At 39.0% G+C, this 134,748-nt stretch overlaps 12 protein-coding genes across 20 annotated transcripts; 7 read left to right on the top strand and 5 right to left on the bottom strand.

Moving 5' to 3' along the window:
• Window positions 1–17,076: 17,076 nt before the first annotated feature.
• On the bottom strand, window positions 17,077–35,238 carry papss1 (3'-phosphoadenosine 5'-phosphosulfate synthase 1). Its single transcript, XM_044028630.1, has 12 exons — window positions 34,960–35,238; window positions 32,690–32,804; window positions 32,347–32,582; window positions 31,355–31,493; window positions 30,734–30,852; window positions 30,261–30,374; window positions 30,064–30,175; window positions 27,095–27,300; window positions 24,559–24,694; window positions 24,000–24,268; window positions 22,160–22,389; window positions 17,077–18,182 (listed from the first exon to the last, which is right to left on the bottom strand). The coding sequence occupies exons 1-12, from the start codon at window positions 35,017–35,019 to the stop codon at window positions 18,044–18,046; spliced, it is 1,875 nt and encodes a 624-aa protein (XP_043884565.1). The 5' UTR covers window positions 35,020–35,238; the 3' UTR covers window positions 17,077–18,043.
• Window positions 35,239–35,756: 518 nt separating this feature from the next.
• On the top strand, window positions 35,757–47,636 carry sgms2a (sphingomyelin synthase 2a). Its single transcript, XM_044028688.1, has 6 exons — window positions 35,757–35,928; window positions 41,501–41,996; window positions 42,628–42,745; window positions 43,431–43,584; window positions 44,746–44,912; window positions 46,454–47,636. Exons 1-6 carry the CDS (start codon window positions 35,763–35,765, stop codon window positions 46,637–46,639), a joined length of 1,287 nt encoding a protein of 428 aa, XP_043884623.1. The 5' UTR covers window positions 35,757–35,762; the 3' UTR covers window positions 46,640–47,636.
• A 141-nt stretch (window positions 47,637–47,777) lies between these two features.
• On the bottom strand, window positions 47,778–50,298 carry ccdc86 (coiled-coil domain containing 86). Its single transcript, XM_044028690.1, has 4 exons — window positions 49,465–50,298; window positions 48,634–48,763; window positions 48,461–48,535; window positions 47,778–47,969 (listed from the first exon to the last, which is right to left on the bottom strand). The coding sequence occupies exons 1-4, from the start codon at window positions 49,971–49,973 to the stop codon at window positions 47,811–47,813; spliced, it is 873 nt and encodes a 290-aa protein (XP_043884625.1). The 5' UTR covers window positions 49,974–50,298; the 3' UTR covers window positions 47,778–47,810.
• A 57-nt stretch (window positions 50,299–50,355) lies between these two features.
• On the top strand, window positions 50,356–56,641 carry LOC122771247 (beta-galactosidase-like). The gene is made up of 16 exons (XM_044028687.1): window positions 50,356–50,603; window positions 51,306–51,475; window positions 51,985–52,135; window positions 52,346–52,406; window positions 52,483–52,577; window positions 52,666–52,846; window positions 53,092–53,150; window positions 53,243–53,364; window positions 54,238–54,278; window positions 54,373–54,485; window positions 54,581–54,655; window positions 54,792–54,881; window positions 54,969–55,082; window positions 55,459–55,590; window positions 55,693–55,932; window positions 56,052–56,641. The coding sequence occupies exons 1-16, from the start codon at window positions 50,520–50,522 to the stop codon at window positions 56,343–56,345; spliced, it is 2,022 nt and encodes a 673-aa protein (XP_043884622.1). The 5' UTR covers window positions 50,356–50,519; the 3' UTR covers window positions 56,346–56,641.
• A 1,423-nt stretch (window positions 56,642–58,064) lies between these two features.
• Window positions 58,065–66,970, top strand: LOC122770930 (beta-galactosidase-like). Of its 2 annotated transcripts, XM_044028159.1 has the most exons (16): window positions 58,072–58,243; window positions 58,632–58,801; window positions 60,429–60,579; window positions 60,861–60,921; window positions 61,004–61,098; window positions 61,188–61,362; window positions 61,604–61,662; window positions 63,297–63,418; window positions 63,725–63,765; window positions 63,849–63,961; window positions 64,170–64,244; window positions 64,377–64,466; window positions 64,602–64,712; window positions 65,227–65,358; window positions 65,504–65,743; window positions 66,505–66,970. In XM_044028159.1, exons 1-16 carry the CDS (start codon window positions 58,157–58,159, stop codon window positions 66,760–66,762), a joined length of 1,980 nt encoding a protein of 659 aa, XP_043884094.1. In that variant the 5' UTR covers window positions 58,072–58,156; the 3' UTR covers window positions 66,763–66,970. The 2 variants fall into 2 exon arrangements, with proteins under 2 accessions (XP_043884096.1, XP_043884094.1); XM_044028161.1 differs by lacking the exons at window positions 65,504–65,743; window positions 66,505–66,970 and adding an exon at window positions 65,466–65,478 and having other exon boundaries at window positions 58,065–58,243.
• A 489-nt stretch (window positions 66,971–67,459) lies between these two features.
• Window positions 67,460–71,389, top strand: LOC122770932 (claudin domain-containing protein 1-like). 3 transcript variants are annotated; one of them, XM_044028165.1, is made up of 5 exons: window positions 67,460–67,561; window positions 67,923–68,262; window positions 68,853–68,957; window positions 69,139–69,276; window positions 69,848–71,389. In XM_044028165.1, the coding sequence occupies exons 2-5, from the start codon at window positions 67,971–67,973 to the stop codon at window positions 70,066–70,068; spliced, it is 756 nt and encodes a 251-aa protein (XP_043884100.1). In that variant the 5' UTR covers window positions 67,460–67,561; window positions 67,923–67,970; the 3' UTR covers window positions 70,069–71,389. The 3 variants fall into 3 exon arrangements, with proteins under 3 accessions (XP_043884100.1, XP_043884101.1, XP_043884099.1); XM_044028166.1 differs by having other exon boundaries at window positions 67,920–68,262; XM_044028164.1 differs by having other exon boundaries at window positions 67,461–67,561; window positions 67,968–68,262.
• Window positions 71,390–71,488: 99 nt separating this feature from the next.
• LOC122770931 (N-acyl-aromatic-L-amino acid amidohydrolase (carboxylate-forming) B-like) lies at window positions 71,489–77,857 on the bottom strand. 2 transcript variants are annotated; one of them, XM_044028163.1, is made up of 7 exons: window positions 77,170–77,857; window positions 74,115–74,341; window positions 73,830–74,022; window positions 73,180–73,273; window positions 72,980–73,087; window positions 72,226–72,338; window positions 71,489–71,926 (listed from the first exon to the last, which is right to left on the bottom strand). In XM_044028163.1, exons 2-7 carry the CDS (start codon window positions 74,339–74,341, stop codon window positions 71,723–71,725), a joined length of 939 nt encoding a protein of 312 aa, XP_043884098.1. In that variant the 5' UTR covers window positions 77,170–77,857; the 3' UTR covers window positions 71,489–71,722. The 2 variants fall into 2 exon arrangements, with proteins under 2 accessions (XP_043884098.1, XP_043884097.1); XM_044028162.1 differs by lacking the exon at window positions 77,170–77,857 and adding an exon at window positions 76,035–76,059.
• A 5,746-nt stretch (window positions 77,858–83,603) lies between these two features.
• tacr3l (tachykinin receptor 3-like) lies at window positions 83,604–90,157 on the top strand. The gene is made up of 5 exons (XM_044027402.1): window positions 83,604–84,071; window positions 84,564–84,752; window positions 84,966–85,116; window positions 86,804–87,000; window positions 88,571–90,157. The coding sequence occupies exons 1-5, from the start codon at window positions 83,701–83,703 to the stop codon at window positions 88,791–88,793; spliced, it is 1,131 nt and encodes a 376-aa protein (XP_043883337.1). The 5' UTR covers window positions 83,604–83,700; the 3' UTR covers window positions 88,794–90,157.
• On the bottom strand, window positions 90,013–92,199 carry si:ch211-145b13.6 (GPI-linked NAD(P)(+)--arginine ADP-ribosyltransferase 1). Its single transcript, XM_044027403.1, has 3 exons — window positions 91,801–92,199; window positions 91,027–91,721; window positions 90,013–90,668 (listed from the first exon to the last, which is right to left on the bottom strand). Exons 1-3 carry the CDS (start codon window positions 91,858–91,860, stop codon window positions 90,596–90,598), a joined length of 828 nt encoding a protein of 275 aa, XP_043883338.1. The 5' UTR covers window positions 91,861–92,199; the 3' UTR covers window positions 90,013–90,595.
• A 2,200-nt stretch (window positions 92,200–94,399) lies between these two features.
• On the top strand, window positions 94,400–100,561 carry primpol (primase and polymerase (DNA-directed)). 3 transcript variants are annotated; one of them, XM_044028120.1, is made up of 14 exons: window positions 94,400–94,450; window positions 95,276–95,567; window positions 96,613–96,707; window positions 96,802–96,940; window positions 97,331–97,478; window positions 97,571–97,673; window positions 97,766–97,914; window positions 97,999–98,161; window positions 98,255–98,355; window positions 98,470–98,556; window positions 99,157–99,265; window positions 99,352–99,428; window positions 99,518–99,564; window positions 99,686–100,561. In XM_044028120.1, the coding sequence occupies exons 2-14, from the start codon at window positions 95,394–95,396 to the stop codon at window positions 99,917–99,919; spliced, it is 1,626 nt and encodes a 541-aa protein (XP_043884055.1). In that variant the 5' UTR covers window positions 94,400–94,450; window positions 95,276–95,393; the 3' UTR covers window positions 99,920–100,561. The 3 variants fall into 3 exon arrangements, with proteins under 3 accessions (XP_043884055.1, XP_043884056.1, XP_043884057.1); XM_044028121.1 differs by lacking the exon at window positions 94,400–94,450 and adding an exon at window positions 94,457–94,526; XM_044028122.1 differs by lacking the exon at window positions 94,400–94,450 and adding an exon at window positions 94,941–95,207.
• Window positions 100,319–124,546, bottom strand: acsl1a (acyl-CoA synthetase long chain family member 1a). 3 transcript variants are annotated; one of them, XM_044028118.1, is made up of 21 exons: window positions 124,453–124,546; window positions 111,480–111,693; window positions 110,234–110,348; window positions 110,081–110,145; window positions 109,888–109,989; window positions 108,797–108,896; window positions 108,510–108,685; window positions 107,870–107,902; window positions 107,617–107,668; window positions 107,439–107,512; window positions 106,684–106,761; window positions 105,416–105,550; window positions 105,094–105,228; window positions 104,742–104,837; window positions 104,589–104,661; window positions 104,423–104,511; window positions 103,957–104,073; window positions 103,638–103,781; window positions 103,458–103,559; window positions 103,297–103,368; window positions 100,319–102,370 (listed from the first exon to the last, which is right to left on the bottom strand). In XM_044028118.1, the coding sequence occupies exons 2-21, from the start codon at window positions 111,672–111,674 to the stop codon at window positions 102,230–102,232; spliced, it is 2,094 nt and encodes a 697-aa protein (XP_043884053.1). In that variant the 5' UTR covers window positions 111,675–111,693; window positions 124,453–124,546; the 3' UTR covers window positions 100,319–102,229. The 3 variants fall into 3 exon arrangements, with proteins under 3 accessions (XP_043884053.1, XP_043884051.1, XP_043884054.1); XM_044028116.1 differs by lacking the exon at window positions 106,684–106,761 and adding an exon at window positions 106,543–106,620 and having other exon boundaries at window positions 124,453–124,545; XM_044028119.1 differs by lacking the exons at window positions 106,684–106,761; window positions 124,453–124,546 and adding exons at window positions 106,543–106,620; window positions 116,191–116,314.
• Window positions 124,547–131,815: 7,269 nt separating this feature from the next.
• helt (helt bHLH transcription factor) lies at window positions 131,816–133,628 on the top strand. The gene is made up of 4 exons (XM_044028997.1): window positions 131,816–131,941; window positions 132,459–132,563; window positions 132,756–132,852; window positions 133,062–133,628. The coding sequence occupies exons 1-4, from the start codon at window positions 131,915–131,917 to the stop codon at window positions 133,526–133,528; spliced, it is 696 nt and encodes a 231-aa protein (XP_043884932.1). The 5' UTR covers window positions 131,816–131,914; the 3' UTR covers window positions 133,529–133,628.
• Window positions 133,629–134,748: the final 1,120 nt, after the last annotated feature.

Here is a 134,748-nt window from a genome sequence, read left to right as displayed (position 1 = left end):
GAAGTCGTGTGGGGCGAGCATATTTACATAGCAGATGTTAGACTTCGTGGAGGTCTGCTACTTGAAAAGACCAATGATTTACCCCGACTGTCTCCAAAAACATAAGAAAGGCTCTAAAGCACTCTGAGTTGGACCAAATTAAAGTGCAGGGGTTGAGATGGCAGAGAGAGCAACACAACCCAGTGAGAGAAAGTTTAATCCAGTCATAGTCTTCTGCAGTGTTTGAATGTTGAAGTGAACCTGGAGGGATTTCTGGGAGGCATGTTCACCACCACCTCCCTGGGGAGTTGTTGGGGGCACATGTGATGCACATTGGGCATGTTTTCCTCCTCAGTCTCCCTGCACAGATGCCCTGGACGTTGGCTGGTGAAGAAAAAAAGTGTGTGGTGAGTTGGGAGAACCCCAGCACAAAGAGAAGATCCATTCCTCAGCCCACAACAGAGAACAGAATGTCTTCTCACTTGCATGGACATGACCACATTTCTCTGATTTTTTTTGAATAACATAAAAGCTCAAAGCCTTGTGAAATTGCCTATTATAATAAACCTGTGATATGACTGTGATCATCAATCTCTGGTTTTAATATAGACCTGAAGCTACTTTGAGCCAATTAAAAGAGTAAATGATGTCATTTTGTATTGAGCTGAAGTATTTAGCAGAGTTCATTACTTTACTACCCTTTAAGTCTGTCTGTATACATGTTACATACATACATATACATACATGTATACATTTGCTTTCAAATAAAACAAAGTGCTTGGTTTTATATATATATATAAGGGAAGGGTCTATCTTTACAGAGGCTATGATGTTGCACCACCATGTTTTTGACATTAGTCAAAACAGACAAATCAGCTATACAGCTACATCTTGTTTTGTGTTTTTCATGTATGTATTCATATAAATAAAGGTCGTTCTCGATACCATAGAGTTTAGGGAAACTGTCAGCTTGATGAAGGGAAGAACAACCTCCTTTCTACCGTAGTTCCCTGGTATGTGTGGGAAAGGGTGACGTGAGTGGAGCGGCCTTTTGTTTGTTACAATCTGCAGTTTTAGATGTCAAAGGGTTTTACACACTGGACCTTTAGATATGCATTTCTTTTATTTTGAAATTCAGTAAAATATCTGTAGGAGCCAGTATTGAGTTAATTTAGTTGCAGGGTTACTTGTAACAGTGTAGTTAACTGTTGGCTTTAAGCCTTTGATTAAATATTCTAGGAAAAGAACGTGGCTTTGTGGACCTTTGATGTTATTTAGATAAAGGGCACTGCTTTCCAGAAAAATATCCTACGGCATGGTTGAAAGTCGTGTTACAGCACTGAACGTCCTCATGACACAGTGAAATCCATAAAAACGCTGCATGTGCCATCCACCACCGTCCACCTGCAAAATCAGAATTTCACCTCAACTACTTGTGAAGTAGGTGACTTTTCTGGTTTGTCAAAAACCAAACTAATCCCAGAGAAAGTATGTTCCCTGTGAAATGTAAACTGAGAATGCAGTTTAGTCGCATGGACACTGGGGATGTCATTTTCTTTGAGACATGGCTGAAGGTTTTTTGAAAACTGAACACACAAAGCAGATTACAGGTCGGATACTGTGTACACATCCCTTTATGATCCCGTCACAGAAAAAAGGAAATGATGTGACAGTGCACTTCGATATCTTGTAACAGAGATCCCACAGTGTCTCAAAAAGTAAAGTAAGTAACTAAATAAACTTAGATAAATGAAACAAATAGGCAATAAATTGGTCAGTTAGTTATCAGCATTTTTTAAATAAGACATACCACATTCTTCTCATGCTTTTCTTTTCCTGTATTTAAATGGTTCTGGCATTGATGTCCAAGACACTAAGACAATAATTACCATGTTAAAAGTAAAAGTACCTGGGTGATCTACATGTTTTTTCCCATACTATAAGGTCTTTGTCTCTCTCACTGATTTTTTAAGATCACGTCATGAACAATCTCTGTTACAGATAAACTCTCTTATTACCCAGATACAATATCACTAGGCTTCACCTGGATTTCTGAAGTTGAGTCTGAGGCAAGACTGAACACTGCTTTAGTCAGAATTGTGCCAGAAAATGGCCAAATGAAAGTGCAGTGAAAACAATGGTGGCAGAACAAGAAGCGCTTTGACTGGGTCGTTACTGTAGTAAACAAAACTGGCTCCTGGGAAAGTCTCACAGATTCCAAAAAAAAAGGCTTTTTGTATCTGTTTATGCGCTGTATGATATTACTGATTGTGTGTATTTGCGGTACATGCACACCAGCACTCAGAGTGTTCATCCACTGGAGGTCCTTATCCCCGGGCTAATGCAGGATCATATTTTAAAACCGAGATGAGCAGATGTGAGAACTGAGCCTTGGGTGAAAAACTCCAACCACACTTAAAGAAAAAAGGGAGAGACACTTGACATTTTCAGCAAAGAGTACACAAGATGACAATACCAGCTATTATCTTGGTGTGAATTTACAGCATTTGTTTGATTCTCCAACACCACAGTGAAAGTGGAAAAATACAACCATTTAGACTGAGCTGTTACACTTTGATGTAGCGGCAGATTTGTGTGTCAACATACAGTGATGTTATGTTTAGCCCCGGTTTAATGATGCACAAACAAAACGGTATAAGAATTGCATTTGTGGCACAATTATGCCACATATTAAGTAATATGACAATAAAGATTCAACATCAAACATTGAAAATAAAGGATTGTTGTTTCTTTTCCTTGTGTGTATGTGTCTGCATGTGTGTGTGATGGGTCGCAGGTGTCCATATTTGATTGAATGACAGGTGTGTGTGAGTGTCTAGGTGGATCCTGGGAGATGACTGGTCCCAGCTGCAGTGGACTTCCTTGAACAGCCAAACTGCCGGCAGATACGTGTTTTGTGTTTGATTTTTTAAGAATGTGTTTTATTTGTTACTGGTGGTTTCTTGGGGGTTGTGAAGATGCAGTCGCCACGTTCATGTTGCGATCAGGTTTTCCGCAAAGCCTGGTCGTAACAATGACGTCTAAAAGAGCTGAGAGTCATTTAAGGCCTTTAGCTCTTGTGCTGCAAAGATGCTGCTCAGTTGATGACAACCTTTAACTCAAATATGCACATGTGTTACTGAGGTTAGGGCAAAAAAGGCAGGGTTAGTCAGTAAAAATTCAAAAGTTGGTATAGGGAGTCGAACCCTTGTCAACCACCTCGGCGAAGCTACTAGATACCACTTCCAAGGTGCTACCAGGTTGCTGTCATGTATATAACTGCTAGGTGCGCTGGTTTTGACAACGTAGACATGGGTCGTAATTCCTGCATACGACCTGTATGTACGTTCCATTGGAGGACAGTCTCGTTGATGATGTGTGTCATCTCTATGTATAACCTTCATACACTCAAATGGTAAAGATGTGTGTCGTTTTGCAACCAATTTGTTGTTGAAGAAATCCCTGCCTCGAAAATCAGCAGAAGCAGAGGTATTTAAATATATACCCAAAGACACCCAAAGAGTTTTGAGCTGCGGTTCACCCTCTTCACCTATGACTGCATGGCCTCCAGGACCAACACCAGCAGGGAGAAGAGACCGAAGAGAGGTGGCCAGGAAAATAATCTCTCTTTAAAATTCAGAAAAAGATCAAGGAGATGCATATTGATCGTAGAAGACGGAATGACCCCAAAACAGAGGTGGAGAAAATGGAAACCTTTAAAATCCTCAGTGAGGATCTCAACTGGTCTCACCGGGTCCATAAGAAATGTCAGCAGACACTGTTCTTCTTAAAAAGCCTAAAGACATTTGGCATGTCAGGCACAATCCGTGTCAACAGATGTACAGACGAGAATGTTATCACAAGCTCGATCGCAGTGTGGCATGGAAGCTTCGCTGCCCAGGACAGGAAGCCTCTCCAGCATGTTATTAAAAACTGCACAGTTTATCTCTGGAACAAGTGATGGGAAGCCATCACTTGGGGATATTTACACCACCAGGATCATCAGGAGGCCCACAACATGATTGAGATTAAGATTAACATAGACTCTTCACACTTCTGCCGTCAGGGAGACGCTAAAGAAGTGTTAAATCAAGGACAACAAGACTGACATATAGCTTCTACCCACGGGCCATCAGACTCCGGAACAATGCCCTGTCTGTAGGTACAGAGCATTTTACTTTTAAAAACCAGGCTTCTTTCTTTTAACTCGGGTCTCCTCTCTTGCACCTTAATTAAGTTTCATTTTTGTTCTAACTGCTCTGTGATTGGTCAATTTCAGATTTCTCCAAAGCCTGAGAAAAACTGGTGCAGATGTCTGCTTCCCTCACTTATTACCTTACATTATGGTAAAAGGTTATTATGGAATTATTCTAAAGAGTTTTGGCTTGGTTTGATGTGGGAGACCCCGTGTCTCTTTTGCGTGGGAACATCTTGAAGTCTCTTAACATTATGCCCACCGGCTCTACTGGCCTCGCCTCGCCTCGCCATGCACAGCACGGTTTAAGTAGCGTTTCCACTAGCATAGTACCTGGTACCATGTACAGGTACAGAGATTGAACAACACATCACAAAAAAACTTGACAGATGAAATAAATCTGACCCTGAGGTGCTTTTCAAAAATATGGAAACAGCCGTTATTACATTGCAGACTCACAGTACCTCAACAATCTTCAACTTTCTGATAAATGGCCCTCGTCCCACCCTGGAGAAATTGCAGTAAAGGCATGTAAAAATAATAAACAAGAGAAACTAGTATGCACTGGAGTCTGTACCTAGTGATCACTAAACAATCTGTACCCTGTGAGATCCCATCGCTCCGTCTTCTGATCGCTTTGAGCATGTGAGCATTTGAGCGTGATCCAACTCTGCTGTCTCAAGGGATTTTTGGAGATCTGGTAAAATGCTCTTCCTGTTGCTCGTCCCCAACTGTCCGAATCCCAGGGCGCAATAGCAATCCACCATTTTCTCTTTTTAATAAAACAGCTATCAAAGAGACACGTTGCCTGACACATTGCCTGGTATACGTCTTTGGCTTTAAACAGTGTTGTTTCCTTCCAACATTGTTTTGATTCCAACTGTTGCATGACGAGATCGTGTGACGTCAGAAACCAGAGCTCCGGCACAGTTTTTGTGAACACTAAGAACATGATTTTCCTCTTCAATACTCATGTGGTAACAGGCAAAGGCAGACCTGTCCTGATCTGTGTGAACTATGTGAAATCCAGCTCTGGAAACGTCAAGAGTGTTAAAAACTGAACAACGTTCTCTTGCAAAAGACAGTGAACAGACCATCTCAAAAGGGATCATTACAAGTTGGCATCTGAACATACCACATCACAGAGTAATGACCTCCCTCAGGATACACATTTGATACCGTTGGTACAGATTTCCCTTGTGTTTTCCAGTAATGTGTTGTGGAAATCAACACAGCAAAGGAATTGCACAATTCACCATGAAACTGAGGCTAAAATCACACTCAACCTGCCTTCCAGTCAAAATTATCTCTTTTAGAAATATTGGCAAAAGAATACTCAGTTGACTGTCATTTTATTTCCAACCATGGTTTTTGGTCAGGGTGTAGACATCCCATAAATTTAATTGGATTCTCCAATCATCCAAGAATCACGCTTGAGTAACAAATACACATTAAACATCTCAAACGAATGCATCTGGAATTTAGGTTTTCCTGCATATATGGCATTCTTTACTTTTGGCCGAAATCCTAAAAGTAATAATTGAATCCCAGTCATATTTTTGAGATTGAATCAATGTGTCTGTCAGATTGTGGCTTTGTAGTAAGAGAATGTGCAAAGTGTGGGGTATGACTTTGAGTTCTTTGCATGAAACACACATCCCCTCTGCTATGAGTCACGTACGTCTCCCTTTAATGGCATAAAGGGACAAAACAGAGGGTTTTGTCGTATCCTATTTGTTGAGATGACAATACAATTTCACTTCCATTTGTAGACGAACACAGGCTTTCATACGTATCACACAGTTCAACACTTTCTGCATGGCGGGTTGCATATGAAGTGCAGTACAACCAATTGTTTGCTGTGTTAATCTCACACCATTGGCCTGTTTTCCAGTGTTGGAGCAAATTTAAATGAATCAGTACGTTAGGAAGGGTGAATACACTGCTTGGACCCAAATGCACGAGACAGGAGGCACGATGAAAGATTCAAGGGTCTTTATTGTCCTCTTGAACAGACAAACTAAATCAAAAATCACTTCTTCCTAGAAGTGGAATTAACAAGACAAAACATGGCACTTGACGTGTTCTCCGCAAGCATAAACAACGCACTGGCACATGACAAAGGGACTGGGGACACTATGTAGGGAGGAGGGAATCAAGGGCAGGTGCGAGTGATTACTTAAGGATCACCAGGTGAAGTGCATGAGGGAATTAGGGGAGATGTGTCAAGACAAATGAAGAAACCACGCGACAGGAAGACAGGAACGTTTACCAAAATAAAAGGGGCAGTGAAAATCAAACCCACACCAAAGGTGACATGAACTTAACGTGACTTTAAACCTAAACTAACACAAGAACTGAACTTAGCAAGACAAAAACACTAACAGATCTGACGCTTTGTGACACAGTATCATAACCATGCGTGTGTGTGTATGTCTTAAATAAGCTGTGTGTACCAAACAGGACATTTTGGCTGCTCCTCACAACTTTAACAGGCTTTTTGAAGATTAAGCTCTGGTTTTAAGGTTAGAATTAGGTTTAGGTTATAGGGTTAGACAATTAGTTGTGATGGTTAAGGTTAGGGTAAGGGGCTAGGGAACCACACAAAGAATGCAATGTGTGTGTGTTTGTGTAAATGGTTTGTAATTCAGTCAAAGTTGCTTTGTGTTTCCTCGGTGACCCACTGCCCTGCATGTTTTAGATGTTTCCAGACTCCAGCACACCTGATTCAAATGGTCAGCTCGTTATCAAGCTCTGCAGAAGCCTGATAACGAGCTGTTCATTTGAATCAGGTGTGCTGGAGCAGGGCAATGTTTCAAGCGTGCAGGGCAGTGTTCCCTGAGGACCAGGGTTGGGAAACACACTCCAGTTTCGCCATTCACCCATTCACGCACACTCACTTTCGCGGCACATTTTCTATCCCTCTTCTTTCATACCCATTCACACGCTGCCATCGGGCGCAACGTGAGCAGTGACGTGTGGTGAGGTTCATGACTGGGCAGACATTCGTTGGATGTACAAATATATGAATAATTGAAATATTTAGTTGTTTTAAAAGTGTCTAATTATGCTTTCATCAATTCCATACTGTTCAACAATACGATAGCAAGAAAAACAAAAGAATATTTATTAATATAAGGTAAAATTCGATTTTTTTTTAATTAAAATTGAAAATCGTGTATGGTCTTACCTTTATATGTATATATACATTATATTGTAAATCTGTGCACCTAATCCTGAAAAAAACACCCTCTGCATAGATGACGAGCACGCAGCAACGTGCACCTACTACCCATTGTGCCTATGGGGCTCAGCACTGCCCCCTATCAGTGCAGCACGGTACTGTGCATTTTCACTACGTATTTACGGTCGATCAGAAAGACTAAATAGGTCACACACATTCATTAAATATTTCAGACAGACTGTGGAACATCAGCATGTGTAGTAGACTGCCTGCGTCAGTCAGTGTGTGTGGCACGGAGCGGAGGCACAGCTCCATAATGTGAATTATTATATTTTGAGGTGAAGATATGTTAGGATGGCGTTAGGATTAGGTTAAATTTAGGGTCAGGGTTAGGATTAAACCAGTAGTAATTATGGTCAAGTTTAAGAGTAAGTTTAGAGTAAGTCACCAGGAAATGAATGGAAGTCAATGTAGTGGAAGCCGTGGAAACCAGTGTGAATGTAAATGTGTTATTGTGAAGGGGTGAAAAGCTGGGCTTCTTTTTCACAGCAGCCATCTTGACAGGTCACAGGAGTAAGAGCCCAGGTGTAAACCATCACCTGAATGATGGCTGAGTTCCATTTAGCTTTCTCAGTTGCAGAGCACATGCCGCTTCTCTGTCACACTGTGGCGACTCACATGAACAGAGCCATCGTTGATCAGTGTGATCAGTGACACCTGTACTTTTCCTGCTGGAACTTGTCAAAAAGTCTGTGGCGGAAAAAACTCCCGCTGTGGACGTTGGAAACATCAAGCAATGTCAAATTATCGAGGAGTAAGATTACTCTTGTGTCTGCTAATTCTATGAATACTAAATAGACCTTAACATACACACAAAGACTCCCTAAAGGCCTCCAAACACTGATACATTTTCAGCCTTTCATGATGCACACAGACCTTTCCACACATTCCGTCCAAATGAAGTGATACTACAAAAAAATAAAGCATTTCCTGATTAGCATCATTTGGAATTTCTGTCATCATATTTTTGGATAACCACTGAAGTTCCACTCTGGCCCCATGTTTAATTCTCCCAGAGAGATCCAAGATATTCCAGGAAGCTACAGTGTAATATGACAGGAATTCTAATTATAAGATTTTTTTTTTCACAGGATGCACACAGCACTTGATCAAGTCAAACATGTTTGTTTCCTGTTGAGAGGGATGCTACGGAAGACAACATCTCTGCATGAAGTAGATGAAAAGCCATGTGGCAAGAGTGGGGTTAAATGTGTGGCCCCTGTACTATTCAGGGACCAAAATAAGTCACACATGCCCGTTGTTAGTCCTGATTGCTGCTGTTTTCCAGAAGTCCATAATGAACAATTCCCTGTAGTCGTGTCTCAGGTTCTGCTCATTTATTTATCTGTGCTTAGAAACACAAGGATTAAAGGGAAAGAAAAGAGAGTGAAGGAGGAAGCAGACAGAGATCTGTTACAGTTTCATTAGAAGATCCGGACTCAAGCGGTCGGCTGCTAAGTGGCTACATACTGGTAGACGAGCTGCAAAGTGAATTGTGGATGAAAAACATAAACCATAAAGGCTGCATTTAATCAGGCTATTTATCCTCTCACCAGTGCGCTCACATACGGTCCAGCCTTTGTGTCAGTGCTTGTGTACACACTGGCTTCTCCTGTTCCATGCATTGTTTCCAGAAGGAAGGATAAGTCCCGGAGTAATTATTGCAATTTATGATCAAAGCTAGAACAATGTCCAAGACAAATAGAATCATGGCATCAGATAGCAGAACGTCTGATGATACTGGGGAACTTGAGATCGCCTAAGTGAGGTGTGCCAGGGAGAGGCTGAAACCACATCACCACACTTGTTTGTGAGCAAAAGCAGCTGGAAGTCAATCACAGGTACTCATTATGTCTTCATGTGTGAGTCGAGCTGATGAACTCAGCGTGAACTGCGACACGTTATTTAGGAATGACTGAATACAAGAGGGGTCAACATCTTATGTTGGCCAGCTTGTGCAAACCAGCTGCCTAAGAGAGGAAGGCTATAACATTATAAGTGGAAACTGTGGAACTGTTTTTCTATCTTTGTTCATAACTCTGACATTTCATAATAAAACACACTGCATGGGAAAGTCCAAAAGAAGCTTGTTTTAAGGCCTCGAAATCTGAGTATTATGACATTTAACAGCTTGTTTAAACTTAAGTCAAACACTTAAATACATGTTTTGTTTGTAATGGCATTGGACAATATGTGTACAGGATCTGCAACGGGCGTACGATATGACCAAATCCTAAGACTGCGTGTTTAGAGCTCTCCTAACACATGTGTAGTTGTTATTGATGAGGTGGGCAATAATGATGGAACACCTGGGGCAACAGTCTGATGTTTAACGTTCACAAAACAAAGGAGATGACTGCTGCCTGAGCATGAGTGGCTCCACAGTGGAGAGACTGGTCTGGTGTCCTGAAATAAAAATATTGATATTCAACTTCTCTGCACGCCATGGGAAATGTCGCACTTAGTGCAGTTTGCAGTTTTATACTCGTATTTTTTCCTTAGAGGTGATTTGTTTCATAAAAACACACAGTGAAATAACTTAAAAGTGCATGCAACTGTACAGTACAACAAAAAATAACAATAATAATAACAATAACAATAACAACAAATAAACATTCGTTTAACAGCCGTTTTCTCCAGGCTGCTGAACAGCCACCAATAATCCACTAGAATCCACTGATTTATTTTTATTTGTACTAAAAAAAAAAAAACACACAAATTATTATTGACACTTCTCAATGTTCACTTTCTTCCTTTAAATAATTATTCAATTTTATTTTGGTCTTGGAGACTGTTTGGTTTTTCTTGTGCCTGTTTTATATTTTGATCTTATTGATCTTACTGGTCGAATTGAATTGAATTGAATTGAATTGAATTGAATTGAATTGAATTGAATTGAATTGAATTGAATTGAATTGAATTAAATTGAATTGAATTGAATTGAATTGAATTGAATTGAATTGAAGAGAGTTTGCGACCTGGTCGGAACATGGGGGGCCTTTCTGTGAGGCTCATGTTCTCCCCATGTGTGTGGGTTTTCTTTGCGTTCTCCAGTTTCCTCCCACAGTCCAAAAACATGCAGATTTGGGTATTAGACAAATTGGAGGCGATAATGAGCTTCATTTTGGGTATGATTGGCAACCTGCTCATAAGGCTCACACAACAAAATGCAGTGGCATGCACAGGAGATTGCCCCCTTGGTGCCCTAATGGATAAAAACGCTGCACACTAAATTGCCCTCTAGGATGGTAAACACATGAGGAAGTGCGCTACTGGCTGAAATTCATTTGTGGCCTCTAAAGCAAAAAATAATAATATAATTAAAAAAATTGATTGGTGTGAGTGTGAGAGTGGATGTTGTGGCCCTGTGATGGACCCCATGACCCTCATGTGGAGGACAAAGTGGAAGACGAGTGACTGAGTAGAAGAAAGAGCAGAAAAGCAGATAAGTCTAAAGTTCATGCAACTGAGTAAGAAACCAGGTGGCACAGATCTGTTGTGGAGGATCAGTCTGTGACCAGCAGCAGACTCCGCAGCAACAAACCAGTTGAATGAAACCTTTCACTTGTTTCCAGGTCAGCAATGTGAGATGTGACGGGTGTGCGGTGGTGCAGCTGTCATCTGACTCACCACAGTGTGATCCTTAACGTCATGCCCCACCAGACGCCATTTAGTTAGCACTCACTCGTATAACGTAGGTTGATCAAATGTAGCCAAAACAAATGGCTCATTATGTGGTATACAATTGGACATACAACTTTATATTAAATGCACCACAGCTGTAATTTTCCATGTCATCTGACCTCACACTTCTGTCCAATCATTCAACGCAGCCATCAGCATTGAGATCCTTTCAGACCATTTTGTTTGTTAGTTTATGGTGTACCAGCAGTTTCATTTAGAGAACATGTATATTTGATTTCTTAAAGCAGGTTATTAACATCTTCACATTCTGGGATAGATGCTCTCTGTCTACTCGGTGAAGAAAACAGACGGAGGCACTCATTTCATATGCACCATGACCTGAGGCAAACTCGCCATCTGTGAAACTATTAAACAAATATTAAAATGTGTTGTATTGTCTTTAGAATGTGACGTAAGTGGATTTTTAAATGTCACGGAACAGCCGATACAAGTAAAGTAGCCCACTCTCTGTCCTGTGATTGGTCAAAGTCTCGTTTAAGATGCCATTGATATTTCTTTCTTCTGCAGTTACGCTACAGACATTGTTTTGAGGCTGTGAACAGAGTAATCGTTCGCTCTCAGTGGCTAGTACTGTTGCCTCACAGGTAGAAGGTCTGGGTTCGTGACCCAGTCTGACTAAAGCGCCGTTCTGTGTGGAGTTTGCATGTTCTCCCTGTGTGAGCGTGGGCTCTCTCCAGGTTCTCCGGTCCAAAAACATTGTTTTTGTTTGACTAGTTTCTAGAGATAAATGTGTTTATTGGATCTGAGATACACGTCTCATTCCAGAGGAAGTTGGGATTGAAAAAAATAAATAAAACTGACAAAAAGTTGACGTCTAAGTGAAAAAATGGATGAAACAGCCCTTTAACTGGACGACCTGTCCAGGGTGTACCCCACCTTTCGCCCTGTGTCAGCTAGGATTGGCACAGTTGGATATGGATGATAAAGCAGTAGACAATGAACGGATGAACGCCAAAAGAGATCCTGGCTTCTGTAAATTAAGAAAGACTTTGGAACAAGCTGTTGAAATTAAAGTCAGAATAATCATGTACTGTTCTCTATGTCAACCCGCTGCCATGTACTAGTCAACCTAGCAACAGTGAACTGCTGTGTATGTGTGGGTAACATTGTGCATTGTGCTTCATGTGGTCAGCTGCTCCTTCCCTTTTGCTCCACTCTCATCGCACTTATTTTCAGCACAAACAACTGTGCCCCAAATTTTATTTCTCCTGTTCCAAAATAAGGTGCTTATTTTAGGTTGTCTGTCGCCCACATGAATCAGACAAAATAATTATCCCAACGCTGTAATTAAACTTTCTTTATTTACCCATTATTTACCCATACACTATGTGAGAAGGATGTTTTGTACGAGACACATGCAAACAGACAAAACATCTTCACCAGTTTGACAACACACATGCCACGCAACCAAATATAGAAAACAACCCCTCGAAAAATGTGCTGCAAACACAGAAAACAAAAACAATTCATATGAGCTCACAGCTCTTGTGGAAAAATATCCTAAAGTGATAACATTGCATGTATGGAATTGAATGTACACTGGTTATTATTCTTTAAAGTCAAGTCATGCATCTGAATGCAAATAATGTATTCTGAATATTTCATTCAAATTTAAATTCACTTCCAATGTCTTTGAAGGTTGTTTTTTTTGCATTTGTCACATTGCAGACATCCTGTCTCTCTGCACTGCTCGTGTTAAACATGTGGCTGAACTCTGCAACTTTAAACCTCTGGCATTGGTCAGGGCTACTCTATGAGTCTCTGGCAACATGTGAAGACTTTACCGTCCCAAATGCTGTGCCGCAGTCCAACAGTCCTAAATCCCAGGATATGACTTACGGATAAAGGAGTTTTATTTATTAATTTCAATTTTCTTGGTTTATTTGTCTGGGGCAATGCAAAAAAACTGTTGTTGAAAACAGATGTATTACATAAACATAATAGATTTCTAGCCAAGGCTAATTTACAATCCCTGTCCCTGTTTAGGCTTCAGAAACATATAAATATAAGAATACATTAGCTAAACTTACATATAATTGTCAAAGGTGTAATATTAAGTATATGACTATATGAATGTGTATGATTTTTAATCATGCATTGGTTTTTATCTAATTCAATGTAATTCTGTAATACAGCACTTGTGGAGTTCCTCAAGGTATAATTTTAGACTCACTGTCGATTTCTGTGAACATTGTTCCATGATTTATACACCTACTGGCCATTTTATTAGGTACACATGTTCAACTTGTTAAGGAAACTATCGAATCAGACATTATGCAGTGCATTCAGGCATGTAGACCTGGTCAAGATGGGCTAATTAAGTGCAAACCAAGCACCAGAATGGTGATTTAAGTGACTCTGAACATGACACGGTTGGTTATTCTGAGGGTTTCAGAAATGCTCACACACAACCTAACTAGGTTTCAGAGAGAATGGTCCAAAGGAAGAGAGAATATCCAATGAAGAAGAGAAAGTCCAGACTGGTTTGAAATTATAAAAAGACAACAGGAACTCAAATAACCACTTCACAAAATGAAGGTATGCCGAGGATGTTGAACTTTGAAGCAGATGGACAACAGCAGCAGAAGACACTTTATTTGGAACCCTGTGAAACCTAATAAAGTGTCAAGTGTTTAATCTATATAAGGTAAACTTTTGTTGAATTTTACACTTACATGCCTCTTCCTTGTAGTAAATAAATGAATGAATCATCTCATGTCCTCTAGAGCTCCCTGTAATCTGTGGACATTGTACATGGCTGCTTATCTTCTCAGTTAATGACAGGTAAAGATATACTATTTCCTCCTGGAGGTGGGACCCTCGCTGATGAGGGTCATGCAGGCTGAGGAGCATGAGATGGGCTTACAACCAACCAACCCTTTGTACCTGACAGTGCATCTGTTGTATAGGAGCCTGGAATTCCTCCCATCCATAGTCATCCAAGTTTGTGAAGCTTTCCTTTGATGTAGCCACAAATCTCTGTTTAGAGGAATAAGAGGAAGAGGAATCCCACTCCATCTTTTTTTTTTTCCACTGAGAGCCACAAGTTCAAGAATTCTAAAGCATCCCATGTCCTCTGAATCCAAAGTTATTGACATATGTGATGGTGGAGTGCTGTTGTTACTATCGTGTACTGTGCGGACAGACATTTTCTTGTCGGTACCTTTGTGCACTGTAGGCTGAATAACCATTACAACATGACTCTGTGATATTAGAAAATCAGCGGGCACTAAGTTATGCATAACCAGCAATAACAGTCACAGCAATAGCAACAATACTGACAACACGGCACACACCCAAGGGATAACCATGCACCCCCCAAATGAGGAATAAACAGAGGTCAATGGAGGGGCCCCCAACCAATGGAGCTTAGCTGGTTTTGTGGTTGATCCCTCTAAGCAGTAGAGGCCAAGGTCCCACCTGCACACACCCAATACAGCACGAGATCCCAATGTTGGCCACCGGTGAGGGAACAGATCAACCCCCAAGAAGATGCACCAGAATGAGCCATAGATGTTCCCATCCAGGCTGCTGACCCTAACCCAGCCAAGCTTCCTGACTGGCACTGCCACATACCACACCCCAGAGCATCACCAGAGCGACGGGACCAGCCCCACCCTACAAGAACGGGCCTCCAAGGTGCACAGCCCAGGCTCGAGATGTGATGAACCCTCCACTAAAGTACTCTGGTGTTTGCTTTAGTGTTGGGTTTTCACTTGAGGAATTTCAGATCTGACTAGATTTTAAAAACGTGGGAGAACACAGACACAACGAAGCGATTTGTACGCAATTTTCAATGTTGTAATCCTGGGAAAGCACAGAGTAGACGATCCCATCAACACGCAGGACCACACACTTGGCGTTTAATCAACAATTTCAGGGAGGAGATTCCAGGGATTTGGGATCTCACCGAAACTTTACATGACTTCAGAATGCAAACAGACATGAAGGCAGACTGTCGTCCTCATCATTTAATTGAAATCTGGGAGACTACAGAATAATCTGGCCAGATAATCTGTTCTAATCAGCCTAAAATCAGAAGGCACCCACAATTGTCAGAAGGGCCAGATAGGGACCGACATCTGGCCAACTATCCTCTAGTGTGGGGCAGGTGTATATTTGTCAAAATGCATCTGAAAAATGTGAATCTTTCTGAACAAACTCTGAGAGTGAGTTTATCCACAGATGCACATTTTATAGGAGCATTGCATTCTGCTACCACACATAAGCTCACGATAATAGCGTGTTAGCATGTTAACCATATGTAAAAAAATACCCAAAGAGAAACATGGGTTTTGCTTGATCGTATGAATCAATGTGCAAACTGCTCTCGAGAGGGTACAGATGATCACACAAAAGCCTGATACTGACTGAGTGAGTGCACACACACACACACCACTGAGCCATCGCTGTGGAGAGCACAGCTTTCCTTGAATTTTAACCATGGCCTGTATCACAGTATTGCATTTTGCAGAGTAAAGCCTGTTTTTATCATGACTGGCTTTGAAAGGAACTCAATCCAGATGGAAGGAAATTGGAGATAAATGCAGCTGGAGTCCATGCAGGAGCAGAACCTTTCAGTGGTATGGGATAAAACAGCGATGATGTCACTGCATGCACTGCGCTGTATGCAAGAACACAACAGTATATGGAAGGAGTTGCATTTGAGTACAATGGCTTGTGCAGTGAAGACAACTTTGAATTTGAGTGTCTTATCTGTGATATTTATATTTTTCTGACTCATTTGAAGTTTTTTTGTTTTGTTTTAATAGAGAAAGTAGACAATGAAAGATGCTAATTACATCTATAAATAAGCAGATATTGCAGAGAAATATCAATGAAAGAAAATCAATTGTTGGACATTTCCTGTATTTAGTAAGATGTTGTTTTTCCTAAAAAAAGAAAATTAAATTTATCCTATAAAAAGTTAACACTATAAACTGTATTGTATGTATTGTTCTGTATCACACCATTAGATATACCTAAAAGAGCGTCATGTAAAATATTATATATGTTATACTGCACAAACATGTTTTTCATCTATCTCTACATCCACACATTCAAACACACACCCTCACTTAATACTGTCAAACTGAAATAAGGTGGTGAACGTGAGCCACGCAAACTGCCAAATTCTTCTTCAGTGCCGCTGCTCAACAACACCGGATAAAAGGCAAGTTTCAAAGCAAGCTCGGATGAATAGGCCACGTCTAAAATATTGTATGCATGTTACAAGATAACATCAGGGACAACAAAAATCATTTGATCTTTGTTGTGCCGAGGGAAAAAACCCCACAGCACTTCCTTTGAGGTCCCAGCTTGATTACCATTTGAGATCGAACACAATCTGGCAAAAGGTGGAAAAAATTGGTGCTGGCAGGTCTCTTCATTATATCTTGGAGAAGGATTAGATAAAGTACCCAGGGTGTTTCTGACAGTCTGCTTTTTAACCCTCCACATTCCACTTTCACTGCATCTGCGAGCCAGCTGCAGCTCTGTGTTCAGTGTGCAAGTGTGACAGAGGCTGATTGGGGTCAGTAGAGGGTCTGTCTTATTCAATATACAGCTGATTGACCAACTGGGAGGTCACTGAAGTTCCAACAGATGAGGCCAAAGCAAGCTGGGGGAATTTCATTTTCAAGAGCACACGGCTCGTGTCGATGACAAAGAAGCGCCTGAGTCACAAAGACATGAAGAGATTTAGAGCTATTGAGATGTCAGAATATGGACTGTGTTACAGTGAGATCACAGGCAGCGAAAAGTCGATGACATCTCATCAATGTAAGTTTGGTTTCTCTAATGCATGAAATTTAATGCTGGTATTTAAAGTTAAGTGGAAATCTTTTGAGTGTGTTATCTATTTAAAGCTCTTTGAAACAAAAGAAGAAGGAAAAAAAAAGAAAACACACGCACACAGACTCAAAGATTAGACAAAGCTTAAGTAAACAATTTGTTCTTTTTTGCTAAAAATGGTTTATTGGATAAGGAAGATTTACAAATCTGATCCCGTGATGTAACCATGAACAATCTGATTTTACAGGCTAACCCTTAGAAATGAACTACCACATGGAAAACATTAGTAACAATGAGAAAAGAAAATAGGATGAAAAAACAATAATGCAATATTAAAATCGTTGAGGGGAAAAGCTCAAAGTACTGGACCTGCATGCACAACATATAATGCTAAGACAGAATAAATAGATTAAAAGCGGGGGGAAAGGGTTTAATGTGTTCATTTAAATTTAACGAAGGTTTGTGTAACATATGCCGATAGAAAGACCTTTAATGACGATCTGTTGTGCACGTCGTTTTTGAGCTATTGGACAATTTCAGCGTAGCAACAAGTGAGACTAGAAGCAGGTGTGTGTTTGTCTGTGTGTCCTAATTCAAACAAGACATCATGTGAATTCACTTTCTTGAGACCAAGGCACTCGACATTTTACATCAAATACTTGTGCACACCACATTCTGAGCAATTGCCACTGCCACTTGCAAAACATACAGTGCAATTTGTTTGTGGTTTAGTGGTGATTTGGGGCTAACTTTATAAACTCCAGCAGGTGCAATAACTTTCTCAAATACTCAACGTTCATTCCAAACTAACTCAGTACTGGTCAACAGTACCACTACAACACACAGACCCTGTCAAGTCTTGACCTTTTTACATCATCATTTTACAACCATTGATCATATACAGTCATAGAGTTAGCGAGAAACACAAATATTAACTTTGAAGACATGTTTTAAAGACCAGCTAAATAAAGCATATACCGTTAAAACACAAGTGTGATAAGACTAAAAACAACTGTAGCCAGTTCAGTGACAGAAGCTGGAGCATGTTTTTTTTTTTTGACTGGTCCCCACATTGCTCATTTTATCAGTAGAAACCACTGTGTTCCCATGTTTTACCTACTCAAACTTTACGCCTTCTCCAGTGACATATAATATTCTTTCAGGACACTCCAGGCCTTGGCTGCCATGAAGCCATCGGGAGGATTCTCTCCCTCGCGAGCCATCTTGCGCATGCGTGTACCTGAGATGAAATCATAGTCTTGACGGCTGTGACAGAGGGGGAAAAAAAAAAACAGATAGTATTGAGTTTTCTAGTAACAGACATGGTATGTTTCAATTAATGACATTAGGATGCTTATCAGTAGAAAACAATAACTGCCTGCTGCTTCGGAATCAAGTGCATCGAGGCGTGGCGGCGGGCCAGTTAGCATTTCTGCAAACCAGAGCGAATCTTTAACAGCATTTCATACTCCTTACAGTGAAAAAGAGACATGTATATGGGAGTGGGAATTATTAAATCTTCTTGAGCTCTACATTTCTTATAATAACCACTTCAGCTTTTCTTTGAATTCATTCTGTGGCTGGATGCTGTGACAGTCCAGCAAAACAGCCCAGCTCGCTACAGGAATGGTGATTGGAAAGTCTTGTACAAAATGGATGCTTGTGTTTGAGGTACACCAGGGGCCTTCACTACAAATTGCTCCCCGCCATTGATTCTGCTCCAATGTTTGATTATTCACAAAGTTTTTTCCTAATCCTATGCGAGTATGTTTGTAATTTATATTTTGAAAAACACTAAACAACAAATTGGCTTGAAGGAGGATGAGATAAGATGTCTTGCTTGAATTGGTTAAACACATTTCTTACCACTTCATTGCCAACAAAACTGCAATACCTATAATTAGGAGAAGGTAGGAAAAAGCCAACAGAATCAACTGTATAACTTTGGTCTATGGTAGAGATTTTGATTACACGTGCTAAAGTGTTTAGCCCCTTTTCCACCTATGGTCCCAGCTCGCCTCGCCTCGGCACGGCATGGTTTAGGTTGGTTTTCCACTACAAAATAGTACGTACTGAATGTGGGCGGAGTCATCACTGCACGGCTGCATGATGTGACTTAGTTTTACACGCGACACACACGAGTGACTAGTGACTTGTAACGCAGTTGTTTTCAGTGTAATTGAATCATTAGAATCAGTTAATTAAAAATATTTGTGCAGTACTTCCTCCAGAGACACTGGACTGAAATAAAGCGGCTGGGTTTGGCTCGTCGCTAAATACACCAGACTCCTCTTTTAAATATTGAGATTTTAGACATTTCCCTGGTAATTGTTAGAGATTAACCCACCTTTGAATGACTGTTAAATCCTTTTAACTGATCTACTGCTTAATTCTTGTGTTACACGTCTTGCTCATGACTCACGCGGCGTCACGCATAGTATCTACTAAAAAAGTACCAGGTAACAGGTTCTATCGCTAGTGGAAACTTAAAAATAACCACGCCGTGGCGAGTTGAGCTGGTGGAAACACGCCATTAAGGTCTTTATTTATGTTTTGGGATCCCACCACATGAGCACACACCTCATGGAATTAATGTCCTGCTATTTTTTGAAAATCTTTTTCCTTTTTTTGGGTTGGTTTACAGCAAAGGCAGCTGATAATAACATTGGAATAGTGACCTTTCCACTGAAGGGAAGTGTACAAACAGTTGCTTTGTCGAACAGCCAATTGGAACCTCCACTCCCTCTCACTGAACTGCCCTATGATTGGTCAATTTCTCCCATCTGGGCCAGACATCCCAAGAGCTGTAAACAACATGAAATGTAATACACTGATATAAGGACTCCTTGCATGAGCTTCAAATTATACCACAATATGGAATTCATGCCATACTGCTCAGCCCTACCTGAAATACACACGCACAAAAAGAAATAAATACTGAATGGTAAACCACAAAGCTAAAAGTATGTGCAAGAAAGAAAATCTAAATCCAAACATTTCTTTGTATATTTACATCTACTCCTGTCTATTCTCACTGCTCTTTGCATCCACCTGGTTTATAAAAAGACATTAATAACTGAACCAAGGACAGGCCTTCTTCTCTAACCAGAGGAGAACAGAGAACTGGTAGAAGTTCAAGTCAAGTTCATCACATCTTCACATGGTTTATGGGCCTGTATATTTCTGTCAATGTGACTCTTCTTGGACATGTTGTCAGCAGCAGAACTGTACACTCGACTGAGGTCCGATTCACAGTGGCTCAATGTCCCGCTGTGCAGAGAGTGCAATTTTTAACTGTTATTACACGGCTCATGGCCCATCTTGTGGCTCTCGCAACATTTCGATTCTGTGAACAAGGCTTCACGATTCATGTGGCATGATTTAGGAAAGCTCAAAGCAAATTGTTCTGAGAAGGTTCGTATACGGTGTAAATGAGAAACAGCTTGCCGTGACCTCAGCCATTACACTCACACAGACTGAGGGGTATTACTTGTGATTAGCAAAAACATTCCTTTTGAAATTTGGCAAAGTGCTATCAGTATGCACAAGAGGAATGCATGCCATAAATCAAACTGAGTGACAACAACAGACTTTGGAAATCCAGCGGTTCTCTTTGCATACGACTCGACTTTAGTCTTAAAATTAAAAATTATTTAAATTATACCAAACCTTGGGTCAATAATGTTCAATTATTTAGCATGTCATTACACATCCATGTCTGTCCATTAAAAGAAGAAGGCTTCAAATGAATTTAACAGAGAACGTATTAAGGCTGCAGGACAGAGCATTTCAATATAAACAAATGTCTGCTCCATACAACGCTCGCTGTGGCTTCATACAGCAGCACTGACTGTATTTTAATCAAGCTATCAAGCGCTCCCTGTACAACTGCCTGACCATGTGCTTGTATGTGCCAATCACAGCTGCTGCTGTTTCTTTCACCATGCAGCCCCAAGTTTCCTTGCCGCAGTCTGGACAAGTAGGTTAAAATAAAGATTTACAAGACATGACGTACAAAACTACCAAAGAAACTAGCCAACTGCATCATAGAGACTGCGCCCTTTAGGTAATTATTACTCAGAAGCCCACAGGGGACAATAGAGGTTCTGCACTGGAGCTTTAAAGCTGGGTAAGCCAGCTATCCCATCATTGATATCAACTGCATGTCCGTGCCGTAATTCAACTAAAAAAGGAATAAGAATGCGACAATAAACACAGTATAATATTTCAATAATAGAAGAGAATTGCAGAGATTGCCTTGGGTCATCCGTTTCATTGAAGCGTGTGCATCTGTTCGTGTTCATCTGATGGGAGGGACGTCATTACAGGAAGCTGTGATCCCACCACATTAGCATTTATTTAACTTGGGGATGAGACTCAGCAATCAACATTTTCCTGGTAATCTTGCAAAACTACAGCTTTAAGTATTTCTGCAGAACATTATGACGTCACATTGAAGCTGACCTCTTCAAAAGTGAATTTAGGAGCGCCAACAGCAAACATTTACTGGTTTCTTCTCTATTTCAGCCATAAAAATTAGATTTGAAATGGTTACAGGTATTTAAAATTTAGTCCGGAAAACATTTTATTAATGTGGAAAAACATGACCTTCGGCATAAACAGTATAATAACGGAGATTTAGAGATTTTCTCTCACAAACTGATCAAAGTGTCTCAAAAACCAAACAGGAAATGGATAAGAGGTAATGCCATCATTTCAAAAACTAAGGAAATTACTTTTACCTCTTTTCCACAGAAGTACTTGACGTGCATGATCAACAATTTATTTTGAATGTTGCGTCATGAGTATGCATCATCATGGAAATCTAAGCAAATCTCATAATTAGTCTGGCCACATTTCCTTTCAACATTCTTGGCCAGCACACAGTTGCTTAACCTGATGGTGGAAGCTGCATCACATCCGGAGGAGAGGCAGTGAGATGTTAGTTTGTTAGTCATTGTTTTCATTGTGGTACACAAACTTTAATTAATAGCAGGTGTCTGTATCTATTGAACTACATCAAAGCTCATAATAATTAGCACAACCTTTTTTTTACTGAGTAAGGAAGAAAAAACACCTGTTGCTCTGGACAAAATCTACAAGATATTTCATTTAGTGCAAGGGAGCAGCTTTGGACTTTTGTTTTCCATGAAGTGGATATTCAAAGACTGGAAAATGAGATGGAACACAGAGTTTAACAAAAGATAAACATAATAAATATAAAAAACATAAAAAATACTTACTTTTGGGGGTCATAAAAATCCATTTCTCTTTTGACCTTGTTGTAAGCGGCAACCTTGAAGGGTACAATCTCCAGGGTAATGAGGCCTGGGGCCATGGTGAGGACCTTGGCTCCATGAGTGGGTTCATAAAGGTCTTTTCCAGTTACAGGATGGGGCATGCCTGCAGGGTCGCGGCCCACTATGTAGAAGTTGGCACCTGCTACCATTCGAGCTCTGCAGTGCCACTGAACCTGCAAACAAGGAGAAAATAATGTTTGTTACCTGACTGTGGAAACTACGTCTCATTCTTATACTTTTAGCTAAATATTAGTAAACTATTGTCTGAAAACTAAAGCCAATAATACATTTCCCATTTTAACAGACCTGGACCTGCACAAGTGCAGTCAGCCAGCCTCCAACAATGACTCCCCTTAGGAATTAAATGCTGCGATTCGCTTTCTGCTTTTCATTATCAATAATTACTAAAACTCTACATCTCTTCTTCATAATTACTAATGCTACTAACAATAGAATAACATTCTTACTCACATAGTTTACATTATTTAGAATCTAGGGGATTTTTTGGTTAAGCAAAGAAAATGTGATTTCAGCTTAGAATGGAAGCTGTAGGCTGAAGAATGTTCAATTTTGACTAGAAATAGATTTTTACTGACACTAGTCTTTTGTCAAAAATTTGACCCAGTCTAGCTCTAATTCAAAGTGAACATGACCAATAAATGCCATTATGATTGACTGGAGAGAGCACTCCAACTCACAGAGAGGTCAAGGTTGCCCATTTTCCCCCAGCGTACAATCTAATTATTTCTTCCTTGGGTCATAATCTATATCACTAGAAAATGTAACTTTTTGAGTAATGCTGCTCACAAACAGACAGACAAATGCCAGAGGAAAAAAAAAAAACATAACCACCCTGTGCAGAGGTAATAAATTCCCCTGCCTGACATCCTCCAGCCTCCTCTCGATAATTATCTCCATAGTTTTCCTATTATCATAAGGGAGTGATTAAAAGATACCGACTACACAGCTATACTCACTCACATGGAGGCTTGGGTATGGCATGGAAACACAAAACAGAACCCCTCAAGGAAATCTTAAAATCCCCTTTCCTGTCATTTATCACAGTCATACATGTGCAGACACCAAGCATGTGACATGTCTCTTCCACATGTCTGTTATCATTACATTGTGCCGCAATCACTGTTCACTGCTAATTCTGAAGAAGATGTCTATTTCTTTTCACCCATGTTGTTTTGTGCATATTTTTGAACATTTGGTTTTGGTTTATTAATTCTGCACAACAAAACACAAAAGCAGTGAAACAACTACAAAAAAAACACACATTGTGCAGGTTCAGGAAACCCCTCTGGGTTTGTGAGGGGAATCTCTCCTCATTATCAAATATTAGCAAACACAGAAGTGCAGTCATTCATAAAACTGGACAGACAAGCAGCGATATCATCAATCCAGGTAGACAACATGTATCCTCCATCCATTCATTTTCTATCGCTTTATCCTCCACAGGAGGGTCGCGGGGGAACTGTGCCAATCTCAGCTAGTATAGGGCGACAGGCGGGGTACACCCTGAATTTGCCATTCCATTGCAGGGCCACATGTAGAGACAAACAACCGTTCACTCTCACATTCACGCCTGCGTGACTTTATAGTGACCAATTTACCTAATCTCCATATAGCATGTTATTGGACTGTGGGAGGAAGCCGAGGAAGCCGGAGAAACCGGAGAAAAACCCAACATAAATCAAACAAATGGAATATATATCCTGTTACAACAAGGGATAGTTTGTACACATTGATTTGACACAACATTGTTGATAATTATTACCTCGGTTGGCCCAGCATACATCATGGGAGAGGGAAAGATGGCAACAATGGTGGTGTCTGGATTCAGGACACCTTCCTCCAGCACAGCAGCATGCTGCTTCATTCGCCAAGGCAGCGGCACATCGTCGTCCTTAGTCCATCCCCCCAGTGGGTGGAGCAGCAGCACGGGTCGGCGATAGCCTCGTTCGATGAGGCGCTTGTGGGTGTCCTGCATCAAAAGAGCATGGCCGTTGTGTACTGGGTTGCGGAGCTGAAATGCAAATACAGCATCTGAATAAAGGGAGAGGAGGAGAAGGGTTTGTTATTATGGCACAAAACTCATCTGAACAAGACAAACAAAGAGCTCCAGGATAATCAAGCAGCTAAGTAGCCAACCACTGAAACCACATACAGCCTGTGTTCTTGTTGGTGAGGAGCTGAATCACACGAGTGCCCTCCTCAACTCTCTACTCCCAAGTGCCTTACTTTTTCATAAAAGTACTGAAACTGAGAGGACGACCCACAATTCTACTCTTCTTACACAGTGAACAAACAGGGACAAACACAACTTGGCCCCGTACCTGCATTCATTTCTTTAAACTTCTGTTTGAGCTCAGTGGGTGTCAGCCGGTAATGGTCGAGTCCATCATTCCAATAGATCCTGTCCAGGACCTGCAGGTCTCCGCCTACCAGCCAGTCCCCACTCTCCATCACCATCTAAAACAGGAGTCATAGTGATCATGACAGGGAACACTACTCAAACATAATCCAGACATAAGACACTGTGGTCCATAAAAACTTCACTGTGCTGGAACCAGGCCAGCATGAAATCTAATAAAAACCCTTGAATTATTATCCTGTTGCCAACAAGGACACTGATGCATAAATCAAAGTCCCAAAGTGTCGTCAACAAAACTCTGGCCCCCTCTTTTGCAGGTGGCCGCATCTAGTATCTTAATTTTAATAAAAGAGCAGAGACAAGGTCAGATTGTGTTCCACAATAAAACCAGGTGCTGAGCTCATGACCACACTGGAGAGATTTTTATGGTGATGAGATTAATCCAAAATGTCACCAAAGTGCTAAGGGGCCAAGCAAAAGCTGCTGTTGCTTCAGGCAACATCTTTTACTTGCCTCCTGTGGCATTTATAAGACACATTGGCCTGTGGGATGTTACTGTGATATGAAGTGACAATTCTCTACAGGCTCTGCAATAAAATAAGCACTGTTCCAGCACAGTGAGAACTCATAACAAAGGCTATAAATGAAACCTGAAGTGTGTAGGCATTGGAAAAAGCTGATTTGGAAGTTGATGAAAAAGAAAAATCTATTCATGTCATTTATTTCGCTGACATGTAATTTATCATTATAAAAGAACACACAAAAAAAGGCTTTGATATCCTTACTTTACAAACATACTGGCTTCAGTTTGACCCGGCAATGTGAAAAAAAAGATTCATAAAGTTGTCAGTAATGATGTGATCAACAACAACTTGGCTCCACTGGAAGAAGTTCTCAGGATTGTGTTGCAATTTGTATTCCACACTTCAATTAATCCAATCTGTCCACTGCTGCCCTGAAAGGTGCTCAACGGTCTTATCTTCTGAAGCGATCGACAGCACTGACAAGTTGGTTTTATTTTTTTCTCACCTAAGTGCATGGAAAATATGATGCCTGCAAAGACAAAATCAAAGGAAGCAGGCCTACACATAGATATGTGCTTTACATATGAAAAGACCCATATCCAAATAAACAGCCACTACGCCATAGTTTCCGACGGCGGGGGCTCCTGTCTGACTGACAGACAGGTAAACAGGAAAAAGAGGATTAACTGCATGTAATATGGAGCAGGTCATTTCTGTCTGGAAAGATAAGGAAAAAGGTTGTAGCTACTACCTCAGAGGTGTTGATGGAGGTATACATACACACACTCTTTCAATGAGTGACACCTTAATCCCAGCAAGCTGAGCACACATATTCGGCCCTGACAAGTCAGAGTGGACAAAGAATGAGAGTTATGGAAATACAGAGTGCTCTGCTTGTGTCCAAATCCAGAGGTGAGGCATCAGGCATTGATACAGTCATGATACCACTTAATGGAACTTGTAGCCTCAAATGCATCTTAAAACACTGCAAGATCAGGTATCATTGTCAACAAGATGGGTTTTTTTTTAAAAGAGAGAGAGAGAGAGAAATGTGTTAAAATTAAAATTGGCTGCCAAGAGTGCTGAAACACTGAGACAGCTGTCTGTCCAGCATTTTTTTTAGCAGCTTAGGGCTTTAAAATGATCCTCTGAGGTTTACAGTAAGTCTGACTGCAGGGAGTGAAATTATCAGATGCCATGGAGATTACATTTAGCTGCCTTGCCTCTTTGCCAGCATGAAAGTGGCCAACCAACTGCACTAAGCCTGAAAACAAAAAGAATTAAAATTAGCTAGGCAACTAAAGCTTTGGATGGAGTTGGAGTTATCATCTGACATCATGTGTCAGCAACACAAGACAATGCCACTCTTGTCCAGCTATAGGCCAATGCACTCTCTGCCGGGTGTGCAGGGTCATTTCAGGACATTATCGTGCAACAAAGTCTACCTGCACCCCACAACAGTCATTAGGAGACAGATGGTAACAATTCCTGTGTATATTTAGAGAAAGGTTGGTTGAGTGAAAAGGTGGAAGCTGGCACGGATCCCACTGACTGTTCAGACGAGATGCACGATCTCCAATGCATTTGGTGGAGGTTGAGCAAGAGACCGAACATCCAAATAGAACACCTGCAAAATCAGGGTGGACCAAAAGATCAAGTGATTACACTGGGCGTCCTGACAGACTGTGCGAATGGCTCCACTCTGCAACCTAGTCACTCTTTCCATAAGCACTGTGAAAAGGCCAGCATGGATCTGTGTTCTATCAACACAGAATCCAGAGAGGCAGTTTTCTTTCAAATGCTAAGTGTTTAGCACACAGGACACAGACAAGCTGTCTGGAAGTCTACAGATGCTGATTTTCTTGAGCTTTTACATTTTTTCATCACAGTTGCCAAAATATTTACACTGTGTTGTAAATTCAGCTTTCAGAGAGCAAAAACTACAACGTTTAACATGGCATGTCAGAACTTTACCTTTATGTAGGGGTGGTCCTTGCAAGTGGTGCCCCACTGGCGAGCACAGCGTTCTTCTTTGAGGTGTTCATAAAACTCGGGGTTGCGAAGGATGGCAACTCGTTTGCCCTCATAGACCAGGGCTATGGCTGTCACACCATCTAAACGCTGTTTATCAGCAGTTGACACTGGCAGCACTACAGGCACTGACAGGTTGATGACACCACCTAGGACAAGACAGAAAATATGTTGTATGAAAATAAGCAGTGCTAGGGAGCGACGTCAAAATGCAGGCGAGGAATTACACTGACCTGCCATCAGTTTTTGTTAGCTGTTCTGCTGATCGACACTTGGCAGCAGTAACACACCATAAGCTAACACTGATGTAAACAACAAAAGCATGTTTGTTGTATTTCAATAAACATGAGACACTGAATCAAATTAAACCCACATCACAACCTTTTCATTTGTTTACAACAACAAAAAACTCCACAGGGGCACATTTAATATCAGATAACCAAGTCAAGGAAGGATAATGTATAGAACCAAGTTAGAAAACTCTGACATTCTGAGTTTAATACACACGCAGGGCTCAGTATATGCAATCAAATATCACAACCATTCCTGCAAAGTTTCCATGTTGTGCTGCTTAAGGCTAAATGTGGAATATACAGCTAAACCACAGGCTTGAGTTTGGTCTTCAAGGCTGCAATTTAAGAAAATAGAGGAGAAAAATCCCCTATTCAGCTAAACTAGAGCTTGACCCTTTCTCATTTAAAAGATTTTTGTGTATTCTGGAGGTGCGTTCCTTTTGCCATGCAGGTTGATGAAAATGTCGGGAACACTGGGAAAGGCACGCTTTTCACATCACATCATATCAACTGATGCGGAGACAGGAGGGCATGATGACTGTAGCTGCCCCGACCTCCCCCCACCCCTGGACCCTCTCATAGTCCTCTCTGTCACAGTGGAGAGCTTACAGCTGGTTTTAATAACATACACACTCACACACATACACACACAAACAGATGACTGCCAAATGGCCAAGCAAAGGAGACACAAGCTTGAATTAGGATTTGTTTATTTTTTCAGACTATTTGATTAGTCAGACATGCATTTTTCCGCTTCCCAACCAGTTTTAGTGTTATAATGTGGGCAATCAATCCTTTCACTGTGATATTATTATTTCACTGTCAAATCCCTGGAAGGAAGTGGAAATGGACAAATGGTGGCATATGGTGTCAATCAATACTGAGACCTCTTCCTCTGCGTCCCTCTCATCCAGGACAAACAGAAAAGTGGAATCAATACTTTTCACATCAGTCTGCATTTCTGCCTCAGTCCAGTCGGGCTGAGTTTATCTGATTAGGTATCTTTCTGTGAAAACAAACTAAATCTCCTGGTTTTATCCTTAAGTGAGGACAGAGGTTGTATTGCTGTCAAACTCTGAAAATGAAAACCGGGCTATGTTTTAATTTATTTCATATAGTTTTCATTTTTACTGTGTGTGACAAAGTATTTGGCACCACAACCCAAAAGTAAAGGTTTTGACTGGTCATGTGGGCAATAAAATGGTCTTTCCCTGGAATTTCAAACAGTAAACGCTATAACTGTTGTAAATACACCTCGAGACTTCATGCTCAATATATTTGTTTTCTAAAATGTGCCAAAAAACAGAAGCTTTCCTGAGCCCGGAGAGCAAACAGAGTAACTACTGCATCAAAATGATAAATAACATCACCATTCTTGAAATCACACATTAAATCTACTTCAGTCCAAATTAGCGCCAAAAGCTCATATTCCAATATAAGTCAATTTATATCAAAAGATTGGTGTATAAAGAAACCCATTCCTTTTACTCAGTTGTGAAAATCATGACCATATCTTTGTAGATGTTAAACTTGAACTGTTACCTGCTTCTTCTCCTGTTTTCCCCTACACTGTGCTGTGGGTTAAAACTCCCTGCAATGTTTAAAGTTTGGAGGTTTTCTTTTTTTTTTTAGTTCATCTCTATAGACTGTATTCTATATTGTTTGACATTATTCTTTCACAGATGGCAAAATAAATGATTGTAGTTTATTAAATGTGTTGTGGAAACTGGTCTGCTGTGGCAAGATTCGCTAAGTATAGCTTGCTGGTCCGTGTCAGATTTTCAATACACAAACCACATGCATGCGACAAAGTAGCCCCTGTTTCTTTGGCATAAACTCTGCATTTTGTAGAGTCTTTGTGTTCGGGAATGAACCCGCTCTTTAATACGTTCACTCTTCTCCATCTTTGTTCATCTTGCTGTCAAACACAGCCCATTTCCTGCCTGCATCTGAGCGGCGAGGAACAACAAAAATAATGAAAACTATTTCCATAAGGACCAATTTAAGGGCAGGAAATATATCAGTGGGCCATCTCAGTTCCCCATCACTGTTGTATACTAGAAAAGAGGTTCTCTAGAGGATTTTCTCATTCGACCCCCTACAAAATAAAACACAAGCTGAGGAACCCCTTATTTAATTTCTTTAAGAATATATATATATTTTTTAATTTAAAAACATTTAATTAATATAGCATTCATACTCTGAATCCTTTTACAAAAAGTTTAAATATAGGCCTCTATATGTCATGATTAGAATGGATGAATCTGGAAGCTTTCCTCAGACCTCCTGTTTACCACGGACTATTTTAGAGACATGTTTCACAACCATTATAACAGAGTACATCCGCCACAAGAAAAGCTTTCTTAAGCTTCTCAGTACATACTGTAACACATGCAGCTTGCACTGACACATGTAAGGAGTCTTTGTTAATCTAATTTAATGTCTCAGTATGTCAAGACGGCTCCATTTTATTACTAAAAAGAAAAAAAAAAATTCTGCTATAGTGTCACATTTGTGGTTAAAGACATTTGCATTTACAAATCGTCATGAAAGAACAGATTGACACTACTGAAGAAAATTAAGAAAAACAAAAAGTTTATATAATAAATGCCATCCTACCATCCAACAGGCAGTCAAAATGGAGACACTGCAAGTACTCTCTCTCTCTCATGAACCCATTCAGAGGAGTGGCCCAGCCTTCAGCCAGCACCTGCACCCACTGCATGTCCAGCTGTGGATCACACAGACACATACAGTAGGTTACATACGAAGAATTTACTCACAATCCAAAATGTATATAGTTCTTATAGAAGCACCTTGTTGATCTCTACAGCAGGCAGGGTCTCTGCATCAGCCTTAGCCAGGTCCAGTTTGTTCTCCTGAACGTAAAGCTCTTTCACTTCATAAGATGCATCAATGGGAACTATATCCTGAAGAATCAAATTAATGTGACATTAATTATTAAATATTATAAAATATATTAAAACACACTCTGTACAATTACTCTGTGGTATGAGCGTTTCTTTTTGCGAAAGGAATATTGATTTACATGATAGCAGAGCAGACAGATTGACATTAACGTCCAAATAATTACAAGGCTACACTGCCCCTTTGTGGCTATCGGAGGTACGACAGTGCCATAATGTGTAACAAGTCTGAATTTCAAGCCTCTGGCCACCTCTTTAAACTTGGCTTGTGTATTCTTTTAGGGAAAATAGTCAATTAAAACAGTAAATTCAAAACATAACAGTTGGATATGAATATGTCTAAGCAGCACTGGTCTCCTCACCCTTTCCTGGAGCAGGTCAATAAGTTGTTGTATGGATTCATTCACACTGCAGGAGTCTGTCTTCAGCACCAGCTCCGGAGCCTCTGGTTTCTCATACTCTGAGTCAATTCCAGTGAAACCTGACAATGAAGAGACAGAAAATACAATGTATAGAGTGCACTAAGTCCATTATTTAATCTACAGTATAGTGTCCTGTGACCTGTCACAGCAAAGGTCATTCTGTTTAACACTTGGACATATAGTTGATCCCTCAATCCAACAAGAAAAAGACAGTATAAAAAGAAGCACTTCCTCTAACAATGATACATCAGTAGTTATACGGTCTCTCTACGGTCACTTCTTTAAAACTCCATGTCCTTATTCAATTTTTGCTCTTTTAGCCTTTGTTTTGAATTTCATAACAAAATGTGTGTTAGACCATAGTACTATACTACGGCAATATGGTCAAAGTACCATATATATATATATATATATATATATATATATATATATATATATATATATATATATATATATATATATATATATCACATTTTGCTGTATATCAACACATAATTAAACCCCAGTCTTGACATGCTCTACAGATGCACTTAACATTAAGAGTATAAAAGTATACTCTACCTCTTATTTCCCCAGCTCTAGCTCTCTTGTACAATCCCTTCACATCCCTCTGCTCACATACGTCCAGAGGAGCGTCCACAAACACCTCAAAGAAAGGCAGACCTGCAGCCTCATGTATCTTCCTAGCATTGAGTCGATCCTGTGAAAAAAATCAAACAGCAATATGGGAAGTTAGCGGATGGAAATATATTAAGACTTGTCAGATTTAATAACAACATAAATGCATCTCCAGTAATGAGATTACACTGCAGTGCAGAGTAAATTTGGTCACACTGACTCAAGCACAGTTCAGAATTGGCTTCTAGTAAGAAACAATAAAGATTATGATAAAGATAAACTGCAGTACTGTTGCCAGAAATCGCCATATTTGTTAGGACAACAAGGCAACCACAAGAGCCATGCTTGATCTAATTTGAATAATTAACATGTACAGCAGATACTAAACATGAAGAACCACAGCACAATCCATCTTGTTGTTCGCTGTTTGTTTCTCTGTGACGTAAAGGTCAACAGGAACTGATTCAATACGCACTAGCTTATAGAGAGATACAGTGCCACCTACAGAGGCAGAGGCAGACATACACAGCCAATGAATCTCGGGTCTTAGTCCAACGACGGCCTTCACTCGATTAAACTGTGCATGTAAACATACTGACTGAATGTGTGTTTTTGTGAGTGTGTTTCAGTGAGTGTGTATTGGTTAATAGAAATTGCAATTATTTTTCCAAACCCTTCAACAACATGATTGATAATCAACCTCAAATATATATCAATCATAGATCTATTGTTTTTCCAAAAAACAAATGGGAATTTTATAGAAGTGTAGAATATGAGCCTTACAGCATGAAATAAAGCTGTTCTCAGCAGGTCAGACTATATATAGTTAAGTAAAGATTGAACAGAGAGCCACATTACTACAGTAATAGTAAGGCCCAGCCACATTAATCACAAATCATCTTCTGCACTGGAGTTAAATTTAAAGAGTTACTCACCCTGCCATAGGGAGAGATGAAGCTGGCAATGCAGACCAGCCCAGCATCAGCAAAAAGCCGGGCCACCTCAGCAATGCGTCTGATGTTCTCTTCCCGGTCCTGTGGGCTGAAACCCAGGTTCTTGTTAAGCCCTTGACGGATGTTGTCCCCATCAAGGCTATAGCAAGGAATACCATGACACACCAGGTACTCCTCCAGAGCCATGCTCACTGTGGTCTTCCCTGCACCGGACAAACCTTTACAATGGGGAAAAACAACGACAATATGAAACAACTATTGAATCACCTAACATTTTAGTTAAGGGCGCTATATAAAAATGTCTTGGTGACATCTTGTGACTTACCAGTCAACCAAACAGTGCATCCTCTGAACCCTCCTCTTGTGCCCACAACTTGCCCACGCTTGTTCCGGCTCACATGATGAGCTTGATAGGTGACATTGGTTGCACGCTGCATTCCCTGAAATTGAACATATTTAGTGTCAAATCAGTTTAGTTGCCAACCTAAGAGTTTCCAAGGAGTTTAACAATTAGCCAATCTCGATCAGTGTGGTGATTCAATGAGCAATCCTATAAAGTATCAATGCAAGTTTTTTTATTGTGAAATCATATTTTAGTAGCTTCTAAAATTGTTGCAAAAACGAAAACCAAAATAAATTATGCCAATTTTATACCATTTTTGTTGTTATGGCTGAGACTGTGTGTACTTGCCTCACTAAAATATTCATGCTTCAAAGAATACATCAATTAAGAAACTATGATCAAACATATCAGACAACAAGGGTACATGTCCCCCCCCCAATGTAATTTTATTAACAGTTGAAGTAGCCTTTCTGATGTTACTTTGTTCTTTAGATAAAAGCTGCCATGGACACTTTGATATCTTTGACGGCTATGATAGATAAAGTAATTGGAAGATATGTACTGAAAAATATGTAGCAGTTGGATGGATGTGTCCATTTGAGAAGCTGTTCTTTAGGTTTTGGTGTAACAAGGTTTTTTTGACCGTCAGTGACATCAGGTTGCGCTGTCTTACTGTTGGAATCTATAGATCGTCGTTCACAAACTGAACATCAAGGGAATATTTCTATGTGTTGTTGATCCTCGAAAGGCTTGGATACTTGGAACTCTCTCTCACGCCTTCGTGATTGATGAATTACAACAGTACCTATGAGTCAAGCCAATTGAAACCTGCTTACAGCTAACGACTATTCAGTGGCTTTGGAATTAATTGTATTTTTGCAACTACACAAGGAGTAAAGCAGATCGACCCGACATCAGTGATGTCCAGTCAGGGGCCAAAAAAAAAGTTTAATTTATCGAAATCAAATTTGACCTTATATTAAATACTGAAATATAAGCTTCCATTTGGGTTCATATAGTTGTACATCCAATTCCAGAGGAGTCAGTTACGAACCTCACCAATCATGAACCTCACCGCATGTCACTGCCCGACATCTAAATTGTGGGTTCTCCACAGCTTTGAAATATCCAAAACACAGGAGATTTCCCAGCACAAAACAAAACAATCTGAGCACCTGTGCACCGCACTGCAGCGATCACAGGTGCACAGGTGAGGAGGTGTCTGTGTATAGTTAAGGAGCATAGCTGAACTTCTCATGTCATACCACAGACAATGAAGCATTACAACAGCACCGCAGAGGCACTAAAATGGTCATGGAACCCGAGTCCACAGAGCATGATCCATTACATCGGATTCTGACATTCGACATAGCCGATGAAGAGTACTTCCTGGGGACTGTCTCCAGGTTCAGGACCCACCTGCCGTGGCCATTATCAGTGAGCTGATAGACACTTTTGATTTATTTTTGTGTTTTGTGAAATGTGGTGTTTGGTGAAATGTTGTTGTGCTTTCTGTTATTGTGTTTTGACCTTCAGGGCCACCGTACAAAATATATCACACTAATTACAAACTGCATGGGAGAAGGATGGTGCCCAAGTGGAAGGACCTTGATGCCACCACTGTGAGGGCTTAGTTTGGAGTCCCTTCTGTTGGCGTCTACCAGTCAGCTGGTGCGCTGCCAGAACGAAACCAAGGAGAGAGCGGGTGGTGTTGGACATGACGGAGAGGCTGAGAGGGGTGACTGCGACTATTGATAATTCATTTTCCTCATTTGTCCTCACAGAGGAGCTGCTGCGAAGAAAGATCACAATGGTTGGCACAATGCGTAAAAACCGACCAGAGCTTTCCCCTCAGCTCCAAAGGCTACGGGGGGAGATGGGCCCTCTCCTCTATCTTTGCGTTCGCTCCAACTTAAACCCTGGTGTCCTACACTCCGAAGCGGGACAAAAATGTCCTCCTGCTCAGCACCAAACACCAGGGGCCGGTGATCGGCAGCGCGGAAAAATAAATAAATTTCTAAATATTAAAGGCGCAAAGGAGGAGTTGTAGCTTGTGCTTTGATTAACATATTTTGGTGCTCTAGGAGTGTTAACGTAACTTTTTTTGAAGGATCTAAGGGTTAGTAGCACAACGTTAGGTACATGCTAATAAGCTAGTCTCCTGGTCAGTCATCCCTTCGACTCTTTAGCAGCTGGTCACTGGAGACATTATAATCAAGTGTGTCGGATTATAACAATAATAGAAAACTCACCCAGCTCTCCACGGTGTTGCTCAGCTTTTGCTTTTTGTGAGAGTTGCCATATGTCTCCATGTTTACGCTAGCTGCTAGTTAGCGGCTAATTCTACCGACAACCTCCTGTAAATACACACAACGACAAAGTTGGTGTTTCCTGGTGGTATCTATATAATTGTTGTTGCTGTTTGTTTGATTACTGGTGGAGGTTTCTCCGGTCAATGAAGGAGCCCGGTGCCGCGGGGCCTCGCACAACAACCGGGAAGAGCTTTCGCTGCCGCACGTCACCGGCGACGACGTATGACGCATTTCCTGCCTGGACTCAGTCAGTCTGTCTGCTGTGAGAACAATCTGACCTGGTGTCAGTTTCCTTCAGTTATCGTGGCTCAGCGCAGTGGATGACTCGGTGATTTACTGATCTGCAGCCAGTGTCTGTAAAAGCGAACGCTTTGTCGCTACAAGTGAAAAAAAATAAGTTCACGTTCATGTAATTCCTTACAATATTGGTGTTTTGGAAACGCAGACTGACACGTGCTTACATGTGATTTGATATTACTCCAAAAAATAAAAAAAAATTAAATTATTATTATTATGTATTTTTTAATTAAATATTATACATATCTCATGACTACATTGGCAAATAAACAACAATTGCATTGGTAGTTTATCTTGCTTTTGGATTTTTACTTGAACTAATATAGTGACTCATAATAACCCACAAATAATACACCTTAGTTCGAGGGAATTCGTGGTGCTAATTACAGGACAGAGCCTGAATTAAAGGGGTTGTGATGAGGTAGGAGGTCGTGTGCCTGTCGAGGATGTATGGATGGATAAAGCTGGCAGCTTTCGTTCGGGGAGGAGCGCCTCCTCTAAAGCCAGCGGCTGTGTGGCGTGCAGCAGTTCATCCTGAGCAGAGCAGAGCAGCGACACAACAGGGCGCAGCATCAGGGACTCAAGGAAGAGGCACCCAGAGGCTCGAGCAAGGCAGGTAGGATGCTAAAACTGTACAACATGTCACTCTAAACACATGTATGATGCTGTAGACTGTGCTACATGTGAATGTAATACATCCAGGGTGCTATACACTGTGGTAGAATAGATATAATCTGCAACATCTGAACCAAAACACATGTCATGCTATGAACTGTGTCACATTCTTATTCTAAATATAGGTAGGATGCTATAAATCGTGGTATTGTTCCATATAATATGTACAATGTGTTCCTCTAAACACAGTTAGAATGATATGTAACATGTCAGGTTCTGTAGTATGTGAAGGTAGGATGCTATAAAGTACATGTACATCCAAACATGTATAATGGTATAAACTGTAACATATGAATTAGATTCAGGTAGGATGCTATAGTTATCTATCTTGGCTCTAAACTGAGCAACATTTTGATCTAAATATAGAATCTTGTCTTGATGGCGTTTATCTTCTCTTAGTCTTGCTTACAAAAACAAAAATATGCTTCAAAAATACAAATTATATTCAGCAAACAATTCTATGAATGTTAGTTTGTGGTGTATGCTTCATACTTTGCATGACATCATGCCAAAAGTTTTACTTGGTTGCTCTTTGGTCATGAGCTGATGAGCGTGGTCTGATCTCAGGTATAAAGAACATTTTATTACATTATTTATGAGCATTATTTGGCAATTGTTATACTCATCACATCTGCAACAACCATCCTAAACACCCAGAAAGAGACATTGCACATTTTAACACTCTCACAACTCATTGTCTACCACTTTATACTCTACATGAGGTTTGTGGGGGGCTGGAGCCAGTCCCAGCTGACATAGGGCGGAAGGTGGTGTACACCCTGGCAGTCCACTTTTAAACCCAAATGTTTGTGGTGTTCGACTTTGTTTTTAATATGTTATTGAGCCAATTTCGATGAAAATGTGTGAATGTTTAGTTGAGCCCAGTCAAAGAAGAAATTCTGTCTATCTGTCTTGCCTAAAAGGTAAACAAAAAAAGAAAGAAAGAAGAGAAAGTTATAGGTCAAAACATTATTTGTGGATTTCATGTGGCTGACTCAGTACACAAATTGGGGTACAATTTTAATCCCATTTTAATAATTTAGTTGCCTGTTCAGAGAAGCAACAGCTTTGGCTGAAAATGAAAGGGTTTTACTCCGAGGCATCCAATGACCTGTTGCCCCACCCAGTAGCCACATATTGAACATGGTGTTTAACACTGCGTGTGGGGCCACTGTGCTACACCCCAAAAGTAAACTTCAAAACCAGCTTTGACCCACACTTGACAGACTGCTTCCCTGTAATATATGGGGCATTTGGGAGACACCCAGTCTTGAACCTGATATTACTGCCAGTACCCAGCCCACATGTAGTTGTGGCTCCATGTACAATGTGACCAATTTGGCTTGTATGGTATAACGTTGGTTGTCTTTACAACGGAACGTAGGCCTTGTTCTGTCAGAAACAAATGTGCAATATGTTTATTTTGATGAAGAGATTTGGTCAGTGAATAAGTATCACACAGTAGTTAGGGGTTCCAGCTTAGGAAGTAAGCAGAGCTGTGGTGAAACCAAAGTTTCAAACATTTGCACTCTGTTGTTTGTTGTTATGATCTAGCGGTAAATGAATATGAAAGACGATTACTACAGATAAACTGTACCAGTGTTACTGCTACTTTGATGTCAACATTATCTGTAAATCTCCATGTACTTTCTACTCCTGTACATCTAGCTGCAAATCCTTTAATGAGCCTCTAAATTATGATGTAAAACAAGGTATTTAAAATTGGCTCAAAGTAAAAATGAATGCATCCATATCATATAAATGTAATATAAAACTTCAGGGGTCATTTTTTACTGCAGTAACTTTATTTTGCCCGCACATATGTTCCTCAACATTTTGGAAAGGAAAAGAAATATACTTTTAACACAAAACTTTTTTTTACACAAAACAGAACAGATCTTTTTGTTTTTATTGTTGTGTACCAAAGAGACTCAAACAGTAAGTACAGTCTTCAAGTGTAACCCTCTTTAGTGAAATGTTTGTACTATACATTTAACACTTAAAACATGTGTTATGGAATATAATCTAAACACAAAACTGAAACATAAGCACAGAGTTCTACTAAACATGTAGTTTCAAAGCTGGATTTACAGCAAGTACATTTTTTTAGTCCTCCCGTCTTTGTAGTGACACTAGTCTCTGCAGGGCTGGGCCACTTTTGGCATGATTTAATTTAAACCCTCCCTTTGATGAAGACAATCCACATGATGTGAAGAAGAAAATGAGTGAGTGGACAGCAATAGCAGTATGTTATTATGAAGGCCCCAAAACAGAGTCAAAGCCCTGGTTCGCAAGAGTAAAATACAGCCTTCAAGGCAACTGGGTGGCTTCTCTTGAAATAGCTTGGGTGAGTGAAGGCAGCCAACTTATCCATTACAGTCTGTGACCATGTGGAATAGGTTTCTCTGCCAGTTTTCCATCACCACACATCCCTTTAGAGAGCTGGGTGCTCTGGCTGGTGGGAAAACACTGTGCACTGTACACTAGGGAGGAGGGAGCCGGTGGAAAATTAGTGAAATGGCCACACTCTGCTGACCTCCCATGTACAGCACACATAGAGCAGTCACATAGTGAACATGGGAAAACAAACGGCTCCTATCTTCTTTGAACTGATTGTTACACTCGTACAAAATGGTGGATTTTTTTCTCTCTCCATACAATCCACCCCAAAACAGAGTTTGCATTGTGTCTCTGTGGACAGGAAAGTCAATATTTACATGCCCTGTGAGCCAAACTGTCCTCATCAGACATTAATGATCAAATACATTCGTGTACAATGACACCATGAGACCACTTTACACTCTATTGGATACCTACAAAGCTGATTCCTGTTATATATGATCAACTATGGCATGACATTTTATTATTTTCCTTGGAAAAAAACCCCCCAAATTTAAGTTCTGCTTACATTCTTTTTTACAAGAGCTTTCTTTCTACTGTATCACATGTTTTTTTTTTTGTGTGTGTGTGTATGTATGTGTTGGCTTAAAAGAAGTCCTAAAAGTCCTACTGAGCTCACATGGCAACAAATCCAGTTACATGACAAGCAGGCAAACACTGTCTGCTTATGATACTGTGTGATACAGTTGAAAGCTTTTTTATGTTCATATAAGACAAGTACTTTGTAATGGTCTGTGAAGGCAGTGATGATAATTCCACTCCACAGATAAAGGTACCAGATCAGAAAAATGTAGGTCATGATCATTTATGTACACGCAATAATACCAATAATTGAGTTGCATTAGTATGGGTTGAGGAACTGTGGAAAAAAGGCCCAATATCCCAGTGACAGTAAAGTACCACTGGTGTCCTATCATTAACAGTCTCCTTAGCAGCAGCCAGATGTGTCTCCAGACGCCATGATCACCACAGTCTGTGTCCTTGCTATTCTTTATACAGACTTGTTCACATGTTTAAACTGAGCTGTTCCATATTACAAAATATATATAAAAAAAACACGTCTAAAAACCAAAAGCACACACAGTGTCTCACACTCAAAATGTAAACATTATCTACACCAACATTCTTTTTAAATATTTATCAGCTCACAACTCACCACAGAGATGCAGTCCATACTTACAGAAGGGACATGGCATTGTAATTTGTTTATATTGTTTGTCTGCTCTTGTTCATCCCATTTGCCATCATAGTCATTATTAATATACCTATCAACACTTAAAGTCTACCACACTCTGTGTTCAGTAGACATTCACCAGATGAATAACACAAGGCTGGATCATTGTCAGAGGATAGACTCCTGTTCTCCCTTGTAATATTTTTTGCAAAAAATTGATTGCGAGGCGACTGATGCTTTCAGCAGCTCTCTTGGGTCCAGCCACACTATATTTCTATCCCTTCTGCTGTTGGAGTGCCTGCCGCCTTTTCTCTATGTAAACATTGCATTTCATATGATTCCCAGATGACATTTATTGTGATGCATTTTAGGGATGATAGCAATATCCTCAAACCCATTAATGGCGCTGTTAAAGGGACTGGAAGCCTTTTAGATGTGAAAGAATAAATACGGTCATTGCTGTAGTTCTCTCTCTCAAGTCATTAGGTTGAAAGCAGCTCATCAACAAATATTGGATTATTTCTATTTTAACAAAAGGATCACACTACGAGGCCTGAGTAGTAGCTTTCCTAAAGCCTGCAGTCATATCTTTTTCTTGGTTTATCCACTTGTCACAGATTTTTCAGCTGTCATCATGAATAAGACGCCTTTAACGTGCAGAAAAATGACACGCTGGAAATCAAGTACTTTATGGTCGAAAGCTTCAGAACAGTTATTATAAAAATCAAAATGCCAGATGCTGTAAATTGTTTTATCAAATGGTGCCGATCAAGAAGGAACTACTGGAGTAGTCTGGCATTGGAACGGCCAAAATAAGTGTTTGTGTGGTTCTGCTGAACCTCCAGGAAAATACAATTGAAAACATCAACTCCTACAATCACATCTACCACAGTTGGCTGGTATAAATTTGAACATGGCTGTGTCGTAAACTATGTGACTAAGTGGTAGTGACGCCCATAAACAACCCATAAGAATCTGAACTCCTGTTGGGAAGCCTCGAGATTCACGAATCATGGCGCCATCATGATGTTTTGCAGATGGAAGTTCTGGGGCATCGCTGACAACCAGGCTCCACTGTGCTGTACATGGAGCACTTGTCTATATCTATATTACTGTCTGTGACGATTTTCCTCTAATTGGGAACATCATATACACAGTCAGCATCATGTTACAGACCTGAAACTAGCAAGATAATTAACTAAAAAGTAAGCTCATTTCCATTGTACGAGCCAAAGTTAAGTTAGTTTAGTTCAGGGTTAGCCCGGGTGGCTGATGCAAGATTTGACACTTGTTACAATGTAATTTATTACCAGTTTTGTTCTTTAGATAAAAGCTACCATGGACGCTTTGATGTCTTTGACGGCTATGATAGATAAAGGAATTGGAAGATGTGTATTGAAAATTTATGTAGAAGTTGGATGGACGTGTCCTTTTAGGAGCTGTATTTTAAGTTTGGTGTAACAAGGTTTTTTGAATGTCAGGTCATGTCAGGTCACTAAGTGACATTAGGTTACGGTGTCTTACTGTTGGAATCTATAGGTCATCATTCACAAACTGAACATCAAGGGAATATTTCTATGTGACGCTGATCCTCGAGTAGCTTGGTTGTCTCCAGGTAGAACCAGGAAGACTATGCCCATTTTTTATGTGGTCTTTGGTCTAAACTGGATTTTTCTGTCATCAGAAAATGAAGAACCTTGTGTGAATAAAAGCTCAATCCCTTGTTTTGCTTATCTCCAAGATAAAGAAGAGAAAAATAAAAGTAGTGTTTATCTCCTTCCTTGTTTTCATTTTGATGATCGAGCAGACTCATTAAATACAAGCAGTATCTCTTCAATTCTAAGCTTCTCTTTTTTAGCAAATCACAATAGCGTACTTGTGTTTTCCACTTCAGAGTTTGTCAGTTTTAATCGTCTTTGTTTTCCCTCACGGCAGCATTAACCCATAGCAGCCGTTCCTGTGGATGGACAGTGCCGTCACCCATGGCGTCACAGGAGTGTGTGGATGCGAGAGACCCTGTCGTGGACATTCCAAATCCAGGAATGGAGGGGGCTCCTGTGCCCAATGGTGGTAAAACATGTCCTGTCCACATTCCAGGTGGGGAGGATACCAAGAGGGGCTTCAGGAAAGGCATAGGGAGGCATAATGACTACGTGAAGATCTCTGTGCCTGATTTTAAAGTCAGCCCTCTGCCCATGGAGTGGTGGAAGACAATAATGGCCTTCTTTTATGCTGGCTTCAACCTGGTTCTTACCACAGTCGTCATCACTGTAGTCCACGAGAGGGTCCCACCCAAAGAAAGCAGCCCACCTCTTCCTGATAAGTTCTTTGACTATATTGACAGGGTTAACTGGGCGTTCACTGTAACCGAGATCAATGGCATGGTGCTGCTGGCCATCTGGATGATCCAGTTGTTCTTCTTCAGATACAAGTAAGAACCTTTTGGTACTAGCTACCAAACAAGCATTTCTTTTTTGTTCATTGATTTTTGTTAAAGCTTTTGACAAATTAGAAAATGATGATTCACAAAAAGGTTGGGGTTTTTTATGTAATGGATATTGAACTGCTTTGTTTTGGCGTTTTCAAATGTATTGTATACATAGTCTAATTAGACTGCTGTCATTGATGAAATCGTATTCCTACTCTGGGTTTCCCCTGTATGAGTAGTGAGTAGTTTAAAAATCATTCTGTGTTCAACAAAGCCAACATCAAAACCGTCAGTGTTTTAATGTGGCTATCCAAGAGATATTTCATTAAATTCATCTGTTGACATCATCTTCTTCAAGTCAAGGTCAAGTCACTATGAGTTTAAGATCCCAAACACTACTATATTACATATTTCAGAGATGTCCTCATTGTCATCATGTCAAGTTAGCGAAACTCCTTTTGGCTGAGCAGGAGTCCTCCAATTTCACATGTTAATTTATCACACAACAAGAACAGAACTTGATATTTTAGTTGATGTTTTGCACTTGGTAAGAAATGTGGCGTAATGAGGGCGATCCACGGCATGTCTGCACTTTATCTGCACTCAGTTATGGCTCATAATTGTCCCTTCACAGGTCAATCGCAATCAGACGCTTCTTCTTCCTCATTGGCACCCTGTACTTGTACCGCTGTGTCACTATGTACATCACTACCTTGCCTGTACCTGGCATGCATATGACCTGTGCTCCTAAGGTGAGTAGCTTGTAAACCCCAGAGGAGGCATCAACTAACAGACACCCAGAGGCTTTTTGTGCCCCAAGATATCAAATAATACTGAGGTACCTCGTTGTTTGATGGGAAGGTTTTGCTGAACAATTTAGTGCAAAAGGATAATGGTTAACAGTTGTTATCTTCCTTAGTTACAGACAGTGTTTCAAAGCCAATAAGATGTTTGTATGCGTTTAATCTTTCCGTAGCCTTAGAATAAGCCTTTTGCTGCTCCCATCTTGCACCAATATGTCCCAAATATGCAGCAGCTTAAATGGACATCCTCATCCATGAAGTGAACGCTTGATATGCAAACAATGAAAAAGAGCTCTTCCCACATAAATCTGATGCATAAACCGATGAAGAGGAAGGGGGAAGCTGGAGAGAGGGAGAGTACAAAGTGGGTAGATTTGCCCATGAGGAGTGAACTCTACTCCTTAAATATCAGTTGTTCTTTATTTTTGATGGGGAGAAACAGTTAGCTTTATTTTAGGTAATAAAATCCAACATTATCTGGTTCCAGTTTGTCAATTATTTCCTCCTTGTTATAAATGTAATGTCTTTGATTTCTGAACTGCTGGTCATTATTTGAACTAATGCACTAATGCTGCGGATCCAGTGTCTTTCTGTCTTTCCCATTTACTACTATCCTCTTTCTGTTCTTCCTCAGCTCCATGGAGACTCCCATGCAAAAATCCAGCGTATTCTGCAGCTGATTTCCGGTGGAGGTCTTTCCATTACGAACTCTCATCTGTTGTGTGGAGATTTTCTTTACAGCGGACACACAGTGATGCTCACGCTCACATATCTATTCATCAAGGAGTGTGAGTAGTCACAGCATCACTTGTTTGTTTGCTTGTATGGAAATATTTATTGGAAGTTTCCATGAATAATTGATCAACGATATTGTTTGTTTCCATTCTCATCCCATGTGGCCCACAGTATTTTATGACCATGCAGTTACTGGAGGACCTGGAATGGAAGAAATGACCTACAAATAATACAATTTTTTGCCACTACTACAATTTTTATAATAACTATAGCTGTACTGTAAATTGCTGAATACACACTGAGTTGCCTGTTCATTAGGTACACCCAACCAAAGTGGCATTTGTCAAGTAGTAGGGTAATTAAATGTACAATACAAAAAATACAATGAAGAAACTGTCATGTCTTTACAGCATTGATCAAACAGGAAGTGTTCTCTGTTTCCTCTTTTATTAATAAATTTCACAGAGAGGTGTTGATGAAAGTCTGGTCATTTTGGTCATAGTTACATAGAAACAGCTCGAGTAAACAATTTACCTCAAAGTAAAAGTACAGCCTCATAGATGAACATTAGAGTGAGAAGACTCACCACCTGTCCAAAACAGTTTTCAGGCAACATTTTTTCTTTATTCATTAATTCAGTGTCTATCGCTTTATTCTCAACATGAGGGCCATGAGGTGCAGGAGCTAATCCCAGCTGACACGGGGTTAAAAAGCAAAGTCCGCCCTGGACGGGTCGCCAGTCCATCGTAGACATAGATTATTATTCACTCTCGCATTCACACCTGTCCAATTAATCTCTGCACGCAGGAACGCAGAGACAGTATTTCACTATTTTACCTTAAAAATATTTGCAGTAGGAAACTTTTATTCCCACTTTGTGCCCCAAACTGTTCTTGCACTAGGTGTCTCCTGTGAGGAGCTCTCAACAGAGCGACGGGCTTTGTTTATGTATCATTCAGACCCAGAGCCCAACAGAATTAAATACCATATGTGGTCGAGTGAACTTAATAAATAAGCAGCTGAGTGTGTTTTGACTTGTGACTTTCTACTGTTTCTGCCATGGCCTTGCTATAGGAAATCCCTCTGTTCTCCCTACATTTCACAGTCTGACTTTTTTTGACAGTGTGGACATGGCAGAACAGACCACAATTAGAAGTTGTCATAACTTTGCCAACATGCTCATCTTGTCTTTTCTTCCCTCTTCCTCTGTCAAGACTCGCCGCGGTCGTTTTGGTGGTACCATCTGATGTGCTGGCTGCTGAGTGCCGTGGGTGTGGTGTGCATCTTGGTGGCTCATGAGCACTACAGTGTGGATGTGGTTGTGGCCTATTTTATCACCTCACGCCTGTTCTGGTGGTACCACACCATGGCCAACTTGCAGGTCTGAACAGAGAGCGGAACATTGGGTGGCTCTGTGTGTGTGTGTGTGTGTGTGTGTGTACTGGAGTCAAAATGACAGCTTTCAATACTGAAGGCTTCCCTCTCATTTGAACCGTGTCACACATAAATGATTATGCATGGAGGGCTTTACTGTGGATCTTTTGACATGTGTATTTTGTTTTGGGGGGAGTTTACCAGCAAAAGAAAAAAGCTACAAGCAAACACTATAATTTAATACTGCCCAAGAATTGAATACTGTTTACATTTAAAAGACAATCTGTATTTTGCAGATAATTATAAACTTTACTTGAAATATAAACATATGTTTACTGTGTGAAACACTAAACATGTCTTCAAAATGCTGGAGACCTCCCTCTACTGGCCAAATAGTAATCATACAGGTAATGTGGGTTGAACTATTAATATTTCTTATTATAAATCTTATAAATCATATGCTGTTTCTAGGTTTGATTTAAAACTCGTCAAATCGAATGCTGTTCATGTGCACACAAAGTGACGGGGAACAGTATCAAGAGTCTGTGTTGTGTGCAAAGATATTTTTCAGTTTATCTGAAGTTAATGTAAGTCTTGAACACTTTGACTTAGACAAATCAAGTAGTTATCATTCAACGTTAGTCATTTAGCACAAAGTAATGAATTATGTACTTCTTAGTGTGTCACTGTGACACTGAGTCACAGTCTGCCTCTGTTTTGTCCTCTCCCTTGTGTCCTCTTCTGTTACACAAACTGTCCTTGTGTCGTCCTTCACAACATCCATGAACCGTCTCTGTGGTCTCCTTCTGTCCAGCAGCTCCACTTTCAACCACCTTTGTTTGATATATTCAGTGTCCCTCCTGTGTATGTGACCAAAGCACCTCAACCTTGCCTCTCTTACTTTATCTGTGCTGTCATTCAAATATGCTTATTTTCCTGGTCACTCTCAATGAAAATCTCAGCATCTTCAGCTCCGCCTCCTGTCTTTTAGACAGCGCCTCTGTCTCTAAGTCACTACCATCTTGTAGACCTTCCCTTTTACTTCTGCTGCTATCCTTCTGTCACACTTCACCCGACACTCCACCATTCCTATCAATTTAAAATTTTAAAATGTGCATCTCATTAACCTCCAAACCAGATACAATTTGGAGTTGTTTTTTTTATTGTAGGGAGTGCTTTTGAGAATTTATAGACCTTGATGAAAAATATAATTTGGACACTTCTCCTTATCCCACTGTACAATAATAAGATGTGAATACATCAAGACAATAATTAATATAAAATTATGTTTTTGACACACAGACGCACAATTTGGCATCAACAAATATTGCGCCTCCTGCGATTTGAAAAACAAGTAGGCTGTATTGTGATTTCAATAAAATTTCGATGAATTGTTCAGCCCTACTCTTAATTGACCCTAACAAGACACATTCTAACGAAAACAATTGCTTTATAAACACAAGTTTGAGATATATTTTTGGATATAACGTAATATATATCACTGTTTAATTACCATGATTTTAAAAGACGCTCTCTTTTCCTTGACAGATACTGAAATGTTCACCCAACAACTACCTCACCAACACCTGGTGGAACCCTCTGTTCAACTTCCTGGAGAGGAACGTCCAAACCGCGGTGCCATGCTCATACAGCTGGCCCATCACTTGCCCTCCCGCCTGCCTCAAGAACCCCTGCAAGAAGTATTCCATGGTACAAAGTACACGAGAGGAGTGACATCACATAAGCGTTGCCTGATAATCCACCAAAACGTGTCAGTCCGTCTTGTCCATTTGACAGGAGCATAATGGTATCAAATGCATAGTTGTGACAGAAACAAACATGTGCCTAGAAGGATACTCCTGTTTTCTCAGTGTTCCACTGTAATTTATTTGTGAAAGTACGTTTTCATCGTTTTTCTTTCCCTTGTGTTTTTTGTACTTGCATCAGCTTTTTCAGACATAAGAGAGCGGTTTATATGTTTCTTTCAGTATTTGCAAGACTTTGGATCTGCTACCATAAATATTTGATACTATATGTATTGATGGTGTTCACCTCAATATTACATCAGTGTACTCAGTCACAAGGTGCCTTAGTGTGTTAAATGTCATTGGATGTACCAAAACTGCCATTACGTGTCTTTGGGTTTATTTTTATTTGCTATTATTATTATTATTATTTAGTAGCATTGAGTGTGTAGCCTCAACATTATGTTGTATTAAAATGTATCTATACTAAGTCGTCCTTCTACTTCCTTATTTAACCCTTAGTGCTCACGCAGCACAGGTTAGTGCTGCAGGCGCACTTTGGTAAATTGTTGTACACAATACACAATAGGTCATAGGTTTTTTTTTCATCTCCGCATGTGCTTAGTCAGTTATAATTTTATGCTTTTTAAACCAATAAAATAAAACGTTGAGCACTTTACGCTCAGGTGTGTTAATATAGTTGGTGAAAATCCATCCCTTTTCCAACACTTTAGCTTCCACAGGAGAGTCCCAGGGGTGCTGTGACAATCTCAGTTGACATAGGGTGATGCAGGTACACCCTGGACAGTTTTGCAGTCTGTCGCAGGGCCACATATAGAGACAAACAACCATACTTCGATGCATGTTTCTGAATTAAAATGGCAGTTAATGCTGTAACATCCCATTAAAATGGTCAGTCGTCAGTATTTCCCTTTTAACTTTGATTATAGCTTTGTCAGCCAAGCATTACTGTGACAATTTGATGAACAAGAAAAGTTTTTTTATTTAAAACCTAATAACTTAAAAAAAACATGGTATGGAAAACTCTTTATTTGCATGTCCTCTAAAATAAACTTTTAACTGTTAGCTGGACACCATACATCCACACATAAAACCTTAAGACCAAGTAATGAACAGCTGGATTTTATTATATCAAGTCTTTAGGTTAGATCTTTGTCATTGCTGTTGTTTTTTTGCTTTTTAGCTTTTGAGTTCTGCTTCTGTGTCTGTGTCTTCTGAAGCAGAGCCAGTGTGTCTCTCTTCTCGATTTTCCTGAGTTGTTTCTTCTTCATCCTCTTGATCTTTGCTGTGTTTCGGATCTGTGACACAAGCAGAGAAAAGAAAAAAGTAGTGAAGTTACAGCAGCAGATAATTTACATATTCACATTGTGCAGTAAAGTATCCATAAGTGGATCTCATTTATGGATCTGTGTTACCAGACAGAGTCCAGTCCAGTATTACACTTCAAATATGATACAATATGAAGTTACATAGTACTCAAATAGTTATTCAGTCACACAAAGTTATCAACCAACCATTTTGATAATTAAGTGGTCAATTTGAGAGATTTTACAAACAATAAAGACAAGTTCTGGGATTCACCTTCTAAAATTTGAATAATATCTTTCGCTCGATTTATGGACAAATAAGACAGCACTGATCGAGACTGACAGACAATTCAATCATGAAAATGTAACATTAGTTGCCTTTAAACCCTGTGAAATTTAGCATATGTGTTTATATATTCTATAGACAGTATAGATTCAAAAATAAAATGTAAGTGCATTCGTAGGAACAACAGTTGCCTTACCACTTGCACAATCTCTGCTTTACGTTCATTCTCCACACGCCGTTTTAGGTTGTCTTCTCTCCTTTTCCTTTTTTCCTATTAAAGCAAAAAAGAAATTGTACATCAAAGAGTCTAAGCTTTTTAAAATGCAGTGGTTATTCAGGCACACAGCCGTGGTTTTAAATTTAGTTCACCTCTTTTTCTCTGGCTTTGTCCTCTTTAAGCTGCAAAGAAAACTTTTTCACCATCTCCTTTTCTTGCTTGGCCTTCATCTTCTTTTCCCAAGAAGTACACAAAGGCTTATCTCTCACCAAAGCAGAGAACCTAAAGCACAATAAAAAAAACACTACACATTTAATTGTTACTTATTAAAATTAAAGACCCGTCCACATCCCTTTTGTACGTGATTTCACCGGACATACTCAGCACATTTACTTTGAATTGCTTTGCTGAGTACACATACATGCTTTGTTTATATTTACCATGTGGCCTCAACACAAACCAAGAATGGTTTCACTGTGATTGAGCTAGAATTTCCGTTATCCTGGATTAAACAAGCCTAGACTCTGTTTAACAAAGCAGTGCCACATATGTTGCCATGGAGATTTACACTAAGCAGCATTTACAGACAGGATGGAGTGTAATCCTGGATTTATTATCATGCAAACAATACTTGCCATTCCCTTATTATTATATTATCTTATTACCAGGACACATTTATCATAATATAACAGAGTATTCAACCTTGATATAGGCCTACCTTATATATAAGTTTTGTTTGCTGCTTGACTATTCTACTATTTCTATCAGTGACCAATGCGTTAATACATATAAACAAAACAAATTAAAAACTGAATTAATTAAAAGAGGATCTTGTACTGCCGTTGGTCATACTTCTGAATCTGAGACTGAATCTTTAACACGGTGTATGGTGAAAAAAAGCGCAGTTATTAGGTAGAAAAACCACAGTAATTTAACCAAAATGAAATGGCCTGGTCTGAATGTCGGTTGTTGGTTGTCTTCACCTCTGCTTGCTGCGGTCCTTCCACACTCTTCCTGACTTGGGTTTTCCCAGAGGAATCACTGGAGTCTGTTTCACGCTTGGACCGAGACGAGGTTTCTTCTTCTGGGGGACACTCTCCAGACTCGTAGGTGCGGTTTCGGCTGGAGCAGACCCGGACTGGTGACAGTCTCCACCGCCGGTAGGCCCATCCTCGGTTCCGCTTGCTGCCGGTTCTGACGGTGTACACGGATCCGGTTCAGCGGGCTCAGAAACATCCTCGAGTTTTCGCTCAGGTTCGTCCGTATTTTCTTCTTCTTCCTCCACCGGCAGCTCCTGGAGCACAGACCTCCTGGTCCTCCTGCTGGGTGTCCTCACCGGGCGTTCAGAGTCCAACAGTGAAACAGGAGGGCGCACTCTGCGGCCGCTGCGGGTCCGTCTGGTCTCGGGTGGCGAATCGTGGACCTGCTCCTCCATGTTTTCGACTTCAGATACCGCCTTTTCTTCCTGTGCTTGTTTCTGCCTCCTTGACATGTTTTCTAATTTAAATGACGACAGCACACATCACTCTGGTAAACTTCTGTACCCACGTGTGACCGCCGTGGGTGATATGTGTGTGTACGTCGCTTTGCATCCGAGTCAACGACGGATAGTAAACACCGCGATGAACATATTATCGACCCCTACAGGTCTGGAGTAGGAGTTGCCTCAGTAGTGGAATAATGGAGAAATGTGCCTTTTATAATATTTTAGAGCACATTTCTAAACATAAAACAAAAACCCCATAAGAGAACACAATGTCCTCTCTACTTACAGAAAATATTCGAGCTATAAAACAAACAAACAAACAAAAAATGAACACCGACACCTACTGACAAGACACGGCATAGTGAAGCCAGGCGTCACATGACTTTCACTTCCGCAACTCATGATAGGGAAGCAGATTCGAGCAGACACTTCATCCAAGCACAACAATGCACTCAGGGGAATTCCGTGCAATATAACCTTGTACAAGTGAATACAGCAAATATAAAGTTGTATCAGTTTGAATTTGCACTTGAACCGCAGTGAGGAGCCACCATGTCATTTCTCAGAGCTGGAAACACATCACCACCACTACCACTGCTGCTGCTGCTGCTGATGATGATGATGTTTGGACCGTCAGTGAGTACTGCTGAGATTTTACAACTATAATGATCAGATATAGCAGCACAAACCGATTATCACAAAAGCGAAATAAGCCCAATTTCTGAGAAATTGTTCTAACTCTATCTTACTAAGACATTATACCTTTCTATGTCTTAATTACCAGCTTTTAAGTTAAAACAATGGTTTGCATTAAACCTCAATTGCCCCTGCTTCTAGTTTGTTTGTTCATTATTAGTGTGTACTAAGCATGTGTTAAATAAAGACAGATTGGTAGGTATCATTTCATAAAGTCAGTATAATCACATTTGACTCTTTTTAAGTAAACACTTCTTGCATGAGAATTTCTTTGCCTGTGATAAGCACAAGCTTTGTTCATTTTGGCCTAGTTTTTGGCCTGTTTTCCCCCATTTAAGGGACATTACAGTCTGAAAGTGACCATATTTACAAGCTATAGTTGTATGTGTTCTAGCTAAGTGAAATTTGCTTACTCCATTAACAGATTATTTTTCCTAAATCAAAAAAATTGAAATAAAATGTCTAATACTTGTGCATTGTAATTGTAAACACCGTATTCAGAATACATATTGTAATACAAGAATGATGTGTTAATTTTTTACAAACAATTGTAAATAATCATATTCGCCCTCATCTGTTCAGCTGTTAACTGAAAAATGCAGTGAAAGCAGTTTGACATGTTGTTCTTGTGTTCACCTGCAGTCCAGTGCACCTCGCTCATTCAGCATAGATTACCAGAATGACTGCTTTCGGAAAGACGGGGAGGTGTTTCGTTACATATCAGGAGGGATCCATTACTACAGGATCCCTAGAGTCTACTGGAAAGATCGACTGCTCAAGATTTACATGGCAGGAATGAACGCCATCCAGACGTAGGTTTACCTCCCGTCTCAGCACCTCGATGCTTTGTTCTGAACGGCTTCAGCACAAAAGCCAATAAAAACAAGGTAGATCAACAGAAAATGTCAGCAAAGACACCGTAGGTCATAGCATGCCTTGTAAACCTCCTTTCCTGAAACACGTTTAACTTTATTGCCTAACCCTAAACTGTGCCAAACCCAAATGCCAACCACAGTAGTCAGACAAGAGCAGCAGAGACATTCCCTCATTCACTACAAATCCTTGCTCCAAAACTTGCTGCATTCAATAGAAGTCTGGAGTATGTAAACCCTGGATTGTCTAAGAATGAATATTGGTGAAATACGGGTGAAATATGACTGTGTTATAAGTGTTTAAATAAAAAAAAAAAAAAAAAATATATATATATATATAGTTTGGTGTGTAATAAGTCTGATAAAAGATACTGACTGAGCCAACATGAAAGAACTTGAGGATTTGTCTGGAGAAATCTGACACTGATGACACTGTGATCATTTTAAAGGTACATTCCTTGGAATTTCCATGAGGAGACTCCAGGAAAGTATAATTTCAACGGAGACAGGGATTTGGAATATTTCCTTCAGTTGGCCCACGACATTGGTTTACTGGTCATCCTTCGGCCAGGACCTTATGTATGCACAGAGTGGGACATGGTGAGTAAGCCGGTGTTTTAAAGGCATTCAAAGGCGAATAGAAAAACACAAAACTCAAGGAGCAAACAGTTCCTCTGTATTAAATGCCTTTCATATCACACGTGCAACTTAAAGAATGTTTTTACATCTACTTTTACTTGAATACTCACAGAAAGTTTATGTCCTTTAATAACCACAAAAGAAGTTGATTTGTCTAATCCTATTGAACAGGGTGGGCTGCCTGCCTGGCTTCTCAAGAAGAAAAATATTGTGCTGCGGAGTTCAGATCCAGGTGAGAATTAAAGTCAGAGTTAATTGAATTTGACAGTATAAACTATAAATACCTTTACTTGTGTTTTTTTGTTTAGATTACCTTGCAGCAGTAGACAAGTGGATGGGGAAGTTACTGCCCATGATGAAACCTTATCTGTATCAGAATGGTGGTCCCATCATCTCTGTACAGGTGAGTCGTTCGTGTTCGTGTTGCATTGCAGGACTTTTTATTCAACAAAGAAAACAATCCCTCTCTCCTGGTGTGACTTGTTTGGCAGGTGGAGAATGAATATGGCAGCTACTTTGCTTGTGATTACAATTACCTGCGTCACCTGAGCAAACTATTCAGGCAGCACCTGGGAAACGAGGTGGTGCTCTTCACCACCGATGGCAGTGGCGTCAACTATCTTAAATGTGGCTCAGTACAAGGTGTCTATGCCACTGTAGACTTTGGGCCTGGTGAGTGTGATGTCTGTTTTTGACTATGTAACTCCTTTACATCTGGGTGCATGTGAAATAATAACGTGGTTGATTGTTATCAGATATAGCTGAATTGTATCCACAACATGGAGTAAGACATTTAGCAGTTGCATTTGTTGTGATTTTAAATGGTCAGTTTAGTGTTTAGTCTCGACCTTGAAGCATTGTCATTTGTTATATGAGAAAGGTGCACAAACACTTTTGTATTTAAACTGTTTTTCTAGGTGCAAATGTAACCGCTTGCTTTGCAGCACAGAGATATGCTGAACCTCATGGACCTTTGGTAAGTACAGTATCTCCTTTGATATACAGTACACACTATCTTTTTTTGCATGTGTTACATTCTCTTACAGATGCTTTCCTCTTTCATCTCAGGTCAACTCTGAATTTTACACCGGCTGGCTGGACCACTGGGGTTCACCTCACTCTGTTATTGCAACCAGCCGAGTCACGCAATCCCTGAACCAGATCCTGGCCACGGGAGCAAACGTCAATATGTGAGTCAACACACTTCTGGGACACTTGCGCAGACAGATAGAGACTATTATTTAAAAAGCAGATGTGTCAAAAACATTGGACTGTAGCTTTCACTGTAAGAACACCAATGCCAAAAATGAACAGCAGGTGTCAGCAGTGTGTGAAAAAAGGAAAATAATGCTCACATATAGATGCACTGTGTCGATGTCTTAATACCAAAAACTGTATTTTAAAATACATTACGAGGTTATCGAGACTAGAAAGTTGTTTTATAAATACAGACCACTTACTTAAATACAGCAACATAAAATCTATTCACAAACAAGATAAAAATACCATGTCCCTTTGTTTGTGTGCTGGGTAAAACTGTCAGGTCAAAAACAGGTTCTTAATGACTACAACAAAATAGGTAATAAATGGTTTAAAACATCTTTACGTGGAGAAAGTAGAAAATAAAAAAAGTGACTTTGGAAACGTGTGTAATATGGAAACATGTAGAAAATATCTTTCATTATTTGCAACATGCAATTAAATCACATGAATAAACAATACGACAAGGTTTCCTTTTTTTGTTAAAGGGACACAAAAATCTACAGTGTTTTACTCATTTTCAGAGATAAATGTGATCATCGCACACGTCTCATTTCCAAAACAACAGAGAAAGTTGAAAAAATAAAGTAAATAAAAGTTGACGTCGAAGTGTTATGAGTAAAGGATCTTCAATAAGAAAATGAGTAATATTCCAGCACTGTAAGAGAATGTGAAATAAACAGACACAGCAGCATCACAAGGATCTTAAGTTTATTTTTCACTTGAGCAAGTGGAAAAAAATGGGTGAACCAGCCCTTCTGTTTGTAGTATGAAGATAATAAAATAATAATTTCTCCTCACAGGTACATGTTCATAGGAGGAACGACCTTTGGATACTGGAATGGTGAGTGCACCCACATGCGATGGTTTAGTTAGCAGTGATACACCAGTGTTTCCAAAAACTCACTTGTCCATGCTTTGCCTCTCAAAACCGTCAGGTGCAAATACACCGTATGCTCCTCAGCCGACAAGCTACGACTTCAACGCCCCACTCACAGAAGCAGGAGACCTCACAGAGAAATACTTTGCCATCAGAGAAGTGATCGGAATGGTGTGTGTACTTGTGTGCAATCTCTTGATTCTAAAACCAGAGAGTATAAAACACATCACAGCATTAAATGGTATTTTTCTACCTTTCCACAATAGTACCGTAAGATACCAGAGGGACCAATACCACCGTCAACTCCAAAGTATGCATATGGGGCTGTGAAGATGAGAAAGGTTTTATACAATTCCAGTCTGCATTTTAAGTCATTTAAGTTTTAAAACCTAATGAATAAACCACATTTATTGCAACTTGCCATATGATTTGAAAGATGAAAAATAAATATTAGAAAATTGATCTTTGTCCCTGCAGCTCCAGACAATAACAGGTGCCTTAGATAAACTGTCTTTTTCTGGCCCGATCGTGAGCTTGTTCCCTCTGACATTCCTCGACTTGAACCAGGTATTCATTAAAGTTTTTATACCAGTCACATGGATCGATTGAACTTTATGTAATTAGCTGTTTATTTATCCCCCCTCTTTGCTTTAGGCTTTTGGTTTTGTGCTTTACCGGACAATTCTACCGTTTGACTGCAGCACACCAACTCCACTGTCGTCTCCGCTGAATGGAGTTCACGACAGAGCATATGTGTCCATAAATGGGGTGAGTCCGTCTTTGCACGTGTGATATACGTGAGCCTACTCACAGGCTCTCCTGATTGAATCTTTATTATACCATATACGTATTTATAGAAGTTAAAAACATTCGATTTTAAACTATGGCTTGCTTCTTGGTGGACATTGTTACACCTGCACCACCAACCACTCGCCATACTTGTGAACTATGTCACTGTTGGTGATAATAATAAAACAAATATACTGTAATGTGCAGTTTAATTTTACTTTTAGACTGTACGTAGGAAAATCCCTCTATGATTTCTTGTGTTAAGACGGCGCAGAACAAAAAATACCTTTGCAGAAAAAGCAGCACATTATGGCATGAATTGAAGGTCTGTTCACTGTGCTAAATACCTCTCAAGGTGGCTGTAGGGATTCTCGAAAGGAACAAAGTCCTGACCATAAATGTGACCGGGAAGGCTCGCAGTCAGGTTGACATTCTGGTGGAGAACATGGGTCGAATCAACTACGGAAGAGACATCAATGACTTCAAGGTTGTTGTTTTTTTTTGTTTTTTTCACCTCAAAGTATCACATTCAAAAATGTGTGAATTAGCAGAAGTAAAGAATTGATGTGCTATTTGCTTCTTATCCTAGGGTCTGGTGTCTAACCTGACTCTGGGGAAGGACACACTCACGGACTGGACCATGTATAGTCTCAGTATAGATGAAGCCATCAATCAGGGCCTCCTCACGGGGACAGAGCCCACACCAGCAGACCCTCCTCAGCCAGTTGCCCTCTCTCCTCCGACCTTTTACGGCGGAAGCTTCGTCATCCCTGACGGCATCCCAGACCTGCCTCAGGACACCTACATCAAACTGCCCAAATGGAGAAAGGCATGTTATCAATATACAATGTTTAGTTTGAGATTACTACATGTTACTTGGTTGGTCATCATAAAAACACAAAATCCCAAATCCAAATGAATGATAATGTAAAAAAATGTGTTTTTCAGGGCCAGATCTGGATCAACGGCTTCAATCTGGGACGTTACTGGCCAGATCGAGGCCCTCAGGTGACACTTTTTGTTCCTGCCCACATCCTCAGCACAGCTGCACCCAACAACGTAACAGTTCTGGAGCTGGAAAATGCTCCATGCAGCTCAGGTTTGTGCACTATAGAGTTTACCGACACCCCAATCATCAATGCAACAGTCTCCTCTGACTACCAACAGCCGTGGGGCCTGTTTGATAGAGGGAATCACTGGAAAGGAAAGGACCGGAAATCACTGCTGCACAAGAGGAATTAATTAGCAAGGAGATTATTATGAAATAAGACATGAATTCTTGGAACTGAAGCACTAAGAACTGTGGGTGTCTCTGTTTTACTGATTTTTATTATTTTTATCTTTGCAAAGGGATTATTGCAAATTAAACTGCCGGTAATCTGTGTTGCAGGGAGTGTTTTATATTTTTATGAAAGAAAGAAATCAGGGAAATATTCTGTGCACTGTCAACCAATCGTAGAGACTTTGTGGGACTGTTGATATTCACCATATGTGATTTTGTTTACAAGCTGGAAAAGATTAAAAGGTTTTTTCATGAAGTTTCAATGATGTCTTTCCTTTCTGAAATGGCATGCTGTCACTATGATCTAAAAAAATATCTTGATATATTTCAATTTTACTTTGAGAATATAAATAAAACCAGTATGAAATACAATGAATGTGAAATAAGCTTAATCTCACTGACGCTGTAGTGTCCTTACTGTACTGTATGCATGTGCTCGTCATCAGTGTATTTACTGGGAAACAGTAGAGGGCAGCAATGTGTAGCAAATATTTCATAAAATGTGTGTTTTTCCCATATCATTTTACTCGCGAGACACAAAATATTTTTCCTTTAAGGCAGGCATGTCCAAAGTGGAAGCCCGGCCCTGGGGACTGAATTTCATGTAAACCACAATATGGACCTCCACACTTCACACTATTGTTTCATTCATTTCTATCACTGACATGGGCATTTACTATCCAGCACTGCATATCATTTCCTCTTAGCACAGCCTTTGGGATATTGTCATGTCGGGACAGTTGGGAAACTCATCACGGCTCTTTGATTTGAAGGAAACTCATCGGAAACAAAGTTACAAGGGCATCTTAACAGCCACTGCAACACTTTTCCCCACTAGAAAGTCACTCTTTTAGAAACAATCCATCCATCTCCTATCGCTTTATCCTCCGCATGAGAGCCAATCTCAGCTGACAGTGGACACAAACAGCATCCACTCTCACCTATTCAATTTTTTCATTTATATTTTTGCTTTAGAGGCCTGATGAATAGATGATGAATGGCAGCCAATAGGGCACTTCCTCATGTGTTTACCACGCTAGAGGGCACTTTAGTGTCAGTGTTTTTGTCCATTAGGGCACCAGGGGGGCAATCCCTTGTGCACGCCACTGAATTTTGTTGTGTGAGCCTTATGAGCAGGTTGCCAATCAAACCAAAGAAGAACAACGTGGTGAGCTCATTATCGAGTAATAATAGGCTTCTAAATCCTGCGCCTGCGAGAAAAAATATTCCTTCCATTATGTGAACAATAATAATAAGTGCTTCACATATTAAAACAATTCCATAAACAATATAACAACTTGCAGAAAGAGGTTAACCAAACCTAATTCAATCATAAAAAGCTCTCTGTCAAATCATCGTCATCATTATTTGTAATCTTGCATTAAAAAAGAAGGAAGAAAGCACCAAAACTCAGAAAATGTACATCCACATCAGAGAAGCAAGGACTAACACAAGAGTATTAGGGGATTCAAGTCAGAATTCTGAGAAAAAAGTCACAATTCTGACTTTAATCTCAGGCCATAATACTCTTCCATATCTTCTGTACTAATGTGTGCATGTTTGTTAGGTTTTTTATTGGTTCTTTTATCATGTATGAAATGACAAACACTGACACCTACTGATAAAAAAGCATCCCTACAGGACAATGAGCAGGCTTCAGATTACAAAAAGAGTTTTGACTTCCGCAACAAGTGCACTTCATTCCAAACACAGCAGTGTTGTCAAGGACGCTCTGGACAGAATAACCACATAGAGTTAACATCAGGCCACCATGTATCTGCTCAAAGCTGGAATCACACCACCACCACTACTGCTGCTGCTACTGATGATGATGATGATGATGATGTTTGGACCATCAGTGAGTACTGTTGAGATGTTATAGCTTCAATGATCAGAAGTGGCCATTAAGCACAATAGACACAGATATAGATAAATGCATTCAATCATCACCTGAGACTCACTTGACTATATAATGTATTAATGCCCTCTGATAAAGTGATTTATGCTTGCATGGTCTAAACTGCTTTTAATTCTTATTTATTTGTGCTTATAATAAGAAGCTTCTTGCATCTCTTGCTTTTTTCAGATTCATAAAACACACCTAGGGTTTGACACTGTTTTGCATTCAAAGTCAGGCTTATCATTGCATGTACATTAGTTGTTAACTGTATTAAATGGTCCTTGAAAACACTAAAATAACCGCAAATGCAGTTTGGGGACATTGTTGTTTGTGTGTTCACCTGCAGTACAGTGCACCTCGCTCATTCAGCATAGATTACCAGAATGACTGCTTTCGGAAAGACGGGGAAGTGTTTCGTTACATATCAGGAGGGATCCATTACTTCAGGATCCCAAGAGTCTACTGGAAAGATCGACTGCTCAAGATTTACATGGCAGGACTGAACGCCATCCAGACGTAGGTTTACTTCCTGTCTCGGCACCTCGATGCTTTGTTCTGACTGGTTTGTGTCACAACGCCTGGATTTTTATTCTGTGTGGACCTCTTGTTGATCTGCTTTCTTTACCTTGGGGCTTTAGCTCTCTAGTTTTCTCATCCATGTTTCCTCTTTTATTTTGTAGTTTTCCTTGCATGTTCCCTGCTTCCTGTCCTGTCTCCCCTTTTGATTGTCTGCCCCATCCTAAAGTGTTTCACCTGGGTCTTATTAGTTTCACCTGTGATTGATTTCCCCTGCCTTTCTCGTGTATTTAGTCTCTGTGTTTTGGTTATGTTCATTTGTTTATTTCAGTTACTTCAGATTTCCTGTCCGTGTTCATTTTTCCAACCTCCCTTTTTTTTTACTTTGTGTGGTTTTAAGTAGAGTTTGACTAAGGGGTTTTCCTGTGGCCATGCACTGCTGAGCTTTAGAACTCAGTGCAACTGAAGGCCGATATTTTGTCGATATATTTCGGGCTATTGCCCTTTTTTCCCCTCTATCTATATAAAAGTAAACAAATGAAAATGAATAGAAATGCACAAACTCATATACATAAGTAATCTGCCAATTATTAAATATTTGGTTGATGCTGATTATTTCAAATAAACTAATCCGTCTGCCTCTACTTTTAGTCCCATTCTGTTGCTGAGACTGTTGAGTACAAAAGCAAAGCTATTAGCAGAGCATCCTGGAGATCAGCATAGGTCAACAAGGTCACTGTATGTCATAATGTCTGCTGGGAGTCAATACACATCAGGAATAGTGGATTAAAAGAGAAACACTTCATGTTTAACTTTATTTTCACTAAGTTATAGATCTCTGAGCTTCACATCACGTGTCATCAGACTCTGAAAGGCCAAATGAGGACTGACTCCTGCTATTAGCATTGGCTTAATGTAATTCATCGACTGCAACTATAATATCTGCTTTAGTCACAAATGCCAAGCATGTAGTCACAAAACATCAGCAGCACACACTTGTAGGGGAGCATTCCTCTTTCACTGCAAATGATGCACTCACTTAAATCTTAGAGGCGTACCAGTGAGCAAGGAATGTGCCACAGCCTTGGAACACTGCAGCACACAGCCAGCAGTAAGAATGTGGTTCCAAATGTGGACGGTTTATTGACCAACAAACCAAAACATTGAAGAAAGACAGTCTCAAAGCGGCCGGCAGGCCAACCGTGACTGTGGTGACTTTTCTTTAAAATGCCTTTGGCCTTTTACTAAAGACGTCCGTGGAGAGGAACGTTCATGTTATTTTGGGAAGGCTTTGCTATATGGCAAAAGTCCTTTGAGTTTGTCAGAAGTCAAGCATCTATCTGTCAAGACCAGTGTCTACAGAGGAAATTGTGACATTTAATTGGGGACAAAGTTGAATTTATGTATGAATTTACTGTCCCCCACTGGCCCCTAATGCAAAGACGCCACTGGTAGTCAAGCTCTGAGCAGGTATGCAGTAGCTGCCACACGGTTATTGTTTAAATCCTGGACTGCTGGGAAACCAATACTGATATCAAGCAGATTATTCTGGTGAAATATCTGTTTAATAAATCTAAAAGCATCTAAAACTCATGCTGATGATGCCGATACTGTGTTGATTTTAAAGGTACGTTCCTTGGAATTTCCACGAGGAGGCTCCAGGAAAGTACAACTTTAATGGCGACAGGAATTTGGAATATTTCCTTCAGTTGGCACACGACATTGGTTTATTGGTCATCCTTCGACCGGGACCATATGTAGCTACAGAATGGGACATGGTGAGTAATATTGTCAGAAGAAAAAAAAAATGTTTGGTGTATTTGGTCAAGCACTTCTTTCATGTATTATACATGTTTGCAGAGGCTTAAAAGGGAAAAAGTTATATCTATTTTATTCCAAACCAAATGTTTTAGTTTAGACCTCCCGGAATGATTTATCCACTTATCAAATATACTGTTGAATATGTACAGTAGCTGCAAAATGTAGTTCTAATTGCATTTATTTGCTTTACATTCATATTAAAACAAAGGAAGTTGATTTGTCTAATCCTGTTGAACAGGGTGGGCTGCCTGCCCGGCTTCTCAAGAAGAAAGATATTGTGCTGCGGAGTTCAGATCCAGGTGAGAATTAAAGTCAAACAGATGAGTGATGAGTTCATTAGACAACATTATTACTTGTGGATGGGTTTTTTGTTTTTTTTAGATTACCTTGCAGCAGTAGACAAGTGGATGGGGAAGTTACTGCCCATGATGAAACCTTATCTGTATCAGAATGGTGGTCCCATCATCTCTGTACAGGTGAGTCGTTCGTGTTCGTGTTGCATTGCAGGACTTTTTATTCAACAAAGAAAATAATCCCTCTCTCCTGGTGTGACCTTGTTTGGCAGGTGGAGAATGAATATGGCAGCTACTTTGCTTGTGATTACAACTACCTGCGTCACCTGAGCAAACTATTCAGGCAGCACCTGGGAAACGAGGTGGTGCTGTTCACCACCGATGGCAGCAGTCGTCTCAAATGTGGAACAATACGAGATTTCTACGCCACTGTAGACTTTGGTCCTGGTCTGTGATAGAGACTTTGTTCTTCTAGTGATCTGTTTCTGACAATGCACATCCATTATATGGGTGTTTTCAGCTTTTACTGTATTGTTAGTTTATGGCAAATACTGATATGCCTGCATGTATCCATAAGATGGGACTGAAAGGTTTTAAACCTCTACTGTTAAAGATAAAAGTGTGTTATATACTGTATTATTAGCTAAGATTGACTTGTAGTCATTTTTCCTTTAATTCTTTGTTGTAGGTAAAAATGTAACCGCTTGCTTCGAAGCACAGAGACGCGCTGAACCTCATGGGCCTTTGGTAACTATCTGTCTTGATATTATACACATCATCAGTGCTTTCCAGCTGTTCCAAGCCCCTGGATTTGTTGATAGCAGCCACCTCTTCAATCTGTTACATGCCGTGCAGGGGCGTGTCCCTCCATGATGTTCAATCTCTTGCTCTGTGTCCTCACTTACAAGGTTCATTTTACACCCTCGGGTGCTGGATTTGGGACGAAACCCACTCTACATTGTTAGGAGTTTCCTTGTCTTGATGTTACTGGCCTCCACCTCCTCCTTTGGCCAGCTTATTGTTCTAGCAGGGTATCTGATCACTGACGGGGTGTATGGTGTGGTTTCCATTTGCCTGCAGGTCACCAAGGTATTTTTATTATTTTCCATGTTGCTTTCAAGCCACCTCAGTTCTGATCATCTCCCCTCTCGTTGATGCCATCTGACCACACCTATCAGGTCTGAATGACACTCTGATGCTGTAGATCCTCGTGTAGTGAGTCAGTTTCTCACTCACTTCTAGCGTAAAATGTGATATCCTTATAGAGCGGGTAAACAAACCACTTTGGACCTGCACACTCTTTGTCATGATCTAGCTGAGGGGGGTTAGGCCTTTGCAGAACAGCAGTGGAGATAGTGCATGTTGTGCAATGGGCCGGTTCATGGTCAGTTGGCAATTAAAATAGAATATAATTTAATTTAAATAGTTTCAATACAAAGAATGCAACTGATGTGCTGTACGTAGAGTGTATAGCTTTTGCTAGTTTGCAACTCATGAACAGCATAATAACATATGATCAACACGTTAAAACTACACTAAAACACATGCTAAAATTACATAACACACACAAATGAAAATGCATATATAACAATTATCAAATAACAACATTACAATGAGCTTGAACCATATGCTAAACTACAGTACACATTACAATACAATTTAAATAAAACTACACATAATCATACACTAAAACAAGTCAAATAAACCTAACACACCTAAAACAATTAATGGGTAGAGCTCTGTTTTTCTTTTAGCAAGTAATTAACTTTTGTTGCAAGCAGTTTTATATCTGATATTAATTTCAGTTGGCAGTGTGTTCCAGAGTCACAGCCCTTAATGGAGAATGGGGATTGTCTAAATGCAGTCTTACGATAAAGTGTTTTACAGTTTTACAGTTTACTCCTGGTTACCATCATGTTTTTGGATGGACTTGGAAAGAGGCTCTGTGGTGAGACTGTGTAAAATGGGATGGCCCCCCTTCGGAGGGGTCCCAGGTGGGTCCCATGCATCAGCAGTTGGTTCATTGACGCTGCCAAAAATTCATGGAGGGCATTCAGTTTCTTCAGCCTGGAAGTGTGGATTATGTCAGGGCCTGGTGTTGTGTAGCTCTTCATACATCTCTTGGATGTCTGCCATTGTAATGTTTACTGGTTCTTGTTCTGAGAGGTAGCTGTGTTCTGCTCTTAGATCTGCCAGCCCGTGAGCGTTTGTGTTATGTGATGCCTCCTTCTCCCATGTATTCTTCTAGTACAGTTCAGTGTCAGCCTTGTGTCATTACCCTGCCACTTAGGACACATTGGATGGTTCGATGGAGGACATTCTGTTTTTTGTTGGTTCTTCAACCTCCATATGTATATGTACACTTGTTTCTTTCATCTCAGGTCAATTCTGAATATTATACCGGTTGGCTGGACCACTGGGGATCACCTCACGCTGTTGTTACAACTAGCCAAGTCACCAAGTATCTGAACCAGATCCTGGCCACAGGAGCAAATGTCAACATGTGAGTTTACAGATTACAAAGCAAATACTGTACGTCCACCACATAAGACTACAGCTTCTATTGTAAATGTATCTGCTAATGCCAAAAATGAATAGTGGTTGTGGCTCAGACTTTCTGCAGTTCAATTCCTGGCTCCTGTAATTTAATTGAAATGAAATGATATAAGCAACATTTTGACAACCTCGCCAGTAATACAGGTTTTTCCCTTTTTTGGGTCTGCAGCTGGAAGAAAATAACAGACGATGACAATTAGACATGTCTTCTTCTGTGGTGTGAAGGTTATAAATAAAGTATTTCTCCTCACAGGTACATGTTCATAGGAGGAACAACCTTTGGATACTGGAATGGTATGTGATGGTTTAGTTAGTAGTGATACAATAGTGTTGCAAAAAAATGGACTTGTCCATGTTTTGCCTCTCAAAACCTTCAGGTGCAAATACACCGTATGCTTCTCAGCCCACAAGCTACGACTTCAACGCCCCGCTCACAGAAGCAGGAGACCTCACAGAGAAATACTTTGCCATCAGAGAAGTGATCAGAAAGGTGTGTGCACTGATGTGTACACTTACACTTTTGCAGTCTCCTCCTTTTGAGACCTTAAAGGAATACTTCACTGATTTGCATGTAGCTTAAATTTTTAAAAAAATACTACCCCTATTCTAGTAATACAAAGCTAAATGCAAATCGGTGAAGTATTCCTTTAAGAAAGAGTCTATAACACACTTTTTAAATCACATTTTTCCCCATAAAGTACCATAAGATACCAGAGGGACCAATACCACCCTCAACTCCGAAGTACGCATATGGTGCTGTAAAGATGAAACAGGTAGATGTTTAGCTGGTAACTTTAGTCTGCCTTTTTAAATTATCCTTCAGTTTGAAATTGTTTATTATAACTTGTCATATTATTGAAAAGCTCAAGAATACTCATTTGAAAAATAACCTTTTCTTCCCACAGCTCCAGACGTTAACAGATGTCTTAAATAAGCTGTGTTTTTCTACGCCGGTTAAAAGCCCGTTTCCTCTCACTTTTCCTGACTTGAACCAGGTATTGTGTTTTATATGGTGAAGAAATTATAACTGATTTTTCTTTTCTTTTTTTTTACTAATAATCAGTGATTTTGATGTATTCTGCTGTTTATTTGTTTATACCATATGTTTTGTTTTCCCCTCTGTGCTTTAGGCTTTTGGTTTTGTGCTCTATAGGACAATTCTACCTGTTGACTGCAGCACACCAACCCCACTGTCATCTCAGAATGGAGTTCACGACAGAGCATATGTGTCCATAAATGGGGTGAGTCTCCGTTTCATAATCGATTAATCTTTCAACTATTTTCCTGATTAATCAAGTAATCGTTGATCAGTGTTTCCCAAACCTTAAAAATGATGATGTTCTAAAATTCACATTATATGTCATTTAGCAGATGCTTTTATCCAAAGCTAATTAGAATGGAATTGAGTACTATCAGCCAGGGGTGGAGACGAACTTGCGACGATGATGTCGTTCGAACACAGGGTACCGGTCTTAACCACTGAGCCACTCCACCCCCCGAAATGTGTTGTTTTGTCCACACACCAAAATTATTCAGTTTTAACGATTATTTGTTATATGGTGCCAAAAAAAAGGGAAAACATTCATATTTAAGAAGCTGAAAAATTAGAAAACTTTTTTTAAATTATAAAAAAACGCTCAAACCGATTAATCGATTATACAATGTGTTGACGATTCATTTAGTAATCGATCAATAACCTATTAATCGATACATGAGTTCACTCACAGGCTCTCCTAATGCTGAATACCTCTCAAGGTGGCTGTAGGGATTCTGGAAAGGGACAAAGTCCTGACTATAAATGTGACCGGGAAGGCTGGCAGTCAGATGGACATTCTGTTGGAGAACATGGGACGAATCAATCAGGGAAAATACATCAACGACTTCAAGGTTGTTTTTCCCATTTACTTCAAAGTTTAAAGTAGGTTGATTGGAGTTGAATCCAAAGATTCACCTAACCTAATATATAGATGTTTTCTGTTGTCTTTGTTTTTCAGTGATTTTTAAACATTTTTCTGTTATTTAAATCTTATAGGGTCTGGTGTCTAACCTGACTCTGGGGAAGGACACACTCACGGACTGGACCATGTATAGTCTCAGTATAGATGAAGCCATCAATCAGGGCCTCCTCACGGGAACAGAGCCCACACCAGCAGACCCTCCTCAGCCAGTTGCTCTCTTTCCTCCCACTTTTTACAGAGGGAGCTTCATCATCCCTGACGGCATCCCAGACCTGCCTCAGGACACCTACATCAAACTGCCCAAATGGAGAAAGGCATGTTACTACTACAGAACATTTATTTAGGGATTAGATTGTCCATGTTTTCATTGTTTGTTACTTATCAAGCCAAAAGTATAATCCCAGCATTTGGCCTCATTTATTTATTTATACTATTTGTTTATTATTTACAAATGTTATTTAGTGACATTATTTATGTCACTGCTGTACCCGGCTTGTGTGTGTTCACTTTTAGTGTGTAAAAGGATGGGTTAAATGCAGAGAACAAATTGACTATCACTTATTGGTGTGTGTGCTAAAATGACTAATTTTAATGTGTAATTTTTTAAAAAAAGCCATGGAAACAATTATATAATTGTGACAGTGTTGGCAGTGTTGGCAGTGTGAGTATCTTGTTCTAAACTGTTCTGTGGCCAATCTCTGTTTACAGATTTTTGCAAATAGGCTATAAATAGTGAAGAATAGTGAGTGTGGTTCTCTCTACGATTGCTCGATTTACATTATACTGAAAGGTTATATTGGAATTAATGATCATTAACATCATCATGTGCCCACCAGTGACACTTGGTCCTGTTGGCGTTAAAAATCTTGTCCTGTAACTGTGTTTACAACATAGACAAATCATGTTATTAATGATGATAATTAGTAAGTAATAAGTATAAACTAAACCTATAAGCCTAAGCCATATGACAGTTTGTATGAAACAATTAAAAAGTCATTATTACTGTCAACGTGCAGTTGAATGATAATCTAAACATTGATTGTGGACCAGTTGTTCATGTGATGATGTTTTTCAGGGCCAGATCTGGATCAACGGCTTCAATCTGGGACGTTACTGGCCAGTTCGAGGCCCTCAGGTGACACTCTTTGTTCCTGCCCACATCCTCAGCACAGCTGCACCCAACAACGTAACAGTCCTGGAGCTGGAAAATGCTCCATGCAGCTCAGGGCCGTGCATTGTGGAGTTTACCGACACCCCAATCATCAATGCAACCATCCCCTCCGACTACAAACAGCGCTGGGGCCTATTTGATAAAGAGGATTTTTTGGGATGATTAGAGGAATCACTGCTGCTAAAAATGTATTGATTCATACTACTGGCTCCACAACCAGGTTATTATGGGATAAGATGTCAGTTGTTGAAACTGTTGGACTGTGCCAACAACAACTATGGGTGTATCTACAGTATCTCACCCTCCATCCATTATTTTCGATTAATCTGTCAATTATTCTGTCGATATTAATCGATTAATCGTTTGGTCCAAAAATATCAGAAAACCTTAAAAAATGTTGATCGGTGTTCATCAAACCTGGAAATGATGATGTTCTCAAATGTCTTGTTTTGTCCACAAACCAGAATGATTCACTTTTAATGATTTCTTTGTTATCCAGAGCAAAGCAATGAAGAAAATACTCATATTGAAGAAGCTTAAACAATCGTTAATCTTGTTTTAATCATGAAAAAAGCTTCAAACCGACTAATCGATTGTCAAAATAGCTGTAGATTAATTTAGTAATCGATTCATTGTTCTAGTGGGGATGTGTGTGATGTATACAACCTGTTTGTATGCCTTTCATTGCAAAAATTAAAAAAAAAAAATGTCATACAGCATCAGCTTTTTTTGTTTCCTCTTTTAAATGAAATGCTAATCTAAACCAAAAAAAATGGCTTTAGAGATCACTATATAGAATGTATAATGTTCTACATTCCAGTAGGTGGCGATGTATCACCTTCAGCTGGTTGCCAGCTGCCAACAAATCCATCGGGAAGAAGAAAAAAAAAAGGAAAACTGTTAGCCTGTGACATAGCCTACACGGCAAACGATATGCTTGGACGTTTTGACCAGCGATGAGGTAAAGTTAAGATTTTTAACAGAAATATTAATTTTCGAGTTCTCAGTAAATGTCTGTGTTTTGTGCTACCAGTTGCGATGAATTTAAAATGTAATTAGCGTCAGCTAGTTAGTAAGATGCTAACGTTGGCTCAGCTAGGTACCTTAGCTTAGTAGCGTTGTGAAACACTAAAAACAACTTAATTTACACAAAAAAAATATTATAGACATTATTGTCTACGTATGTTCTATCAGAAATGTTTAGCAGACACTTAAATGCGTTATGCTATCGAGTTACATGTCAGCGCGCACGCGCGTGTGTGTTTTTGGTACATCACTGAAGTTAAAACAACACACACATTTTATTTGTATTTTTTAAGCAGTTTCCTGTTGTAGCTACAGGCTCTAAACGAGCTGCTCTCCCCCAGACCATGGTCGATAATCGGTATGCCACAGCTTTGGTCATCGGCTCGGTGCTGAGTCTGCTGGCCACAGTGTACCTGTCTGTGGCCGTGGGGACTCAGCACTGGTACCAGTACAACAGTCCACAAGTCAATCACGACAGCAGCAACGTCTCCGAGCTACGAGACGACTTCATCAATGGAGAGTTTGAAGAGAAGATCTACAGCGAGACCATGTACCGGCTCAACGGCACTCTGGGGCTGTGGTGGAGGTGCATTCAGGTTCCCAGCCGCATCCAGTCGCACTGGTATAGAGAGCCAGGTATGACCTAATGTTCTAAATAGATAAGAGGAAAATGTGGATACTTTCAGCAGCTCATAATACCACTGTCTTTTATTTATAATCTAGATATCTAGATCAACTTCCCTGTAATGACTTAAAACTGCTCTGTAGAGCTTGACTATTAAATATGAACAATTAACTTCAATATTATAGATTATATTAGACAAATGGTAATTTTTCTACTTTATTATTCTCATTCTTTTGGATAATATTTTAAATGATTGATGTGTGATATTTGTGCTGATCTGTGTGAAACAGATTTTCTTCAGTCTGTAGAATAGGATGTGTATTGGTCAGGTCTAAAATGGTAATTTGACACACATTTTGGCTTTAAGAAATATTGCGCCTCCTGCGATTTGAAAATTACAGTAGGCCGTATTGCAGATGATAGTTGAAGATGTTATATATCAAGGTACCTTATGACATCAATACATTCATTGTTTAAGTGGAGATGACGAACAAAGGCACAGATGCAAAAATATCAGGTGAATTGTCAGAGTATTACTTTAATCTGGAGCATAAGCCACAACAGATTGATAAACTCAGTTTGATCTGTGCTCTGTCTTTAGATCCCAAGATGGAGACCCAGTGTGTGAGCTTCACTCTTCCTCAGCAATTTTCTCCAAAGTTCAAGTATGATGGAAACCACAGCAGTGAAGATCTACTGAGAACATGTAAGTTAACCTGGTTCAGAATGTTTTTGTTGTTAATCATCTCTCTAACAGTGGCCATCATACTGGGTTTCTTTCCGTTCATTATCTTTACCTGCGCATCCCATCTTTGAACCTATGATGATGTGTTTGGATGTGGATGTATATTTGTCCAGTGTTTTATGGTTTGTTTGTTTTTTTACAGATCTATGGCGATCCCAGTTTCTCCTCCCCTTGGTGTCTCTGGCTTTGGTGTTCCTCAGTGGTCTAGTTGGGGTCTGCGCCTGCTTGTGTCGTAGCTTCACCCCCACCTTTGGTGTGGGGGTTCTTCATGTTCTTGCAGGTGAGTGAGAGAAATGCTCTGTGTTATGAACCACTACTTAAGGTCTAACTTGGGTCTAACAATTTCATTGACAACACAACTCAATCTTGTGTAGAGGTTCCTGAAAACATCAGTAATCCAGATGAACCATCAGTCAAGCAGATTTCTTGCAAACTTCGGTTATATTTAAAAAAACAACAAAAAAAAAGTAAAAAAGTGGGAACGAATAAAATGTTTGTGCCACCCTGCACGTGCACTTACGCACATGACCACCAGAGGTGTGATGCTAAAGGCTTGATGCTAAACGTTGACCAGAAACAGTGCTAATGCTCCTGTTGATGCTTAATATGATGATGTTGTCAGTACATACATTAAGATCATACTGACATAAGATCAGGTGAGATCAAGTGATCTTATTTACTTGATCTTGAGATATGGTAAAGCCTGCACAGATAACAGTTTGTAGTAAATATTCAGCTAGTTTTGTACTGCAAAATATAAATAATGGAATTTCCCAGTAAGCACAAGCATTAAGACTTTTTCAAAACTGTTTTAAAACTCATGCACTTCCTGCTTATCCTCATTCTCTCAGGTCTGTGCTCCCTGGGCACTGTTAGCTGTTTCTTGGCGGGGATGGACTTGCTCCACCAGTACTCCAAACCGCCAGGGGGGGTAGAGGGCTCGTTGGGCTGGTCCCTCTACCTCGCCCTTATCTCCTTCCCTCTGCAGATGATGGCAGCTGCTCTGTTCCTGTGGGCAGCCAAGAGTCACCGCAAGAACTACACACGCATCATTGCTTACAGGGTCGCATAAGAGAGCGAGAGGCGACTCATAACAGTGGTGTCTTGTAGCTTAAAAAACACCCTTCTGGTCTGAGGACTTCATTACACATCCTGTCATTCATAGGAGCTGACGCTAATCCAAAGAATTGACCGTTTCACTTACAGAGTATCACAGACCTTAATACCGGAATAAACTAAACCAGACAGCGAATCATCACAAGTGCTCATATGTAGGTATAGGGTTTTTTTTATCAGAGTTTTGCTTTCCGAACATTTGTTTTAATAGTATCTATAACCGATCTTACCCAAAGTGTGTTCTTAATGTCTTTCAATGCCCATCAAATGTTGGGAATCATTTGCTGTTTATGGTGTTTGCCTTTTTTGCCGTGCAGAGTTTGTTTGCGTTCTTTGTCAGTTGCCATTTCTTTTAAAGCTGCTCACCACATTGCTCTTAAATCATCTACAAACATGCACTGTCACCAAAAACAAACGTGCAGAGACATGTTGAGATGTTTTTCATAACCAGGACATGAAAAATATTACTCATCATTATGTTCCTTAATTTTGATGCGTTATTGTTGTGTTCTTATTTTGCGTTATTGTTAGTATGGAGCCTTTGCTGTGCATGCCTTTTTAGCTGACATTTCCATCATCTGTGGTAATTGCCAATTTCTGTCTGTGGTATGTGACGATTAAATGTCAGTCATTGAAGACGTAGCCTTCTATTGTCACCAGTATTTATAGATCTAATATTTATTAACTCAGTTTGTGTTTAAAAAAAAAAAATTACTTGTTTTGAAGTCAGTCGAGAAGAACCTGTGACCTAATTGCAACGTTTAGCCCCAAATTGCAGTACTGCCATTTTACATTTCTAATATTTGGGTTTTAGTCTTTGGGATATTTTGTTTAAACAAAATTTTATTTGACAGTATTTTTATGGTTAAGATCTTTTTCAAGAGCGAACAGAGAAACAATGACACTGTCAAACAAGAAGCTTCAAACTTCAAAGTGCTTAGGATGACTCCCTCGAGCAAAGTGGGACAGTTTGACTGGCAAATACAGGTTTTACATCAAGTCTTGTCTGTTATAGCCCAGAGTCAAAGAGGCTTTACATAACCACTCTTCATTTGCAAGTGTACGTGCTTCTTAATCTACATCGTTGTACTCAACATTTGTGTGGAAAGAATGAATTTATGTTTGATTTTTACCAGCATCAGAAAATGAACTGTAATGTTTTTGTTTCCTATTTTGTTACACGTCTAATGTGTATACACTCTGGCTTTTCTAAATGTTTGTGTGTTCTGATGCACACTGTACTTGTTTCTATGTTAATACATTTGAGAATTGCTGGCTTCTGTTGTTTGAAGTATAATTTTATTACTCAATTGTTTTTGTTTCTGCAGGTTCATTTCAAAATCTGACAAATGTAATGATGCACCTCGAAACACCACTTAAAGTGATTCATGTCTTCATTTATTCATGTTGATTTTGCAGTAGTGCTAGCATCGGTGCAGAAAAAAATGCCGTTTTTTATCTGCTAATCAACAAAGAGGATTTGAACTACAACATTTGTGCGCTCAGTATCATTGAGTGTCATAAATTAACAAAACAAAATTTAAAAAATAATTGCACTGTTCTGAGTTTTAGTTTGTGAATCATTTGATTTCCACGTATTCATTCATTATTTAGACTCCACAGTCCTTCTTCACGCATATAGACGGAAAGGTCACTGTGATCTTTTCAGCTAAAATGAAAGCCGTCCTCTTCTCATAGTAGGCACATTCATTGATGAAGACAGGGTGAAGTCCTTTCCCCTCGTGCTTCACTGTCTCTCCTGCAAATGACTGGAAGATGGGGTCGCCTGGTTGGAGAGGCTTGAAGTCATTATCCTGGAAGAAAACAGAGAACACTAACATGTGAGTCATTACTTACAGTGCAGCTTTAAATGCAAATTTCCCATTAAATATTATTACAAAGTATTATTTTATGGGATAATCAAACAATGGGGTGGTTTTGTTTTCTTGCATATTCTACGGTGATAAAAAATATTATTTTAAGGCAATTATACACTAAATAAACATTCAAAGCGTCCTAGATATTTCACACTGGACGTTTATTTTAACATGTATCACCTTTTATTTATTTAAGCAAAAGTTCCTGGACTTGATGATGTGTGTATGTACTGTACCTGCAGCTCAGGGTGTATAGCAGCAGTGATTTCATTGGTGGTAGGATCCCTTGGGTAGTCAACTTTATTTACAGGGCAATATGTTTCTGCCTCACCGCCGTCAAAAGTAACTCCTGTTGGCAAAAGTCATGGTTAGTAATAATCAGCAATGCCTGTGTTCTCAAAGAGCTTCACAACTGCAGATAACAAGGTCATTTTATAAGTTGCACATATAACACATTCCAATATGTTTTTAATTTAGCTCCTGTACATACTGAAATACACATATGTGGTACTCATGTGAGAGTATTAGGGCCATGTATGAAGAAAAAAATGTTTTTGTTTCCCATGATGAGATTTTGAGAATAAAGTTGGAATATGATTTAAATCGACATGTCGAGATTAAACTGGAAATTTCGAGAATAAAGTACACCCAGTACCTGTTTTAATCCATGAGATATTCCAACTTTATTCTCAAAATTTTCAGTTTAACCGAGTTTAATTTAGAGATTAATCTCGTCGTGGCAGACACAATTTATTTTCTTAATTTGTGGCCCTAATACTATATAATAAGTTAATTAATAATAATGTTTTCACTGTCATGTTAAAAAAGACTTGACATGCTTTCACAAACAAAATAACAAAATGCCTTTTACTTATTTAAGCACATCATATATTTAAAATCAAAATGGTGAATTGATTGTGGATAAGAGTGTTCTATTATCAAGGAGTCAGGGTCCCGACCTTCGTGTGCATGTGTGCAGTGATTCCCTACCTGAATTGAATTGCTGAATCCATTCTATTGTGAGATCCACCGCCTCTTTCATCACGTTAAAGACATCAGCTCTGAGCACACCATTAGGTTGAGGGCCCACCTCGAATGCTGTGGAGAACGAGATAAACAATTCCAAAATGTAATGCTTAAATGTTTGGGTTAAAGACAGATTACTTTCATCCAGACACACACTCACTCACAGAAGCCGTATTTTCCCACTGAGTCCAAGGAGTAATTCTCAGAGATGGGTTCTCTCGTGTCAATCGCTCTCACAGGCACAGAGGTTATCTTGCTCTGTAAACCAAGCAGAGTGATGATTGTTTACACCACAATGTGCTTCAGAACAAACTGAGTGAAATGCAGATCAACTCAAAGCTGATGCCATTGACGATGAGCTCTCATGTTGTAAATAATAAGGATGGCATACTGTATATGTTGGTATGTGTACATAAGAGTATATGTGAGTTTATTTATGTATGATAAGTGTATATATGATGTGCGTATATACACTATTGTGGGCTATCGCAATAAATGACAATGACATGAATTCATTATATATTATATTTATAGTAAATATTCAAGCCTTATTCAAAACGATGCTGATTAAATGTTAATTAATAAGGGATGGAGAAGGGGTGGAATTTAATAGGTTTAAAACTTCTTCCCACTCCGTTTGCACATAGCTTTGTGTGTGTGTGCCTTTATCTGTTTCCTTTCCATGTTTACATAAACTTCCAAATCAAATCAAAAATATTGAATAAAGTGATACTAATGTATAACATTTACAGTTTGCCTCACCCCCAATCATTTTATGAGGCTGAAAATCCACAGTGGCACTCCCTCACTGTACCTTTATGTATTTGTAAATGTGCAGAGCCATCAAGTCTGTGGAATTAAATATAACGCACAGTCCCATGTTTGCTGTGGTGTTGTGGAGATCACAAATCAGATCCACTGCCTCCTCGCTTCCTTTTGGCCCAACTATAGCATTCAGCTCATGGGCTCGCTGCAACTCGTAGGGCGACGAATCAGTGATGGGGGTTCTGGAAGACGGGAACATATAAATAATGAATCTTCTTCTCATGGATGAACTCCTGTTTTCATGTTTCTTAAGAAGTGACTTTTTCCCACTCACCTCAGCAGGGTGTGTGTGAAACACCGGTTCAGATCTGTGTCTATGTACCGTTTGCAAGCATCTATAGCTCGAGGGTTTGACAGGACAGTGGTGATTGAGACAGATCCCGCCTTTTCGACTTTGTGTTTCTGCAGATGTCTTAACAAATGTATTCCTGTCATCTCATTTCCATGGGTGCCACCACATATGGCAAACTTTGATAGTGGCGGGAGAGAGACACAGTCCATCTGCCAGCCATGAGGAAAGAAAACAGATTGTTAGTTGATTATTCTATTTTCTCGTCCATTGTGGAAATATGTACCTTTGAGTGAACCCACACATTTTAAAGTAAAGTATCATCATAAACTGTAGATATGTCGTCCTTGACAGTACTCTGTCATTCCAAACCCACATCAATAACATTACCCTGTCAGCATACTTCCATCTATGCAACATTAACCACCTCCATCCATCCCTTAATCCCAACACAACTGCCATTCTGGTCCCGTCTGGATTATTACAACTCCCTTCTCCCTGGTCCAGAACTCTGCCGCCTGCATCATCACCAGGACTCCATCCATCCTTCACATCACACCTGTTCTGCAACAGCCCCACTGGCATCCGGTCAAACTCCCCATGGACTTTAAAATTCATCCATGACCTCGCTCCCCCCATACTTCTCTGACCTTCTCCACATAAACACCCCTTCCCGGACACTCAGGTCAATCAGCCTCACTGTGCCTCCTGCCTGTCTGTCCACCATGGGGGCCAGAGGCTTCAGCCACTCTGCCCCCATCTCTGGAACACCCCTCCACACACACACACACTCCGACATCTGAAAACTACAGAGCTATAGAAACAGAAACAAAATTATAAAGCTACAAAACTACAGAGCCACAAAACTACAGAGCCACAAAACTACAGAGCAACAAAACCACAGCGCAACACAACCACAGAGCAACAAAACTGTAGAGCTACAAAACTACAGAGCAACAAAACCACAGAACAACAAAACTGTAGAGCTACAAAACTACAGATGTGCAAAACTACAGAGCCACAAAACTACAGAGCTACAAAACCACAGAGCAACAAAACTGTAGAGCTACAAAGTGCAAAATTCCAGAGCTTGAGCTGAGCTACAAAACTACAGAGCTACAAAACTGCAGTGGTACAAAACTATAGAGCTACAGTTGGTAGTTTGGCTAAATTTGCAGGTAAGCAACAACTCTAAAAAAGTGAAATGACCTGGATGACAGTCAGTTTGTCATTACTGTAATGAATGTCAAATAAATGATGACTGACTCTGACAATTAAAGAGCTCCCAATAGGTTTGTTAACCCTTAAATAAGAATCACATGTATGTGTGAGTAACTTGGATCTGTGAAATCAGCTTATTCCTGTTTTTCTTTAAATATTGTCTTTTCTGTGAATGATCGCACAACAATTAACAGCCTGAACACACAAAGATTGCTTTAGTTGGCGAAGCCCTAAAGTAAAGTACATTAACAACTATGTTTCCAGTGGAAAACAGCGACATTAGTTGTTGTATTAACAGGTTAAAATAGTTTGTTGCCATACAATCACTGCACAGTCCACTTTTGGACGGAGTGTGTCTGACTGAGAAGAGAGGAAAGTCTGTCCAGAGACTGGAATTATCTTCAAAGGGATAAAAATCAAGTGGCACATGGTCGTGGCATCACCCATAACACTCTGAAGTTCTGTTTTGAAGTCTCAAGATTCATAATTTGACAGGACAGATGTGTCGCCTGCAGCCTGCAGGTTCCTGTTGCTCAGCACCTGCTGTCAGTTACATTCCTTTCTGCCACATATGCAGTTTATACCAGGGTTGCCTTCAGGGAGGAAAGCAGGAAACTACGCCCATTTGTAATGTTTGGACTTAGTGTTTTGGTTTGTTTTTTAGACAATAATAAGTTCCTTTACCTTTGTCGTTTTTGTCAGGCTTCCTTCTTCTTCTGAACGATATGTGATGAGTTGATGATGCAGAAAAAGACCTCACTGACACAGGACTTGTACTGAACAAAGGGATTTTATTTAGTTACAAGTCAGGCGTCAGAACCAAGCCGCCACAGCAGCTTGGGAGAATGTGCTCCTGCCGAATCTCCGAACAATTCTGCCTCAGAAAAGCAAAACTAACATTATATAGATTCTCTAACACTCCTATTTGCAGGCATCACATGTTTCGACCCCCGCCTTTCTCCTGTTTCCATAATACAACAACTTGGAAAACAAGTTGGGTCCAGATATACCATACTGTCCCATGATCTTTACCTTGGACAATATCACCATTTAATCAAACAAGAGACATCTTTCCTAACTAACCATATCCAAGACAGACCCTCAAGCTTCTTGTCCTATACAGGATGCCTATTGTACAACGTATGGTCTGACTTGTCATGTGTCCAAGAGACCCTCTTGTCTCATGTTTACTTATTAATGTAAATCTTTAATACGTTTAAGTATTAAACAACAGTTGTGTTAATGTGTTCTTCTTAGTTCATATACTTCACCTTGTTACCTATATTGTTTCACAATATTTGTAATGTTTGGCCTTTGAGTAAAATGCAGATCAAGCCACAAATCCAACTGTACCAACACTGTATACACTTCCAAACACCTTTTCTGCAATTTTCAAAATCATTTCTGCTGTTGATTCAATTTTTGTGTTTAGTTTAATCAATTTAAGTATAATTCTTGTTTTTGAATTGAGTTTCAAGAAAAACAACCACATTCATCATCATTTTTAATGATAAAGTGTTGTGTTGTGGTGCCTCTGTGCTTCCATAAATGTGATCATATCAAACCACTTAACTAAGTTAAAGTTAGCGTTATGCACTTTAGAAAATCATCTTTCTTTCTACCAGCACCCATCACGACCCTGGTGTGGAGAATAAAGTGGTAGAAGATGAATGAATGAATAGATCTTTCTTTCTGCATTCCTGTACACATCTGTCTACCAGGTGTGCTTGTACAACACTCAATATAACATCAGGTTTTATCAGCAGGAAAAAAAGTATTAAATGTACTAAAAACCAAAGCAGAAAACCGCATGACTTACCTTTTTTGTCAGACTTGCTCCTGTTGTGGCACTTAAGCAACCTTTGAACCTCGAGTGCTGACAGGAGAGTTAGGCAATGTTGACTAACTTGCTCACAGAGCAATAGACACTGGAAAAGCTACTTGGCACTCGCAAACCTTATACAAGCACAGTCATGTGGATTAATACAGATGACAGTTGACACCACGTTTACACATGCAAACAGTCTCACGGTTGACACTGTTCACAGGCTCTTCCTGCTCCACGCATTTCCTTTATCCTCACGGTGGCCCTCCTCTTTCGCCTTCTTCGTGTCAAATTTCAAGCAGGCAGACATCTTGTCATGTAACAGGATCTTGTTTTTTATTATTTTCGACCAAACCAGCTGCAGCCACTCTTCTCAACACGCTGTCCTAGAGTGCACATTCCACCAACAGAAAACCCTGGATTGTTATCCAAAGAAAATGCCCTATTGCTCATTTGTTATACTGTAAAAACAACCACTTAACTGCAGGAAGTAACTCCACTACCATTTACTCATAATGCCAGAAAATGCAATGCATTCTTCCTTGGTTGATAACCACCCTCCCTTTAAACTGTAAAACAGATTAACAAACAAAAGACAATCTCTTTGTCTGAGGTAACTTCAAGATTCTCCCTGCAACGTTATGACAATTCCCAATAACTACTACGACTACTACTACTACTACTAATAATAATAATAATAAAATAGTATAATAATAATTGATTTTTAATCTGTTTTTGTCTCTTAAGTTGTGGGATATTTTAGGCAGAAGTGGGCGTAAAGTTTTCGTAGAAAATGGAAAAACTAAAATCAGGTTGTGTGCGAGATCTGAAAAGAAAACAAGAATAATATGAATTCTTGATGCATTATTTGCATTATTACTGTGTTCAAATGTAATCAGTGAAAAAACAAAATACAGTGCGCAACCTCCTGTCATAAAAACCACTAAACGTAAATATTTTAGAAGTATTTCAAAAACTAAACATATTATTGTTACTCATTTGGCAAATGACAAACTGAATTCACCTTTTTATACCCACATTTGAGTCGACTCACTGGGCTTCTTCTCGGAGAAGTCAAACTTAACTAAGCTAAACTTAACATTCAACCACTGAAACAAACTTTTCTGTTCAGGAATGCAAGTAAATAACTATAATTTGACATCTGTCAATAAACAATATCAATACATAATAATGTGCTGTACTATTTTTCTTCAGTTGTTTATTTTGTGAAACAGTAAATCATGGATAACAATAATAACAACTATGTTTTAGCATTAAAATAATAATTTTGGTTAAAGAGCTTCAACACACTGGTGTATTAGCCATTACAGAAACATAAAAAAATGATTTGACTCATTACCAATGCTGTTAATTTAGGGCACCTGTGGCATATTTTAATCATATTAAAATGTCTTACCCACTAGACTACTTGAATTCACAAAGGTTAGCACAGAAAGGAGGCAAACAAAAAGTCTGCAATATGTATAATCTATATTTTCTCTCTTCCACTACAGTTCTTTTTCCATATCTTCTTACAAATGTTATTACCATTGCCACATTGGTTTTGTTTTTGGCTGCTTTTATCTGTTTGTCCATCGTTCATTCAGTCTGACTCATTTTGATGACAGGGGTGATGTAGGTTAAGAGATTATTATTTTGTTGCTGACACAGATTGCAATTCAAGTTTCCAAAGCAGTTGTTAACCTGTTAGTAACCTCCGTTACTGACACTGTGGGAAACTGAGTGGCCTTGGTGGAGGTTTGCACTAACCCCGATCCTTTCTGTAGGTTAACTCATCACCTATAAACCCAAGCTTAACTTCACCAATTGGGACCATATAAAGTGAAGCAGTACCATCAGAAGTCTGTGACCTTTAACATTTCACCTCTAAACATCTCATGTTATGTCTTTTTAGTCATGTACATTACACATCTCACAGAAAACAAAGCCTATCTCCATTCCTTTAAATCCCTGTCTCTCACCAGTTCTCTACGTCCCAACTGAGAGCCCCAGAACGTGAAGGTAGGACGATAATCTACTAAATGTAAAAGTAAATGAATTACCTGACTTCTGTCATGTCTCTCCCTTTCCCACAAACCTTCCAGTGTCTTCCTTCTTGCTCTCAAATTGAGTCCTCAGATCCATTTAGACGTGTAATCCTGTTGGATTAGCCACTTCATCATAAGCTTCCTCTGACTTGTCCACTCACTTTCACAGTACCTCATTCATTCCTTCGCTCAGTGAAGTTTATCATCCTGCTCACTGTCTCTACAGATATTATGGGGGTAATATTTGGTGGGTACCAGATGACTAACCTGGAGTTAATCAGTCAAAGTTCAAAAGGTCAAAAAATAACCCCCACAAGGCTGCTTTTTGTCAAAATACTCCTCTATCTCACAGGGTAAATAATTATTTACAAAAGATCCAGAGTCTAGATCTAAATCTGGATTACCTCCAAAGCCAAACCACTGGACCATAATCTGCATCCCCAGAAAAATGTCATCAAATTCCATTCTTTACATTTTTGAGTTATGCAGATCACAAACACATAACATCTCATTCCTGTGGGTTCCACCACTAGAAACAGACACATTCCATCAATTAGAAAGGAACGGTTTGTAGTTTGTTAACTGACAAATGCAGATGCAGACACTTGGGGTTTGTGTAAATATTCACTCTCCTCGTCAACTTCCTGATCACACATTCATAACATGTGTCACACATTTACACAGGTATGTAAACGTATAATGCTATTGACACAAAAAAGTAACTCAATGAAAAGGTCAGGTCAAAACTAACTACCTGTTTTGTTTGTTTTGTTTGCAAGTGAAAGTCACATTAGAGTGTTTGGTTCATCTCTCAGACCAACAATCAAATAGGGCCACAAACAAAGGTAGAAAATAATGAATTACATTTACTCGCGTTACTGTAATTGAGTGGGTTTTTTATGTACTTTTTTAAAGTCATTTTTAAAATGGACTTAACTATGTTTTTTTGGAAGTACTGTAAATCGCTATATTTTAAATCAAGTAAAAAAATGTTGGCTTGAATTTAAATTCAAATTTAAAAAAAAAATGGCAGCAAACTTTGGCAGTGACAGGTGAATTGGCGTTAAGGTCCCTGAGTGAGTGACCTTTGTGACCTTTGACCCATTTTGACTGACACATTATGTGTATACATATTTTATTTTGTCAGCGCTTTACTTTGTAAAGGTTTGCCTTTAATTAAAAACAATTCATCTCAGATTTGCTCCCCACTTTTTTCACGACACAAGAAAGAACCCAAACCTTGTTCAAAAAGTAACTAAGTAACTTTTACTCTGAGCACATTTTAAACAAGCTACTTTTTATTGCTTTAACTTGAGTTCATTTTTAGACCAGTACTTTTACTTGTACTTAAGTAAAAATGTATCAAAATAGTGGTACTTTTACTTGAGTAGAATACTTCAGTACTCTTTCCACCGCCAAAAATAAAAACATAAACTCCATGGTGACGGTAAAGAAAGAGTTTTCAGCAGTCACTCACGATTTACTGATGATTCATTACTTTTACCAAGAAATGGTTTACACACAGCATGAAGAAATCAAAGGTTCTTCAAAGGGCAAAACCCTATCTATCCTTCTCAACCCTTGTCCTCAGTGACCCGCTGCCCTGCATGTTTCAGATGTTTCCCTGCTCCAACACACTCGTCTTGTAGCAGGGCAACATCTAAAACATGCAGGATTGGGAAACATGATTTTATAAAATGCTTTTTTGCACCACCTGTAAGATTTCAGGAGGATTGGAATGAAGAAGAGAGGTGATTCTATTTCAGAAACTACTGATCTACTGGGATTTTAACACACAGCCAGGGTTTACAGAGAATAGTAGCAAACAGACAATCATGAGTGGTTGGATATTTCTCTCGGAAAAAGTAACTATCCATTGCAACCAAGGTAGAATGAGTAAAAAAGACCAAAGAAAGACATTTTTTCAACAGCAGGAGACCACATTGGGTGAAACACCTGCCACTTTTTAAAAGGTGCCAGGTGTACCTAATAAAGTGGCGCTCAAGTGTAAAAATATCAACGTCATTAAATTAAGGTGTTATTTATTTATTAATTAAATAAATAAATAACACCTTAAATAATCATGAAAATTGGAGGAAAATCATTTTGGATTCAGTTAATGATATTATCATCTGCTTCCTAGCAGCGCGTGTCCTTTTTCAGTATGGAGGACAGGGTTTGTTCAGACTGAGTTAGAACAGTGACATTTAGATGTAGGGAGTGGCCTAAAAGAAGTCAGTTGCTGAGAAGAAACAGATGTTTTGACATTCTTGTTCTTTTTTTTTGTGTGGCAGCTTGTTAATGGTTGTGTGCATAAAGAGAAGGACCTATAAACTCTACTTTCATAGTCCACATATATAGTCAATTTAGAGTGTCAGTTGATCAGAAGGACACTAGAAGTTACTGTGATGTGTCAATGATGAGAGAGTCACAGATTGTCCTGGCACCAATGACGAATGTTTGAGCTGTTTTTCTCACATATTGAGATTGTGAAATAACCGGCAGCATGACTCCACCAGGGTGGGGCAGACACCAGCATGCCAGCTGATATAAATGGGCATGGAAATTAGCCTAGCATATTTACATAGTCCCTACAAAAAGAGGGTTTGTTGATATCTTGTGTAACTGCAGACAGTTGTGAATGTGACTCACTTATTTTATTTCACTGATGCAACACTAGATGGCCTAACTTGATCAGTTATGTGGTTGCATAATGCAGTCAAAACGACATAAACTCCTGGAGCTATAAGCTTTGCTTTTCATATCACAGCTATTAAGGATTAACTGTATTGCAGTCGCACTGATCCAAGGCTTAAGACATGACTAATGCAGGATATGACTGTTTAATCTCTGGACTGAAAAAACAGAGTGAAACTCATCACTTGAAGTGGCAGCTAATGATGCAGGGACATATACACTGTACCTGTTGATCAGGTTTGGATTCAGAGGGAACATCTGATTTTGTTAATCCACAGCAATGACACATTATTTGTGAGTCCATAAGAGGGGCGACTTTTGAACCCTCAGGCTCCGCATGTTGTCATCCACCCATTTCTTCGCAGTCGTCGGTGTAGGACCTGTGTGAGCATGCCTCCAATTTGAGTCCGTATACACCAACTGCACATGCTCCCTGTGCAACACTTTCCAGTCCAGACGGTGGCGAGCTCTTGTTTTGGTCAAAGGAAACAATAAAGAAGACAGTAACAATGGAAACCTGCTTGTGGTTATATGAGGTGGCAACGTGATCCTCATTTAAGGATGAATGCAATGAGTACAGTGCATGCAAGTGTATCCGTGGTTCTCCTCAGACACAGGCTCTTAGGTTCATCAATGATTCAGTGAGTCAAAACAGACTGTTCTGGTTCGGGTTAACTATAGCACCTTTAGGTCCCTTTTGGCTGGGCCCCCTTCAATCCCCTTCAATTTTGAATTGGATTCTGGATTTAACTGGGAGCCAGTGGAGTTGTTGTGGGATGGGGGTGATGTGGTGAAATGAGGGTTCTGGTGATGATGCGGGCAGCTGAATTTCTTCCAGTGGAAGTTTATGGAGGGATTTGTGAGGGAGACCAGAGAGGAGAGACTTATAGTATACAATGTGGGAGGTGACGAGGTTGTGAACAAGGATTGAAGTTGTATGGGGGGGGTAAGGGAAGGGGCGGAGTCGATTAACATTGCCTATGAAAATATGCAGACCGCGGGTAATTGATTATTGATGTGGAATTGGAGTGATAGTGTGCTGTTGAGTTACTCATTGAAAGTCATAGCTACAACAGACTTAACTTACATATTTGTTATTTCAATACAAACTCATGGAGACGTTTAATAGCTCTAATCAACAAGTTTGCACAAAATAACTCTATGAAGACATTACAACTCAATTTTTATGGGTTTTTTATTGTCCTCATGGACAAAGTAACAAGACGCACACTTAGTGTTAGATGAGTGGCAGCCATCTGTGGACTCTAAGGCAAAAATACAAATTAAAAAAAGGATCGTTAAAGAGTGCTTTTCTAGTGGAGAGAAATGATGCAGTGCCGCATTAGATGCACTTGCAACTTTGTTTCCTATGGTTGTCCTTTCAATCAAAAAGGGTGTTATTAAGAAGTCTGCAAAGGTACATATATATATATATATATGTAATAGAATAGAATCTTCTAGATTAGAATCTAGATCTTCTAGATTAGAATCTAGATCTTCTAGATAGAATCTAGAATTGTTGTTGTGCCAAAATAATACAACGAAATTTGCTGGACTACAAAAAAATAACCTAAAGAACAGAAATGAAAAATGAAAAACAGACTGAACGATTTCACATGTTTGAATGTCCACTGCCTCTCATCACCGCTGCATCAGGACCGCTCGTCCTGTGTCACTGGTCACATGCTGCGCATCACATTTTGCCATGGTGATGTATGTCATGTCGCCTGTCAGCAGCGGACTGACACACACATTCTGACCGAACGAGGACTCTTGAGGAATGGCCTCTGAACGGGATCACGGATCCAATTCCACCAGAAATCTGAGCAACCAGTTCGTGCAGCCGACGTGGCGCATCGCGCTGTGGTCGGTGGCTTACAGCACCGTGCTCACAGTGGCCGTCCTCGGGAACCTGGTCGTGATTTGGATTATTCTGGCGCACAAGCGCATGAGGACAGTGACCAACTATTTCCTGCTGAACCTGGCTTTCTCTGACGTCTCCATGGCCGCGTTCAACACCCTCATCAACTTCATCTACGCGGCTCATGGAGAGTGGTACTTTGGAGAAGTCTACTGCAGGTTCCACAACTTCTTCCCCGTCACTGCTGTGTTCGCCAGCATCTATTCCATGACTGCTATAGCCATCGACAGGTGAGACATGGAGTTTAATGACTTTATGTTATTATTATTATTTAATGTGTGTCCAATCCATGCTTAGAATCACCAAATTTTAAATACAAAATTCATTTCACAATTATTTGTTTACTAACATGTGAATGTATTCATCTGTTTAAGTTTCACGGTTGTTTAAATTAAACTTATGTATAAAGTATCTAATTTTCTTTGATACTGAATATATTTATTCTTTAAAAAAGGGAAAAACCTGGAACAAAATTCACCCTTAATTTGGTAATTTAATGGTTTAATGAAGAATGGCAACAACAGAAAGCATGTGAGTACTTTTCACTAAACATGCAGCTTATTTGGAAAAAGTATTATATTATAGCATAAAAATGTTGCAACGTCCCTAAAACCACTGACACTGAGTCTGCAAGAGGCCAACTGTGATATGAGTCATTTTCTACAGGACTATATGAACAACCAGCATCATGTTTCTAAAGACAGCATCTGCTCACTCTGCAGGTACATCGCCATAATCCACCCTCTGAAACCTCGTCTGTCAGCAAAGGCTACTGTGGCCGTCATTGTCTGTATCTGGAGTTTGGCCGTGGTTCTTGCTTTGCCTCTCTGCTACTTTTCCACCACTCGAGCTCTGCCCCACAGAACCCTCTGCTACGTGGCCTGGCCCCGCATGGCTGACGACGCCTTCATGTGAGAATATAGACACACACTGCCGACCACCTTTTTGTCTAATTCCTTACAGGCTTTGTCATCATTGTTGAAATAAAGCTGCGATATGTGTGGATGTCAATATTGTGACATCATAACTTTAATTCCAGTTATAATGTGTCAGGGTTGACACTGTTTTCATTGTGCTTATGTGTTAAAACATATTGGTGATCAGTTGTTTGTGTTTATGTGCAGGTATCATACAATAGTGACAGTTCTGGTCTACGTGCTGCCTGTGGTGGTGATGAGCATCACTTACACCATCGTGGGTGTGACACTGTGGGGAGGAGTGATCCCTGGAGACTCCTCAGAGAACTATCACGGACAGCTCAGAGCCAAACGGAAGGTAAACACCGCATCGACTGAATATATTTGCATGTCAATGTATATTTATATACTGACTTAAATGATATTTAGTTTGAATCAAGTTAAGATTTGTGTGGTGTGTATACAATATTAAAGTATGTACACATAAGACATGAGTACACATAATAAATACTTTTGTTATCATCCTATTTCACAGGATAACCTCAGGGTGGCTGTCCATTTGGGGTGTGAATTTGGTTTATGTCAGGGTTAGGTTAAGGGTTAAGGTGTGATGGTTAAGGTTACGCCTCACTTAGAGGCTGCAACTATTATTCAATTAATTCATAATGGATTAATTGGGTGTTTTTTTCAAAAATTAAAACAAGTTTTCTGATTGTTCAGCTTCTTGAACATGAATATTTTCTGGTTTCTTTGCTCCATAATTAAAAAATAACAAAGTAAGCATTAAAACCCATTCGAGGACATCAACAGTGAAAAGGCTCCAAATGAAACTGCTGTTTGGGGAGGAAGTGAAACTTCACTGACAACAACAACAACTAATCATTCATGTGACAAACTGCTTCAGTGACTGCATTAGGAAAACTTGGCTTTAAGTGTTTCATATTCTTTTTCATTTTTTTATTGTTATTATTTGATTAATATGCACTAATAAAACAGTTTGTTCAGTAGAAAAAGAGAAAACATCCATTTACTGTAGTTTGGCTTCTTCAGTGAGACAACACTGTGTGCTTTGCAGGAGCTAGAGTGACGCTTGGGTTAAACAGGGATTAAGGTCATCACAGCTGCGATGACAAGCATCTATCAAGATAACTGTGTGGTATTAATGCCAAAGAATACAAATCATTCATGAATATCACAAATACTGCAGGTTACGATGTCAGATTATTCAGAGATGGTGCTAAACTGGTTTGTGCAAATGTTCAGATTGGATTGAGAGAAAAGATGAAAAGATAAGGAAAATAATTTGAAGAATCAGTGGACAAATTCAAAATAATAATATTATAGAGCTAGATTTATTTTTGTATACACAGCACATACATTGAGATGGTGACAGGTGCAGACTTGCCATTTACAATCTTTAAAGGGCTTCAGAGGAAAACAAAAAAATGAGACTGAACTTGTTGAATAAATGAGCTGAGAAAGATAAAAGAGATTTTATTAATGTTGTAAAAGCTACAGGACAAGGCTTGATTCAAGAGCCGAAGATGAAACAACTCCATCTGGACAGACAATATGAGGAAATGGCTCTTATCACATTCTCACATGTGAACTTAATGGGGAAAAAATATAATATGCCTACGCCTGCATTGTTCTCTTACACGCTGATGGTTTCTGCAGCTGTCTCTCATCTGTTTTACCTGGTGCGTCATCACTGTCCTTTCTCTCTCTCGTACACCATGTTCATCAGCTGTAGACGCCATTGTGTTCTCAATGAAGGAAAAGCAGGCAACAAACTATACGCCATAAATAAATCCATCCCACAAGTAAAACATAATGTGAATAGCCATGAGGCGAGGATGCTGTTTGCAAAAGACCTACAGTAGGTTTGATTAGAAGACGGGAAAATAGTCCTACTTCTTACTTGATTTATAACAACACTAAACATTTCCGTGAGGAGTAAACAGTCTCAAGGACTTGTTGTAGGTCTCATTCAACACAACATGATATCAATTATGACTTCTGTGCTGCACTCTTCTCCTCTGCAGGTGGTGAAGATGATGATCATTGTAGTGTTGACTTTTGCCCTGTGCTGGTTGCCGTATCATGTCTATTTCATTGTGACGGGTCTCAACAAGCATCTGAGCAAGTGGAAGTACATCCAGCAGGTTTACCTGTCAGTGATGTGGCTGGCAATGAGCTCCACCATGTACAACCCCATCATCTACTGCTGCCTCAACAGCAGGTGAGTGCAAACGCACCACAGTCAATGTGTCAGTGGCGATTGCTCTGAGACAGCAAGGAAAGCTCTGTGCCCTCTAAAGCAGGGGTGTCAAACTCATTTTTGTTCAGGGGCCACATACAGCACAGTTTGATCTCAAGGGGGCCGGACCAGTAAAAATAGTAAAATAATAGCATAATAACCTATGAACAACAAGAACCCCTTTGTTTTTTCTCCTTTGTTTTACATTTACTGAAGGATAATTTTACAAAACATGAAATTTCTTGAGAATTATAAGTGCAATTTCAACAATATCATGCCTAAATTTACTATTTACACAGCACACTGGATCTATTAAGGCACAAACATTTAGTCACAGGTATCTGGAGCATTTGACATTACGTTTAGATTAGTGTGAAAGTTTAACAAATTCATCCTGTGGGCCGATTGGACCGGTTCGGGCCGGTTCTGGCCCCCGGGCCGTATGTTTGACACCCCTGCTCTAAAGGAAGTGTGTTTTACTTACATTTCATTACTAAACTCCCTGACTTGTTATTTGCACTCCCTGGTTTTTTGTTTGTGATTTTGTCCATGGGCAGGCCTTAGGAAGCTGCCTGCTGATTGGCTGCAGAGTTTTGAGCGACAGCTCAATGGACCAGAAGTAGACACAGGCTTAGAATCACTGGAGTGTCAGGGAGCACAAACACAAAAGAGCAAAATTCCAATCATTGCAAACAAAAAGTGTTTTTTCAAACAAATAAAATACAATCATTTTTAATGATTAAATCAATATTTTGTTGTGCAATTTGTGTATTTTTATTTTGCGGTTCATTTTTGTTTGCTCAATTCATAATGAGTTCTTTGCTTTTTTAAAATGAAGCGGAAAAAATTATGCGGTAAACTTGTCATTTCAATGGAAGCTCGGCTTCTCTGGGAGTGAGTGGAGCAGTGGGCGAGCTCGGATGCTGGGCTTCTGCATGATTATTGAACTATATAAAGGGTGATTATAAGAACTGTCTAAAAAGGTGGAATCAGTTTTTGATTGACAGCATTGCAGAAACATACATGACAGTGGAGCCTTTTCTGCCTCAGTGCCGTGTGGATTTTGTGAGGGAAGTCTTTAGACAAATAGATGCTGATTGTGGGTTCATTTGTTACCGCTTTATCCTCCACAGGAGGGTCACAGGGGGGTGCTGTGCCAATCTCAGCTGACATAGGGCGATAGGTGGGGTTCGCCTGTCCATTGCAGGGCCACACATAGAGACAAACAACCATTCACTCTCACACTCACAGTCACATCTACGGTCAATTTAGAGTGTCCAATTTACCTAATCCCCATATTGCATGTCTTTGGACTGTGGGAGAAAACCAGACAATCCAGAGAGAACCCACGCACACAAGGGGAGAACATGCAAACTATATGCTAATATACACTGTAAATATAAACACTATTATAACATTTCAGTTTTACATAATTACGGTGTTTATTTGTTGTTCATCTGCAGAATTTATCTAAGAATTGATGTATAAATAACTTTAAATGAATGAAACAACAACATACTCACACATCATTGGGGTTTGATTTGAAATGCAGGTTTCGCGCCGGTTTCAAGCATGTGTTCCGCTGGTGTCCACTCGTCCACGTCTCAAGCTATGACGAGCTAGAGCTCAAGAATACAAGACTGCGTCCAGGTTGTCAGAACAGCATGTGCACCCTGTCCCGGGTCGACACCAGCATCCTCAGCAAAGACAAGAGCACTCGCTCTCCTGGAAACCGGTCAAAACTGAACTCTGAGCTCAATAACAAAGGCAGTTGACTCTATGCATGGAGCACAACATCCATTAAAATATAATTACTTCAGGTTAATTGTCACTTGGGCTTTTTATTATGAACTTAGCAATTAAAATACACATCAAAAACATTAACATTAGTAGTTACTCGCTAAATTCTATAATCCGTTGCTAAATAATATTAACTTCTGCAGACCCCAACTGTAGAGCATCTGTATCATTGGCTGAAACCAGGAAGTGACCATGCATATAGTCAGTTAGCTATATTCACATTAGCTTTATTGCCCTGGTATGTCATATTTCACCATCATCAACTGTCTGATATCTTTTGACAGTATATGTGTATTTACGAGCTATGATAACTTTGTTTTAGTACTTAACTTCCTATGTTTGCTATCTCCGGTGCATTTCAGTTGTTAATTAGGAAAATAGACCAATTCATGTGTGGTGATTTAGCAAAAAAAAAAAATACCAAGAAGAGTAATTCATATACCGTATATGTAGATTTTGGTTTATATATTGGTATTGCAGTAAAGTAAAAAGTAACACGTTTGTTGCTAAATACGTACATTCCGTATTTCCAATAGGAAAATGCAAACATGATCATATTGTGTACTTTAACTGGGTTTGAATGATTGTGTTGATAATTGATTTGGTAAAACCTGATTGAAGTATTTTGTGTGTTTTATATGACTATATTATAAGTTATGACGTTAGGTCAGCCTCATAAACTGTATGTTATGAGCTACTTTTGAAAGTTGTTTAATGTAACATACTGTTAAATAGCATTATATAGCACAGCACTTTATAAGTAGTATATGAATTTTAATGAAACGCTGATCTGCTACACTGCATGTTTAAAGCCATCAGACTATTATTCATTATATTATTTCATCAAAAACAGCCACAGCAGTACTGCTCCACCAACACTAATGTCCTCTCATCTAGTTACACAGAAGCTTGTTGGATGTTACGTGTTGTTTATAACCTAGTTGTAAATTCACAAGTGCTTACTCGTGTTTTTGTCAGTTGGAGAAAGAATGTGCCAAGTTAAAGTGTACTTTAGAGTCATGCTTTACTGTGTGTAACTCTGACTGTTGTGTAAAAAAATACATGTGCAACAGTAATACAGCATATATTCAGTAATACTGAACAACACATTTACTACTAATTCTGCTGCAGTACAGTGTGAAAGTACACCAAAAGGCAATATTGTTACAAAATGACCACAGTTACATTCATGGATAAGATTGTTTGAACATATACTTTATTTGTATCACACTGTACGGCATGAACCAACAACATGTTGTAGTTTAATTAGGGTCTTATTGTTTCTAATGGACCAGCTGATGTAAATAGAAATGGATTAGGGTTATACCACTGCAATCAATATATGAAGATCAGTATTAGAAGATATAAGAAGAAGAGGAAAAGACAAGAGGAGTTCGACAAATTCACTTTTAATCTATCTTTAAAAAAAACGCTGAAATACTAAACTGATATTATCAGATGAGACCACTCTGGTATTGAAGTGTTAATGAAATGTAACTTGCACAGTTCCCATACATCAGTGTCATCACGCCTTCCACTTTTCATCTCTTTTCTGTATACACTTTAGCAAAAGAATAAAATATAAACAAAGCTATCAAAAATAATATTGCTTGATTTACTGATGTAACATATGGATTTTAGTAAATAAAATATGTAGTAATATAATATTTAGTACTGAAATGAACTGTTCATTAATTGTTCAACTGTAAACAAAAGATATTTTTGCAGTTTGATGGCACGTCTGTCTGATCTTGCCCGAGATGCTACTTGTGTTTGCTCAGCAGAAGACAAAAAGACTCAAAGCTGCAATCACCAACACAAGCCACTGGGTGGAGACAGTAGGTGGAGATCTGCAAGACAAAGACAGGGATGAATATGAATATCAAAAACACTTAAAGGTTCTGAAACCTCTCAGTCTATCACAGGCAAGGTACACACAGATGAAATGTTATCCCACATTTGAAAGTTTTAGTTGTTTCACATGAGATATTTTAATGTATGTGTTCTTCACAACAAAATCAATCAAAGTTGGTTCAACCTTTAAACTTTGGTCCCATGTTGCCTTAAAGAGTCAAACAGGTTTTTTTTTACACAAAAGTCATAAGAGATTGAGATCACTTTTGCAAGTGAGATGTGGCCAAAAATAAATCCTTTGAGGAAACATGTATAATGGATTAATTATTCAAAAAAATAAAGGTTTAATCTTACCTTGAGCAGATGTTGCAAAATTGCGAGCCTCCCAGATCTGAATGTTTCAGAACAATCTCTGTGTACATATTATCATCCACTTTCCTGTCATTTACACTCTCCACAGTGAACACTTCGGCTGGAGATAACAGAACATATTCACTATTTATGCAAATGTTGGCTCCCATTTTGGCAAAGTAGCAAGAAGTGATATTTAAAACAACCATGCCGTCAATATCCTCTGACGATAGTAGTGAACTGAAGTTTGTCTCTGCTTTAGTGAACCGTCCAAGTTTCATTTTGGAGCCTTTTTGTGCTTTAGATTTTTCCATGAGAAAATATACAGTCTCACAGTTCTTTGGCTTGTGCAGCATCATGTAACCCATCAGTAAGAAGTGAAAAGACTTGAAATTGAAGTTTTTTCCATAGGTGCTGACATTTCCACCCATTGTCTCCACTTGATCATTAAATTTCTTTAGAAACTCTTCATCACCATTATAATATGCCAAGAGTGCAGTGGTGTGTTCTTTAATTCCTCCTGAGATCACCTGTTGGCACTGGGTACTGGCATTCCATGCTTTCTGGAATTCCTTATTGAGGTTTAACTCTTCTCTCAAAAGTCCTGAATCGATAACAATCTCCATGGCCTTTTGATGGCATGCATAGCACAGGTAATCCACAGCACCTGGGTCCAGTTGTTCCGCATGCTTTGCAGTCTGAAAATTAAGATATAGTTTAGGTGAGTGTAACATCACAAAAGTGATTTGTTCTTTGAGTATGAGAAAGAATACTTACAGTGTAGTAGAGTGCTGTGAACACAACTGCAGCAAAAAGCACGTTTCCTCTGTCCCACATTTTCAAGGGATTCTGGTTGGGAGCAGAAAGTATTTCAGGATCCAACTTGAATCAAATGTCTGATGAGCTCAGAATGGAATGGTCTGGTTTCTTGCTCAATTTTTTTTGTTTAGACAAGTCTTCCTTTATCTTTTTTTCCCCCACCAGGAGAACAGCTTCCACCACCCCAAGCTAGTTAAGAAATGATGTGTATATTTCGAAATCTACAATAAGAAATGTTGAAACAGTTTTAAAAAAATCCCATACTTTAAGCATGCAGATTTAATTTGTGAGAGCAGTGGGAAAGAAAATCAGTCCACGACTCCACGCAGTGAAGGCTGCAGGGGTGTGATCACTTTCAGGAAGTTAAAAAGACGCTTATCTCGACAGTCAGCTCCTTTGCGTTTCCTGTGGAAGGAAAACCGTGCTACTGGCAGCCCTGTTGTTGAGTCATTTGTTCTATACAGCTTTTTAATACTGAAGTTAAATCTTGCTGATTTATTGCAGATGGGTTTTTGGACAATTAAGAATTGTCTCTGTCTTTCTTTTAGATTGTGTTTCAAACTTTTTATAGGTTGTTTCTTAAAATACAGTTTTACCTTTTTGTTAATGTCTTGTTTTTAGTCTTGTGAACACACATCATTTGGGGCTTGTTATAAATAATATGTGACAATATGGTAAGACATGGTTGTTATAGTATAATTTATTTAGTATAATATGTTATGTATAAAATACATGTTTTTTAGGAGAAGCTATACCTGTTGAGTCAAAATTCATCTCAAAAATTACTTGCATAAATCGACATTATACTGTGCTACACAATGAATCTTAATGCACAAAATGGGGGCTTCAATTAGAGTCAGTAGTTTTTTCCACAATAATCACGTGTATATGAACATAGACTTCTGTCGTCATCCCTCTTGTTTACACTGACCAGTTAATATGCTTCCAGTGTAAGTGATGGTTATAAAATTGTTCAACAACATATCAACTATATGACACATGAAGTTATTTGCTTTGAATGTGAAAAACATGACATTCCAGATATTTTTCTGCTGCTTGTAGCTGATATAAAGAGGAAGGTAAGCATATGTTTAATTTAATATGAACATAATACAGTACGGAAGCGCATTGCATTCATTTGAAAAAACAAAAACAAAAAACTTGTCTTGTTTTTTTGAATATTTCTTTTGTTTTGTTGTGGCAAAATGGATTTTTGCCAGGATTTTTCCTGTTTTTCTGAATAGTTCTGTTATTCGTGCTGATTTTTTTCCCTCCTGTTTTTCTGAGTAATTTTTTTCCTGAATTATTGAGAACCTCCAACCTGCAAGTGACTCCCATATTTTCAGCAGTCTCCTGATCGTCTCTTGAGTCACCATGTAGCCAGCCTGAAAGCATTTCAAATGCATCATCTTGTATCCATGGAGCATGCCATATCTGTCCAACTGATCCTGGAGAAACAGTAATATGTCTGTTTGTCCTTCTGAAAAACCACAAAGTCCTCCGGTGCCTCCCTAAAGTTGACAAACTAATGGTAATACCATCTATGTGACTTAAGGACAGGACTATCTCCCAGTGTCTTAAACCCAGATCAAAGTAAAACTTGATTAAACTATTTTTTTTTAAGTGAGTGCAGTGTGCTTTCGTAATACAGGAGCTATACAAAAAAAAAAAACAAAACAATATATAGAGTGTAGTCAAACAGTAGAGAAAAATTGTTGTGAACATGTGTCACTTTAACAGCTATTTCCCATTCTGCAGTGGAAAAATATAACCTCCAGACCTCTTCTCACATCCTTCCTTCCTCACTGGTAAAATATTCACAATAACAACCTGATTGTGTGAGCCCTAGCATATATCAAGCACAATTTAATTTGAGATATTGAAGGATTAGTTGTATTTAATTCATATTGCAATTATTCTATCTATGGAGGTCAAATATTAAATGGTGTCATGGTAAATGGAAAATTAAAATTGCTTAAATAAAATCCAATCTAATTTGTCAAATATTTTTTTATATATATATGTGTGTATATACTGTATATATATATATATATATATATATATATATATATATATATATATATATATATATGTATACATATATATATTATATATATGTATGTATTTCAGCCCAACAAATAAAAATGGTGGAATACAAGAAGAAAGTCTGAGGAAAAAGTAGTAATTATAAATTAACTAATATATATACAATATGTATTATACTATGAGACTTATATCTTTATGAATCAACACTTAGCTGCCCGCTACATTTTTTTGCTATACAATTGTATTACAATGTGTAAAATATGCCTTAGCAGTTGTTATATTTCAATGTTTAATTTTCAGCGCTACTTGATTTATTTTGAAAAATATACCCGGATGTGGTACTCACTTTGTGGTCTTTGGGATCGTTTGGGTCCACTTTGCCATAAATAATATATTTCACATTTTGGAACAAAAAAAAACTAGGATATGTGATCGTTTTAATAGGATTTGTATTTTATTTGTTTATTTATGTATTTTTTTTTACCGGAAGCAGCGTTGTTTTCCGGTTCCGTGGGCGCCAAACAAGAAAACGTGACGTTCTTTACCAGTGAAGAGAGCGAAGGTAGGTGTGTCACTTGACATAAACATAACTTTAATGACTTTTACTGGACTGTTGTGTCACTGAACTTCAACTTATGGTGAGTTGCGTCCAATTTACTGTTGACGTAAAAGTTAACGGCACATATAACGTGTATACGGTGTTATTGTAAAGTTTGATTCGAGTTTCAGAGTTCTGTTTACTCTGGTTGTCAAAATACAGTAACATAGCCACCTGTGGATCAAATGTGCTGTAGTAGCAGGTATAACACATTTAACTGTTAAATAAATAAATAAATAAATAAATACATAACACTTAAGCACATTCACTTTTGTACTGAACCACAGTATTTGACTAAATATACTAACCATTGTTTTCCTTTACTCAGGTAATGGCAGGGATAATTGTGTAGTAAAGTACTTGCTCATTTTCATTTGGAAACGTTTTTTTTTACATCTGCATTTTTGTTGAAGATTAAACATTTGAAATCCTTTAATGAAATATAAAATATGTTGACTCGTTAGTGATAATGAACCTGTGTACTAGTACTAAGCTTTAATTTTTGGCACTTATGGTTTCAAAAATATCCATTCCGGTGTAATTTCACTAACTTGGTAGTATTTTTGCATTAACATGTTGTTATTATACTTATCTGTAGGTAAAACTATTACTAATGAACAAACTGTACTTTAATATTGTAGTTGGTCAAGGTGAAACATGTAATTTGCCAGTCACTTGCCAACCCACAGTGGAGTCTGCCTGAGACCAGATTCACAGTCAGGTAGAATAAACACAATGGGACACACAAAGGGAAACACCATGTTTGTATATTGTTTTTGTTTTTTTCAGGTGTTAAATTGACAGGAAGACCACAGTCATCCATGCAGAGAGCTGCTGAACTATCTTTGACTGGTTCTCTGAATTTCTGCTAGCCTTAGAGCACCGTGGCTCACCCCAGACCTTGAGGATGAGTAAGTGGGAAGACCGACTGAAGAAGGTTGAGCAACTCGCTCAGTCATTCCAGTGCAATCCTCTGACCACGCACTACAAACCTCGACTCTGGCCGTGCCAGCCCTCTTCAGTCTGGAAACTCTTCCCCCGTCAATGTCTGGCTGTCAGCTTCGCTCAAAGCTGCAAAGAGGTAATGTAAAACTTTGATGACACTGGACTGATATGTTATTCCTTATCTGAGATGTTTCATCCAGCTTGAACACTCCTCACTCTAAGGATCACTGCCGTTTATAACTCACATGCATTCATGGAATAAATGACTCTACATCACTTTACTAATATTAAAGTGAAGTTATGAACCTACTGTATATAGGATATTCAAAATATGAAACCAACATACAGTACATCAAAGCAAAGAGTTAGACCTAAGAAAAGATATATGTATTATAGCTCATTGTTCTTGACAATAGCCAAAGTCCATGGTGACCACATCCAAAAAAACAAGTCCATCCCCAACTGTATTCTAGCTGTAGTATTTTCCATATCAACACATGTTACAACCAGGTACCCTAACTGCAACACAACCATGACCAGAGTCAAAAGGAGCACTTGTCTAGGTGTATTTATTTACAAAATAATATTAAATAGGATATCTGAAGCAATCATGAAAGTGAAAACATAACAAAAGCATGAAAATGGCAGGCACTTCAGTTGGTGTGGAGACATGCCTCAGATGAGAGAGAGAGAGAGCCTCACACTGCAGAAGACCTGCTCTTATAGATAGTGGCTCCATCCTATGATTAGGATCCACACCTGGAACACATTAGGGAGAGGCAGAGAACAAGAGCAGCCAACAGAAAATATAGACGGGGAGAACTACATCACCCAGAGGTGGAAGAGGACGTAACAACACGTAATTACATTACATGTCATTTAGCAGAGGCTTTTATCCAAAGTGACCTACAATGGAATTGAGTACAGTCAGCCAGTGGTGGAGTCGAACTTGCGACCATGATGTATTTCGCACACAGGGTACCGGTCTTAACCACTGAACCACTCCACCCCGTAATTGTTACATGTATGCAACCAGAGAGCTCTTGTTTTGCTTTTGCTTTTTTGTTAGCAATTAAAAGTAAGATTCTCATTCAATACAATTTCTTTTTTCTGTTGTGGTATTCCAGTATGGATAATTCGTTTCCACCGCTTACATTTCTTGTGACTTTTTTTTTTTCCAGGCTGTACATGTTTTTGCACTTGAGAAAGAAAATGCAAGTCATGGTCAAAGGATCTACCTGGTTACCAGTTACACTGAGCTGTGGTTTTACTACAGGTAAATGGAATATATTTCCACTGCGAATCAAGACGATCATTTGTCTTAATAATGCTTTAATATCCGTTGATGTGGTTTGTCTATGTTTTCGCAGGACCTACACTCAGTCCCTGATGCATTGCTATGAGATAATTCCAGAGGGTGCTGTTTGTAAGCTTTACTTTGACTTGGAGTTCCACAAGCCCTCAAACAAAGGGGCTGATGGGAAAACCATGGTGACCTCTCTTATCCAGGTAGGATACATTTGTGTCTCTACTTTATGTTCAAATGTCCCGTCAAAAATACAAAACCATTAAGCTGTTTAGTTTATTATGTATAAAGCCAACAAATTATGATTTTTATTATATTATTTAGGAATCTATTTGATTATTTTATCAATTTATCTATGCATCTATACAATGTCAGAATATTCTACTATAATTCCACCTCAAATGATTAATGAAATGAAATTAATGAAATATTAATAGTTAAATACATTTTCGTTCAAGTGAAAAAATAAGAACTGTTAACAAAAACAACAAAATAAAGAGATGTACAGTAGATTAGTTTAGATTAGATAAGTTAATTTGGCCGTGTTACTTTTTACCTTACCTGCATATTTACCTGTGTGTGTTTGTTTTCAGTATATGTGTGACAAGCTAGTGGACATTTATGGGATTGAATGTGCTGCAAGAAATGTCCTCACTCTTGACTCCAGCACCAGAGAGAAGTTCAGTCAACATCTCATCTTCAATCTCCAAAATGCAGTTTTCAAAGACAACATACATGTTGGTATGGTAGTGTGCATGGACCCAAAGAAAACAGTTTTAATTTGTTTGTATCACATATATATATATATATATATATATATATTTATTTTTAAGGCAGGTTTATCCATGCGGTTCTTCAGCCAGTCCTGAGCAAAGCCAAAAAAGGAAGTTGCCCAGATGCTGGAATGAATTCTGAGGCAGAAAACTGTGAAAGACGGTTTGTTTTTCAGAACTGTGAATTCACGTATTGTAATTTATGTTATATCATTATAGTACATAAAATGATTCATTTTCATATTCTGAAAACAGAAGACATGCTGTCCCTGAGGCTGCTGCAAAGGATCTAAACAAGGTGGCTGAAAGTCCACAGACTAAGAGGCGTAAGCAGAAAGAGACAGACCTCAGCTTCCTACAGGTTAAAAACAAGGAGGGCCAAGACTGTCTCTTTGTTGATCTTGGTAAGCGAAACCTCAAGCTTCAGCTCCACCACCTACTTTGTAGTTGTGTATCCATAGATTACATTTGTAATCCCTAAAATATAGGTGTCTACACAAGGAACAGAAATTTCCGTCTCTACAAGTCATCAAAAGTGGGAATGAACGCTGCCTTCACTGTGGCAGATGACAACCAGTTTATTCCCAAACCTGAGAAAGGGATCTCTTCTGAGCAAAGCATTTTCTTGGCGTCCTTGGTCTGTAATGTTAGGTAATATATGGAGTTTATGTTTTCTGTAATATCAATGATGAATGGCCCTTAAACCACAGTATTATTACTGACATCATTACTGAATGTTAACAGTTTCACAGGTCAAAGAATTCTCACGTGGGACATCCCAGAAGCACAGGAAGACGTGAAGACGTGTGAACCTCAAAGCCAGCAAGAATCAGGCACGAATCCAGGTAACACTGCAATGACAACATAGGCGTTGCTATGAATTATATATGGCATTTGACATCATGTTTGAAAGAAACAGTTTTAATTATTGCTGCTCTTATTTTTTCCATCACATGCAGGCTCACTTATTGGCTGCCTCACGTCCCCTCATCAAGAAGTGGACAACTTTGTGTTGTCCCTGGTTAAAAAGGATGGGATTCATGGAAGTAAGTGTTTTTGTAAAACCTGTCCGAGTTTCTTTAGGTCAGTTTAACAGTCAAACATTCACTTCACAATGATTTAATCACATTTGTGCTTCTTTGTATTAACACAAGATCGGCATTATTAACTTTAAAAGCTGGTAAATGTGTTGTAGCCATCCATCCATTCATCTTCTACCACTTTGTCCTCCACATGAGGGTCACTCTACACTACATAAAGAGTAGAGTAAGAAATGTTTACTTTTTCAGAGGATTTCAGTTTTGTAAATTATGCTTCCATGTAAAGGAAAATTAAAAATTAAGCACAGCACAAATGAAAACATGGACACCAGCGTTGGTATCATTCAATAAGAGCCTGGTTGATGTGGCGTAGTCAATTCACTCATCTTGAGGCTACAAAATGGGAGTTCAGGATCTTATAGGTGATATCACCACCAGTTACCTCGCTTGTAGTTGAGAAAATGAAAAATGGATCCATCCATTTCTAAAAACTGTTCATCATCATTTACACATTACCAGTTTTTAGAATGTCATTAAAACAGAATATTAAAATGTAGTTTGTTTATATACTTCATTAGAAATGCATTATCTGTTTCGTCTCCTCAGGTATCAGACGATGGAATTACTTTGTCACGGAACAACTGCTCGTCTATGACATCGCTAAATACCGCTGGTGTGAAAATGTGGAAAAGTTTCATAAAAGCAACAACATTATGTAGGTAGAGCATGTTTTTAATGCACTGTAAGTTGTTGAGTTGAGTGTGACATACTTGTCTCGTTTGGTCTCATCCTCCTCTGCAGGATAGTTGTAGATCTCAAAGAGGAAGTGTGGTACCAGAAGTGTCACGATCCCGACTGCAGGAACTTCAGATCGTCAAGTATGTTCTAAAGAGCTGCTGAACAGGTATATTTTTTCCATTTAAAATAACTCAAAGGCACATAACACAACCTGACTCTCCCGTTTCAGGTTACCCACTGCCACAGGAGATCTGTTTGAGCTACATCATGACACTGGTTCGTTTGCTTTATTTCAACTAGAAGCCTCAATTATTGGGGCTTAATTCTGTCAGACTTCTGTTTATGTTCAGAGACAAATGTACAGCAACTTAAGGCCATGCCGTGTGTTCACTGACAGGATGAGGAGGACCAGGCTTACGTAATGGATGACGCTGGCAACATTGAACTTAGCCAGACACCAAAGCAGGCACAGCAGAGTGCAGTGTGTGCAGTGAAAGAGACTCCTGATGTCTGGGAAGACAGGCAGGATGATCAGGACTATTTAGAGAGCTTGGATGACTTTGAACAAACCAGCGGGGAGATCTCTGACCAGCTTCTCCTCAACTGCGTGGCAGAGTTTAATTCCCAGTAAAAGGTAAAGATATCTTGCACTGGCTGTGCAGCCTCAAATATTTTACTTTTATTATTATTATTATTATCAGTGTAACCCCCCCTTTAAGCTCACATACAGAGAATGGAGGCTGCTGTTTTAATGAATGATTAGTGAATGACAATGTGACAAAATATTAAACATAAATCAGCATCATAAATGCCGTTAATGCTGCTTAGAACAGCATTAGTGTTAAGATTAATCAAATGTTCATAAGTGATAAGGGGGGCCTAAAACAATAACATAAATAATGTTTATATATACAATCTATAATACTTGTATTACAATGAAAAACAGTTTTTCACCTAGGAATATATATATACATATGTATATATACACATATACATGTGTGTATAAAGACAAAAAAAACGTACGGCCACGTTTAGAAGAAAGTATTTATTTGGTACAGTTGACAAATATAGATATAATTTGTTACTCCAGCACAAAACTGCACTGTTGCCCTTCTCATATCATCTCTAACAAAAAGCTAAACAATAACAATATGGCTTGATCTGTCAATCCTTGACATGATTGGATGTGTGTGTGTGTGTATTGAGCAGAAACAACATAAAACACAATAAAGCCTTTAGTTTAACAGCTGAAATGCTGTTCCGTTGCTCACAACATTCGTGGTTTCATGGACCATCGCTTACAGTTGACATGAAATGCTCACAAGGACATGGAAACGGTTATTTTAAAAACTGGGCAATTTATGTCACGCGATAACAACTTTAAAACATAATTCCACTTGATACTCGTGAATCATTACAATGATAGAATGCACCTTAATTGTTGCGGCTTGTGGCACTATGGTTTGAAAGGAGCAGCTGCATGTACACCGATGTAACATTTAATATTTCCCATGCATTGTTCAAAGAAAACAAAACCGTCAAAAAGCACACATCTGTTTAGCAACATGGTTCCCAGTTGGCTTTTAACTACATTGTGCACTGGAACAGGTTAATCAGTCCTTCAGCACTGAGAAACAAGGGAATGCAGGGAATAAAGATACAGATTATCGGACGTGATCCTCTGTACCACACAAATTTTCAGCAGACACACTATTTACAGCTCATCAGCTCAGTAGTTAACCGAAACATTAAATAGTCTGGTATATAAATAGTTAGTGTTGGTTATGCTGTGTCTCAATTCAAGTATGGCAATACACAAATACATTTTAGGTTGGATAGTAAATTAATTTATTGTAATTTTACTGGTATACATTTTTTTATATAAGTGAAAAATGTTGCTAATCCCAACAGCCTATGGCATCCACTGCTTTGCTGTCTTGTTCTCTTGACCTAACCGCCTGACAACCAAGCCAAACATGCACAAACGCTCCCAGTGTCTTAAACATGACATTTAAACAACATTTGAAGGCAGCAAAATTACCCAGATGGTGTACTTAAAAATATAAAATAAATTATCTGGACAAGCCTCAGTCACAAAGGTCATCATCTTGGCTACAAAGTGGATAAAGACATGGTGACATGTATACATATACAGTATATATATTTTATTTTTAATTATTTTTATTTATGTGTGAATTTCACAGATAGTGGTATCATTTCTGGGTCATGGGAAAAGAGGCACTCACAGGAAACTCAAGTGTTATTCTCTTTTATGTCAAGCTTGATATTTTGGCAGTCAACAATTGAGATCAACTGTTATGACCATTGTTTTATAAAAGAGCATAATGGCCATGACTGGTTCATGACCCTGTGGAAAATTTAAATACATCTGTGAACACAATGTACTTCAAGTGGACTACCTGCAGTATCTGATTTGAGACACAACAAACTTGAAAATATTTTTAGGATTTTATAACGGTTGTTTTGACACCCAAGAAAACCTGAGACAAACGTTTACAGAGACTTTTCTAGTAATATATTAAAAGCTTTGGGCAGTTAAGGCATGGGTGTGTCATAGTTCCCATTTTTCCTCCGTATGTGTAACCCTTATAATATAAGTTCAATTTAATTAAATACAATTTAATTTATTTATACCAGTAAAATGTCTTGGTCTGAAATATTGTTACCATATTTGCCAGAACAGAAAAAGTTGAGCTGTACAATCAATAAACGAAGTGGACACGATACATACGTCAATCTGAGCATAATTATCCAGTTTGTTTGCGAAGGTCTCCACAACATTGCAAAGACTGTCACTGGCAATGAAAGAAATCAAGTAAAAGCCCCTTCACCAGAACGTTTTACTTCTGGCTGTGTACTCTAAATGATTGACAATAATGAGCTAAATCACCATCTCCTTAAAGGACTCCTCAAACCCAGCTCACATCTTAATTTTGGCGTAAAGTTCATCGATCTGTTCTCTGAAGCGGTTCCGAAGCTCTGCTCTCTTGGCCTTCAGGGTCGGTGTCAGGAGGCCGTTCTGGACTGAAAACATCTCAGAATGTAATGCGATGTCTCTCACCTGTCGAGAAAACAACATGCGTAAGAATCAAAGATAATAAGTGAAAACAGTTGTTCACATGGTTTAATGTCAGTTTGTTAAATCAATGAATGGTCAACAAACTCTGAGTTTACTGTCAAATATTAACACGTTACCTGCATTTATCTAAACAACTAGCACAGTGGTTGGCGGTTGATAAATAGATTTTATTCAGGAAAGAAACAAAAATGAACACTTAATGGGCAACGGTAGCTCGGTGGTAGAGTGAGTCGTCTTTCAACTCAAAGGTTGTGTATGTGCTTGTGCAAGACACCTAACCCCATGTTGCGCTTGACGGCTGTGCAGGCAGCATGTGAATGGGTGTGAAAGATGAGTGATAGAAAATGCACATGGATGCGCTGTATGAAAGTGTGAGTGAATGGCAGAACTGTAGTAAAGCACATTTGAGAGTGGTCATCAAGACTAGAAAAGTGCTATAAAAGAATGCTTTTTTTAAAAAAAAACAAAACAATTATTAACAATTAAAATGGCATGATGGTCATGAAGAAACACAATTCCAACGTGTTTTCCAGCGAGTCAAAAACACAAACACATCAAAAGAATTCAGATGCTAACAAACCGGAGCAGGTTTCAAAGTTTTGTCCGTCAGCAAAACTGCAGTGAGAGCTTTGGAATAAAAAAGTGCATCTAAATGCATCAGGATTTGTATGTTTTTAGGTCTTCATGACCATGTTGTTGCAATAAAGGCACTTCATTTGACTGCTTTTTCATATTCATCATTCCAGTCATTGACTAATAATATAAGCTCTATTGTGAAGATGGGAAAGTAGGACTTATTGGATCAAGTTCTTTATTATATTCTTGTTGAATTTGTTTGCTATTTCCAGACCAAAAGCAGCAGAATTAAATACACTGCAACTATTTTATAAAACATGGGTGTGAATTACCTGTTCAAAAGACTTGAGACCTGCTTCTTTGCCCAACCTGAGGAGGTCCTCCAGAATAGCAGCCTTCACCTCCTTAGAAAAAAAAAGAATGACAAGTTTAGACTTTTGTCAGAAGAAAAAAACAGGGTGCTACACAGCTGACGGTAAAATAGAAATCTAACCTTCATTTTGCACAGTTCAGAGTAGGATCCTTCAACCCCTTTGTTTTTAGCCCACACTGGTAAAAAGTCAGGATCAGTCACGACTATCGCCACCAAGCAGGCCTGAAAATATAATTATCAAATGATCAAAGAACAAATGCTATGCTTCAGTCTTGAGCAGAGCAGGAATCTGATCCTCACCTGTAAGCTTTCACCATAAACAAATATCTGGGCCACTGCATCACAACGACTGTAGACGGTTTCTATTTTCTCAGGGGCAATGTATTCTCCCTGTGCCAGCTTGAAAATGTGCTTCTTTCTGTCGATGATCTTCAGAGTGCCATTCTGTTAGAAAGCAGAAAAGATGAAAAGTCGCACCTGAGACCCAACTCCACCATGATATTGATAGGACTTTCTAACACAAATATATACATATATATGTATATATATACATGTGTGTGTGTATATATACATATATATGTATATATACGTGTATATATATTCAGCTTATGCTGCTTACAGGGAGCCATTTCCCGATGTCTCCTGTATGCAGCCACCCATCTTTGTCGAGTGCTTCAGCTGTTTTCTCTGGGTCTTTCAAGTATCCTTGGAATACGTTTGGTCCTTTCACACACACCTGGTGTTACAGAGGTAACAAAAAGACACATTAGCTTGATGCTTGAAAGAGTGACCACTGACCACAATTTTGATTGCTTTTGTACAATTTCTTAAAATAGAATTTGAAAAAGTTGTGTGTATTCTTATAAAAACATAACTGAACCTTGAAGGTTTTTGAAACGTGCTTGTGCATTTGATCTTGACCCTGCTCTTTGTTGTTGCTAAAAATGTGCTGGCCCTATTCTGTGTAAATGAAGGATTATGTCTCAAACATGAACATTGCGACTCTTCTAAATGCATTTAGCATCACCTGCATGATCAAAATGATACACCTTTATTTGTGTAAAAAGTCAAACCAAACTCCTCACCTCTCCCTCTCCATTGACTGCCAGGTAATTCATTTCTGCCACATCCACCAGTTTGACAGCGTTGCAGGGCAGAGGAGGCCCGACGTGACCTGACGACACAGAGCAGTTACAGTTCACTTACAGTTTACACAGATCCTTTTAATACACCAGAATAAAGAAGCTCTACCTGCTGTCCAGTCTCCAGGCATTGACATATTGCAACCAGCTGTACATTCAGTTTGACCATAGCCTTCATAAAACTACAAAAACAAAGAAAAACGTCGTAGCATACATTGAAACAAAAACTGTAAAACAGTGCGTGAGATGTTGATGGGCTCACCTGACAGCCCAGAGCAGCTCGCAGGAATGTCAAGATGGTTGGCGACACCGGCGCTGCTCCTGTAATCATGAGTCTCACGCGACCGCCCAGACTTGCCTGTGATGTGTGACGCACAAGTTACACGACTAATTGAACTTTTAAAGGAATAATAATAATAATAATAATAATAATAAAGTTGTCCCACAATAGAATGTAAACAGATTTATCAGTCAGTGCAACAGTGAGTTAGGAAACAGTTACAGCAGCAGTGCTCATGGGACCAAACACCATGCAAAGCTACCATAAATAGGCTGCGGTGAATCAAAAAAACAACAACAACCCACGACATCTTTACAGATTGTGTCACATTTACCTGCACTTTTTTAAAGATGAGTTTGTCCCACATGCTGTCTTTTCTGACCACACCATTTTTCATCTCCGCCTCCTTCCTCCTGAAGGCAAAATCGAGCACCCACCTCTTCAGCGGTGTATTTGCCTGACTAAATACCTGTAAGGAAAGTTTGTATTTGTAAGCCAGCCACTGAGTCAACACATTTTTACTTTTTAATTAAAACATGACAGAGGAGAAATGGCACAAGAACAGTCAGCGAGTAGTTCAGTCATATTCCCGAGAAAACAAAGCAGTAGACTTGACTAATATGTAAACATTTATGGACAAATCAACATTTAAATACCTTATCAAACATGCGGTTTAGCAGACGTGGGACCACGGGAAACACCGTTGGTTGCAGTGTTTTCAAATCATCCATCAAAAGTCGAATGTCTCCTTGAAAGTAGCCGATTCGAGCCCCATGGATGAGGATGACACCCTGATGAGGACAGAGCTGCTTATTTCAAGGAACATGCGACATTTAGGCCACTAGGAGGCACTGTTGTTGCACTCAGAGACACCACACTTCCATAGTTACCTCCACGGAAGTGAGTACGTTTTTACCCATCATTCTGTTTGTTGGTTTATTTGTTTAAACAGAAAGTACTAAACTGATTCTCACCAAACCTGATCCTGTTCAATTTCGGTGCAGATGTTGATCTCAAACACCTGTATAAAACATTTTTAAAATGGAAACATCTGCATAAAAGAATAAGCTAAAAACAAACTACTTGATCAAGCTTTTGAGTCCAACATAGGAGTTTTGCATGCTCAAATTGCATTACTCAAAAATGATTGAAATACACCGAAAGCTAGGTATTAGGTTAAAAAAAATCACAACAGCATGCAGTTAGACAAAAATCTTAAAGCTGTAGTGTGCGACTTTTTGAATATAAACAAATGCCTGTTACGTTAAAGCCATTACTAAATGAGTTTACACAATGTCGATTAAGAGAATTAGGTCCACATGACTGCATTTCTCAGGATAGGGGCGTAAAGAACCATGTGTTGCCCGTTGACATTGCCGCCTTACACACAGGAAGTCATTCATTCTATATCAAGACTAATGCAGGCAAGGAGGAGGCACAACAAGAATATTTCTCCAGTAAAACAAGACAGCTGCAACAGGTGGAAGACAAAGGTTCTTTAAGTAGTGCCAAAAAAACCTGGAGGTTTAGCAGTTGGACAGGGTAAACAATGTAGAAAATGTGCAATTGCGCTTTAAATTAAAAGAAAATGGTTGATCTGCTACTTAAACTCGTTTATCAATAAGGTCTGAAAACACATTTAAAAACACCAGACCCAGGACTCCGTCTGGAGGGACCTGCTGTGACTTGTTTCGTCACACTTCTGAGTCTTTAGCTTGAGGTTTGATTTTAATTATGCAAAGAATGCATAAAGGTATGAAAGGTAAACAAGTCCATGCCGTACCTGTACAACTCTCTCAAACATGTGAGCTAGGGGGAGATAGGATACGTGAATGTCATGGAGGCTCAGCATGCAGTGGACCTGTGGGGGACACACAAAACACAACACATGCACATATGCAGGTCAAAGCCAGGTGTACTGTACCTCCACCACCCTCTCAAACATATGGGCCAAAGGGAGGAAGGAAATGAGCACATCTGTACAGCTGGGCCTCAGTGAGGCCTAGGCGACACCGCGTGAAGACGGGAGGACGACGGGAGGACAGGAAAATGTAAATAGGTCAGACTGGTTCACACAGGCTTTAAGAAGTTAGAGGAAAGACTCGTATTTTATTAGTTCTCATGAACGCAAAATTAAAAAAAACTGTCAAAGGATCATTTTCTCTGAAGTTAAGAGAGGACTCGATGCTTTACATAAAAACATAATTAACTAGAGGAACGCCTCAATAATGACATGCTGCATCATCCTTTCAATACATTCAAATTCAATTGACATATTGTAATATTGAGGCACTAAAAACTAACCCTCCCTAAAATCCCATATCATTTATAGTCATGTACAGAAATAATACTGTATTGACATCCAGTTTGTCTCTGTTGTGTACACAAGACAGTGTGACATGACCAAAATAAACATGTAAATAAATAAATAAATAAGACAACACCTCTGGCACATGCAGTAATGAGTTGAGGTCAATCAAACATTTGCACGCAATTCTTCTTACAGTAACACTGTTTGAAAAGATGGACAGATGGACAGCTAGAAAAGTGGGAACATAATAATTCTAAAGAAAAAAATATAGAAACATCCACCTTGATTAATAAAGTACCAGTAAACAGTGTAAGAAATGTCATTTACTGTATCTTTAGGTTGTGGTTTCCGCCGTTATGTTTGTTTACCTGTGTTACTCTCAGGAAAGCTGCAGTGTTGGCGATTACATTTCCATGAGTAAGCATTGCACCTTTTGGGTTTCCTGAAAAGCAGGGAAAGTTTATGATTTTAAGTTGCATAAAAATAATAATAATAATAATAATACTAAAAAAAAAAAGTTGAAGTTACAACAAGTTGTGTAATTACCTGTGGTTCCAGATGTGAAGCAGATCAACGCAAGATCCTGGGGTCTGGGCGGCTGTAATCAGAGCACACATCTAAACTGACGCACAAGCCTACAGTACGAGTGAATTAGAAGTGTGCAGGGTGCAAAACCCTCGCACATTGTCCAGCTGCTTTATGAACACTGAACAAAGCTGATTCTCATTTCTGTAAGAATAAAGAGCCCCTTTTATAGGTAGTGTAAATGTATCATATGAAGTGCTGATTCTATACTCACCAGTGGTTTCTGGAGGTTGGCTTCACCCAAGGCCTGGAAAATACACAAACCATGCAGTGAGTTGTTTGCATGTCTGCAGGAAGTCCTGATAATAATCACGCTGTGAACACGCAGCCCTCCAGGGACCTCATTTCAAATTAGTTCAAACCAGACCATGAGTGAATATTGGTGAGAATAACCAGAGCTTCAGCTACTTTTCCAAAACATTATGTAGATAGATTAGCCACATGGCGGTGTAGTGGTTAGCACCATTGCCTTGCAGCAATAAGACCTGGGTAGACGACATGGTCGGAAAAAGGGCTAATCTGCATGAAGTTTGCATGTTCTTCTGGTTCTCCAGCTTCCTCCCACAGTTCAAAAACATGTAGAGGTTAATCAAACACTCCAAACTGCCTGGAGGTGTGAGAGTGAACAGTTGATCGTCTCTGTGTGTTGGATCTGTGATGGACTGGTGACCTGTCCAGGGTTTACCCCGCCTTTCGCCCTGTGTCAGCTGGGACTGGCACCTGTGACCCGTGACCCTCATGTGGAGGGTAAAGCAGTAGATGATGGATGGATGGACTGGTTGTTAAAGCACAGGCGATACAAATTGTAAAGCATAGACAAACTAAAATAGTTGACATTAGTGTTTTAATCTCACCTCAAAATCTTTCAAACTCAGAACCTCAACGCCGCAGTCCCGTCCACGTTCCACCAGGCCGCTGTCAAGCACCTCCATGAGCACGATCGTCTTCACTGTTCGCCCGTTCCCAATGACACAGTCCAGAATTATGTGAGCCTTTTCAGGTACGTCACAGATCACTGTTGACATTTCGGCTGAAAAACAGATTTGGGATTAGTCGGACGCTCGGATTATATCAGTGTCCTCGATCTAAACAGCTGCAGGTGGTGTTTAGTAAATGTGTGAAGGTGCCCTTTTTTGTGTACCTTTTTCAATAATGTAGTCGATGGCTTCTGTGCCGAGCGTGTCGTACAGAGGGACCACTACCAACGAGTATGTGTAACAGGCCAGCTCTGAAATGGTCCACTGACAAAGAAGACATAAACATTACAAGCAATCCATCCATCCATGACTCGATATTTTTGTAGTATTTTTACAGTTTGCATTAGGAGACTGTCTGGCTCAGCATGCAGGAGACTGGACACATTTTCTGACAATTTAACTAGAGAAAACATTCAGTCAAATGTCAGCAGTGACATCTACAATCTCACATAAAGCCCCTGTGGACAATTTTAGACCAGTACCTAGACTTAGTAAGTCTAAAACCAATACCAACATTAGTCTAATACAGTCATTTTAGTCCATTTATGAAGTATGAAGCTGTTAAAAACACTTTTGTGCTGAGTCATTTCAAAGATATCATTCTCCAACTGTGTAAAAAAAAAATATATATATTATTCTCCACAAAAAGAAGAAATAAACAGCCCAAACATGACTCAGCTAAAATGCTTTTGCTGATTTGTATTTACATTTTTACAGTCAGTGCACAGTGAAGCATGAGATATATAGGATTTTTGGAGTGTATCGGATTTTCCATTTTTATCGGTCTGATATGTGATCCAGTGATTTAGATCAGTATCGGACTGATACTGACCGATACCATACTCAGACTTAAGTCCGAGGATCTTAATTTCAATTATGTTGCCAATTTTTTAGTTGCCAAAATGTTTTCAAATGTAAAATACAGATTTCTTAAATTAATTGGTCAAAGGGGGAATGGATGTCTTTGGAATCAACAACCAGTTTTGTAAAAGATTGAAAATTTCAACTTTTCTTTTTCTTTAGTTTTTAGTATTCCCCAAACTCATGAAACACATACAGATTTAAAATCTAGCAACATTATGTTGATTGTCATTCTCCACATGATTAATAATAAAAAAACTGATTTAAAGCATCAATTGTAGCCGATCAAATAACAGCAAAACATTATATTGTCTTTAATGGGAGTCCTGAGTGTCTGGCCTGCTTATTTTAGGGGCTGAAAAGTTCTTTTGACACACTCATTAAAAACATTTACCTCAGGCCTGTTCTGGGAAAAAACACCAATGTACTTGTCTCCTGTGTGAGAGTGTCCTTTGTGAAGGAGAGCAGAACCGATATGCTCCGCTCTGTCTGACACCTGTGCAAAACAACATGACCGGAAGTGAAGTGTAGTTACATACACGGAGAGAGGACATGGGTCGATTCAATACCTCTGGTCTGCATCTCACCTCTTTGTAAGACAGCCAGTCGTACGGCTGGTTTGGTTTTCTGGATCCCAGGCACGGTCCATTATCTGTGAGGGTAAACAACGCTGACATTTATCTGCATTCACAGATTCAATCTTATGTCTTTCATGTTTAACTGATAGAAACAGCACTCACTTGACACCCTGAGCCCCCGCTGGAACACCTGGTACATGGTGTGAGCGTCATCGTAGAAGTGCGTCATGTGTTCGTGACTGTCGTTCAGGGCGGATCTTCGAGCAAGTTCGTCACCCTGCGAAGAACAAAACTCGATAAAACGTCCTCAACCATTTTTCTGTAACATCACACATGTGGAAGGACAGTTGTGGTTTGTGCTTAAACGATGAAGAGGAAATGGAGGCAGTGGCTGGTGCAAGACCTACAGAGAGATGTTAGTCATTTGATTTATATTTTGATTGCGATATTTGTTGAGAAATTTGTGCCTTTCTTTCACAAACTAATTCCACTTAGGCTGACATGAAATGTCGGTCCACAGTTTCAATTCCTCTTCTTTATTATGTTTAAATTATGCAGAAAACGGGCCACATTGTCACATTCAATAATTAACCAAACAGTTTGGACATCACCTTGGACATTTCATCTTTTGAAAATACTGATTACTTAAAGAAATAACTGAGCAATAATTCCAAAATGAACAGAAATTGTTGGCTATCACTAGATATTTTTAAAAGACTCAACTCGTCGGACTAGCTCCTTTTTTTATTCCACCCTGTGTTGTGTTTTATTGTTACAAGCATCTCTTTTCTTTTTAAATTGTATTTTCCTTTTATTGTGAAGCTGCAATCCTTGTACAAAGGGTGCTATACAAATAAAAAAAGTATTATTTGTATTTTCATTTTTACCCTGCGCTAAGAAAACTGTGGGTCTTGAATTGTTGTGAAACTCTTCAGCCATTTGTGTCTCTTCTATTTTCTTAACGATAAATGTGCAACTACATAACACAAGAATGCATTTCATTTATCAGTTGATGTTAATTATTCAGCATCATCATCATCAGTCAGTGTTAAAACACACTCTTGTGGAAACCTTTAAGCTCCTTGAAGTTCACATTAAATCTTTGGTGTGTCATTAAGGAGCCATACGTTACAACCTATAAGCCTTTACCAACATTAACTACAAGATAAACGTTTCAGCTCATGAAATGAGAGAGTGAGGGTGTCAGAACGACGCCGGCGTCAGCTGTGAAGTTTCTGTAGAGGACCCCATTAACATTCCACATGAGTGAGATCTGCAGTATCCTTCACGCTTCAGTTGCGCCCCATAATGCACATCATTGCACAAAAGTGGAGGGGGAAGAGACATCTTGTTTTCTTTTGTTCCGTTTCGGACATTCGATACAACGTCAGAATCGGAAATCACTTACTGGCATTTCCACTGACTGCATACCAAGATCGCACGGAGCTTTGAGAGCCTTCGGACGGGAGGCGAACCAGTAGGTGGTGATGGCGGCAAAAGCGCCGACACCCATGAGCGCGTTGGTCGGCAGTACGCGCATGAGGTGGCGAACATCGTCCAGCTCGGGAATGCGCAGCTGTCTCAGGACATCCTGAGCCTGCATGACTTTTTCTGCACTGACCCTGCAGGGAAACAAAGACGGGAAACTTTTACTCTTAGCATTGCTGTATAATTCTACATTAGGTGAACTGCATGTTAATACTTTAAAATCTGCAGTTTTATCTTAGTGAGTCAGACTACTCTGAGAAAGACTGTGAAAACTGTTATTTGACTCCATATGAGGTCATGTGTTTTGTTGACCCTTGGTGATCACATGGCACAGATCCATGCAGCAGGTGCACCCTTGGTAAAATGCCCCTTTGTCTATTCTGGACAGGTTTTTTTTTAAGCGACATGCATAGAGGCCACGTGGTTGGTGTAGTGGTTAGCGCTCTTGTCTTTGCAGCAAGAAGACCTGAGTTTGCGACCCGGTTGGAACAAGAGCCTTTCTGCATGGAGTTTGTATGTTCTCCCTATGTGTGTGTGTGTGTGTGGCTTTCTCTGGGTTCTCCAGCTTCCTCCCACAGTCCAAAAACATGCAACATGGGGATTAGGTCAATTAGACACAAATTCTACTCTACGTGGCCCTGTGATGGACTGGAGATCTCTCCAGGGTATATCGCCCTCGAAATTGACTTAGTTATTTGTTTTTTATGGTTTCTTAGATTTGTTATAATATGTTTCTCTTTCTTTCAGTGCAGGAATAAATGTTTTTACAATTTCAAACTTTGAAAACTGTTTGATCTCCGTTTTTGTGGATGTCATAGAAAGCTAAATCAAACAAATTCAATCCAAGTTTAAAAAGTACTTTTTGCTTTGGTGTTTATATAAAAAAAATGTCATCAAAAAAAGGATATAAGACACTCTATGTTGCACATTCTTATAGCCTCTGTATATACAATGCCCCGTGTTCCAATGTTGTCACCACAGACGTGTTTAAGGATGTGGTCATGTAGCAGCAGGATGTAGTAGTTTGTCAGTAAACAACTCCCCGTTTTGGTCATTTCATGAGATCACACTCAAACAGAAGAGGAACCACAGTTTCCACATATAGATTTACAGGAAATGTACTAATTATCTTTGTTCTTTTTGATGTTAACACAGTTAAGTAAGAATTTGAAAATTGCATGAAGTAGAGCTGCATTGGTGAGACTATCAGTAGACTATTTTTTCAACAAACATTTTGCATAAAAAAGTTCCTCCTTCAATCCTTCAGGACAAAGTGTTTGGACTTTTTTTCTAACCTGGATTTCAGTATTTGGCCTGTGGAGTTTCAACATCTATATTAACAGATATAAGAGTAAAGTGTTTAATGTGTCAAGTCGCTCTAGTCATGGTTGGATGTGGTCCAGCTAACCGAAGACAGTTTAGGATGTTTACACAACACAAACACACACGGATTTACAACTGAATCGTCACAGTTTACACTTCACATACAAGGCTCAACTACTTTATTAGGCCACCTGTCGTAAATATTTTAACCTTGTTTAAAAATAAAAATGTTGTTGACTGAATTGACCTTTTTATACCCAAATGTGAGCTACCCTCACTGGGCTTCTTCTCTGAGAAGTCAGAAATGAATCAAACTAACTTCTCTGTTCGGGAATGCAAGTAATTAACTATAATTTGACATCTTAATTGAGAAATACTAATGTGCTTTACTATTTTGTCTGTGGTTTTTTTGGGCGGTGGTCTAATACATTTGTTAAGCACTGAATATTGATGCACCTTCAGCAGAGATTACAGCCTCCATCTCCTGGGGAATGAGTGAACACATAAAGTCTGTCAGGTTGACACTCTCAGTGAACGTTTTGTTCCACAGATGTTCCATAAAGTTTAAATCAGGACTGTGACTGGGCCACTCGAAGACAATCAGAGTTGTCCCGAAGTCACTCCTGCATTGTTTTGGCTGTGTGCTATAAGAGTTCAGTTCAGTCCAGTCTGAGGTCCTTTCATAGATTTCATAAATCATATCCAAGAATTAACACTTATTCATTGCTGTGACAGATTTCTGTCAGTTATATCTAGGTGAATGAAGCAAAGGAATGTATATATACATATGTATATATTTATATATCTATATATATATATATATATATATATATATATATAGATATATAGATATACATATATATAGATATGTATGGAAAAGTCCTGACTTAGAATGCAGGACAACTGACAGGCAAAAAGACAATGACCCAAACAAAGTCTAGGCTGTGAATCCCTGTGGAGCTCAGCCAGCATAACCATCAGTAATATCCGTAATTAAGGCCCTTCATCCCCTATTGCCCAGTGGCTTAGCATCTGGGTTCTTCCATTACAAAATTAAGGACACAGTGGTCTTGGGAACCTCCAGGTCAGAAGACAATGGCCTTGTACAGATCTGTGCCTCCACACAATCATAGAAACATCTCAAATATGACATGAAAAACACCTGAGTCAAATTTCAAGGTCCAAATAGTTGTGCCACTGTGATATTTTAGTTTTCAATTCAATTTTTATTTGCATACTGCCAAATCACAACATACATTATCATTATTATTATACATTATAGTGGACATATTAAGGCAGCATCATAGAGAGAAGAGGAGGATCATCAGTGGAGAGAAAAATTTCCTTTTAACAGGAAGAAGAAACCTCTGACAGAGCCAGACTCAAAGATGTGCGGCCATCTATCTCGACAGGTTGGGGTGAAAGGAAAAATGTGTGTTGTATGTAACATTCTGTTAGTAAGATAATATTATTAGTAATAATATTAGTTTCAATTAAACATTTTTATTTTAAACGCCTTCATGTTGAAGCAGTTGTAAAAAGAAGCGTCTCAAAGACAAAGCATGTGTGTGTAGACTGTTGTTACTGTTCAGCACTTCCACATGCCGTGTATAAAGGTAGATACATGTATGTGCTATTCTACTCAACAGCTGTGCACTTGGAAACAACGGCCCAGGAAGGAAACATGACTCCACGCATATTTTCCCATCACAAGCCTCCAAGGAGTTACAAGGACACAAGGACTGAATGCTACACACACATTTCTGAAGAGCACTGAAGGTTTGTGGGTCAGGATGTTTATGCAATGAGCTCAGTGTGTCGGAACTCCGGTCTTTTTATCTGTCTGTAGTGTAGGATACTAAGACAGTCACATCGTGGCCAGAATTCAACCAAATATCTCGCTTTTTTTAGTTTTGTCGCAAAAACTTCAAAAAATAAATAAACAGTAAAGGATATCTAACTAAAATGTGGTTTAATCACTCACTCACATTTAGTGTTTCCTTTTCTCATCTTCATTTGCTATCAGTCAGGACGGTTCAACCTCCCCTGACCTCTAAATTGAAAGGTCTCTACAGGTAAAGAACAACCACCATGTTAATAATACATAATAATTGACTTCTCACCTACTTCTATTATTAATGTCGCACTCATGACACTTTCGACTGGTGCCAGCTGGGTCAGAGTGTAGTGTAGTGTAGAAAAGCTGCCACACAAGCTGCTTAGAATTCACTGGCTTATAATTTAAACTTCATTCACAATAAATTGATTTTAAATGAGATTATTGTAAATCCTCTTAGTTTATTTGCATCAAGTGACACAGCAGCAGCAGGATTAGACAAGGAGCTTTGATTCAGTTACTCAATTCACCTTCAATGGGAAATGTATATACATACTGTATATATATGTATATATATATATATATATATATATATATATATATATATATATATATATATATATATATATATATATATATATAGAGAGATATAGAGAGAAAAAAGGTGGAAAGCAATGAATTACATTTACTTGCGTTACTGTTATTGAGTAGTTTTTTGTGTACTTTGTCTATTTGTAATTTTACTTTTTATACATTTTCAATAACATCCATTACTGAGTAAAAGAAAAATGTCCTGAATTAAAAATAAATACATTCAGAATCGGAAACTTTGGCAGTGAGTGATGAGGACAGATGAATTGGTGTTAATTAAGATCCCTTAATTAGATAGAATTGATAGAGAAAGTTAAAGCATTTGTGATCTTTGACCCATTTTGTCTGACACATCATGTGTTTATATATTTTATTTTGTCAGCACTTTGATTTGCACATATTTGCCTTTAATTTAAAACAATTAATCAGAGATTTGTGTCCCCTTGACCCTTTTTTCATGACACAAGAAAGAACCACAACCTTGTTAAAAAAGTAACTTTTACTCTGAGTACATTTTAAACAAGCTACTTTAACTTGAGTACATATTTAGACCAGTACATAAGTAAGAGTTTATTAAAATAGTGGTACTTTTACTTAGAATATTTCAGTACTCTTTCTTGAGTATATTACTATATATACACACATACATATATATGTATATATATATATATGTATATGTATATATATAAATATATATATATATACATATACGTATATATATATGCAACATGTCCACAATTTAGCCATTAGACCCCATTTTAGTAGACAGACTGTCAAAGACAGTCTTAAAAAGCAGTGAAATGTGAGATGAATTACCAGTTATGTGTAAATACATAACACTACACTGAGAAACTGAGATAAGATAAATCTCTATACTCACAATTCCGGGGGGTGTGTGAGAAAAAGTAGAATTAGGGTCCAAAGCTGCTGTGGTTTGTCTGAATGACCGCGTGTCTCGGTAGCTTCTATTAGCAGGACTCACACTGACCTCTGATAAACCTCCGAGGTTCTCACAACTATGAATAGCAGAAACACGCCCCCTTCAAACAGAAACACAGACGCAGACGACACCGTCAGCCACTCAGAGAGCTGTTCAACAAGCAGGTTTCTGCTGAAAACACGTTACATGTAACAGTTTAAAATCATGTGTGTGTGTGTGTGAAGAGGTCAAAACAGAACAAATGGCTGCAAATGCAAATCTGATTTCATAGACTCAATTTGATGGAGAATGGAGAAATACGTGCTGATCTGAGTGATTCAATGTCGCATGATTATTAATAATAGAATGACACATTATTGTGAAACGTCTGAAAAATATTTCACAAAGATTATGCTATTTACGATATTGCTGATATATTGGGAGTGCTTGTTGCCATAGATATACACTTTCTTCACTTAGCATTATAAACAAACACAAAACAGTTGTAGAGGAGTCAAGGAGGTAGCAGCTTATTGAGCCTGCTGTTGTAGTCATATAACGGCAGATTTGGTGTTATTGCTGATATACGATAATACATTTTAAAGCCAATGTCTGCTGATAATATCATGCACAGATGCTAATTACAGCTGTCTGTGAGCTTTGCACGCGATTGTTATCTCGACAAATGCCCCCATTTTTTTATAGTGATGTTACACTCAATTGGATGACAGGTTATCATCATCCACATCGTATTTCCACTGACGACGAGTGAAAAGTACTAGAAAACACGTGGCTAAACTGTTTTATTGCAGATGTGGATTTACATATTTTCTGCTACAATAAAGTAATGAGTGACAAGCCTGGGAGTGAGCGGAGTTTAACCAGCTGTGAATATATTGTGTCATGCCGTGAAACAGAAACCTTGTCTTGCACTGCCGACGTGGTGGTGAAGGATGGTAGCTCAGTGGTAGAGGGAGTTGTCTTTCAGCTCGAAGGTTGTGGGTTTGATTCTTGGCGCGCTAGTCTACATGCCTTGGGCAATATACTTAATTGCTCCTGACGGCTGTGCCGGCAGCGGGTGAATGGGTATGAAGAATGAATGATAGAAAATGTGCTGTATACAAAGGTGCATTCAGTTTGTTATTTGCCAAATAAATAACAATAAAAAATGTTATTATTGCTACAATGATATAATGATATTGCTACAATAGCTATTATTTATATTGATGCAAAAGCCTGATATAACCCAACAATAATCCTACGATTGGACAAATAATGATAGAACAGATACCATGTTAAATATATAATATTTGACAAACTATAGTAAATTGTCATGGTTTTATTTAATAATATAGAATTATAACCTGTTTACTCTGCGTTTTACAAAGGTCAGGAGGTTTTTTCTTATTATGAATTGCTGATTGTTTTCTGGTTTATTAAGTTTATTACACAAATATTTGGAATCTGTAGTGACTTTTTGACTAAAAAAAAAACAAAAAACAATGACAGTGAAAACATGTTTAGCAGTTGAACTTCAGTCACATGCCACTGGTGTCATACTTAGCGGAGAGCGGTTAGAAGCATAAGGTCCTCCAACAACCCTCCACCACCACTAGCACCACCTCGACTCTCCATACTTGGCCTGGGAGGATGACGAGCCAATGGCAGAGCAAGCTCTCCGGTCACCCCACACCCCAGCACACGCAAGACAGTGGAAAAAAAAAAGAGGGGGAAAGGGCAGCCGGTGCATTTGACACGTAACAAAGCATGATGATAAGTTGGCAGCAGCGTGCAGTGAGTGTGGCAACACACGACTGTCAGACCACAGCCAGGAAGTTACAGTACACAAGGCTAGTTTCTCACATTTGAATTCCTGTCAGAAATGTTCTTCTTCCTCGTCCTCTAAAAACACAGAGCAGTGTGTGTGTGTGGCGCTGAGCTGATAATTGTGTGTGGAGCTCATTACCACCGTCTTACCAACACAGCATTAGCACACGGAGCCTTCAGACACAAACTCTAATCCAATTTTGTGAAGACGGATGTCTTTGATTTGCGAAAAAAAAAGCTTCCTCTCAGCTGCTGCGAGAATTAACACCAATGAAAAAGCTGAGTTTATTCAATATGCTGAGGGACTGCTAATCGATTCACCATTTCATTTAGCATAACACTGACCAAACACTGTCTTCCCCCGGATAATTTAACTGTGGGACTCTCAAACTCAATTGACCTCAGGGTCACTGAGTGTTTGGTCAGTAGGAGGACGGTCAAGTGAAAAAAAGTCCAACTTTTTCAGAAAATGTAATATATATTAAAAAATAATACGATGACATTTCACATCATTTCAAAATAAAGGTGTTTTTTATATGGAACGTTAAATAGTTATAAACGTATACAGTATATGTATGATTCTATTAATAAAACAAAAACATGCAGAAATAATGATTTATAACTTGATATTAATATGCAGTGTCTTCAGGAATTACAAAGCTGGAATAGTGATGGGATGTGTACATATACAGTATCAGCTTAAAAGACGTCCCATCATGATTATCCCGACCAAAATAATTATGATTCACCATGGAAGTGCGATGATTAGAGAAATGTGTTTTAAATAATGCATTTTTAAAAAGATCTATTATAAATCATGAGGAGAGATGTGGCTTCCCATTGTGACACGGCACAAATAAATCACTAGGACTGCATGCTGTAAGGATTTTCATGTGAAATATTAATGTCTGCTCTCCACTCATGATTACACGATAATGGAAATTGACCACGATTCACTGCAGCTTAGTCTAGTTCTCCTAATCTGGGCCAGACATAGGCTGGAAACAGCACTTATATAATGTGCAGGATTCTTTTTCAATTATGCTGAAAAGGATGATCAGTTGAGTTTGGCACAGAATGTCTGTGAAGCAGTGCTCATGTGGTCAGAGCAGAATGTGAATGGGTGTTTTCCCTCGACTCCAACATTCAAAGACAAGTCCAAACATGTAAAGAATGATATAAATGTATCTGGTGTGACGTAATATGAAATGTGAGTCTAGCATATTAACACCTACAGTGGTTACATGTTAGTTCCAACGCCATGGCGCAAACGATTAGTCTTAGTTATATATGAAGATATAGATGATAAAAATAATTTAATTCCATTTAGGAGCGGGATCGGGGTTAGGGTTAGGGTTAGGTTGGCAGGTGAAGATGAGAAGAGTCAATGATTTACTGCTTTTCTTTGTTAACTGACAACGTTTAGCTTTTTCAAGGATACATGAAGGTTGAGTGAGACTTTTGTCATGAAATAAAAAGTACATTCAACTACATGGACGTCTAATTTACATCAAAACAACAATAAATATTCTGTAACCAAACGATTTTGAGCGATACGCAACAAGACACAAAGTTTCAGTCCTTTCGGACACCGTGGGCTCCTCGCTTCAAACAAAGATGCACAAAAGCGTGTTGTCTTGCTCTCCAATTACCCGTGACCACTGCTGAGTCATTTGACCTGGAAATGAATGGCAAGTGTCTGTATCCTTTTCCACTGGAGACAAAAGCCAGACGCTGGGGTGTGTTGTGTTGTCCAGTGTAAGAGGAAACGGCGCTGAACAGGTTTCACGATCGCACGGCAAGTATCGTGTAAATGGAAGAGTTTGTGTGGCAGTACGACACTGTTAGAGTATATGAATAAATAATGAAAACAACTATTCTTTACAGCCCTGATATCGTGCACATGTGTAATCCACTGCTCGTAAACATCCCTGTTGTTAATGTGTGTCTGTTACACATGCTGCTGTGTTTGATTCTAACTTCTTCACGAGAGACAAAACACATGTCAGTGCCGTCAAAAAAAGAATAGAATTCCTCAAGATTGTCTACAACTTCCTCTTGTTGTCTTTTCAATTAACTTCTAAAAATGTGAAATTCATGTGTTATTGATTTACTGGATCAAGCGACCAACTGTTTCATCAATACTCAAGGGATGGAATCCAAAAAGGGATGGTTCAATACATTCCAGTTTGACACCATTCCGGTTTTTGCGTAAGGAGGCACCAAGGTAGTTTGTCTTGGAATGAGTCAGATAAACGGACCTGAGGCAAGTTGTGAAAACATGAGCACGACATGCAGCAACAAGTCACTGGGAAGCGGCGGGTGCCGAAGCCTGTGCGGGTTCAACCCTGTCTGACCGCAGGTCCTGACCCCCATGATGAAACTGCACACTCTCAGTCACATGGTCACACAGTGACTGAGAGGGAGGATGGGATTCGTGAAGTGGAACAAAGGTCACGCACCCGTCAGACTGCTGCCAACACAGTAGCAGTGAACTAGAGCTGAAACAATTCATCGATGAATCGATTATTAATCGATTACTAAATGAATCGACAACTATTTTTTAAATAATCGATAATCAGTTGGAAGTTTTTATTCATGATTAAAACAAGATTTCCGATTGTTTAAGCTTCTTAAATGTGAATATTTTCTTAATTTCTTTGCTCTGGATAACAAAGAACTCATTAAAAGTGAATCATTTTGGTTTGTGGACAAAACGAGACATTTGAGAACATCATCATTTCCAGGTTTAACCAACACCGATTGATATTTTTTAAGGTTTTCTCAAATTTTATGGACCAAACGATTAATCGAGAAAATAATTGACAGATTAATCGATTATGAAAAGAATCGTTAGTTGCAGCTCTACAGTGAGCGTGACAGACGTACTGCAGGTCAAAGTAAAGTCTGGGTTAAGTAAAATTACACTGAGACAAAACATGATAGCACACTGTTTTACTTATTGTTTAAACTACTATCATTATTCACATTAAAGAAGCTGAAAAATCACAGAAACCGGTTTCAATTCTTTAGAAAACAATCAAACCGATTAATTGATTATGAAAATAGTTGACGATTAATTTAGTAATCGATTAATCGAGGAATCGTTTCAGCCCTAAACTCCTTCTAGCATTATCTGCATTAGTCAGACTTTGAGAAACTCAGTTTTCAGGTTAATGTTTGTTTATCTCTCTCAAACGTCATGTAAATGTACAGTAACACAATAGCTGAATGCTGTTCACTTCATTGATTTGAATGTGGAAGAGCGTGTGTCCTCTGTGCTGGAAAAACGAAATTCATTCTTTCCACGTTTCCTGCTAAAACCATGACTCAGTAGCCGTGTGAGCTAGGTTTAGAGCGTGCCAACATATACAGATGGTGTTTTTGTTTCACCACTACACTGTGCACTTTCACTATCATAATGTTGAGGCAAAAAGTTTCAGCCTCAAATCTATTTTCAATTCCTTTAATTTGTCAGTTCTTCAAAGTCAAAGCAATCAATAGCACGTCTGTTACACATTCAGTTGTGCAATAAAGTTTTTTAACAACACAAATGTCAGTGAAAATGTTTTACTGTTTTACATCAGTGACTGGTTTTGCCTTAAGAAACTACTAGTAAAAGTAGAACGACACCAGTGACTGAATGAGCTAAAAAAACTGAATCAAATGCCTGAAAAAAGGTCCACTTTCCTTTTCTAACAATCTGGCAAACATGTCTCCATTACTGAATTATGTAGTAGAAACATTTGGTTTGTTAGGTCAAATCCTCAGTCAAAGCCACTCTGCTTCAGACCAAAGCAGAGTGATGACAGGACGTCCATCTGCTCCCGAGTCACAAGACCACAAAGTGTCCCTCTGTTTGCACCAATGAAAGCTACTCCTGTACTCAAAGGCAAAAGACACGAGTGTGTCGACAGAGTCAAATTGTTGCCATCCCATTTCTGTCAACCAACTGCTCATGTGACTGCACTGCGTGACCCAGACAGCATTTCCTTGTAGTATTTTTTTATATATATATATATATATATTTCTCTTGACCTTAATATTGTTTAAATGGGCAGAAAACAGACGGAAGAACACCACACTAAACTTCAGCTACATTCCACAGATTCTTGTTGGAGGATGTTTGGAAAAGAGCGTCTTCAGTACCAAGCACAGCCGTGAACCGCTCCGCCTCACTCAAACACAGAATCTACCAACACTAACACACACATCAGGAGATGCGGCACTTCCTCAATCCAACAAAAAGAAGAAGGAGAAAGGCCTCTCCATGCGCTGACTGACTGTGACTGAGTGAACATATCCTGACGTTACACTAGAGCCTACATCGGGACTGGATCGTCACACAAAGCCAAAACAAACGCATCAACGGCAAACGAGCTGGCGCTGCAAACCAAACACACCCTGAAAACAAATGTTACACAACATCCAATCAACCTAACAGAAACATCTCCAGGGGCAGCACTAAGTGGAGCTGCTTGAAATTGGAGATGATGAGACAGAGAACAAACCAATATGTCAGATGATATTGCCTGAGGGAAAAAGTATTTGAATAAAACTGAACATTTAACAGCCCTCAGAGTCAACTAACCTCTGCATGAATGTACCCAGTTATGACAATAATGATGTTGTATTACAATACATATACATATGTATTAAAGTGGTGCTTAGTGTAGAACTCTGGTTGTTAGTGATGTCTTTGAGAAGTCTCCCTTAAACTTAATGCAGACAACAGCAGACGTACGTCCGACCAAACTATTAATGCATGAACAGCAGTGGCGTGCGCAGACATTTGGAAGGGCGGGGGCAAAGATCACCGGTGGAGCAGGTGCCACTAGTATATCATTTCTGTGTTTACCTGTACAGGGACATCATTTTCTATCATTGAGAGGAGCATTTTCTATACAGCAGAGAATATCGTTTCCTCTAAGGACGCCTTTTAGGACACTGTCATGTAGAGAGGGGACTTCATAAAGGCACTCTTTTTGATATAAAGGATGGACATCCACAGGAACAACGTTGCAAGGGCATCTTATAGAGCACTGCATGACTTTTCTCCACTAGAAAGTCACTACTTTCGAAACAATCCATAATTTTTATTTAAATTTTGCTTCCTTGCGTTTTTACCACTCCAGAGGGAACGTTGTCCATTAGGGCACCAGGGGGGCCCCCACCTGTCCAGGGCCCAAACGCCCTTGACACCGGACGCAGCTCAAACAATCAACTTATTTAGTTAGTTATTATACTGGCACTGAAACCAATGCAGGACACTGAATATGTCAATGAAAAACTACCAGTGTTTGCAGTGTGTGACATTATAACTTGCTGACCCAGGTCACACTCACACACATGCAAACACACACACACACACACACATGCTGGTTTTTCATTCTTTGTGTGGACACTTATAGATATAATACATTTCCAAGTCCCTTAACTTAACCTTAACCATCACAACTGAAATGCCTAACCCTTACCACAAAATCCGGTCTTAATCCTGGGGAAAAAAAAAACCCAAAACACTTTAATTTGTGTGGACGAGCCAAAATGTCCTCACACAGAAAGGTTTGTTTGACATTTGGTCCACACGTACACACACACAAACCACATGTTGGACATACATGACTTGAGACTGACATTGCATTGACTTACATTCATTTCCTGGAGACTTACTGCATTGACTTCCATTCATGTAGCCCAACCTCACCACAATTCAATTATTAACATATAGACTTAAACAGTTGCTCAGAATCAGGTTTTGGTCTCCATGACGACTACTGGTCCCGATAAGGTCTGTGTTTATGAGCCAGAGAGAGAGAGGGGGAGAGAGAGGGAGAGATCGGGAGCGCCACATCTACTCTTGATGGTACAGTTACATTGTTCCTCTTTTTTCCCCCCGAGCGTCACCATCTTATCATGTGAACAAACATTAGCGCCAGTTCTATGCGGAGATTAGACATTTAAACTTTAAAAACAAAAGCATCAGATCAGTGTCTTATCAGTGGAGAATGATGCTACGTGTCCATGTCTGTTGTTGCTTCCGATGACACTTTCATTACACACACACACACACACACACGATACACGCGTGTTTCTCGTAGATATGGACGGACACGGAGTCATGAACGCACAGTTCACTGTAACACGCTGCTGATGTGACCACAGACAGAGATGACGCGTAATAACAGAAACCAAAAGTTGGGCTTTTGGGGCAATAAAGATGCAGGCGCTGTTTCTGCTCTGGTCTATTTTAAGGCATCAACACAAGCATATACATATCTATAGATATAGATATAGATATATAGATATGTATATATAACTGCGTCATCCCATCCCAAAAACAAAAACATCAGTGAACTCACACTCTTTTTTTTAATGACACACGTTTCCACTGACCTGCACAGCAACAGATCCTCACACTCGAGCCTGGTTGTTGAAGAAGAAGAAGAAGAAGCAGCAGCAGAGCAGAAGTCTCTTCTGTCTCCGCACGACGTTGAGTTTCCGCAGCTCTCAGCCAATCACAGAGCCCGTTGATTGACTCGGAGTCTGAGAGACCTGCTGCCATTGGTCAGTACTGTGACGACATGGGCGGATGCGCTGGATCAAATGAAACAAACACACGCAGCCTTATATTGTAGACTGTACACGACGTGGCTTTAATGTTGTGTCTTCAAAGTATGTTGTTGTTGTTATTGTTGTTCTTCTTCTAAGGCGGAGATCTCAAAACTGTGGCCCGCGGCCTGCATGTGTCCCACTTTTATTCGCCCCGCCCCTTAATATCGAGTTCTATTGAGAAGTGGCCACAACCTCCTTCACCTGTAGCTAGATTATAGACAGAAAATAATTCTCAATATGATTTTATAATAATATAAGGTTGAATATGAATCACACTTTTAAATGTACCACTAAATGTTAGCTTTTTAATATGAACAGGTTACGCACATGATTCTGTCTTTTGTTGTCTTCTTACAGTAATGTATTTACAAGTTACGATAACTTTATTTTAGAGCTGATATCTTTCTTTGTTGCATTTATGCTGTTAATTATTAGAAATAGACCAATTTATATGTGGTTTAAGTCAGTCTGTGAGTAATTTATATACTGTAGGTCAGAGGTGTCAAACCTGTGGCCACACTTAATATCAGGTTACAATGAGAAGTGGCAAACACAACCTCCTTCACCTGTTGCTAAGTTATAGACAGCATATAATACTAAATATGATTTTTAGCTATTGTCATGAACACAAACTACCTGGAGGCCAATGAGTGTCCAAAAAAAAGTTAAATTACTAGGAAATCAGCTTAAAATATCACAATATTCCTTATTTAACCTTAGGTAATATTATTATAAAAATATTGCTCACTGTTTGTGATGACAGCTAACAATCATATTTAATATTAGATTCCGTCTATAATCTAGTTGCAGGTGAAGGAGTTCATGGTCACTTCTCATTATAACTTCATATTAAAGGGTGGGCCAAATACAATTAATACACAGTAATTGAGACCTCTGAGCTAGATTACAGACAGAATATACTCATTATGATTGTTAGCTATTGTCAGCTACACTGAACAGTGAGCAATATTTCTATTATAATAATAATATTAGTACCTAAAGTTGTATCACACTTTTAAATGTGTTTAATATAAAATGACATATAAATGAGCATGATTAGTGTCTTTATTAAAGTTGTTCATATGTTATTATTTGATTTTGTATTTCAATTTGCATCATAAATATGTTTTATTTTGTGCACTGCATGTTCCATTTCTCAACACTTTTACCTTTTAATTCTGTGAAATACCATCATCAATATCATAATTGTGTTATGATGGAATATTGTGATTTTGATGATGATTCTAGTTGAACTTGTTTCCCCCCTCATGACCAGACTGGACACTCACTGGCCCCCAGTTGGTTTGAGTTCGAGACCCCTGATCATGATGTGGCACCACTGCCATCCTCTGGAGTTATCAGCCCTGTTGTCAATCCTAAGAAAGTTTGAATCGTTCTATTCCACCACACTCAAGCCTGTCACTGCTCTTCTCAGTACGTGCTGTACTGTCTCATCTGTCTTTTGAAAGTTTCCCCATGATGATACAGATTTCCTTTCTTAATCTGATGGTGGCCTGAAGTTGCTGCCACTCATCCATAATTCCCTTCCACACTGTACTTTTCCTTTCTCATTTGAAACGCTTTATTTTGCTTTCTTTCTACTTTCCCAACAGCTTGTTTTGTAAGTTTATTTACTTGTTCATTACCCGCTATACCTCTGCAATCTCTGGAACAGGGGTCGCCAACCTTTTTGAGACCGACAGCTACCTGAAGGGTAAAAAATAATATGGAGGGCCACCATATTATCTTTTTATCCAATTTACTGTATGATGAATATTATGTATTCAGTTGCATACACATTGATTCCAGTGTTTACTCCGAACAATTATCACAGTTTTTATTAACGGTATCAATGATATTTTACTGAGTGATTTCATGCAACATGCAGTTATCCTATGAAAACAAAACATGCACAATTGTTGTTTTATTAAACTGTCTCTCTCTGTCAGTCTTTCACACACAATCACACATAGTCTTTCTCAGACAGGCCAAATGTTCGTCAGCCATTAAAACTGTGCAGGCACCATGGTTGGTGAATCAGAAGAGACATTTTTGACCCATCTGTCTACACCCAAATATAATTCATCTACAGCCACAAATGATATTTGACCCATAACATGAAGATGACATCATGTAATAAGTTTTATATATAGATATTAAATAACTTGTTTGTTGCATTCATGAAATTTAAGCACTACAAAAAAAGGTTTTTACCTGTTTTTTGAAATAAACCACAGAAATTTCGAGATATTTGTCCTTTCATTATGTGTGGAAATTTGATAAAATAAAAAGTGACCCACTTTGAAATAAACGAGGCAGTATTTATGAACTCATATGTAAGAAAAGCTGTGTTGTGTACAAGGTTATTTAGGGATTTAGGGTTAGTTTGGATTTTTCATTAGTTTTAGTTTTTATCTAGTTTTGACTTTTTAGTTATTTTGAATTAGTTTTTAGAGCAGGTTTGCTCAGTTTTGTAAATGCTCAGTTTTAGTTCAGTTTTTATTAGTTTTAATGTTTGTTTTAGTTTTTTGTAATATGGCGTTTGCAAGATGCAAAAAGGTCATAATAAGTGTTGTGTGTCATAAAAACCCAACAAAAGATGCCATTTTAAAAACGTAGGAGGACAAATGAACAACCATCTCTAAATCAAATATAACAGTCTACAAGCGAGAGGTTTGATTCACTTAGATGAACCAACTCAACCCAATTAACGACATAATAAATGTAATGTTTAACCTGCATGTCTCACATTGTAAACAGAAGCAAATTGAAAACATTTCATTATGAATGAATGTCATTATGATGACGTGGGTTAGGGTTAATGAAATGTTTTCAATTTGTTTTTGTTTACAATGTGAGACACCTCTCAAAGGCTGAAATACATTTACAAAGACAAGCTACAATTTGAGTTTGTTTTGTAAATGTTTATCTTTTCTTTTAAACTCTAGTTTTCTATTTTTACTTTCTACTTCTTTTTTCAATTTTAGTTTTTGTTATTTCATTAGTTTTCTTTAACGTAATAATCTTCTTTGTATGTGGATGCAAAGACGGAGCAGACGCTTTTGCTTTTAAATAATAATAAAAAAACATTTGTCAAAGTTTCAAGGAGCCACAGCAGAGGGTCTGAGGAGCCACAGGTTGAACACCCCTGCACTATACCAATGTGAGCTGGAGTCCACTACAAGTCCACTACAACTCCTTTGCTTATTACTTGTGAATGTGTTTTATAACTGCAGTTACATTAATTAGGTTCCACTCTTAATAAAGAGGGCCAGGGTGTAAAGGTAGGTCACACTGAATACTTTAACACTTTAACTACGTTTTATTTGTACTTCACAAACTGCATACACACTTCCTGTTTTTTCTGGATTTGTTCCAATGAAGTGGTTGGGAAAGAGTCCTGAAATATTACACTAGTAAAAGTACCACTATTTTGATAAAATAGTGGTTAACAAAAGTGTAGCTTGTTTAAAATTTGTTTAAAAGTTACTTTTTTAACAAGGTTGGGTTCCTTCTTGTGTTGTGCAAAAATGACAAGGAGAAAAAAGTGCTGACAAAATAAAACACATGAAAAAACCACACATTTTTTTAAAAAATAACTTTGAAAACTTTTGAAAGTACACAGAAAACCTACTCAATTACAGTAACGTGAATAAATGTAATTCATTACTCTCCCTCTGCTGTGCTCATTATGGCGTCACTAAAACAACAAATCTAATGGTGACTGTTGCACACTATTAGAACTTTGACTTGTTCAGTCTACTTTTATTTTGTGAAGAATGTGGTTGTCATTGACTCAAGGTTCCAGCAGTATCGTGCACGGTTTAGTTGAAATTATCATGATTGTGCATTTTTTTTACTGTATTTGCTGTGTTTTTGTAAAACAGTAAAACAATAATAATTATATTTTAGCTTTAAAAATATCATTTTGGTTAAAGAGCTTCTACAAACTGGTGCATTAAACATTACAGAAACACAAAAAATGCTGTGGTATAAGCATTACTGATACTGAATCCGGGCTCTAATGACGACAGTTTTCAGTCATAAACCCATAATATTACTGGTATATATAGATGTCTCTCACTATAGAATCATATTTATGTGCACAAATGTTATCTGTAATGTAGCAAAACAGCAAGGCAGTTTGCAGAATTATATTTATATAATAAATTGTCTTTTCCTTTTTCCTCCTGTTGTGTCTTCAATCAAACGACTGCAGTTTCCATAATACACCACAGGAGGGAGCAGTTTTCACCTTTTTCCCAGTGTTTTACTTATTAAAAATCTTCAGAACCTGTCAGTGTGGGGCAGTAAATGCTAGTTAGTGGTAAAACATAGACTTTATTTGTCATATCAAAGTGTTTGTCATCAATGAGGTACTGCAATAATCAATAATCTTTAGTGATATGAATTCAAAACCTTTCTAGGTTTTATTTTGAAAAACCCAAATATTTTAACGTACTCTGTTTGTTTATTTTTTTTTTGTTTTGTGCCTGTATCTACTGAACCATGGAGACTGAACTCAGATTATTTCCACGAGGGCTCTTTGGGGACCGTGTGAACTGCTGCAGTTCAGGCTGAGGGTGGCGCACCAAGCCAAAGGATTGTGTCGGGGACCCACAGAGGTCGCCACGGGTCACAGCGCAGCGCTTGACAACACACGATCCACGCAGAGTGCTGATACACGTGAAGCTGCTGTCACTAATTAGGCTGCGTGGCAGGAGGTTTGTCTGTGTTTCTCGCGTACAGATGTTACACATGGCACCGCTGGAGATCTGAAACAAAAAGCAGACAGTGCATCTCATGGATTTGAATTGATTGAATTCTTATTGAAGTTTAGGACAATATATTTACAATGTAGGGATGATTTCACGTGTTTATTTTTGATTTTCGTGTGTCAAAAATGACCAAACTGAGAGTAAAGTAGATGATTGTCTTTGTTGTGTTCGGGTGCTGTGGAAAACAACAAACAGTTACAGTATCCATGCCACATCACTGCAGTCCACGTACTGTAGTTGTCCACACTGATTTAAATGATTATTTTTCATATGGTGTTACTTATTTTCATTTTTTCTCCCTCACTCGTTTTGTCCAGTCTCATCCTGCCATTAGATCACATTTCCTACCACTGATGAGGCAATAAAACATAATACAATGACCGAAATGGTGTCATATTATTATATTTAATGTCATACAGAGATGCAGTCTCTGTCTAATTCAGAATTATAATGTCAGTTTTTATACAAATATATGTTTAAAAAAACTATTGTGCAGCTGTCAAACTCTCAAACACCATGACTTGGAATAAAATAGGATATGATGAGGTAAAAATATAGATAAGAAGTTTTTCTTTTTTCTTTTTTTTAAAAAAATAGACACATATTAACCATTTCGTCACCACATCGGATACATGTCACACAATGGATGAATACACTTCACATCAAAGTGGCGCAATAAATGTGACCAACAAATATCCTGACGCATCATTTTGGTTTCGTTGTGACGCAACACGCGGCGCTACAAAAATCTGTCAGCAAAAACTTCCAGTGTTTCATTCAGTTATTTCTTAAATCTGTGTATAGTTAAAAGTAGAGACACATAAAAAGTGTTAAACAGTGCACAGTGAAGTAATTGGATTTTATGCCCCCGTCCCTCTCGCTCGCGCCTTTCTCTCCATGGTGCTCTCAACACTCTCCAAACGCTTTAGATGTCTTTTTTTTAAATCAACCTCAGCTGCTTTTTATTCTTCGACATTACCCGCGGGATCAAATATATCCAAGCACAGTGAACGTTTTGAGATTAAAACGTTCTCAGTGAAATAATAATAAAAAAAGAGTCGGAGCAAAGTGTTTGGCGCATGAGAGCCGTTTGAATCTGTGAGACGGAGCGCACACAATCAATCTGTTGTTAACCTTGCTGTGAAAATATGTTTGAAGAAAACAGCCAATTGTTGTATGAAATGTATTCAAGTATAAAATAATGCCCTTTGTTTGGGGGGGAAAAACTTGAGCAATGTGAGGGTACAAAAGTCCCCTGTGGCATTTACCAGCAGCCTTTGTGCAGTTTGCGCTTTGGCGTCTCCACTTGGCGCATTACCCAGGCCCCTTTAAACGCGATTGTTTCTTTCTTTCTAATGACATTTACCGGATCAAAACATGCTGTTAATTCGATCAGAAAGCTTCACCCTTCATAACAATGGCAGTATAATTTCTTCCAAAGTTTGTTAAGTTGACCGAAATTAGGCAAATGAATAGGGGTCTCCAGGCTATCCATCTTGCAGGTGACGGGGAATAATGCGCGTTCACACCAGCTGCATTCTTCTTTATTTCTCCCTTTCTTTCACAGCATTATTAAAATTTAGGCCAATGAAACTATTCATTCGACTGAATAGACATTTTCTTATAGGATAATAGGATACAAATTGAGCCTCTCCAAAGAGTCTCCAGTGGTGGGTAACCCTCGTGTGCCAGAGGCTGCTGGAGACGCTGGCCTTGACGCAGGCGACGCTCGTGTGCCAGGGCTAATCACACACCTGCCGAGGAGTCCAACAAAATAAAGAAAGTAAACAAAAAGCTTGCCATCTCTCATAAAAGATGGACGTGTCACCAAGTCGTGTGAGAAACGCCGAGAACAAACGGGGGGACTCTGTCTCCAAAAGATCTCCCCTGAACTTGGCGGAACAGCCTATTAAAGGCTTACTTAATTACTCTAATGACACTGGACAGGCCTTAAACCTCGGACCGGGCTTGGATGAGAGTTAAGATCGCTTGCTGGGATTTGTAAACAGGCGATCGTGTGAGAAACGCGAGTTGGAAGAAGGAGGGTTTCTTTTTCGCCGGCTTTGTTTTCAGTGCGCACAGTGCGCCCCGCCGGATCAGGCGATCCCAACGCCCAGTTCTTGTCTCCCGCTTTGGTTCTTACTATGCAAATAATATTCCAAAAGTAATCACGTGTCTTTTGAACAGCCACGTGGATTAACAAAGCAGGTTTGCCCCCCTGCTAGCCCATGGCTTTAGATTTTTACTATTTCTTTAACTGATCCTAAATGCACACATTTATCCAAAGCATGGCTATAATCCCATGGAATAATTTACACCATGAATGCCAGAGTCCCTTGGAGGATCCCTTTATAAGGACTAGTTTTCCACTCAAACTCCAGTCTGCTCCATCTCATGTCAGAGCACCACATCGCTGCACCTTCCAGCTAAACTCATTTTTTAAGACGTTTTGGAGAAATTCTTCCATGGCATCGAAGATGAAAGACAGAAAGGTAATGCGCTCAGCATACCGCTGCGTTTGGAGGAGTGAAATATTTGCTACATGGCGGTTTTTTAAAACATGTGAAAGTTGAAAATTTGGATTTTGTACTTTACACTGTAACAGAAAAAATATCGGACTACTGTTTGAAGTCATTTTTACGCTACTGGAACAGAGCTTTATTTTGCACCTGCTTGTGGCGCGCGTTAAGGCGCGCAATTCATTTGAAATAACCAGTCTGGCATTTAAGCAATATCTGGTGACAGTAAAGTGGTTAACAATGTTACAATGTGTTAAATTTGATGAATGATATGTTAACTTTGATGACTGGGAACTCACATTTATACAAACTGGCACAAGCGCAGGTGTCCGCTGCGCGCTCTGGAGCAACACAGCGCGCGGCGCGCAAAATTGTTCTACGATGCACGGACGTTTCCCCGTGTTTATCCCCCCGCTGCCTATTTCTGTTAACTTTGTTTTCAGCTGATACGATATCTGGTGCTCATGTTGTACATCTCCCTGTTTTACAGAGAACTCCGATTTCTCACAAAGTCATTGAGAAACGGAGACGGGACCGTATTAACCGCTGCCTTAACGAACTGGGAAAAACGGTGCCAATGGCACTTGCAAAACAGGTAATGGACATGTGTAATATTCATGAACATAATTTATCGTTAGTCTACTATAAAAGTATTGACAATTTTTAAAGAATGGCCCGTGTTGTGTATGATTTATTAACATTTATGCGCATAGTTATTATTATTGTTAAACATTTGTTTAATTTTTTGTTCTGTTATTAATTTTATCTGTGAAATCTTTTTTTCCAGAATTCTGGAAAACTGGAGAAGGCTGAGATCTTAGAAATGACAGTGCAGTATCTGCGAGCTCTGCACTCAGCGGATTTCCCCCGTGGAAGAGAAAAAGGTCAGTAAACCTTTTACGCAGCCCCTTTACGCATCAAATCACCGACGTTCAAATGTAATGTTGGTTACAGATAAATCGCTTATTATGTGTATGTTTGTGAAATTTAGTAAATTTTAGTTTGCTTTAGTTTGTTATATTAGTTTCCACTTTTACGCACCTTGTTTGGAAATGGATAGAGTATCAACCGCTGCTGCGTTGGTTATTTGCAGGTGAACTTCTGGCTGAGTTTGCGAACTACTTCCATTACGGATACCACGAGTGTATGAAGAACCTGGTGCACTACTTGACCACAGAGGACAGAGCTGAAACCAAAGACATCAAGTACGCACGGATCCTCGCCTTCTTACAGTCAAAGTCCCGTGTGATCACCGAGCCTGTGTTCGGCTCGTTGCCAGAACCATCTGAATACCTCGGCCAGTTGCACTCGTCTCCGGAGCACCAGAGCCACAGTCCATCTGACTCCGTGTACCAGCAGAGTCCACCGGGACACTTCTCCTGGCACAGCTCGGCACGCAGCCCGGGCATCTCGTACCCAACCGTGCCACTCTCTGCGCACACACAACAGCACGGTGGATATTTGTCACCGGTGCAGGGACTCGATCACCACTATTTCAACTTCATCGGGCACACGCACGCAAACACGTTTAGTTTGCACAGTGCGCAACACGCCATGTAAATCATTTTTGCTGTTTTCTTATTATTTTATTTATATACATGTGAATGACGGAAACTGCTTCTGTAAATACTGTGAATAAATATTTCTGACTAAAATTCTACTCATTTTGTCACAATTCTTTATTGGTTAATCGCAGCCTGAGTCTCGTAAAAGTCTCCAAAGACAAACAAAGACACACAACACTGATTCATAATACAAGTGCAAATACATTTTCAATCATAGGCGAATTATTGGTGATCTATTTTGTTGAATTAAAATAGATTATAGAAAACAAGGTGCCAAGATCTTATATCCTACAATTTATATAGAGCCAGAGGCACTGCTGAAAATGATATGGACCAAAGAGCTTTTGTTCAGTCTGGTCCACAAACCTGTTTAAAGGCTGAACTGCTTAAGGTTTAACGGGTGACACAGCAGGTTCCAGGGGGCAGACATGAGCCTGGCTCCACTGAGCCACTTAAACAAACCCCACACTTAACAAAACCATTGATGAACCCCACACCCCTTTTTATAATTTACATTTATTAAAAAAAATAATAATAATAAAAGTAATAATAATAATTTAAGTAGCTGATAGATGAAAATAACCTCTTTAGTATTAACAGGAGTAGAAGAATATGTTCATTTGTGAGTAGATTTTAGAAGTTCTAGGATCTCAGTTAGAGAAAAACAAAAAAAAAGTAAGTTAATATTTCCATGTATCAAGATATAGAAAGATATATATATGTTTATTGTGACTGATTTATTTTTATTATTATTCTTTTTGTCCAACACATATGGGACAGATACAACTGGAATATATAAGTCAGGTATCAATTACAGGAAATAAAAGAAAAAAAAGATAAATCCTATATTTCACATGTTTATATTGTTGTTATTGCTTTATCTTACCTCCCACCCACTTCCAATTCACTCCACCCTACTGCAAAAAAATATCTACATACCCAACATATACAAATAAATAGTCATGATTCTAAAAGCCATGTTAAAACCTTAAATTAGATAAGAGGTTTTCACATGTGCCTTAATAAACTGACTAGTTTGATTTTTCTTCAGGTAAATGTCAAACTCAGAGAGCAACGTTGAATTAAACTCATAGATCTCTGAGAAAAACAAAATGCTCTTGAGCTTTTGAAACTTTTTTTCCCCTCTCTTTTTGTGAAGAAAAGCCATATTGAGCTGAGTTAAAGTCTCTTTGCCACCGACAGAATAAGGAATTA

The sequence above is a fragment of the Solea senegalensis genome, linkage group LG6 (genome assembly GCF_019176455.1).
Source record: "Solea senegalensis isolate Sse05_10M linkage group LG6, IFAPA_SoseM_1, whole genome shotgun sequence".
Lineage (NCBI taxonomy): Eukaryota > Metazoa > Chordata > Actinopteri > Pleuronectiformes > Soleidae > Solea > Solea senegalensis.
This window is presented reverse-complemented; position numbering and strand designations above follow the sequence as displayed.

Coding starts and splice junctions, on each gene's coding strand:
- acsl1a (XM_044028118.1), bottom strand. CDS start 111,674: ATGCAGGCTCAGGATGTCCTGAGACAGCTGCGCATTCCCGAGCTGGAC. Junction 110,146..110,233: donor GCGGGGGCTCAGGGTGTCAA/GTGAGTGCTGTT, acceptor TTACCCTCACAG/ATAATGGACCGTGCCTGGGA. Junction 106,762..107,438: donor CTTTCCTGAGAGTAACACAG/GTAAACAAACAT, acceptor GGTGTCGCCTAG/GCCTCACTGAGGCCCAGCTG.
- papss1 (XM_044028630.1), bottom strand. CDS start 35,019: ATGGAGACATATGGCAACTCTCACAAAAAGCAAAAGCTGAGCAACACC. Junction 30,375..30,733: donor TTGACCTGCTCCAGGAAAGG/GTGAGGAGACCA, acceptor TTGATTCTTCAG/GATATAGTTCCCATTGATGC. Junction 30,176..30,260: donor CTGCTGTAGAGATCAACAAG/GTGCTTCTATAA, acceptor TGTGATCCACAG/CTGGACATGCAGTGGGTGCA.
- primpol (XM_044028120.1), top strand. CDS start 95,394: ATGAGTAAGTGGGAAGACCGACTGAAGAAGGTTGAGCAACTCGCTCAG. Junction 98,356..98,469: donor AGAATCAGGCACGAATCCAG/GTAACACTGCAA, acceptor CATCACATGCAG/GCTCACTTATTGGCTGCCTC. Junction 98,557..99,156: donor AAAGGATGGGATTCATGGAA/GTAAGTGTTTTT, acceptor TCGTCTCCTCAG/GTATCAGACGATGGAATTAC.
- helt (XM_044028997.1), top strand. CDS start 131,915: ATGGCATCGAAGATGAAAGACAGAAAG. Junction 131,942..132,458: donor CGAAGATGAAAGACAGAAAG/GTAATGCGCTCA, acceptor CCTGTTTTACAG/AGAACTCCGATTTCTCACAA. Junction 132,564..132,755: donor CAATGGCACTTGCAAAACAG/GTAATGGACATG, acceptor CTTTTTTTCCAG/AATTCTGGAAAACTGGAGAA.
- sgms2a (XM_044028688.1), top strand. CDS start 35,763: ATGTATGGATGGATAAAGCTGGCAGCTTTCGTTCGGGGAGGAGCGCCT. Junction 42,746..43,430: donor ATATGACCTGTGCTCCTAAG/GTGAGTAGCTTG, acceptor GTTCTTCCTCAG/CTCCATGGAGACTCCCATGC. Junction 44,913..46,453: donor ACACCATGGCCAACTTGCAG/GTCTGAACAGAG, acceptor TTTCCTTGACAG/ATACTGAAATGTTCACCCAA.
- ccdc86 (XM_044028690.1), bottom strand. CDS start 49,973: ATGTCAAGGAGGCAGAAACAAGCACAGGAAGAAAAGGCGGTATCTGAA. Junction 48,764..49,464: donor AAGGACCGCAGCAAGCAGAG/GTGAAGACAACC, acceptor ATTGTGCTTTAG/GTTCTCTGCTTTGGTGAGAG. Junction 47,970..48,460: donor AAGCAGAGATTGTGCAAGTG/GTAAGGCAACTG, acceptor CTTGTGTCACAG/ATCCGAAACACAGCAAAGAT.
- tacr3l (XM_044027402.1), top strand. CDS start 83,701: ATGGCCTCTGAACGGGATCACGGATCCAATTCCACCAGAAATCTGAGC. Junction 84,072..84,563: donor ACTGCTATAGCCATCGACAG/GTGAGACATGGA, acceptor CTCACTCTGCAG/GTACATCGCCATAATCCACC. Junction 84,753..84,965: donor ATGGCTGACGACGCCTTCAT/GTGAGAATATAG, acceptor GTTTATGTGCAG/GTATCATACAATAGTGACAG.
- si:ch211-145b13.6 (XM_044027403.1), bottom strand. CDS start 91,860: ATGTGGGACAGAGGAAACGTGCTTTTTGCTGCAGTTGTGTTCACAGCA. Junction 91,722..91,800: donor TCACAGCACTCTACTACACT/GTAAGTATTCTT, acceptor CTTAATTTTCAG/ACTGCAAAGCATGCGGAACA. Junction 90,669..91,026: donor TTTTGCAACATCTGCTCAAG/GTAAGATTAAAC, acceptor TTTGTCTTGCAG/ATCTCCACCTACTGTCTCCA.
- LOC122770932 (XM_044028165.1), top strand. CDS start 67,971: ATGGTCGATAATCGGTATGCCACAGCTTTGGTCATCGGCTCGGTGCTG. Junction 68,263..68,852: donor GCACTGGTATAGAGAGCCAG/GTATGACCTAAT, acceptor CTCTGTCTTTAG/ATCCCAAGATGGAGACCCAG. Junction 68,958..69,138: donor TGAAGATCTACTGAGAACAT/GTAAGTTAACCT, acceptor GTTTTTTTACAG/ATCTATGGCGATCCCAGTTT.
- LOC122771247 (XM_044028687.1), top strand. CDS start 50,520: ATGTCATTTCTCAGAGCTGGAAACACATCACCACCACTACCACTGCTG. Junction 53,151..53,242: donor CTGAACCTCATGGACCTTTG/GTAAGTACAGTA, acceptor CTTTCATCTCAG/GTCAACTCTGAATTTTACAC. Junction 54,656..54,791: donor GGGCTGTGAAGATGAGAAAG/GTTTTATACAAT, acceptor TTGTCCCTGCAG/CTCCAGACAATAACAGGTGC.
- LOC122770931 (XM_044028163.1), bottom strand. CDS start 74,341: ATGGACTGTGTCTCTCTCCCGCCACTATCAAAGTTTGCCATATGTGGT. Junction 73,088..73,179: donor AGTGGGAAAATACGGCTTCT/GTGAGTGAGTGT, acceptor CGTTCTCCACAG/CATTCGAGGTGGGCCCTCAA. Junction 72,339..72,979: donor GATTCAGCAATTCAATTCAG/GTAGGGAATCAC, acceptor TTTTGCCAACAG/GAGTTACTTTTGACGGCGGT.
- LOC122770930 (XM_044028159.1), top strand. CDS start 58,157: ATGTATCTGCTCAAAGCTGGAATCACACCACCACCACTACTGCTGCTG. Junction 60,580..60,860: donor TAGCTACAGAATGGGACATG/GTGAGTAATATT, acceptor CCTGTTGAACAG/GGTGGGCTGCCTGCCCGGCT. Junction 61,099..61,187: donor GTCCCATCATCTCTGTACAG/GTGAGTCGTTCG, acceptor CTTGTTTGGCAG/GTGGAGAATGAATATGGCAG.